At 38.9% G+C, this 121,776-nt stretch overlaps 8 protein-coding genes across 18 annotated transcripts; 4 read left to right on the top strand and 4 right to left on the bottom strand.

The window, feature by feature from the left end:
* Positions 1 to 13,696: 13,696 nt before the first annotated feature.
* On the bottom strand, positions 13,697 to 20,272 carry rhoua (ras homolog family member Ua). Its single transcript, XM_017464532.3, has 3 exons — positions 19,768 to 20,272; positions 18,438 to 18,496; positions 13,697 to 16,672 (listed from the first exon to the last, which is right to left on the bottom strand). The coding sequence occupies exons 1-3, from the start codon at positions 20,009 to 20,011 to the stop codon at positions 16,223 to 16,225; spliced, it is 753 nt and encodes a 250-aa protein (XP_017320021.1). The 5' UTR covers positions 20,012 to 20,272; the 3' UTR covers positions 13,697 to 16,222.
* Positions 18,298 to 24,750, top strand: pdcd2 (programmed cell death 2). 3 transcript variants are annotated; one of them, XM_047152564.2, is made up of 7 exons: positions 18,298 to 18,540; positions 21,885 to 21,993; positions 23,406 to 23,645; positions 23,765 to 23,899; positions 23,950 to 24,068; positions 24,251 to 24,364; positions 24,473 to 24,742. In XM_047152564.2, the coding sequence occupies exons 1-7, from the start codon at positions 18,532 to 18,534 to the stop codon at positions 24,635 to 24,637; spliced, it is 891 nt and encodes a 296-aa protein (XP_047008520.1). In that variant the 5' UTR covers positions 18,298 to 18,531; the 3' UTR covers positions 24,638 to 24,742.
* A 369-nt stretch (positions 24,751 to 25,119) lies between these two features.
* tbp (TATA box binding protein) lies at positions 25,120 to 30,098 on the bottom strand. Its single transcript, XM_017464531.3, has 8 exons — positions 30,029 to 30,098; positions 29,042 to 29,188; positions 28,491 to 28,825; positions 28,276 to 28,363; positions 27,863 to 27,954; positions 26,519 to 26,686; positions 26,309 to 26,403; positions 25,120 to 26,194 (listed from the first exon to the last, which is right to left on the bottom strand). The coding sequence occupies exons 2-8, from the start codon at positions 29,093 to 29,095 to the stop codon at positions 26,115 to 26,117; spliced, it is 912 nt and encodes a 303-aa protein (XP_017320020.1). The 5' UTR covers positions 29,096 to 29,188; positions 30,029 to 30,098; the 3' UTR covers positions 25,120 to 26,114.
* Positions 30,099 to 30,118: 20 nt separating this feature from the next.
* On the top strand, positions 30,119 to 35,377 carry zgc:153169 (N(4)-(beta-N-acetylglucosaminyl)-L-asparaginase). 2 transcript variants are annotated; one of them, XM_017464178.3, is made up of 11 exons: positions 30,119 to 30,213; positions 30,783 to 30,977; positions 31,246 to 31,384; positions 31,635 to 31,791; positions 31,938 to 31,983; positions 32,485 to 32,523; positions 33,231 to 33,319; positions 33,566 to 33,581; positions 33,767 to 33,852; positions 34,525 to 34,629; positions 34,915 to 35,377. In XM_017464178.3, exons 2-11 carry the CDS (start codon positions 30,851 to 30,853, stop codon positions 35,005 to 35,007), a joined length of 897 nt encoding a protein of 298 aa, XP_017319667.1. In that variant the 5' UTR covers positions 30,119 to 30,213; positions 30,783 to 30,850; the 3' UTR covers positions 35,008 to 35,377. The 2 variants fall into 2 exon arrangements, with proteins under 2 accessions (XP_017319667.1, XP_017319668.1); XM_017464179.3 differs by having other exon boundaries at positions 30,120 to 30,213; positions 33,785 to 33,852.
* A 326-nt stretch (positions 35,378 to 35,703) lies between these two features.
* rab1ab (RAB1A, member RAS oncogene family b) lies at positions 35,704 to 43,768 on the top strand. Its single transcript, XM_017464180.3, has 6 exons — positions 35,704 to 35,889; positions 40,641 to 40,713; positions 41,807 to 41,902; positions 42,162 to 42,257; positions 42,404 to 42,535; positions 42,774 to 43,768. Exons 1-6 carry the CDS (start codon positions 35,876 to 35,878, stop codon positions 42,969 to 42,971), a joined length of 609 nt encoding a protein of 202 aa, XP_017319669.1. The 5' UTR covers positions 35,704 to 35,875; the 3' UTR covers positions 42,972 to 43,768.
* A 671-nt stretch (positions 43,769 to 44,439) lies between these two features.
* On the bottom strand, positions 44,440 to 52,297 carry cep68 (centrosomal protein 68). Its single transcript, XM_017464177.3, has 7 exons — positions 52,102 to 52,297; positions 49,034 to 49,411; positions 47,360 to 48,754; positions 47,157 to 47,279; positions 46,940 to 47,036; positions 45,521 to 45,649; positions 44,440 to 45,233 (listed from the first exon to the last, which is right to left on the bottom strand). The coding sequence occupies exons 2-7, from the start codon at positions 49,322 to 49,324 to the stop codon at positions 45,202 to 45,204; spliced, it is 2,067 nt and encodes a 688-aa protein (XP_017319666.1). The 5' UTR covers positions 49,325 to 49,411; positions 52,102 to 52,297; the 3' UTR covers positions 44,440 to 45,201.
* A 733-nt stretch (positions 52,298 to 53,030) lies between these two features.
* Positions 53,031 to 64,501, bottom strand: slc1a4 (solute carrier family 1 member 4). Its single transcript, XM_017464882.3, has 8 exons — positions 63,814 to 64,501; positions 60,151 to 60,193; positions 58,954 to 59,019; positions 56,765 to 56,931; positions 56,022 to 56,255; positions 55,390 to 55,584; positions 54,788 to 54,922; positions 53,031 to 54,471 (listed from the first exon to the last, which is right to left on the bottom strand). Exons 1-8 carry the CDS (start codon positions 64,326 to 64,328, stop codon positions 54,207 to 54,209), a joined length of 1,620 nt encoding a protein of 539 aa, XP_017320371.1. The 5' UTR covers positions 64,329 to 64,501; the 3' UTR covers positions 53,031 to 54,206.
* A 5,836-nt stretch (positions 64,502 to 70,337) lies between these two features.
* On the top strand, positions 70,338 to 117,208 carry sertad2b (SERTA domain containing 2b). Of its 8 annotated transcripts, none has more exons than XM_047154090.2 (4): positions 102,132 to 102,883; positions 107,341 to 107,419; positions 112,736 to 112,825; positions 113,373 to 117,208. In XM_047154090.2, the coding sequence occupies exon 4, from the start codon at positions 113,377 to 113,379 to the stop codon at positions 114,439 to 114,441; it is 1,065 nt and encodes a 354-aa protein (XP_047010046.1). In that variant the 5' UTR covers positions 102,132 to 102,883; positions 107,341 to 107,419; positions 112,736 to 112,825; positions 113,373 to 113,376; the 3' UTR covers positions 114,442 to 117,208. The 8 variants fall into 8 exon arrangements, with proteins under 8 accessions (XP_047010047.1, XP_017319934.1, XP_047010046.1 ...); XM_017464441.3 differs by having other exon boundaries at positions 107,341 to 112,569; XM_047154086.2 differs by having other exon boundaries at positions 107,341 to 112,569; positions 112,686 to 112,825.
* The last annotated feature ends 4,568 nt before the right edge of the window (positions 117,209 to 121,776 follow it).

The raw sequence follows: 121,776 nt of genomic DNA, 5'->3' as shown, positions 1-121,776 counted from the left end.
ATCCTTTTCTTTGTTTTGACATTTCCTGTTTTGTTTAAATCCTTCCTGACTGGAAAAGTGACTTGCATAGACTTGCATCGTATATATATTCAAGATTACGGAGTATTGTTTCAGTGATATCTGAGCTCAAGAACCCTTTGCGCTTCATCTCAAAAGTTCTCAGTAATAAGCATGTACTATCTACTATAACAGTATGTATGTACGAGGTATCTGCGTTGATGCTGGCCAGAAACACTAACCTGAAAACAGAAAGAAATTGGAGAACACGTTGCCTTCAGGACTGAGATTGCATCAGCTGATTTCTCAGATTTTCTATAAACTTGGATCAAAATTATTATAGGTGTCCCTAGTGTAAAAATATTGTTTATATAATATTGTAAAATATTGTAGCTGTAGTTATATTGATTTGAACAGTTTGATTTGAATAGTAGCTAGAAAACAGTATACAATAAATATGAGAAAACAAAACCAATTTAAGGCACAGTTGGTAGAATTGCACCTCACCATTCCAGGGTCCCTGGTTCAATCCTCAGCTCAGGTTATTCCATGTTCAAGTGGGTTTCTGGGTTCTGTGGTTTCCTCCCAGTCCAGTTGCATGTAGGTGGATTGGCAACACTGCATTGCCTCTAGGTGTGAATGAATACATGAATGTGTGTGAATAGTGATCTGTGCTGGATTGGCATCCCATCTGGGGTGAATTCTCCCACCTTGCACCCAGTGTTACTGGAATTGGCTTCGGGTCCACCACAAGCTTGACTAGGATAAAGTGTTTCTCAAGATCAAGGAAAATTTCATTAATTTTAATGTAAATACCGCAACTCAATTAAAGGAACAAGTCTAGGACAAAGGTTACTGAGTAATGCTTTCTGGTCGTTTTCAAATTCCATGGCCAACTATCCATATAGTGCATAATAATACATCCAGGTATGTATAAAACTTTTGACTGGCAGTGTATTCATTCTTGCATAGAATTCCCCAGGACTGAGTTGGAATTTAGTAACTGGTTATAACTAAATGTTGAACTGAATTAATCTCCACCTTATAAATGTATCTTTTTCATTAAATGGATTTTGAATATTTTTGTCTCTTTGTACTTATAACCTGATTGCTTTGTTGTTCTGGGATCCTTGAAATAGCTGAAATGCACATCACAGATTTATCTATATGAGAAAAATAAATAAATAAATGTCAACCTAAATTTCCTCTGTCATTATGAACCTGCTGTGTAAACCCTGGGGGATTTAGGCCTCACCAGGGATCTTCACTATCACTGCAGTACAATGGTGACCAGGAAGCAGGGAAGCTAACTGTCCTTGAAATCTAAAAATGTCATCACATTCTCCAAGGCAGGATGTTATTCTGAAATGTGGGAGTCTTTTTTTTTATTTCAGCTGAAACCAGTGACCAGAAGTGCTTGCATCTGTTCCAGGTTAAGACCACTGGGGCAGAGAACACCCAACAATACAGAAAAACATGTCAGACACTGTCATGATAAGAGCTGAAATGCTATTGTCCAAATTGTCTTATTGTACAGTGACCATACATTCTAATTTGTACAATAATATACATACAGCAATTAAAAATAATAGTTTTTATTTATGCAATGTGTGAAGCTACGTATACATTTGAATGCTGTAATGTTAAATAGGATGTTTTGTACAACGTGTCTACTACTTTTTTAATGAAACAGTTTTGAATTAATGATAGTCCTTTTGGCAGGTGGTTTGAATTTGAGATTTCAGTGCAAGTCATAAAATAACGTCTTATGCAGGTAACAGGAGAAAAACAGCAATCATTTCCACTGTGCCGTAAGGCTCTAAACAACATGTGGTTTGTTAGTTTAAAGAGGCCTTGGGAGGCTGTACATTAACAGTGCAGGCTTTCACTGGACTGGCCTTGTGCAGACAGTATTAGTGCCACAGTGTCTCGCTCCTTTCCAAACCCAACAGGCCTCTTTAGACCTGTTTATCCTATAGGAAGCTTTGTATGAGCCAGCCCAGGTTGAGTGGAAGCTTAACTTGCACACCTACTGACAAACATTAACAGCAAACACTCTGAATGCTGTCCTTGTGCTGAAGCCAAGAAAGGCTGGAGCTCAGAGCTGAGAAATAGTTCTGAAGAGGAAGGAGTGCAGTGTACATTGTGTAAAAATGTTGTACACTGACTAAGCACATACGTGTGTGTGTGTGTGTGTGTGTGTGTGTGTGTGTGTGTGTGTGTGTTGCAGTTATACTCTTGCAAGGTTCAGAACCTAAATTATATTAATTCATTTGGTCACTACCTCCAGTCATTATATGATTTCTAGTTGGTATTATCACAATTTGTTTTCGAGTTAATTAAAATACATGTTTCTGAACATGTCCAGCTTCATAAATGTGTAATCACTATATGACAAGTCACAGGCAGGACAGACTAATGTCTTCCTCTCAAACACATATGTTTTAGGCAAAATCATCGAGTGAGCTCTGACTCATGGTTTGTTGATAATAATTTAAATTAAAGCCAATCATGAGGCACAGATATGTTCAATGACTGAGGCTCAGGTTGATACATTTCATGTCATGCCACACAAGCTGTACAACTCAACTAAGGCCAAAGATCACAAAGATGTGTACATGCCAATAAAAGATCTTCACAATTAAGATACACACACACACACACACACACACACACACACACACACACACACACACACACACACACACACACACACACACACACACACACACACACAGGCTCACATACTGCTCATATAGGCTCATATAGGTGCACTTTTTAGATTTACAGTTACTGACTGTAGCCCATGTACTGATGTGCAGAATTTGTCAACCCTCCTGTACTCTGTCCACAAAACGTCATCAGTGCAACTGTGTCTCACACATTTTTACCAGTTCAAAAACCAGCCACAAAACCAACACATGGCCATGTCAGTATCTGAGATTACCCAAATATTATCTGGTCATTTCCCTTTGATGGTTCCCTCCCATTGATGGATGTTGTGGAGTGTGGCCTACAAATTGTAAATACACTGCAAAAAAATTGTATGTTTCTTAGTATGAGATTATAACAAAACAAATTATACATATTGCAAGATTTTTCTAACTAATTTTTTAAATTGTCTTGTTTGATTGGCAGATCATTTAGCTTATTCCAAGCATTTATTTCAAGAAAGAAGTAACATTATCTGCAAAGAGAACAATTATAATTTGCTTGTACAATACCTAGAAATAGACTCACATATTTGTTTGATTGTAATCACATAATGAGAGACAAACCCAACTATAACCAAGATATTCTCATTTAATATCATTGTTTGCAGTGTGTGTGTGTGTGTGTGTGTGTGTGTGTGTGTGTGTGTGTGTGTGTGTGTGTGTGTGTGTGTGTGTGTGTGTGTGTGTGTGTAGATATAAATTGCTTCTTGACATAGTCATATCTCTAATCTTTGACATCAGTTAAGGTGTATAGTTTGGCTGGCAAGTTGTGCAAAGTATCAACGTGGCTCAAATGCTGCAGGTCTGTACCTCTGTTATGTTACCTCTGTTATCTGTACCTCTGTTATGTTATAGTCAATAAACCATGAGTGAGTCAGATCTCACTAAAACATACAAGACATACTGGATCATGTTTCATGTTGCATAATCCTTTGATGTCAGAAGACTTAAATTATTGGTTGCATTTAGATTCTATTGTCTGACATGAGAGTTCCAGTTGTATGTAAAGGTCTTTAAAATAAGATAATTTGCTTTAATAACAGAGAGAAATCCTTAGTGTGTGTATGTGTGTAAACTGTAAAGCTGAAAGCCTTCTTTGAGGCAGTGTCGCCTCCACAGTACTTCATGGTACACAGAGTTCACCATTGTTTCCAGCCCATCACTATTGGAAACAGACAGTCGGGAAGGCAGCGGGCAGAGCAAGAGGGCGAGTTGAAGAAGGGAGAACAGAGGGGGTGGGACTTGGCTCTTTTTTGATCACTCCAGTGTTCACTAAGCAGACACAAAAGGAGAGCCGCGATCATTCTGCATGTCTGCTGTGGGTCACTCTAAGCATTTAGGGGCCCTATGAGAACCCTAACACTGCTGATCATCAAACACTCAAATTTGAAGACAAGCAGCACTTATCCCTAACACTGAGTGGACATTGGTCACTTATTAGATCATCCTATTAAATTCATATATTTATTTTTTCATAAATTCATTAGAATGGGGGTAATGTTCAACCCACTCCAACACTGTACATGCTGTGTATTTCTTATAGTGATTTTAAATAAGTGTCAATTAAAACAATAAAAAATCATATACTTCTAAGAGAAAGCACAAACTTTCTAAATATATAATCAAACAAACATTAATCCAAAAAGACTATATTGGCCTTCCAGTGGGAACAATGCACCTTTGAACATCTAAACATTTGCTGGGTTAGACCTATTCTAGCTCAGGCATGTCCTCTCAATCTGACTCTCCACCCTACCACACAGTTTCTCTTCATTGTGCTTCTTTTAAACTTGGAGGTTCTAGCTGCTCTTGTGTCATTTCAGAAAGAAAAAACTTCATGATAAAGGAGTGCTGTGACAATATGCACAAGCTGAATACACATCTCTGTGGTATTCAAGTGGCTGTGGATTGAATGCTAATGAGGTGAGTGCAGCTGTCACATGGCAGCTTAGCAAGTCAATTGCATCAGCGATGACCCCACTGTGCCTTCATGGGGACCTTTTACTGATGGCAACTGTGCAGCTAAAAGAATTTGTGTGCAGTTCTGCAATAAAAGGTACTTTCATCTAAACCAGCACACTAGATCTCATGCTGGCCAATTTCTCTCATTAACCCAAATGTAAGATTTTGGAATAGTCAGAAAAGGTTTTTGCAGCCAGGAACCTTTTTTTAACTGTCAAAAATCCCATGGACCCCTTCAGTGTAGATTTATTTTATGAACAACTATATCCAACTATTCAAATATAAGGCTCTTTATTTAAGTTTGTAGATGAATGTTTTAGACATTTATTGAAGCTGTGGAGATTTTTCATTCCTGATCTTCATTTTTAAGAAAAGTGTAATTAGATTGTTGACATTATTTATAGAGCTACTTGTTTTTTTGGTTATTGAGGTTTGGATTAAACCCACTCAGGCAACAAGAACAGATTAAATACATATGGCAGTTATAATTGATAAATCTGGCCCCAACTGTACATGCTAAACAAAATATTGTTTAACATAACATCTTATCTTCGCGGCCTTAGTCTATTCACATTTTTAGACTCACTGACCATGTTTAGTTGGAATAATCCAGATAGAGTACAGATTTTCAGTCCTACAGATTTTTTGCACACATTAGTAATAAATATCCAAAGCATGACTGCACATTCACTGGAGACGTTTCTCAGCAACAAAAAACAGTCCTTTCATGTTTATTGACAGGCTCTAAAAACCCAATAATGCAAACCTAATCAAATCAGGTGCTCAGCAGTTCAGGTGTGGGGCATCAAATGCTTGGAGGAAAACTATAGATGTACTTTTAGGTCCCGCATACAGAACAGCTGTGATCACACAGTATCTATCTGAAAAACAGAATCTGTGATGGAATGAAGGGGCAGAAAGGAGAACAGCATATTTTTAATAATCACTTTATCAAAATTACTGAAAAATAAAGTGTCAGAATACTTCTGAAGAAGTATTCGCATATTGTCTTTTCTTTGAGAAATACACTCAAAAATGTGAAATACAGTAAATGTAATCAGCCTGTCTGAATATAATTTACTGAACTAGCACCAGACAGCATTTGGTTGAGATTTGCTTATGTTGACATATTGTCTGGCTGCTGGTCAAATCATTACATAATAGGTTTCTCAACACACTGAAGCTACAGATGTTTTTTCCTGCCTCAGTAACATTTCTGACTGGAACACAGATTTACCAGAATGTCTATTTCCGTAAGTCTAACAGAAAATTGTATGTGTGCAAATCCTCAATATCCTGTGTACATTAAAGTTGTGAAAGCTGTTTTTGTCCAGCTTTCACAACTGTCTGTTTTTGTTTCCTTATTTGTAAGTCACTTTGGATAAAAGCGTCTGCTAAATGAATAAATGTAAATGTAAATGTAAATGTCCCCTGCTGGGAAGAGTGTCGAACAAGCCATGTTGTTTTGTCTGTGCAAGCTAATTATAGTCATTTGTTTGCCTAAAAGCTGTGTGACTGCATGTGTGTGCCGAAAGAGAAGGTGCATGTATAACAGTGTAACATTTAAAATACTACATTAAAAGTCATACAAATGCTTACTGGAGATTACAGTTAGTATATTATTAATACACTTTATACCAGATTTTAGTAACCAACAGTGCTTGTTTATATGGTTCCTTGACTTCACACAAGTGGTCTTGCTGATTGACTTTCACTGCCTCGTTTTCATTTCATAACACAGCTGGCCCCACACAGACTGCTCTATTATCAGTGTAGATAACAGCAGCTACTCTTTTTCCCCTCACAAAAATATGCTGTATAAATACCGGATCTGGGCATGGCTGCATAAATGGAACACAACTGTGAAAAAAAGTACATGGGACCAATAGGATAAGAAAAGTCATGTGGAAAATAGCTGTTGGGTTCAAATTCCATTGCATGTGGGCTGTGATAAGACCATGACCCTATCTTTTGGGATTAGGACTTTTTAAACAAAAAGGAAGGTGTAAACTGGAGCCTTTTTTGAAATAATTCTGGTGAACTTCTTCCTGGTGTGAACTAATTTTGAGTGACACTCCAAGGAACAATCGTTTTACACACTCATTAAAAACAAACAAACAAATAAACAAACAAACAAAAAAACCCCAGACACATAAGAAGTTAAATGATACAGATTCTGTATATGATCTGCAAAAAATACTTTGACAAAATCATCTGTTTTAGAAGTCTTCTGCAAAGTGAGGCAGGGGTACAAATCAGAACCACTGTTCTTGATCATTGCATGATAAATGATCCCCCACACCCAAAAGACAAACAAACCAGCTGTATATCAGCAGATGCTACAGAATTCCAGCATGCAGAGGAGGAGCTGTGGTGCAGTCATGCCCTAACACTGACCAGAGCCTGCAATTCATCATCACGACATCACACAACTCAGATGAGGACTTCAGAGAGATAGAGATAGATAACAGGAGAAGAGTTTTAAAGTAGGAAGTATATTGTATACAAGAGGTAACTCAGTTTGATTCTGCAAAGTTAATTTGAACTTAACAAGTTATAATAGCAAACCATAATTATACTGCAAACCATTATTATATTTTATAAATGACCGTACTGAGTTAAGACCGAAGAAACTGGTTTAACTTACAACTGTGCGTTGTTTACAATTGAAGTAGACTGAAAAAGAGTCAAACCTGTAGGGTGTCCAATCTTATCCGGAAAGAGCCAGTGTGGGTGCAGGTTTTCATTCCAACCAAGCAGAAGCCACACCTGATAGTCTACTGAAAGCCAAGATCAACTGATTAAACAGGTGGAATCAGGGGTGGCTCCTGCTTGGTTGGAATGAAAACCTGCACCTACACCCGCCCTTTGCGGATAAGATTGGACACCCATGCTGTAGAGTATGGCAGAAGTGGCTGATATTAAAATAAAAAACTAAAATATTTTGAAAACAATGGTTGGCTTTAAAAGCAAAGCAGTTTCCCCCAGTGAAGGTGGTAAAATTTGGACTAATTTTTCTAAGCACTGTAGGCACAAGATTTAATTAATTCCCAAAAAACATGAGTATAGTTAAGGAGTGGCCTAAGACGTTCTTATTCTTATTTTTAGTTTTAGGTTTAGTAGTAGTAGTAGTAGTAGTAGTAATATTAATAGTAATACGTAGTACTATTGGTAGTAATCAGTGCAGTTACCAATATGATATCATATGATGTGAAACTGAACAACTTGGTAAATCTTGTTGTGATAAGCTAGTATTAATAATAACAGAATGCCTACTACAACATCTCTGGATAATTTGAAGGATCGTCGATGAGTTTACAAAGCTAACAGAAGTAAACAATTCCCTGATCCCACTGACCACAACAAACAAACAGGTGAGCAAACATTGGTAAATTTATTACATACATATATATATATATATATATATATATATATATATATATATATATATATATATATATATATATGTATATATACTATTATTATTAGCTATTGTTAGCTAAATATATAATTCATAACACTAGCATACTTCCTAAAATCTAGCACAATGTTAGGTTACCTATGGCCTTTTGTACCTTGCTAGACAAAAAGCAAATGTTGTGTAGCTGTGTGTCTTTTATGTCCAATGAGGATCCTACTCAGGCCATGAGCAGCAGGGTAGTCACATTATGTAATTTTCTGTGGGTGCAGATTAGTATTTTTGCCCAACCCTAGATTGTCACGCCAATAAACTCTTTTAGGTCTAACCCCGTCACCACACTGTAAAAGGTCTGGCTCCTGCCAAGAAAATCTCTAAACATTTAACAATCTATACATTCATAAAATATGTGAAATCATACATTATATTTTTACTAACATTTTCAACATGAATCAGTACTTAAGTAACCATATATTATTTTACATACAAAAACACATTAAACATATTAAAAGGTTGCAGAGAGTGTCAACTGATTCCATAGTATAAGTGTATCCAGATATTCTTGTGAAAAAGCGTGAGTCACCATTTCCAGAAAAACACTTGCTGCTTTCACATTGTGTCAGCAGAGAAAAGATGAAAAAAAGACAGAGTGTGTGGAGGAGTGACAGAGTCCTGGAGCTGAGCCAAGCATGAGCTGGGTGAGAGCAGGGGATTCCAGAGTTCCACCAAAACAAAATATACCAAATCAAGCGCACAGAAGAGGATGACAAGTAATATACAAAGTATAGTTTAAGACTAGTTTACACATCTGTTTTATTTATTATTTATTCATTTATTCATCTTCAGTAACCACTTTATCCTTATCGCACAACAATAAAGTTGAGTCTGCTCTATATAACTGTTGTCCATCACAGACACCTGATAACCCTGATGTTAAATGTTCTTCTTCAAAGAGAAACAAAGAGATGTTTGGCTGTACCTACAGCAGAGTCTATCCCAAGTGGATATGACAAGTGGCAGTGAGCAGAAGGATCATTTTTCAAACTGGGATCTGTTGTCTTTAGTTGAACAATGACCGAAACAGAAACAGAAGCTAGGGTCAGCAGAGATGGACAGCCTTGACAAAAGGCTTGCACTGCTCAATGCAACAAACTCGAGATAGATTTGCAAACAGCTGTGTGTTTGGATGCTTGGCAAATGGTTTGTTTAAGGCTAGCTCTGCCTAATTGGAGGAATGCCTGATCTTGAATTTATCCCCCCCCCCCACACACACAGACAGACATTGACCATATTGCTGTCTCTGATAGCCATATTCACACTGATTCTCAGATTTCAGAAACTTACTAAACTTACTTGTACATGAGAGGTTTTACTTGTACACAGAGCTCAAGCCAGAGAGAAAGTAATTTTCTCACCAGATCACTTATATAGGTGTAGTAACAAGACTATTGTTTTATAAAGCAGATTTTAGCTGTCTACTTAATATAACATCCATCCATCCATTTTCCATACCATATCTTACACAGAGTTGTAGGGGGAGTCTGGAGCCTTTCCCAGGGAACTTGGGACACAAGGTGGAGGACACTCTGGACGGGGTGCCAACCCATCGTAGGGCGCAATCGTACACACTTTGGGCAATGTGTGCTGTGACTGCAAGAATGCTTGCTACATCACACTGACAAGGCTGCAAAGTTACTTTGCAATCAGAAAATGGATAACTGCTATGAGTCAGATACATTGTCAAACATGTTTATTTGTTAAATTGTCTGGCCAGTAATGCAGTCAGGGTGTTTTTGCATATATAGCAATTGAATATATTTAAACATATTGTGACTATATTCCTAAATATAAGTAAGGAATTAAAACATGATGGAACATGATGATATAGGAAACTAATCAATGACAGGGTAATGGGATGTTACAACTGCAAAAAGGGTAAGTATTATAACTATGCTGGCTGGTCTTATAGTTGTATATGTACAAATTTTTGAGAGACCTTGTTATAGATACGACAGCAATTTACCAGCAATTAAATTTTTTCCTTAATTAAGGAATGATAAGTAATACCTTTTTATCCATTTATATTACATTGTTGCGGAATGCCTATGAAACAACTTGGTTGCTGTTATAACAGTTGTAAAAAAATGTTTTTCTCTCTTGACGTTAATAAGACAAAAAAAAAAAAAGTACGTCATATTATTAAGAAACCCGGAAAACACAAACTCTTCAATCCTGAAGACTCTCCTGTGGTAGAAAACATAAAGGATGAACTTTACCTCTGACTGTTACAAAGAACTGGAGAGTTCTTACATAACTGTTTACTAAATATCTCCTCACAGAAAACCTCACCATATTTACAATTACGTACTTTTTAAAATAGTTTTTATTTATTTTGAAAGTTCATGTATGTTGAGGGTCTACCATATAAGTCCCTGTTAATGAGTTGTTGCAATAAAAATGTATATTAGAACAGGCACATTAGTATAAACGTGTGATTTGAATTATAGCCATAATTGTGGTACTCAATTGTCATAATTGTGGTACTCAATACTGATTAGCCATAACATTAAACCACTTGCATAATATTGTGCTGTCAAAAAAAAGTCTGACCTGTTTAGGCATAGACTCCACAAGACCTCTGAAGGTGTGCTGTGGTATCTGGCACCAAGATGTTAGCAGATACAAGGTGGGGCCTCCATGGATCGTACTTGTTTGTCCAGTGCACATCCCACAGATGCTCAGATTGAGATCTGGGGAATTTGAAGGCCAAGTCAACACCTTGAACACTTTATTATGTCCCTCAAACCAAACTTGAAAATTTTTTGCAGTGTGGCAGGGTGCATTATCCTGCTGAAAGTAGCCACTCGCATTAGGGAATACCGTTGCCATGATGAGGGAATACTTGGTCTACAACCATGTTTAGGTAGGTGGTACGTGTCACAGTAACATCCACATGAATGCCATGACACAAGGTTTCCCAGCACAATATTGCCCAGAGCATCACATGCCTCCGCTGGCTTGCCTTCTTCCCATAGTGCATTCTGGTGCCATCTCTTCCCCAGGTAAGCGATGGACACATACACCAGCCGTCCACATGATGTAATAGAAAACATGACTCATCAGACCAGGCCATTTAATCTGTCAGCTTCAGAGATATAATAAAGACTGTGATGCCTTGTGTTTTTAATTTATTCGCTTTGTTATAATCCAACAGAATTCTTATGTACTTGCTCATCCCCATTCCTGTTGCTGCTCATCACTGCACATTTTAAAATTATGCCTGCCTGTAGTTAGTATAAGACTTGATCTAGTTTTCTATCCTTTCTGTCATATATGAAGTCCACAACAGTTATACAGTGTAAATGTGTTACACAGTGGATTTGTTCACAACTGAACCTTTAGACACATCATGCAGTGCTGTTTACAGTGCTTAGAAATCAGTACACAGGGTGCTAATAATTCTGTTAAAGCATAATTTGTTCCAGATACACTTACAGATGTGGAGAGCTGTCTCTGCAGTAGTGTCCAGGCTGCATTCGTATTACAGCTTAAGATAATTCATACAATGTTCTTCTCAATGCAACTTATTGCAGAGAACTGCAGGGATTTTTTTGCATTTCAGGAAATTGACTCATGAAAAGGTGGTTGATAAAAAGATGTCAAGGAAAGTGAAGAAATGGGAAGTGCAGGATGTGGTTATCAAATACTATGAAAGTCCTGGACCAAATTAAGTTGATTGTGGTTAAAAGTGCTGGTCTTCTGATGAGAACTTTACAGATGGCCTGTTACAAATTTTCTGAACACCTCCCTGTACACACACATATATACACACACACACACACACACACATTCAAGTGACCTTTGAGTAACCAACTTTAAATGCTGTAGGGTGGCCGGGGGTGGGGGAGGTTGAAGGGGAAAGAAATTAATTTGATCTTTTATTTTATTTTATTTATTTATTTATACATTTTGTGTAAACCTTAACCCAATGTTCTTCAGTACATAGCTCATACATTTCAGTCTGAATCCAGAACTTAATTAATCAATCAACTGGAAACCAAGTCAGAGGATGTGTTTTTTATTTACTTTTAAAAAAAATCTAGGTGTAACAGGGCAGTTCAGTCAACATTAAAAACATCTTTGACTTCTGGCTGAGGATGACAAAGATTCTTTACATCTTAATAACTGCAGTATTACACTAATTCAAAGCAAGAACCTAATAGAATCTAGAAGAATAATTGAATGCTTAAGTGACTCACATCTATGCATGCTTGCATAAAATGTCAATTCTTTAACTCAATTTAAAAGGATTAAATGTCAAAAAGATTTTTGCTAGTTCTACTGTGGCATTAAATATCATGTAACATTATTTCGTTCCATAAATGTGTCGTTAACTCAGAAATAGTCACCAGAAACCACAACATAAATGAAATTTAAGTGTATCAATGTAGTGTGTACGACATCCCCTCCAACATATAATAATAAATAAATAAATAAATAAATAAATAAACAGTTTGCTGTTAGGATTACAGTGCCCTCCAATAATATTGGCACCCTTTGTAAATATGAGTAAAGAAGGCTGTTAAAAATTGTCTTTCATTGTTTAAAGTTTTCATCTTTTGTTATAAAAATCACAAAAATACTCTGCTCTCATTGACATCAAATAATTGAAAACAAAACACAAGCTTATCCAAAAAATATCTTTATTAAATATAGGCATGCAACGATTATTGGCACCCTTTTAGTCAATACTTTGTGCTACCTCTGTTTGCCAAGATAACAGCTCCGAGTCTTCTCCTATAATGCCTGATGAGGTTGGAGAATACATGGCAAGGGATCTGAGACCATTCCTCCATACAGAATCTCTCCAGATCCTTCACATTTCGAGGTCCACGCTGGTTGACTCTCCTCTTCAGTTCACCCCACAGGTTTTCTATGGGGTTCAAGTCAGGGGACTGGGATGGCCATGGCAGGATGTTGATTTTGTGGTCAATAAACCATTTTTATGTTGATTTTGATGTGTGTTTTTTATCATTGTCCTGCTGGAAGATCCAACCGCTGCCCGTTTTAAGCTTTCTGGCAGAGGCAGTCAGGTTTTCATTTAATATCTGTTGATATTTGATAGAGTCCATGATGCCATGCATCCTAAGAAAATGTCCAGGTCTTCTGGCAGAAAAACAGCCCCAAAACATTAAAGAGCCACCACCATATTTACCATGGGCATGAGGTACTTTTCCCTATGGCAACCACTCTGTGTGTGTCAAAACCACCTCTGGTGTTTATTGCCAAAAAGCTGTATTGGGTTTCATCTGACCATAGAACCCGATCCCATTTGAAGTTCCAGTAGTATCTGGCAAACTGAAACTGATGCTTGAGTTTGTTTTTGGATGAGAGTAGAGGCTTGTTTATTAAAACCCTTCCAAACAACTTGTGGTGATGTAGGTGACTTTGGATTGTAGTTTTGGAGACTTTCTGACCCCAAGACACAACTGACTTCTACAATTGTCCATCAATATTCAGGAAGGAGTAAACATCAGGTGAACTATAATTAACTGTATAATTAATATATAATTAACATAGACAAAATGGATTCTTCAGTCATTAGTAGATATTTTGCATCTTTATTTTACAAAGGATAGCAATCTATATACAATTCTCTCATCTCATGTCCCACTGGGTCATGACCAGGTCCTGAGAATATTTTCATCTACTGTAAATCTTACAACATCTTGCAACAAGATCATTACCATAAAAATAAACAGTTCACAATGTTGTAAGCAATTTGACAATAAAGAAATTGGCCCAGCAAATGCAAACTGACATTATTCTTTTACCAATCAACATTTAGTTTGATTCAATTAAAAGATTAGCAAAATGCCAGTGTCAAACACAGTTCATACATTATGTGACTTATCAATTACATTTGAAACATGCTGACTGAAATGTACCAACTATTGTGTTCAAAAATATTTTAACAGCACCTTTATTTCCAGTTGTATGTGTGTTCAATGAGCATTCTCTTTCACATGTACAGTTACACTATTCGGTTTTTCACATTCTGAAAGCCAATAACTCCATCTCTCCACATTCATTTACACTCTTATGGATGGTAGACATGAGGAGCTATCTTTGTTTTTTTGGTATATGAAGGCAACCTTCAAAGAGACATCAGTTTCAGGTCATTGCTGATACAAGCATGTTGGGAAGGGCAGGCTTATTGATACTCCAGTGTCTACCACTGCTTATCTTGTGAAACTTTAACCTCTCTATTCAGTGCCACTCCATTTTCACTTGCTCATGTCCTGTTTCAGCAGGTGACTTTTCCAGTTCATTCTACATGGGTGAACCTGATCAATTATTTACCCAAGGATAAAGCTCTAGTTTACCACAACTGGGGAAATGTTGAGCAATAAATGATGCTAGTGCTTAATAACTGTGGTGTCTTTCATGACTTCAGATTGAGATGTCTCAAACGGAGACAAGGCACAAAATTATATTGATTTCTTTTCACAGACATTTTAATGCCTACAAGTCATGGAGTCTGATTCCTAATAAACAATGGCACTTTTATTATTAATTAATGTAATGGCCAATGTTATTAGGTATTAATATGACTTTTTTTTAAATAAAATAAATCATAAGTTTTTCTGTGATATATAAAGTTTAATAGCAGGTAAGTAATATTACCTGCTAGGGTCACCTGTTCTACACTAATTAAACAAAATATGTATGATACAGTTTTACCTGAGCTATAAAGAAACCATTTTGGACAATTCTCTACATACTTTATCACATTTTACGTATATATCTTATAATTTCAGGCTACTTATACACTTTAATATACCACTTTCATAGTTTCATGGTTGCTGGATTGCTGTATGGAATTTATAAAAAACTGATATTTTTTATGGAAATGAACATAAAAATACAGAAACTGCAAATAAAACACACTGCATATAACTATACTGATTTAAAAAATTGATCAGCATTATCAAAGCTTTCTGAAACTTACAGCTCTAGGTGATATTGAGCTGTAATTTCAAGGGAAACTCCTGCATTCAACACTAACCCATATTCTACACCTTAACTTCATGACAGATAAACAGCCAATGTCTAGGGACAAAGAAAGCAAACACTGTTTTTCTATGTCAAGCACCTCTCACATGAGTGAACATGCAGTACTTACACAAATTTTAACTAGACTGTTTAATACTCACTTACTGACCATGACCTCATGGTATGTTTTGAATGGAAGCTCTGGATTAAGTCATAAAATAAACAACTTTTTTTTTTTGTTCAGCTATTTTTTGAACTGGGCTGTCCTTCAATTTGACAGATCGCTGAAAACAAACCGATGTCAAACTACTGATAGAGCACCAGAATATCTATTTGGTTTTGACAGATAGGGACTTATCACTTTAGTAACCCTTGACTGAAACAGGCCTTGGCAGCTTTCCAACAGGAAATCACAATACTCCAGCTCGAGGAAAGCTGTTCGTCCAGGTATCTTAATTAAGATTTAGAAACAAATTTATGTTGTAAAAGAAGGACAGCGCATACATATTGGTGGACTATAAATATTACTGTCCTCTATCCGGGACCACCCAAATGGTCTTTGTTATTTCACAGTGTAGACTGAGTAGTCTGAATTTCAAAAAGAGAAACTTCAGGAACATTGTATTTCGTTAGTGTTAGAGAGGATCTGCTGCATAATAAAACACCAATGTTAAATTAACTGCACCTGCAATGATGATTTTAAGAGAAAGGTATTCAGTGCTATATTGCATGTGGCTCTCCTTTGCAATGCTATATTGCAAGTTTGCTTCTTCTTGCTCTCTGTTCTTCAGACTGGCTGGAGCAGGAACATGAAACTAGACACGAGCGACTCATTTCAAGAGTCAACTTTGCATTTTCCACTGTAAAGGAGGGATTAGTAAAGGAGGGTAGTTAATGTTTATAGAATCTTGTCATTTCACTTATCCTGTTCTTCTGCACTGTGCCCCATCAAATTTTAATATAATTTTAATCTCTGTTCATATATTATTCCAGCAACCCTAAAGCCATCAGTTTGGTCTTACAGTCCATACTTAAAACCTCCAAGGGAAGGTTTTTGAATATCCCTCTTATCCCTCTATGCCAAACAGCAGTATTTCCTCCACCACGATTTGGAGAGTGTCCTCATCTTATTGGGTGTGCGTTTCATCAACCTCTGCTGCTGGCTGTCTATGTTCTGAATGCTGGCTAGTATCGCTGCATCGAACACCTCCTTCAGGTTCTTCTGTGTAAGTGCTGAGCACTCCATATAAGACACAGCACGCACCTCCTCAGCACACACACAGGCCTCTTGTGGCTCCACTGGACGTTCTCTGTACTTGGCCAGCTGGATGAGAATGTTGACGTCCTGCCGGAGGTCAGCCTGGGTGCCCACTAGCAAGATGGGGGTGCGTGGACAGTGCCGTCGGATCTCAGGCACCCACTTTTCCCTGACATTCTGGAACGAGGATGGTGTGACAACACTGAAGCACAACAGGAAGACGTCAGCGTTGGTGTAGCACAGAGGTCGCAGTTTATCAAACTCATCCTGAATGGAAAATATAGAAAAGATCTGTTAAGGCCATCAAATCTACCAGTTGACAGCCTTGAATAATAACAGAGGTGGGAAATTACTTCTTTTTAGAGCGTTTGTTTCATCAGATACTGCTGAATAAAATCTACACCACTGAACAAACTCCTTGGGAATCCATAAAATACTGACACTTGTATTTTGGTGCTCTGAATTTACACCTTATTCTCACAGTTTATAAGTTTGATACTGCTGGGACCAAGACATCTGGTTTACTCCATATCTCCATATACTCCTAAACAAACCAACAAACTGGAATTTTTATCTCATCTTACTTCACACTCCAGTCTAGTACATATTTATGGTAATGAATAACTACACAATGGTAATGAATTTTTTAGTTGTTTTCAATTTAATTCCAATTATTCATTCAACGAGTGAGTCTCTGAGAATCTGTGAATTCCCCACGTGAAATAGCCTTTTTGGGAAGGCATAAAACAAACAAAGCTTGGTAAGCTTTTTTTAAAAATTTTTTTTTAAAAAAAAACAGAAAGAAATACCGTAAATGCCGTAAGCATGATTAACCTTTAAACATATTTTCCATTAACATTAATCAACATACTTATCTGCTGTAATGTGTCTAATTTTTTTTTCAAGTGGCAAGATGAAAAGTAGCAAATACCTATCTTGACTTTATTTATACAGACCTGTGATGTCAACCAGCACTGAAGATAAAGTCTAACAAAATACTGTCGTTTATTAACACAGTTTTCCAACACTTTCACTTTTCCTCATAAACTTTTGGATAGGAACTAGTTCATATGCCAAAAGCCATTTCCTTTAAACTCAGTTAACGGGGAACTTCTCACCACAAGGGAAAAACCTTCATCATTCATACCAGTTAAGCACTTTTTTAAAAGTTAGTTATAAAGTTAATTACTGTGGCTGCAGTGACTAATAAAACTGACATTTCCTTAGCTGGTTTGCAGATGGCAATATAATATTGTATTTACCTGTTTACTTGACAAATAAAAACACAAGACAGTGTACTGTGTCTAAATGAGTCTGCTAAAACTCAGACGTCTTTAGATAAATGACATTATATTAGATGTTTATAAATAACAATGTTCAATCAAATTTCTCTATCAAGACAGCAATGCTGCTCCATGTTCTCTTGGCATACGTCCCTGCTCACTCTTTCCCCAGCCGGCTTGGCTCCTTAAAAACACACTGGTCTCACGTTTCCACTGACTAGCCCCAGCTGTGCCTCAACCGAAAGTAGGCCTCCTTTTTCCCGGATCACGAATAATTTATCACAATTACAGAGCTTCCTATTTGCAGTCCCCTAGAGCTGGTTCTTCCCTCATACACTGCTATATACAGTATTTGACTGATATAACATTATTTATTTTATTCCCTCAGGAGGAAGCAGTAAATCAACACTGGTGAACTTTACAAAAACTCTGTATCATGAATCAGCAAAAAAATCTGAGCAATTCATTACACGTTACTCACTTGGCTTTATTCTACTCACACTCAGTCATGACCAATTAAAAACATGACTGATGTTCTAACACTTTTTCACTTCCTCTACATATTCACAGAATAAAACAACTACTTTAGAAGTGTACAGAAACAAAATTAGAGCTAAAGTCAGCACTCTTGCATAAACAATGTATCATAGGTTTACACCATGACAGGATCCAGAGGGTACAGAGACAGAAGCTGCCTGTCCTTAAAGTGCATGTGTGAGGTGATGTGATCAGAGGAATGCTGCACTGACCTGGCCTGCAGTGTCACACATCTGGAGTTTCACAGGCTTCCCATCAACAGCAACGACCGCTGCAGAGAAAAACACAACCAAATCAGAGATCAACATGTGTCTGGTAGGACTTCCTTCCTCTCTCACCTACACTGGTATGGTAATAGCAATGGACTGAAAACCCATTATGGAGTTTTCAATACACACACGTACTGTGCCCATCTAATTGACCTAATCTTATAATTCCTTTCAGTGTCCGAGAAAAGTGTTTTTTTAAATTTATTTTTTATTTTTATTTTTTTACAAGGTACATGTAATGTCAACATATGCTCAAAGTTACAACAATTATGTACACTATATGGCCAAAAATATGTGGACACCTGATCATTACACCCATACATGCTTGTTGAACATCCAGATCCAAAACAGTTGGCATTAATATGGAGTTGGTCCTCTGCACCTTTTTGGAAGGGCTTTAAACTAAATTTTGGAAAGTGACTGTTGGGATTTGCCCATTCAGCCACAAGAGCGTTAGAGATGTCAGGCACTGATGCCGAGAAAGAAATCCTGGGTTGAGGTTGGGGCTCTGTACAGGTCACTCGATTTCTTCCACACCTACCATGGAAAACCATGTCTTTATGGACCTCGCTTTGCACACAGGGGCACTGTCATGCTGGAACAGGTTTGTACTGGTCTCCTTGGCGCTGATGAAGGGAAATCTTAATGCTACAGCATATAAAAACTTTCCATACCATTGTATGCGTCCAACTTTGTGGCAACAGTTTTGGAAAGACCCACATATGGATGTGATGGTCAGGGGTCTACATATTTTTGGACATATAGCATACTAGACATAAAGGTAAAAAAACATTCACGTTTCAGTGTGAAAGATAGATATATAACAGTGACATGTACAGGTACTTTTTTGTACCTTTTTTCATATTAGGGTGCTACATAATAAACTAGCTGATTTATTGATCGACTGACTGATTGGCTATTTACTTGTCAGATCATATTAAAGATCTTTCTTTAGAAGATCTTTGCAAGGTGGAATTAATGAGTTTGGACTTCCATGTGAAAATATATAACAGTGACAACACCAAGTACCTTTGCTCCCTGGGGTTGTTGATAAATTAGTTAGAAAATATTCTTATTGAATCTGCTCAGTTTTGATCGACTGATTTATATTTGTTTATTTACAGAACCTATTCAAGATCTTTCCCAAGCACAAGTTGATAAAACGCTTCAAATGATTGAATGTACTGTAGTCTATCTCAGTGAGAGGCAAGTCAGTAAGTGTTGCAGAACACTTAATAAATATCAGTGTTTATTTAATGCTCTTATTAGTTACCTGAAAAGTTATCAAAAGCTGTTGGAACATACTCCGTGGGGTAGCCGTTGGTGGTGTAACTGATGATCAGACTTGTTTTACCAACAGCTCCGTCTCCAACCAGCACACACTTCACCCTGCGCTCCGGCGCCGAGCCCCAGCGGCTCCTTTTCGCCACATCTTTACCCCTGAATCTGCGCGGTGGTACCGGTGGCACTAAAGAGCCTGACACGGGTTTATACTCCCCAACACCCTGCGGAGGCATCGCTGCACACAGACAGCCCGACACTGTTAGGCTAACCCTGATTTCTCCGGTCCATATGCGTTCATGCTTACCCGCAGTCTGTGATGAGATATCTCTGTCGTGAACGCGAAAGTAATATCCATATGCAAATATATCTATATATATATATATTCCAGTTAAATAAAGTGCAGTTAATTTTAGGCACGCCTAAAAGCGAGCAAAGTGTGTACGGCACAGATGCAAACTTGGATTTAGTTTTGGAACGAGGATGGCGGGGGTCCACTCCTCCTCTCCTCGACCATGTGATTCAGCCTCATCGCTGTACTCCAGTAGGATGACATCATCGAGCGCGCGTACACACACACACACACACACACACACACACACACACACACACACATAGCATAAGAGAATATGCTTAAGATGACGTACACTTCACATGCACTTTACTATGTGGCTTTCAGTGGATACAGAATCATTTCTATTCTCCTTGCGTGTAGGATTTTGTAGAGTGAATTGTGCTGAGTTCGTTAAGCATAAACCGTAGTGTAAATGGTAACAACGCTGATTCTAATTATATGTACTATAGTTATATTAATTCAGTAATAGGTATATAACATAGACTTAATGGCATAAAAACCACTTTTTTTCTGATGTCACTATCCCATTAGAATATACGAGCTTGATATTGTACAGAAAGATACGCTCAATCATGCCATCTAGAGGATATTCATGGTTTATTTGTGTTTTGTCTTCAAAGTTTTTATTTAAGTGATTGGGTTTCTCATTATAAAACACTGTCAAAACATAGTGGAAATACATAAATTAAACATTAACATCACCGTATTTGTTTTTAATCAACTACAAATAAAGCGTTTGCTGACTTTATGATCATCACTGACTATCCATTCGAAGCGTGGTAGTGTTTCCTGCACATTTCATATAGTCACATAATTTTTTTTTTACTGGTGGAGCAGACGCAAATCCAACAGCCAATCAAAATTGTCGTAGGCGGGGTTACATGTGTTAGCTCCTCCCCAAGTATTACCTCATTCTGTCTTGTTTTTTAACTAGCTTAACAAAAAATAATTTTGTATTATAGTGAATTTGTCATATGGAATTGCAAGTTCTACCTGCAAAAACAATAAATGTAGATAAGCAAGAATTAGAGTCAATGTAAGTCAATGGTATTTAACTAGTACGAATATGTCACCCACTGGTTTATTGAAATATAGACCAGATATTATGATTACTGAATATTGCAATGTAGATGTCTGGGGTTGGAATAAAAAAATCATGCAAATATGCCGAATTTGAGTTTTTAGTAATCTGAGTTACTTATAGTGCTTGTCAGAAGACAATACTCATCATTTCGCGCTTTGCATGTGTTTTCCTGTGTACTTTCGTTATTTTTCTTTTCTTTGCACTAAAATCTGTTAGACTGGTTTATCACGCACACAATAGGGTATCTAATCCCTAAACCAGTATCTCCGTCGTTATAATAAAATTTACGATAAGAACTGAATGTACCTTTACAGCTCGCATTTTGAATCAAAATCTGTTTGGGACCGCAACAGCGCGGCCACTTTTCACCACGTCTTCTGTTTCACCCGAACTTTATTACGGACACGCACAAGAGAGCACATCGTGCTGAATAGTTATCTGATGCTGTAGATTGAATTTGGCACAGATGTCTGGAAGCTGTATTGACTCAGAAAGAGAAACTGGGGTTGTGTTGGGCTTTTTAGAGGAGGCAGAGCCTTGGCAGCTCGCTAGCGCTCAGTTTCCCAGTAAAGTCGGCGGGAGGCCCGCCTGGCTGAGCCAGCTGAATTTACCAAGCGTCGCCGAGCTCGTGTGTGAGAAATGCCAGCTTCCGACAGTATTTCTTTTACAGGTTTATGCTCCTATTGTCGGACAAGAGCGGAGTTTTCACAGGACACTGTATGTATTCTGCTGCAAGACACCTGCGTGCTACACTGCAAACGACAACCGGTGTTGTAAAGGTAATGTTACTTTGACAGACTGGAACACGGTACAGCTTTAAAAAAAATGGTGACAGCAAATATTGTTAGAAACAAAACCACAGAAGAACCAACCACCATGTAGATGCCTGCTGAAAAAAAGAAACCCACATAGAATTTGTAATGGTTATACTGGGATTGTATTGTTTTAATGGAAACTATAATGGTTATAGTGGGATTTTATTGGTGTTAATGGAAATTGTAATGGTACCTATGGGTCTCAACAGGTAATTTGTTGCCTTCTAGTGGTGGCATGTTATGTCTAGTGGATACCATTAAGGAGCAGTAATGGTTTAAATGGTTAGCTGATTGTTTGTAATAGTATTTGTAGGGGTTTCAGCAGAGATGGTTCTTTAACAAAACAGTAATTTTGATATAAATGGACCATTACCATTTTCAAGTGAGTGATTTTATTTTATTTTTTTTTTTACTGTTGGTCGTTCTCTTGCCGAAATTGTTTGATTAAATATTTACCATCTAAACTCCACAACTTTGCACTGCATTCATGTGGCATCGTTGTAAAGATGGGGTTATCAAATCTGCACACCTAACACAACTATTCAAATATTAGACTCATTGTTCAGTCCCTTTTTTTGTCCAGGATTTTGTGATCGCAGAAATGAACGCAAAATCAAGCAAACTCTGCAGTATTCAGAGGAGCTTGCAATTTTTCAAAATTGCTGTAGTTGTTTTTTTTCTTCTTCAGATTTTGGCCAAGGTGAGTCATGTGATGTCATTACAACTCACATTTAGCCAAAGCCCTCTTCAATTCATGTGCGTCGAACATGAGTACAGCTAATTTACCATTCACCAACAAACATCACTGCGAAAGACAGTGCAAAACAATTTCATGCAATTGCAATTTCACCAATTCACGTAGTTTTTCACAAAAATGCACAAAAAAACAAATAAAATTTTAAAAAAGCCACAGCAAAAATAAAGCATTTTTGTCCACAGAAATCACAAAAAAACTTGAAAATCCTGTACAGACTGATTTCTTAAATATGTATAGTAATAATGGATAGCTGGATAACATCCCCCCCCCCACAGTTTTTATTAAAAACTGTCATTAGATTTAAGTTGACACTGTACACATACTTATATTTCAGTTTAGGTATGAATTAATTAAGCCCATACAATTCAAGTGACTATTCAGATAGGGTTATGAGAACCAACTATAGCTCAATGTCAAATATATCAAATAAGTTTGATAATGAAGGATTTCCAGCACTGTAATAAAATGTAAAAATCGCAGACCCCTGGCTATGCTTCCTGGACCCCACTTTGAGAATCATGGGTACACTTTTTAAAAGTGTGTATTAATTCAGTTGAGTCATTGACATATTCTGATCTTATGTAGGTTGTCATAAAATGATGATTGTCTTTTTCTTCAGTGTATAGAAGCCAGTTACCAAGGAAAAATGACTTCTACCCATATGACCCTCCCCCTGATGAAGAGCCAGCCACCAGTGCAGATGACAAGCGTGTACTAGGATCAGGAGTGAAACTGTGCAGGCTATGTGGCTGTGCCGGACACAAAGCATGTTCCCGCTGCCACACAGTCACATACTGCAGCAAAGAGCATCAGGCCATAGACTGGAAAAAACAGCACAAGAAAGAATGCAATAATGAATGTGAGTGTTGAAAGATGATCACACTCCATGAATTGAAATCTTGTATCCACTCCATACAAAGACAACCATTACAATTAACCTTGTGGGTTTTTTTTTTTTTTTTACATTTTGACCAACAGCATCCTCTGTTTCTGATGCTGTAAATATGTTTCTGTTTCCTGAGTGGGAGTTGGTAACAGAACCTGAAGAACTCCCAGCAAAGGATGACAAGCCATCTTCAGATTCATTGGAACAAGCAAATATTGTGTCTTCAGGTAATTAAAAAAAACATTTTTAAATCTGGACAATTGAGATTTGGTTGCAGTGATGATCTCTTCCACAGATTTGGAGGAGAGCGAGTTAGAGTCCATGGCCCTCCATGAATCACAGGACAGTAAAATGTTTCAGAAATTTAAGGAGTGCATAGCTGCAGAGCCACATCAGGTCAGTGGTAATTAAGAATATAGTCTATGTATGGAATACAGATCATAGCTCAGCAGGACACATTTCAGCATACCCTGGGGCACAGAAGTTCAGAAAGCAAGAACTGACAAACACGTGCTTAAAAAAAACCCTAGCTGAGTTTGTCATTTTTTTTGTTTGCTTTTTTTTTAAAAAAAAAAAAGGTCTTACGTTATCGCAGACAAGGATCTCCACTTTGGGTGTCATCTGAACATGTGCCCAGTAAAGAAGCCATTCCAAAATGCCTATGTGGCACCAACAGAGTCTTTGAATTTCAGGTAATTGACAATATTAGTTTTGCTTTATATTGCATGATACAGCTCCATAAGCAAGCATGCAATTTTATTATACATAATGAACTAAGGTGGAATATGTATTCATTTTAGATCATGCCTCAGTTGCTTAACCACCTAAAGGTGGACAGGACAGATGCCAGCATAGACTGGGGGACACTGGCCATATATACATGTGCTGCCAGCTGTGACCAAGGCAACAACTATTCAGCCGAATTCATCTGGAAACAAGACTTCTCAGCGGATCAGACAGTTTAACTTCTACATAATAGTATATAATGGTTATGGCAGTGTTACTTGCCAGTTTTCAATGTGCTGGAAAGTTAAAAATAAATAAATAAATGAATGAATAAATAAATAAATCTTTACACTACCATAGAATTAAGCATCTCAAGGAAGGGGTGCTGAAGTGTCTCACTAAATTAATAAACAGGTTGGTTAAAGTACTGAGCAGAGATCCATCTGTCTTCTATACCAGTTATCCTCTACAGGGTCACAGGGAAACCTGGAGCCTATCCCAGGGAGCATCGGGCACAAGGCAGGTTACACGCTGGACAGGGTGCCAATCCATCACAGGGCACACTCACATACACTACAGACACTTTGGACTTGTCAATCAGCCCATCATGCATGTCTTTGGACTGGGGGAGGAAACTGGAGTTACTGAGCAGAGATGTTTGGTTTAATGTGGGATGAGCCAGTTGAAAGGACAGTATACAAAAACAAAAACAAACCCACAGTAAATGGATAGGAAATATTTATTTGTTTGCTGCAGAGAAAATCAATAACTGATGCAAAAAAAGAAACAAAAAAACATTAACAGTGCTTGACAAGAAGCTGATTATATAACCCATATAATGAATATATCTAGCTACACCAAATCACAGGTCAGGTTGTCTGCCAGTCCAAAACCTTCATTAAAAGACAAAAGGTCTACAGTGATCTGTGCAGAAGGAAAGTGCACTTGGCTAACAATACAGCAAAACTACTGGATATCAATATGCACCATGTATTTGAAGAGCCAACACTAACATGGATGCAAACAGCATTATATTCATTATAAGGGTTAAGTGGAAGACTTGTAACATTTTCACAAATTACAATGAAATTAAGTTACAAAAGCAGTTCTTAGCATACTGCACAGCTGCCTTAACAAAATAATCCAGGCCGGCAAACACAGAAACTTCACTGATTTTCAACCAACCTGTACAACTTTCCACACATACCTTCCACTGGGGGCAAATGAACTTTAAGTGATCCAGGCACACTGTTAATGCTGTAATGTTTAACACTTTACATCCTGATAAATATTTCCAACACTTTTCTTGTATCTTGTCAGTCCAGCACTTCCCAGAAATTATCCTAAAAAGAACATGCCTACTCATAGGAATGTGGGGAAATTTTATATATATATATATATATATATATATATATATATATATATATATATATATATATATATATATATATATATATATATATATATATATATATATATATATACACACACACACATACAGTAAAAACCATTAAAAGATTCTGGTAAGATTGTGGACTGAATAATAAAAAAAAAAATTTAAAACAATAATAAAAAGTTTTCTATTCACTAGCCGTGAATAAAACACATTAGTATTTACATATAATTAAACAAAACTTAAGAGAACGGATGTCCTAGTAAACTCCTAGTAAGTCCCCTCAAACAAGTACAATAAGAAAAAGGTGCAAGTCAACAGGATTATGTTGTCTTTCTGAATCCTTTTAAGATAGGATATATATTTTCAAATGCTTCATAGATTTCACCCCTCACCTTTGCACCTAAGGAAAAAACAAACATTGCATGAACAGTTATGCATAGCAATATCTTGATATTCCAAACTAGTTTGTGTATTTACATTTTATTGATATACAGTACATATATAAAGAATTTACCTGTGAGTACAACTTTCCCTGAAACAAATATTAAAAGCACAATTCTGGGCTTAATCATTCTGTAGATTAAACCAGGGAATAACTCTGGCTCATAACTGAAAAAGAAACATTTTGCAAGGTGTCAGTTACAAACAGAAAAAAAAAAGGTCTAACCAGAGAGATCAAGTACACTAAATGAAGTACACAATAGTTTTCATAACAAGAGCAGACCTGCTGAACTGCTGATGGGTGAGAACCAGGCCCTCCAGTCGGATTGGGAACTTGACATCACAACTTCCAACCATGTTCTGAATCTTGAAGTCTAGAAATTTGGCAGGGAAACCGAGTTTCTGCACTACTCTTGCGTACTTCCTGGCAGCCAGACGAGACTGCTCCTCACTGGGGAGGCACACAATACACAAATCAACTACTGTAGCTTTTGTGACGGTCGTCTACATCCAGGTTTGATGGTAAAGTATATTTGCTTACATGCAATGAAAAGTGTAGGAGGTTTACTAGGACAAAGCTGGCTCTAGACCAAGATCTGAGCAAAGGTGTGGTTGAAATGGTGGCAGGGAACCCCTTGAACATCCCTTCACTAGAGCCATGTTTTAAGCCTTACTGGCAGATTTGTTCAGGGTCCCTCGGTGGCCATGGAGCCCAAGGAGCCACTTATGTAAAAGTGTCTCTGCATTAGGACAACATGCTTTTATTTTACCAGAAAGACTCAGCTGTTTGGGTTACATGACCATACACTATATGGCCAAAAGGTATGTGGACATCCGACTACACCCCCACATGTGCGTGCTGAACATCCTATTCCAAATTTAATCCTGCATTGCTGTAACAACTACCACTCTTCAGGGAAGGCTTTCCACTATATTTTGGGACATGGCTGTGAAGATTTGTGCTCCTTCAGCCAGAATTGTATTGTTGAGGTATACAACTGATGTTGGGCTAGAAGATTAAATGTGCAGTCAGTGTTCCAATAAATTTCAGATGTGTTCATTTGGCAATCAAGTTCCAAACCATGTGGTCATGGCGATTGTACACAGGGGCATTCTCATGCTGGAACATGTTTGGGCTAGATCCTTTAGTTTCAGTGAAGAGAAAGCTTAATGTTAAAGCATACAAAGACATTCTAGACCAGTGGTCACCAACCCACTCCTTTGAGATCTATCTTCCAACCAAAATCTAACACCTGTTTTAGTTGAACAAGAACTTCTTAAGGCAATGATTAGATGATGAGCTGGGCAAAATTATGGTTGGAACTACAGTCTTCAGGAAGGTAGATTTCCAGGAACAGGGTTGGTGACCACTATTCTAAAAAACTGTGTTCTTCCAATTTTGTGGCAGCAGATTGGGGACGAACCACATATACGGTAGGTGTGAAGCTCAGGTGTCCACAAACTTTTTTTTTTTCCCCTCCATAGAGTAGTTATGCTGTATGAATTTTGCCACCGGTTTAAATAAAAGCTGGGCTTTCCATCATATGATTACTTATATAACGTTTGATACTAATAACTCAATTCCTGCTTCAGAGGTTAAAAAGTCAAGAAGAGATTTCATTGTTACCTCTTAGCTCCCGTGCAAACCATCTTGCCTGAACTGAAAATCAGAGCAGTTGTTCTGGGCTCTCGTATTCGCATGATGACGGCCGCAAAACGCTGAAAGTAAGAATGACTCATTTTATGTGAGGTCAAACATAAGCATATTTTAGACAAAGTAAGCCTTCATTTAATATCCTGTGAAATCATTTAATTTAAATAAAGAATGGTAATTCCCACTAAAAAATGCTTGACTGACCTTAAACTTAGATTTTGTATGTGTATCAAAATTCTTGTCCATGGTAAACAAGTATGTGTTACAGAAAAAGTGCTGGATCATTACTTTAATGGTCAGTTTGTAGGACAGTGCAACAAATGGGCTCTTTTCTCTCAGAAAACAGAGGAGTGTGGAAAAAGTACTTATATGTAGGAAAGTATTACCTTAGGATTATACTCAGCATTCCTGGCTCGCAGGGCTATTGTCTTCAGATCAAGTTTACATCCTAAGTTCACAGTTGAGACAATATTTCTGTAGAATAAATAAAATATACATGTAATGAATATTTACAAATAAAGGAATAGATAAACACAAATATGCTGTGTATCGAGAAAAAAAAAATGCTCAGTATAACAACAACTCAAAAGGCAGAACTCACTGTAGTTGAGGGACGATGCCAGAGCTTTCTGAGGCAGGTGTGGCGGGAGTGATGGGGGTCATGGGTGTTAGAGGGGTTGTGTAGAGAGGGGTGTTTCCTGGCAGTGCTGTGGTGGTGGAAACTGCTTGTGAGTGATAAAGCTGAGGAGTTTGGCCTGATGTTCCCACTATCCCACCCTGCTGTTGAGATGCCACCTGCTGCTGCTGCTGCTGCTGTTGCCTCTGTTGCTCCTCTAAGAGTGATAGGCTGTTGGTGGTCTGTACTGGCTGTGGTGTAAGCCCTGTACCATATGGCATCATTGGACTAAAGATGGGCAAACCAGGCGTCATAGCGCCCTACAAACAAAAAGTACAAAAAGGATTACACCTGAGAAATTAATTAAATTTGTTTAGCTTTAACCACAATTACTTGGCAAAAAAAAAGCCATTTCTTTCATCTATACCAAACTTAGATTTAAAATGTAATAGAAGTAAGGACATATTTAGGAAATGGAAATACAAGAAGAAAAAAAAGAAAAAAAAAAGTAGTAACAGTATCAGTATGCTGATCACCTGAGGCGACGCAATGCTTTGTTGGAACGGAGGCAAGCTGTTGTTCTGCTCCATCTTGTCCAGTTATGAAGCCGACAGCAGACGAAATATCAGCACAGGACAGATCAGAGGATGGAGTTTAGATGTCCAGCATTTAGGGACAGAGACCTTCAAAAACCAGCACACATTTGAGTCATGTGCATCAGCTCTAGCTAAAGGATTACCTAAAAAATGAATCTCAAAAACATGCAGAAATATGGCCAAAAGCAGGTTATGTAAATACACAACACTACAAGCAAAAACAAACAAAAAGTAGTAGTCCAAATGTGGTGCAGGGTCACAGAAGGCTTTCATCATGGATCATTATCAGGTCGGATTATAACATAATATGGCAACAGAAGTTGAAAAAAGATTTGACTCGGGTACAAACTGGATTAAGTACTGGCGGATACTCACAACCGCAATATTGCAGTCTTATCCAAATTAAAAAACGACTGCGAACATTCAAAAAGGTTCGTTTTAAAGCACAACAAACCACAGCTGCATAAGTGGCATCAAATGTAGACATTTTACCAGTAGTTTCAGTCCCCAAAACACTAAATTGTTCTGTTCCACTTCGAGATAGAGGAGCAGTGGTGTGTCGCAATTTATAAACACGCTTCTCACAGTCTTTACGCTTGTGAACACTCGCATCCGTGTATAAACGCAAAACTGGTGACAAAATATTAATCTATGTGCTAATGACGCTAGCGGTGTAACGCCGCGAGACGGCCAGCCTCACCGCGTAAATCTACCCAGTTTAAGTCAAACCTAGCTACCGTTAGCAAAAGCCCGCTACGCTAATGCTAACCCGTCACCACTAGTAACACTCGCCTTAATATGAACAGAAACATTTCCATAAATATGTCACGCTGACATAAAAAAAAACCTAAACGCACACAACACAGTATAAATGAAAGACTTTAAAAACGCACAAATTCTAAGTCCAAGTTAGTGATTTGAGGTTACCTTATCTCAATTCAGGCGCAAAACCATGGACCTTTACAACCAGTTCCGGCTGCTCTGAACTACTTCCGGCGTTTTAATATCCCTGGGCCCCAAGATGCCTTGCGCGAATTGGGGACTCCATATTTCCGGTAAAATGTCAACAATCGTCAAGTTTTAGCTGTAACGTCGAGTGCACAACGTCGAAGGCAAGGATGAATATCAAACAATAGAATTAAAGATTATTTCATTAACATAATCATAATTATTATCAAATAATATTAAAATACATAGTAAGGGCATGTTTACCTTATTTATTTATTTTAAAAGGTAGTTGATAATTGAATCATTAGTCACTATATTCTTGATTAATATCTGATAAATATCCAGCTATGTTTTAGCTCTTATTAAAGATATTTTCAGCATCTGTTCACAGACCACAAAATTTACTCCACACAGAAGGTTAAAGGGTTTGACTGTTTTGCATTTAGGGCTTCTGTAGTTTACACAATCAGCCAAGACATATTTGATGCCTGAATTTTGCTTCTTTACCTTTGTATTGCAGCCATGAGACTGTAGACTGTATCTACTAGTTTGGGATTGTTTATATGTGTATTAAATTTTAAGTACACTCTCTAAGCTGAATTGCTAATTTTGTCAAATATAGTTATAAATGTCCATACCTATTGCATTTTTACATATAGATGACCACTATCTGGATGACATTTTTACATATAGATGACCCGCAAAAAATTCACACCTGCAGGCTGTTTTTCAGTCTCTTTGCTCAGGTCCTGAGAGGTCACTCAGGCAACACTGAAAAGAGCAAGCTGTACCTGGGTGCATATGTACAGTGACCGCTTAATGGCTGCTGTGGGCACTTGGGCTTTCTCCCTCCCTGCTGTAGAAAGAATGCGGTGCATGATCCTAGCTGGACAAAGTTCCACTGATGTTGTAGAGAGTGCAATTTCAGGTAAATAAAATGCCATGTATATGCTTTAAAGTATAGTGTCAGAACAAACATAAGTCCCAGTCCGTTCCCTTATGGGGTGAAAGATGTGGAGTAATGTCGCTTGTGGATAGGTTATGTGATATCAATATTAAATTGTTTGAAAAACTTTTCAGTAGTGCTGTTGTGAAGCACGGAATGTGACAAAGTTTGTCAGAGCCGTTGAGGCGCAATGTATTTAACTGTTGCAAAATTACAATGTATATTGGGACCATGTATTATTATTTTTCAGATGTTGAGAATGACGTGCAGACAGGCCGTTATATAGTTGGAAGAGGAGGCTTCCCCAATAACAAGGGAATAGTTGAATGTGATGCAGCAATAATGGAAGGTGTGCCTGGGAGATTTGGGGCAGTAGCTGCATTGCGTGGGTAAAGAGAGACAAGTTGAATCATATTTCAGACTCAAATGGTGTTATGAACATCTGAATATATTATTTTTATTATGTTTTCTCAGGGTTTTTTTTTTCATGTAGGGTGTTTTGGCCTACTGTTTAAAAATATTGTTCATGCTGCTGAAATTTAAAATGAATTCTATCCATTTTTTGATTACAGCAAAATTGTATCCATTTTCTTTTGATTGCAGTATATAAATTAACTTATATGAGTTTTTTGTTGTCAGGGTAGGGCAGCCATGTCGGGTAGCACGCCTAGTAATGGAGAGAAGCCCTCACAGATTTTTAGTTGGCGAAGGAGCTGAAGTTTTTGCACGGGAACAGGGTTTTACCATTGAGCCCAATAACAATATGCTTTCAAACCATACAGCCACTGCATATCAGGTACTCACACCCAATGTCAGTTACAGTGTCAGTGGATCTCTAAGCTAGGGGCTGAGGCCAGTACCATTCACAAATACAAGAGCCAATACTACAACAATTTTATTTTGTCTTTTTTAAATTTATTTTTATTTGATGCACACCTTAAGGAATTTCTTGAAAAGGGGAAACAAGTCAGTGGCCATGACACTGTCGGTAAGTCTGCACCAGAGCCCTTTATATTTTTTCGTGCTTCAGTCAGTAATGAAGTCAAAGAGGCACAAATTAATCAGTTTATTTCAGTTTAGTACATTTGAATTGTACCTGTAAATAATTTGGATAATTTACTTTATCTGTAATATTTTGAAGCTGTTTTTATGATGCGTTGTGCTTATGCCAGTTTTTGTCAATAGAAGTCTCATCTCCATTATCATAACCTATCCTATCTTGCTCCATTCAGTTGCATTTTCCCCATAGTGCATTAAGAAACTGCTTTATTTTACAGTATTTTGTTTATACTTATTCTGTTTCCAGGGACAAATGTGTTGTATTAGGTAGAATTTGCACATTTGTTACTCTGAGCAGTTTCTGACATAATGTATAAAGGGATTAATTATTGAAGTAATACTAAAATTAATTTGTGAGGCTGTCTGTTGTGACAGTTCACACTACTAAGCAGAAAAGAGAAGAGTAAGGCTGTCATGTATTTATTTACAGGTCTCATAGCTTTGGATCTTACAGGAAACATAACTGTTGGTGAGAATAATTTGCTTTAATATTTGCATGAAGGAAATACAAACTGCTTGATGATGATGAGCTGAAAATAATGGAGGGATAACAGAAGAAATGAAGGAAAAAACAGGAAAGACCAAAGGAAAGAATGAAAGAAATAAGGCGAGAGAGGGAGATGGACCGAGAAATGAGAGAAAGAGAGAAAATAAGAGCAATAATTTGTTTTATTCTATTTTATTGCGCTGATAATAAGAGAACAAAAATATAAAAATGAATTATGCAAAATGGTGCCTTGTTTAACTGACCCATTCAATTTCTGAAGATATGCAGATGATGCAAATATGAGTAACATTTCTCATCTCATTAGATGAAACACATCCAAGTACTGTACAGGATGATACCATGGCATTTTCTAATCCAAACTGGATTTGAGAATCAGCTGTTACCTTACTTACATGCTTATTTAATTGTTTGTTTATTGAATTATGAAGAGTATCCCAGATTATAGAGGTCAGAGGAAAACCTGGATGTCCTGGACAGTATGTTCGTCATTGTGGACTAAAAGGAATGGGAACATTTCTAGAGTGCCTAGAAAAGTTCTGTATAAATATAATATATATAAGTGCTATATAAATCTATTATTATTATTATTATTATTATTATTATTATTATTATTATTATTATTATTATGTATGCATAATGTATTAATGCGGTTCTAATAAATTGTTAAGGTGTTTCTACATCAGGAAAACCCTTCAAGGCTCCAGGGCGGGTGGGAGACTCTCCACTTCCTGGTTGTGGCCTATATGCTGACCACACAGTAAGTTTTTCATCTTGCACTGCAGCAGAAGTATTACAATGTATTTTTTTTATAGTGCATACAGTAATTTATTTTTATGGGAGGAGGTGGTTCCAGCAACCAAGAACAAGCTAGTTAAATATCATATTGTATTAGTGATATCTATATCACATCAATATAGTTTACTGTTTTGAGAATAAGAGAATATTTTAATGTAATGTTAGGTTTTGGGGAAGTGTGACTTTAATCCTTCTTTCTGTATTTTAGGTGGGTGCTGCAGCAGGTTGGTGCGCTATAATTCTTTATCTTATCAGATTCTGCATTTCTCCACTAATATACAATATGATTATAATGATTGAAAGTAATACATATCACTATACATAGATCATATTATCCTGGATTGTATAAAGAGGCTACAAAATGGATTAGATTGTTTCAGTATTGTTAATTGTATTTTTAATGTTGAAGCTGTTTTGTCTAACCCAGCATCAGGTGATGGGGACAAAATCATGTGCTACTGTCCTAGCTTTCAAACTGTACAGTTAATGAGACAGGTATGTAATCAGTACTTTATAAAAGGTATTAGTTAATAAAGAATATCAATTTATACTATTATGTTCATAAGGAATGATAGGTGATGTAAACACATTCTACTGCATGTACAGTTTTTAATATTGATTTTGTCTTACATGCCTATTTTATGTCTGCTGCATTCATGTATCAGTAGAAAAAGAAAAAAATATTTAAAAGACCACATTTCACCACATTATTAAAGCTGTGTGTGTTTTTACCTGCTGTAGCAAGCCCCACCCCCCAAAATTACTATCTATCTATCTATATATATATATATATATATATATATATATATATATATATATATATATATAATAATGGAACAACGTACCAGCTAATTTCTTTGAACACTGCACCTCAGTGTACCAAAGAGGATTTATGCAGTTTTAAATACAACCAATACATTTGTATTGGTTAGTTTAATGTTTACTGCTCAGTATGGTTTTTATCTTGATACATATAAACTTTTTATTTCATTGTTTTGAAATGATTAATATTTGCAGTTTTTCATATACAAATTGACCGCATATCAACTTTTAAAAGCATAACTATGAGATCATGTGTGAATCCAACCATAAGTGATATTCTGTGCTGAAATGTAGAGAAGCTGCCACAGATCAACCTACAGTTTGTTTCTTGTCCTTGCCCACAAGGGTTTGTCTCCTAAAGAAGCCTGTTGTTCTGTCCTTGCTGATATAAGGAAAAGAACAGGAGAAGAGAAATGCTTTGAGATTGGGCTTATTGCCTTAAACCTGAAGGTACATGAATTATATTGTCCACTACAGTCTAAATCAGTTAGGTCCATAATTGGATACATTTGTATGTTCAAGAGAATGTTCCTTGTATGCATTCCTTATTTCTATATACGCATACAGAGCAGAATTATGAGCACATTAGCACACACACAAGTCACTTACAGCAATCTTAGTATGCATACTACCTCCTACACAACTGAAGGGAAAACAAATAGGAAATATATTAGGGATCACAGTAGCATCTGTAAGGTGATCTGTAATTGCTAAACATCAGCTGTTTTCTTTCAGGGAGAGGTTGGTGCAGCTTCCTCAGTGGAATTCCCATATACTTTCTGGAACCAGGGAATGGATTCAGTGGAAAAACATGTCCTATCTTATTAAATTTCCTCTTCTTTCTCCACATATTACTAGAAACATTTCAAATATACAATTTCAAGAGGTAAAAATCTTGTATTATATTATGTTTTGTACAGCAGTATGAATTATATAATAGTGCTCTGTATACATAATTACCACTGTACTGAAGTATTTAGAAATGAATTTCATTGTATAATTTGTCATGTTTTTAGTTAGTGTCAACACAGAACTTGTATTCTTGTTTTAAATGAATATAATTTGGTATTTTATTATTGTAAGTCATCTTGTTTTGTTTTTTACTTAATGTTTGTGGGCTGTAATTACAGGCAGTCACTGATCAGAAATAATGATAATATTTTATTCTTATTGTACTATTAAAAAATAACCTATCTGACTTCTGATTTCTACACACACACACACACACACACACACACACACACACATATTGATCAGTGATTCATATTCACACCAGTCTATGCCACGTTTCACTAATGACGTAATTTTTACATTTTATGATAGAGGGCAGGATTGCTGCAGTAGCGAGTGAGACGGCCTAACAACTATGAACTCATTACCAATTCTTTGCCGTGTAGGGAATTGTAGTTTTTAGGTTTGTCTTGTTCAAGCTGTATACGTCCCTGTTCTTGTAAAATAGAACTACTACTTCCGGGAAGCCGAGCCAGTGGTGAGTGACGCAGTGTGTTTGAAGAGCCGCTATTTCCTGGTTGAACAGTCAGCCATTTTGGGTTTCAAACGAGGAGCTGCTGGTCTGAGGGAGTAGCTAGCCGGATAGTTACTTTTTTAATCGGAGGAGATTGACTGTTTCTACTTCGTTTAAGCCGACCGAAGTGTTATTTAAGAAGAGGAGTTACTTCACAGTATCTAATCCACGATGAATCCTGAATAGTAAGTGCATTAATCACGGAATAGCCTGCTAGGTCTTACCAAGCTAGCGTTAGCAAATTTTTCATCAGTGGTCAGGTTTGACAGCCAGCCAGGTTAACTATCTACTACTGTAGTTCTCTGTCAGCAGAGGCGACTTGCTTGGCTGTGTCAGAACGAGACATTTTAGCTTGGCATTAGTCTTATTAGTAGTTATATTATTGCTTTTATACCTGGCGACGTTTACATTTAGTTTTAAGTAATGACTAGCAATCGCTTATTAGCCGTTTGGGTTGACTAGCCGTTTAACCCCGGTAACTGTTGATTTGTCTACCCACTGTAGTTATATTTTACTGTTGCCGGGTTAGTAATGTATCCAGCTAACTGTTATATTTACAGTGGAAGATGTGACAATGTAGCTCAGGTGTTACCATTTAGTTCAATATGTAACGCTGGATAGCTGTTGTTAAGGTAATCAATTGACTCTTTATTTGAGGGTGGTTTATTATAATAAATAGAACGTAAAGAGACTAGAGTCACATTAACAATGAGAGATTTTTCTGTTTTCACACTTTCACTGAGTAACTTTGTCAGTTCTGGTAACCAAATGTTTCACACTATCCAGCTGGCTATTCACTTTCTGTAACCCTCGGCATACAGGATTCATATAGGTTATGTTATAGGTTAACTAAATGTAAACTTCTAGAGTTAAAGATTGGCTATATGTTTCACACTTGGTCCAATTGTTTACTGAAGCCAGACAACAGTGTATGTAGATCTTACTCAGGATTTTGTAGCTTATTACATTTCTCTACACTTTTATTACCATCTAAACCTACCTGATCATGCAATTGGGTCAGTTTAAAAAAAAACAAAACAAAAAATCCTTATCCTTTCTTTCTTTTCGTGATTATGGCTGCACGAAAATGATTGTTTTAATCGATCAGTAAATAGTAATTATTGTTGACCAAATACCTTGTGTGTTAACATCATGTATTTATTGGTGTGTGGAAATAAAATAAAAATCTAAATCTGTTAATGGTTCAACCACATTTGTTATATTTCAGATATGATCTGGTCCTACATTAGCGCTTAAATAAACAGAAATGAAAAGAATAGATGCTGTGCACGTGTTACTTGGTTGGCCATAGACCACAGATCAGCCTCATAGTGCTTCATGCTTTGGTTCATTATTCTTAGACAGACAGTGCTGCCATTACCACTGTCACACCTTTGCCTAGGTATTGTTTTCACTGTTTGTGAAGCCATCAGTCTTTCACAGGGCTTAGACAAAAAGTTCAGGTTTAGGAACGGAAGCCACCCTTCCTCTGCTCAGCTGTGTGTTAGTCATGTGCAGATCACATGCCAGATGACACTGCTCTTACGAACTTTTATGCTAAATCCTGAACAACTGGAAAGACACTTGCCTTTGGGATGTGTTGCCTGCAGTTTACATCGTACCACTTTTTTTTTTTTTTTTAATATCGTACTAATGAAAGATTTATGAGGGTGGGTTTTGCTTGTATTGCCAATGCCTTCTTCTCTCTTAGTTCTTTTGATGTTTTTTTGAAAAGGCATATTTTCCATAAAGAGTACAGTAGATGTTAATCAGGATTGTGTAGCCTAGATATTTTTCTTTCCTTATATTAATATGTAAAACACATAGCCCATTAAAGCGAGTTTACAACGATCAATCTAAATTAATCCTGCTCTATTTTGTTTAGGGAGTAGGGATGCGTCAAAATTCAATGCTACTATTTCATATCAGCAGACATTGTACCAGTGCAGTATGTTTACAAAAATTTCACACAAGATGCAGCGTTCATATGACTAAACCAGAAAGACGAATCAATTACCTCTATGAGAATTGCTGTTGTACATGATCGAAAGAGCAGATTTACTAAATGGAAGAGCTTTTAAGAGGTAGTATTGAACATAATTTTTTTGTGTGAATTTGCTGCGTTATGATGTGAAGATTTAAAAAAAGAAGAAGGGGGAAGAAAGAAAACATTTTATTTTTGGGAAAACTACCGAAAATATGCTGACACATTTTGTTCTGGATGTCTGTGTAGAACACAGCAGCAGTTATTGTCAGCTGTCGTCAGCCTAATGAGGAGAGTATGACTCAAATTTATTGCAGTGAGACTGGGTGAGAACGTACAAGGCACCTCAGCTGAACCAATGAAATAAACTGAATCAGGTGGATAAGCAGACACAAATATACATACTTTACTTAGCTTTGTTGGGACTCTGAAAACAGGATTTCCAAATATCCACCCCTCGTCAAACATCAAACATTCTACAACCTCACCTGAGTTTTCTTAGACGTTGACCATGTTTCGTATACCTCGCAGTGCTTTTCTAAATACAGGTGTGTATGCCTTGTGTCTGTCACAAAGCAGTTTATAACCAAACATACAAACCCCCTACATGAGAGCAGGTTGTTGGAGCACATGTATGCAGGCGTTGTACAGCAGCATGTACGTAATATATTTTGTTATGTGCACAAAATAATAAGTTATTATTACTTTGATGAAATACTTTTAGTCTGCAAGGTTGTGCTAAGCACGTAAAAAGAATGGTAGTTGTATTTAAACAGGGAATAAAGTGACCAAAAAAAGAATATATTGAAGAAGCCAGTTTATGTAAACAAACAATTGGGAACATTTTGGAATTAAATATTTGGATTACTGTCAAAAATGTAAAAAAGCATGTGTGTGTGTATATATACACAGATTGTAATGATCAATACGGTTTGATTTGTATACATTTTACATACTCTGTCAGAAATGAAGGTCACATCAGGGTTTATGATCTGTTTACAGGAAGCATAGTTAGGTTGGTGTTTTCATTTATCATTTATCTTGAGACGCACACGTTTTTAATATTAGGAGAAGACTCACCAACATGTACCTTTTGACAGAATCCATTATCCTTGAATCATGTTTTATTAGATTGTACTTGTCTTAACCCCTTGAGAAACCTTTTTTATTCAGTCAACAGTCTGGAAGAATTTTTTTAACAAAGTCAAACCTAATGCAATTTTAGAGTTTTTAAGAAAAATAGATCTTAGAACCTTATATAGAGTCCTTTAGACATTTCCCTTCATGAAAATAGCCATAGAAGCTGGCATGGTGTTAAAACACAAACAAACAGACAACATTTCTCTTAGAGGAAGTGATGTTTGAGGTCTGTGTAATTGAGTGCTTTTAGCAAACCTTAACCTTACCTCAGAATTTCCTTTAGATTTGCCTGTTTCAGCCTCATTTGAATTATTTTCAATAGCAATCGCACAGGAACCTTAATTTATATATTTTGTACAGAAACTGAGCATGCTTCTCCTCATACAGTTTCATCTCTCTCTGTTGTCTCATGAATACAAAACAGAGTGGAAGCCAGCCAAGCGCTCTACATCAAACACGGGAATGCAGATCCTTACTCTGAAATTGAACATGTGGCTCAGCCAATTATGTTTGCCTTGTCAGTCAGTTGGAAATGGAAACACTATGAAGAAGTGTTTAGGGGCTTGAACACAGCAAGTTAAATTCCCCCTCTGAGGAACCCTTAATCTGCTTACTCAAGTTTTCCTAACATCAAGCTCCATAAGCACAGAACCAGCCATTGTACCGCTTTATAAGTCGCTATATTTGCTATCATATAATGTCATACACTAATGTCACGCTTCAGTGTTTCTCTGAATAGTCTTAAGTTTATCGTTTAGATTTCTCTACAGATTTATTTTTCAAACCTGCCCATCATTGGTGTGTGGTTAAAATGTACTTATTCAGTTCACACACTAGTGAAGTGGTTCCCAGTCCTAATCCCTTTCCTAAGAATCTATTGATCTGTTTTCCCTGTTCATGCCTCTAATACAAAAGTTCCTGTATGAGCTAAGTCAGGTCAGATCAGGAAATATGCAGGGACCAACCTCTGGTGAAGGAAGCCAGAATCTAAACAGTATTCATTGTTCCCCATTTTGTACTAAATTGGCAAGTGTTAAATCTGATAATTGCCTACAATTAGAACTGGTACTGCGTAATAATTTTAAGCAGCATTAAAATATGAGGAATTCAAAACCCTAGGCTAAATAGTGAGACTCATCTCATCTGAAATCATAGTGGGGCATATTTGACCTACTCGTGAAGTTGTGGGTTCGCTGGGTGGCTGTATTATTCCTGCATCTCCAAGCCAGGAGCAAGACTCTGTGATCAATAATTTGTACTTTTTTACTTTTTTTTTTTTTTTTTTAACCTGTGAAGTTACCTTCTTATTTTGACAGATCCAGACATTCTACTTAAAATAACAATACATTAATCATGTAAAATATTTGAGTTGATAATGTTTATACTGTGATGTAATCATTACAGCTCTAATGTACTGTATTAAACCCCTCCTGCTGTTTGTTTAATTGACGAAGACTAGTGTAGCTGACACAGAGTTTCAGACAGAGGCATGTTAATCAAGCCTGCCTATAACAATATAAAGGCCACACCCAGACAAGTTCTCGGATATGTCTAATCAGTTAATTCAGCTGGTGTTTTGACAGTGTTTAATAATTTTTATATCACATATATATTCCCTGAGATGTTAACTACACTTGCAAAGTGTCCTGCCACAAGTCTCTAACATTACCTCTTATTACATCCTGCCAAAGAAGAATTAATGTGAGATGTGTGGCATTTTCGTAACTTAATCTCCTGTAGCTGTAGCTCAAATATATCATAATATCTCAATGCCTCAGTGTGTAATTCTTTTTGTTGCTCTTTTTTCCACAGTGACTATTTATTCAAGCTGCTCTTGATTGGGGACTCCGGTGTTGGAAAGTCTTGTCTTCTCCTCCGATTTGCAGTAAGTGCTTACATCCAGTTCAGGTGTAAAACAGAAGTTGATGTGTCTTGAGTTTGACGTGTGTTCACTGTATACGGTGTTATTCACATTACGAGCCTTGTTGTTCAATTCCGGTTTTTGCTGAGATCAAATTGTTCAGTCTTGATGGTTCTCACTGGTGTTTGTAGGTATCATTAATGTTAACAGGCATCTGACTAAAAGCCCCACATGAGTACAATTTTTAAAATCAGTAATGGCATGGTGCTTATTTCTCTCTCCCAAATCATATTTGGGAGACTATTCTCATGAATGAAGAAGCTGGCATTTCACCAGTTCATGATTAGGGTGAGACGATTAAAAAAAAAAAAAGCCCAGATGCATATCTTTTGCTATCTTTGCAACTATAACTGGCGGTCGTCCCATTTTAGCAGCAGCTGACACATTGCTGATGTTGGGTGATAAAGACAGCCACATGCATATGCACAGTGCAGTGTAATTTGGGAAGCATTGCATAAATCCCTATTCAACTACAAGCATGATGAGACATAATAGTGGATCGTGGATCACATAACCAGTTTGTTTAGACATGCGACCTAAATATGATTTTTATTTATTTATGTATTTATTTTTAACCTCATGGGGCACTGTTTATTGATGTCAAAAAAAAGAACCTGGACAAAAGCAGCATGGCAGTAGGTTTTGGTGGCGAGTCTTTGGTCCTGGAGCGATGTGGACATGTCCTGTCTCCTTTCTTTTTTCCAGAGCTTTTGTCAATTTTGTCTATACCAAATATGTTCAGAACATGACTTGATATTAACATCTTATGTTATATTATATTAAACTTTTACCCTGCCCTACTAAATGTAGGCATACCAGCTTACTTGAAATGTGACTATGCAGGCAAATTTGATTACAGTCTGAACAAACTCAGTCAAGATGTCTTGCTATGTGGGGGGGGAAAAGCAGATTTCAGCTACTTTTTTGTGTTCACACAGCTTATCAAACTGTCACCTTTAGACAAAAAAACTTTGAAATGTAATATGCTTTGATTCCTAATAGTCATCATATTTTTATTTATTTCTTTCTTTCTTTTTGGTACAATTATTTTTTTCAGGATGACACATACACAGAAAGCTACATTAGCACTATCGGTGTGGACTTCAAAATAAGAACTATAGAATTAGATGGAAAGACTATCAAACTTCAAATCGTAAGTCTCCCTCAGATCACCTTCATATTGACATGGTTAAAGATTTTTAAATTGAACTTTCATTAATCATATATTTTTACATGTTTACATGTTGGGGTAGACAAAATAATGCAGAATATTTTATGCAGAAGAGCTTTGATCTCAGTTGTCTTTGAGTCCTGTGATGTATGGATTTTAAACACCCAACCTTTTAAGGGGTCTGAATTCTTGTTATTCATAATGGATTTTTATTTCTTTATTTTCTATCCACACTTTACAGTGGGACACAGCAGGGCAGGAGAGGTTTCGCACAATCACATCGAGCTACTACAGAGGAGCACATGGCATTATTGTAGTCTACGATGTTACAGACCAGGTAAGACTGCCGGATACTATAGCTGTTTTCCGAAGCCGCACCATGTTTATGATAAGACTGTAAGTTGATACTAGGTGGCCTCCTCACAATGCTGATCTCGCAGTTTTTTCATTTTTTTTTTTTCTTCTTTCTTTTTTTGTCCTAAGGAGTCCTTCAATAATGTTAAACAGTGGCTACAGGAGATAGATCGCTATGCCAGTGAAAACGTAAACAAGTTATTGGTGGGCAACAAGTGTGACTTAACAACAAAAAAAGTGGTGGACTACACAACGGCAAAGGTAAACACGCTTTTTTTTCATTTCTAACATTTCTACAGATAAAAAGTATATTCCCTTCATTGAGTAAGAAAAAAAAATCATTGCTGAGTTGTATGTAACCCTATGAATGACACCACCTTGTCATTATTTATTTTCATATAACAGCACGTCCCAGCAGTGTTCTATTCTTTATTAAACATTTGTTGATTCAAGAGTTTGTTACCGTGTACGAACTAAAAGACCTTTTGTCTTTCTCCAGGAATTTGCTGACTCCCTTGGGATCCCTTTCCTGGAAACTAGCGCTAAGAACGCCACCAATGTGGAGCAGGCCTTCATGACCATGGCTGCTGAGATCAAGAAGCGAATGGGACCTGGAGCAACAACTGGAGGCACGGAGAAGTCCAACGTGAAGATTCAGAGCACTCCAGTGAAACCTGCGCCTGGGGGCTGCTGCTGAGGGCGCCATGCTCCTACCAAAATGTCCCAGAATCCCAAGCAACAATGTCCAACAAAACCAGAGAAACAGAACTAGACCACTTATTTCCACAGAGACAAGGGTGAGATCAAGAGACAGGAAACAACTTAAGTTGCCTAAATTGTACTGTATGTAGCCGCACTACCAACAAAACAATAGAAGAATCTACAACCTTACCGGGCCCCCCCCCTTTAAACATGTTAACAGGTCAGATATTTGGTAATGGTCTGGGGCTGCATTGATCTACCCCTACAACCACCCCTTTCCCTGACCCCCACCAAAAAAAAACCCCAGACAGATTCCATTTTCACACAACTGTGTGTCTGTGTGCAGGTTTCTAAGGAATATTGTGTGTATTTCTCACTGCATTTCACCGCATTCCTACTGCAGGGCTACTGTGGTCAAAATACAATGACGACTCCTTTTTTTTCTTTTCCTTTTGGTTACTTTTATTTTTTGTGTTGATTATTTTTCTGTTAATATCAGCATGTGTAGGTTTTTGTCCCCATATACGGTGATATGCCAATCTGCATTTTAACCAACTGCACAACAGTGGCTGTCCAATATCAAAAAGTCTAGTGAAATATATGTACATATACATTATGTATATATATGTAAGATCGAAGTGCCAGTTCTGTAGAAATGAAGACATTATCGAAGTAGTTTTACTTTTAAAACTTTTGTATTTACTTTGTGGCTGCAGACTTGTACTTTTGTTGCGCTACATGTAACATCTAACAAACAAGTAAAAATAAATATTGTACCACCACACTGTACAATAGCAGATATGTTTGCAATTCTTGATGGAACATGTATAGACCATGTATGTGTTTTGATTATTTATTCAACATTCATACGGGAAAAGAAACTGTTCCTAATGTAATCTAAAATCAGTTTCAAGTTAGCCATTACCTGTGGACTTTCTTGCAAGTGGCCCAACTGCATATAAAACACTATGTTCTCATTTTTCATAATAAAGACAACTGAAGTCCGCTGTGAACAAGCGTGTTAACAGTATGGCATATAGTTTGTGTTGCCTGATGCCCAAGTATACATTTTTGACCTTGCTAGACCTTGGCTATTATGCAGTGCGTTATCCGTTGGATACCTGCCTCCACGATTATCCAGTGTTCCCTCGCAAAACTATGAACCGGATTGTTTTGCGGTTATTAGAGACAGTATCTCAGGTACTCTTTAAGAATGGAATGTATGCACCAAACAAGATGTGGTATTTTTTAAACAGTTTCCTTGTATTCAAAACAATTAAAATTTAAAACATTAAAATCCTTACACTGCCTTACAACTGAACATGATTTTAAAAAGTAGGGGGGGGAAATCAGTCATCTAGGTGTATTCAAATAATTCTATATATACACACACAAGACCCCATTTAAAGGCACAAGCTAAAAAAAAACAAAAACACTTATTTACAGAACATGGTACAGAAAAATGGGTTGTACAAAGTTTATTGTTGATAGAAAACTGCAACAAAGACAATTCTTTCTTAGTCTATAATCCAAAAATAGTTAGATTCTTTATTTGAACATGGAGTGTCTGTAATACCACACATAATATTTAGGTTCATGGTGGATTATTGTATATCATTTAAATTATGGTGCTTAAAAAGGCACACACTTGTGCTGCCTGGATAGCAATGTACTGTGTGCCTTTCTGCTCACTGAGAAATTAAAGCTGCAGGGCTGCTATTGAGGACCAGTGAGCTTTATTAAAACTTAATGAATAGCCATAAAAACCTGAGCTCCTGATGTGTACCAGGACAGAAAAGCACTTCACTGTAACATAAAGTGTTGCAAAAATAATACTATTATGATGATGAGTGACCTTTTAGTAATATAAGAGCAGTATACAGTACATGTAACTGAACAAAGCGAATGTGCAAAATTAAAAGTGCATCTGTGGTAACAGTTGAGATACAATACAAGTGTGCTTAAAGTACTGTATAACATGAAAGCGCTTCAAAGTAAACATTTTAAAGTGTAACGTACAAACGTAACCATAAATGTAATTATGGCAAGATGTGATAAAAATACAGATCATTTATATTAACCATAAATGTACAATAACTGCACAGTGTTAAATACCTCAACCATTCAGAGTTACTGCTTTGCTTCAGATTTTTTTTTTCATGCTGCAGCACCTGTACATAAAAGTCCTGAAAGACATCTAATTGAGGACACAGGTACACTGATCTCTACTGATCCTGACTGCTGAATGACGTCTCTTCTGTTGGGAAAGAGAATGAAGATTTTATAGTACAATATCCCACTAAACGTAGGCGACTAGCTATCTACAATGGCAGCCATTTAAATGTAAATCAATACCCAATAAACAGCTAGTACACAAATAGACACATTTTATAATTGCCTCAACATATAGTACAATATAAATGTTCTGAGATATCTGAACACATTCTTCAGTGATTCATCAAGGCAACCATGGAAACATTTAACAAACATGTAAACATCTGAGCTCAGGTTTGTCTAACAAAAGTTTAAGTGATCATTGCTTACCTGTGTCGTCCTGAGAGTTTGGTTCAGTGAGACAGTCCATGGTAGATAGGATCGAGGAGAAGAGGTACTCTGAATGAGTCTCCAATGCATGGGACTGCCTCTCTATCAACGTCAGTGTATCCTTCAGAACTGGATACCCATGGGAGTAAGAGAATATATGACGACAAAGTTATTATTTAAACAGAGTGATAGGTGGATAGACTGTAATAACATAGGATGTTGGTTTTTATATATGTACATATTTGCAGTGCAAGGTTACCACAGTTTGGTGGTGATATGAAATGTCAAGGAAATGGAACAAAAACAGTACTGACTTTATGTCGTGTGCGTGATCTTATTCTGAAGCTGGATTGCTGTCACACATGACTGTGGTATTGGATTACAGTGTACTATTTGTTCACAACTGCAGTGCTATAACTGTATCTCACACACAGGAAAAATGAGGCAGTGCTTTTGCAAAGTAAACAAGAAAGTCATTTAACTGCACTTTGATCCTTTTGAAGGTTCAGTAGCACAATACAAAAAGTTCTGGGACTTGAGAGGGGATCTAGAGGCATTACTTCCGTTTGAGAACGTTCAGGACATTTTTAAGACAATGTCCACCAGGGGGTGCTATTAACAAACAAAAAGACTTGTTTGTTACAACACTGGGACTGTACAGCCTATGAATACCAATTAAATATTTCAATTAGAAAATATGCTAATAGTCAGCAGCCTCAGGGGACACATTAGTCATGGCACCTTCCCCATTAATATTTTACGTTTAATAATGTTATCTCATTGCTGAGATATTGCACTAGTATTATAATTCGATATATAAATTTTAAACAGACCACAGATTTATACATGTCCAGATTCACTTAAAAAAAATCATTGGATAAATTAGCTAGTTTTCTATTCAAGAAATTGCAAAATAATTTATATCATATATGTTTCTGTTTACTAAAGTGAGTAATGTAAGTAGGGTCATATTCAAAAGTCACTTATGTTTAAAAGTCATTTACAAAGTCATAATATAATACAGACTTGTTTTAGAAAAAAAATTCTCAGAAAAACATGACTCATGAAAAAGACCCTTAAAATGTTTAAAAATCAGAGTATTGTCTATCTAGTGCTGTGCTGTTAACATGACACAATATACACATTTTATCAATCTCTGAGCAAACAAATAAACCTATAGAAATAAACATAGGGTGACAGATGTAAACGGTAAAAGTGTCATATTTAGCAACTTAACAAATTCTGTAAAAAAACAAACAAACAAAAAAAAACAAAAGTGTAATAAATAATAAATTAGAGGGAACAGACATAAAACATGTAATTACATATCTAATTAGCCTTGTAATACATACGAGTAAAAATGAATATTAATAGAATATTATGTCACTATCAGAGATTACATCTATCATAGAGACTCACAGGGAGAAGCTGAGTTCATACAGCACAAAAGCATCTCTCCAGTCTGAAGGACAGATGCAGTAAGTGGCCTGTGGTCTTGGACTTCCTCCTGAAAACTCTGGAAATAATAAACTGATTGATTCATTGATTTGTTGATAGTAAAATAACTTGTATGACATGTTTGCAATAAATCAGACAATGACATCTTAGTATCTTATATACAATTCATCATACTGACCTTATAGTCAGCCAGAGAGGCTTTAACACTCTCAATGTCTACTGAAGGAGGGGAAAGGACGTCTATCTTCTCCACCACCTTGTGCAACCAGTGGATCAGTTTTTCTAAATTTGAGCAGAAAGTCTGACAAGAAAGTTACATTATTTAGATTAGCTTCCACATCACTGGCAGTTCATTCAGTCCAACACAAAGTTTCAACTCACTTGTAAGTACCGCAAGAGGGATTCTTGTGTCTCTTCCGCTACCTCGTCAGACTCTGTCTTCCTCTTAAACTCATACAAAGACATTCCACTCAGCTCATCCACAATGGCTTCCACATCCCTCAGGTTCTGGTTCAGGTCCCTCAGATCCCCCACATCTCTGGTTATCTGCATTCTACTATCAACTCTCTTCATTTGTTCTGTGAGAGGAAATTCTTCAGCAGACCCTTGCACACAAGAGACCTCAGCTGCCTGTTTCTCCATTTGTACTGATGAAGACCTAACAGAGGCACTCTCCCTCTGCAGAGACTCCCAGTTGGTGGTGACTGGCTGACTTATCTGTGCTGTGATGTCATTTAGTTTCTGAGAAAGATCCTGGATCTCCAGTAGCTGTTCAGGCAACTGGAGAAACTCTTCATCCCACTCGCCAAGTGACCCCAGACGGGGTAAGATGCTTGTGGACCTGATAAAGGTTGGAGCAGACCTGGATGTGGAAAAGATGCCAAATTTCTTATAGTGAAAGCTGTCTTTCCCAACACAATCCATACTTTCCAATGATAAACCCACCTGCTCCAGTGAGGAATTAAGGCTTCTAGACACTCCAATGTCAGATGACTTGGAATGTGCCAGTTTCCTCAGATTCGGATTTTGGAATCCAAGTGTTTGAGTAGACACTGGACCAGATCTACCCTGCCTCATTGCAGAAACAGGCTGTTCCAAAAAAGAAAGACTAGACGAGCTGAGAAAACTGTCCACTTCAATGCCAGAGTCTTGTAAAGGTTGATCAGTTCCCGACCTGTGTTCGCTTGAACTCCAGGTATTGGTCATGTTGGGCCTTAGAGGGTATGTATAATCCAAGAGGTTCTGATACTCCTTGTCAGGGTCCCAGCTGGGAGACTTGCGGTCTGGAGAAGGTGGTAAGGTACTGGGGATAGCACAGGCCCAGTAAGTGGTTTGATAGTGGGACATTTGTTTAGGTTCAGACGAGTAGCTCTTGTTGGTACTTAGTGAGAAGCCAGTGTTAATCTGAGAGTCTCTCTCTTGCTTAAATGCTCTTCTCCTTTGGGAGGTACGGGTTTGGGAAGTGTATGAATGAGGAAAAATTCTCTGAGTGGAAGTCCAATTAGGGCTTAATGGTACTGTAAGGCTCAAATCATCTAAAGGGGAACTAGAATGGCTCCTACTTTCAACTTTGCTTGCTGAAGGAACAGGGCTGAAATTAGGTTCCTCATGAGAAGAACACAGCCTAAGCTCTGACAAATTCAAGGAAGCACAAAGGTCTTCTCTGGTTGCTGAAAGAGAAGAAGCAATGATCTTGGGAACACTTGTGCTATCCAACATGTTAGAATCTGTCCTTCCACCTTGTGTTTGACAATTTGCCACATTGCTCATGTGAAGCTGTGAAATGAAATAAAATAAGGTTTTAATATGTTGCCATATATATAAAACTATCATTTATACAAAATCCCTATAGCACTATGCTATAAAAATGTATAAAATGAATATGTACATTTTTCTGCAGGTTTAATCACAAGGTTTATCTACAATCATGCAAATACCAAGTTTCAAATTCCTAGATAATGTACCTAATCAGATCTAAATCCTTAGCAACTTATTAATAAAATGTACAAGCATTAGTACCTTACTAAATGAAATGTATAACCATTATCAACTTACCCTTTTTGAGTATTCATGTGTGAGAGGATTCTTCAGGATTGAAATCTGGTGCTCTGTTGAAATCAGTGGCTTTCGAGCAGTATACAAGCTCCTGCTTGTCATGTACCTAGAAGTAGGTGCCATGGTAACAATTTTTTTGCTAGCACTACTCTCTCTGTCGAAGTCCTTAGAGTCCAGGCCATGCAGTGACCTTGATCTGTCACTGGCTTCCTGTGTGAGGTGTCTCAAGTAGCCACTGCGAATAAACGCAGGGATCCTGCTTCTACGCCTCCCATAGTTCCTCTCCTCCATCTGAGATAAAGCTCAGTCAATTCCCAGAGCCATAGGAGCACACCGAAAGCCAATAATGCCCCATCTGTCCTCAGCAGGACAGATGAACTGTCAAAATAAGGTGAACAAAAAGTAAGGCGTCAACATCACCTGTAAGATAACTATATGTTTGAAAAAGTACCATTACAAAGAAGCACACAGTAAAGTTATATATTCACAGGACATTGCATGTGAAAAGAAAAACGCATTTAGTTAAATGTAATGATGCGGCTGCTACTTGATACGGCTCAGGAAACTCATCGAGAACACATGCTCAGGCTTGCCTGCTACTCAAGATTAAATTTGCTCTTTGTACACTGGCACAATCTGCCAAGAATGTTCCAGGAAACCAAAGCAAAAGACAATATAAAGAGAAAGTCTGAAAATGAATATAAACAAAAAAATAGAAAACATAAACAACATTTCACCCAGAAGCAATCAGATGCGTGTATCCACACTCTAAGTACTGCATATATCTATCTCCATCAAATCCAACTGCAGTGCATTTTTATCATGAATTGAATTAAACCTCTGTAGCAGATAGAAATGCTTGTGGAAGCCCACTCTTGCCATTTTCCCATTTGTTTGGCTCAGTCATTTCAGGTACTTCTGGTTTCCATGGTGAATGTTAGAGGATGGCTTGTCTAAAAAGCAACTCACATGTTGAGTCCAACACATTGCTTTAAAGTACAATGTACATCAATTCTAAAACCTGTGTGTTTTTCAAGACCCAGGGCTGCCAAAAGACAAAGGGAAACTGGCATTACTGGTATACAGTACGTATGTTTAAATGTGTTCATTTTGGACAAAAGATGTTTGGAAGTCAGTCTGCTATAAAATCATGTGTCAGATATATTGTAGCAGTCCCACACAGAGTAGTATTGCTGCCTCACATCTCCAAGGTACTCAGTTCAATCCTGAAATACAGGTATCTGTGTGGAGTTTCTGTGCATGTTCTGACCATGTCCGTGTTGCATTTCTCTGTGTTCTCTGGTTTCCTCCCACCTCGCAAAAAAAGATGGTACGTGGATTGTAACTATGCTATATCGCCTAGGTGTGAATGAGCATGTGAATGAGCATGTGAACATGTGTCCTCCATCCCAGCTTTGTGCACAGTGTTCCTGAGACAGGCTCCGGTTCCACTATAACCCTGACAAGGATAAAATGGTTGAAGAAGATGAATGAATGAATGAATGAATGAATAGATATTTGGTCAAACTGAAAATGGTCTACATGTAAGTCAAAGAGTGAACTGCTGATTTGGCTGTAAGTTAGGCTGTGCTAACGCTACTGATATTTGAAGGCTTGGCATTGTAACTACAGTGGAAATATAAATGTGAAACTTTAAAACACACCTATTATGGTTTTGAAACGTGCCTAATTTTGTTTTAGCGGTCTCATACAATAGATTTACATGCATCCAAGGTCAAATAACACTTTAATATGCTCATAATTTAAACTGCAGTATTACCTTTTTTCCCAGTGTCACAAACGACTCGTTAAATGATCCGTTCTAAAGGATTCATTCTAAAATCCTCATTTCAGAGCATACTCTGCTCTGATTGGTCATGTCCCAGTCTGTTGTGATTGATCTACCACTGTTAGCGAGCAGCCAATGAAGACCAGAAGCGTGGCTTTTTGTTACAAACCTACGTAGGTTAATACAGGAAGTAAGTCCGGAGTTACTAACGACTCGTTTCAGCTGTTCAGAATCGGTTCCTTCTTTAGGGAGTCAATAATTCCGTTTGTCTGACACTTTCATTTAAAAAAAAAAAAAAAAAAAAAAAAAAAAAAATTTGCAGATGTTTTTACATTCACAAACAGCTCTTTAACACACTACATGAAGTGTAATATTTGAAAAACCATAATAGGTGCAGTTTAATTGCTGTATGTACATTATAATAAATCTCATGGGGTCTCTGTAATGTATACACACCTACCAGAAGCTACTCTGTCACATAGAGGCCTGCGTGTTTGGACACCACCATGGCAACTATATGACTGAGAGCACTGAACCAAAATGCAGAGCAGCAACAATACAGCAAAATCCCCAGTGCTGCATTAGCTCTTACAAGTTTATTCAAGTGTGTTCTCTTGGACTTAATTCAACACTTTGATTTTGGAGTGCATAAATCAGTGCATTATAATGGTTAACCCAATGGTTTATAAACTGGCCAATCAAAGCCTTTTTTTTTTTCTTTTTTTTTTAAATCAGTATTTAAGATAATTGAATTTGGTCAGTATACTGTACATGACCTGCCTTTATGGCAAGCTAGGCTATATTCCTGAGGTTGCAACAGACCCAGCAGTTTGCATAGGGTAGTTTGGAAACTTTTAAATGTTTAATCTATCACATTCATCATTTAGACCTGAAGCAAGCTTAAACAAACAGCATAGAGAAGCGGCAGGTCAGAAAAGACTAATAATAGCTCTCGAGCTACTGTAGTATGCCCTAAATAGATGGAGCTGATGAAACGGAAAGGTTTCAATGTAGGCATTATCTGTAAAGGACAAATGACTAAAGGGTTAACAAAGGAACGTCTTCTGTCACACATAACAGAGAATAGCTGTCATTTGTCAACACAGTTATTTGTAAACTATCGAGTTATTGGTGCCGACGACTGACATCTATATATAGCGTAATTTGTAATGAGAGTTAATGAGTGTAAATATTATACCGCTTCTGATCATCACAAAAAGACAATCTTCGATGTTAGCAGGCAGCCATTTTATGTAGGCTAATAATACAGTGTAAATACCTTTTTTCCCCCCAGATGTAGCGTAGAAGGAGTTTTAAAAGCTCAGTGTATATTAAATTCACACGCATATAGTGCGTAGTGAAATGTTCAGCAGTGAAAATACAGTTCAGCCCGGTAGTAAAACGGTTCCTATTAAAGGCAAGCGGGAAAAGCGGAAGAGCCCGAGGCAGCCAGCCAATAGAAACATCAGCCTTCTTCTCCACTGGCCGGACATAGCAGAGGAAACGCTGAGGTTCCTCTTTTCTTCTTTTGTATTTTTATTTACTTTTATGTGTTTATGTAGTCGGTAAATATGCCATTATAACAATAACAATAATAATAATAACAACAACAACAACTATTATTATTATTATTATTATTATTATTGTACTACCAATATACCAGTATCGTGCAGTGGCCTGCATAAAACATACCATGTAAGAACACTGAGAAACTGAATTTTAATATAAATGAACATTAAAAAACATGTTGAAAATCATACAGTAAATAACATTTTACCCGGCTATACTAAACACTAGGCTACTAAATCTTTATCTTTTGTAAACTTAACCTGGAAATGTGGATATAGTGTTAAACAAGATCTAAGGCACTTAATTGGACCGTAATTTACTTTTTAGAGTAAGGTTTTAAAGGTACACTACATGCACTTTTCTAGAGAAAAGATACTAAGGTTACAAAGGTAAGGTTAGTAGCCCTTTCTCCCTTGTGAATCTATTTCCAACAGATAATTTGATTATGAACTGCATTATATTGGGATTTGCATTATGTTCATACTGACATCTTGGGACACACACACACACACACACACACACACATTTCATGCTTCTTTTTTTTTTATATACGGGTTTCACATTTCACATTTACATAAAAAAAAAAAAAAACTATTAGGGAACATTCAACCTGTTTGCAACACCACAGAAAAGACAGGCCACTTTGCTCTTGATTTAATGACAAAGATATTACAGCTGAGGGAAATCAGTAGTAGTTACATAGTTAAGTCACAGTTTTAAGATTGATTGGTGTATTACTGTATGTACTGGTAATATTTCAAAAACACATTATTAACACATACAGTGGTATTAACTTGCTAAACCAGCCAATAACACTCTTTACCAATTTGGCAGCCAATGCTTTTAGCATCTAGATTAAGATAAATATGTTTAAAAAATTGTGTACAAAAGTAACAAAATTGCAAGAAATTATGTAAAATCACAAGTTGACCTAGCAGTTATAATTCTCAATACATTTAAAATTCATTGTTTAATGGCCCTTTAAACTTAATTAATTCACATTTAGTTGCAAATCAATACTGAAATGTAAACAAACAACATCAATTTTATTTTGTCCATCAGTGGTCTACCGTATGTTTACGTGAACTATACCACCTGAACATAAAGAAAGATTGGCTGAGAATGACAGTACTTTCACATGTATAACACTGGGTGTCACTACAGTATCTTACTTTAGTAGCGTTTCTGTGACACCCATGAGCAACCGGACATAAATGCCCCTGGAGTATATCCAATGGCGCTTTTATTCTTCTTATTTTCCCAGAAACCAGTGAAATCATGCACCAGAAGTCATATTCAGATTGTCACTTTGCAATGCAGTCCTCATCAAATCTCAGTGTCCCTAGACTGGGAAACAAATATTTACAATACATGTTTTATTTTCCATCTTCAAAATGGTTAATGTTTCACAGGTGAAGTAAAGATACAGCAAATAAATAGAGCCAGTGAAAGAGGTCAGTCTGTAAATGATTTTCTTCACTATCTTTAACAACTACTCAAAATAGGGAATAGTCTCCCTTTTAGACATGTAAAAAAAAAAAAAAAAAAAAAAGGAAATTTTTCCCAGAAGAGAGATTAATAAAAATGTTTTGGCAGAATAAAAGTGGTATGAATGTAACTACAATGATCATTTCTCTATCTCATTCTATCCCATTCTATTTGCTAATACCACAAAACAAATATACAGTAAGTCTCACAACTTGTAGACAGGAAATACGGCCTGTATTTCCGGACTTTAGAGAGGAGTAAGCAAGGATTGAGTTTGGAAATGCTTTGAATGGATAAACTGCTTTCAGTGGTTAGAAGAAAGTAAGTTTAGAACACGGACTCCACGCCATCCTTTTCATCAGCAGAGTTATATGAGCAGTCATCGCCCAGCCTTTGGTGCGTGACAAGAGGTGAGGTCTCCTCTTCAGCCTGGACATTAGCCACGGCTTCCACTTTAACCTCCTTTAGCTCCTCCTCTTCCTGCTGGCTGCCAAAATGTTTTTGCTTTTTCGTCTCCTGCTCATTTATATGGTGCAAGATCCCAGCACCCAGAGCATCGCCTTCCACATTTACCACAGTGGTGGTACGGTCCCTGAAAAAAGAATATGCACATACACACGTACACATGCACACACACACACACACGTACACCAATATATAAATAACTTGTTACTAAATTCTCAAGCATGTGTTGTGTCACATGATATATAAGGGAGTAAGACATCACACAGAAAAATCACACGCACAAATCAGAGTCTGTGGTTGTAATATAAGAAATTGTGTATATAGCAAACATATTTCCAGATATGTGATATGATAAACGCTAAATTCTAATTTAAAAAAGAGTAATTGGACTAAATCATGTGCAGTAGAGAATAATGAAATTTATTTAATAGAGGATATCTTACACAATCCAGTCCACAGCCAGCATTAGTGACAGATCATTGGTAGGTAGGCCAATGGCTTCCAAAATGATCGCAATGGTGATGATTCCTCCGGCTGGAATGCCCGCTGCTCCAACACTGGACGCTGTAGCTGTCACACTGCAAAAAGGATAGAAAAATCTCTATTACTTTCATTCTCTCAATGTACGGGCAGCAGTTAAGCTCTCGGTTATTGATCGACAAAGCCCTGAGACTCCAAAGAGCCACTGTTGGGCCCTTGAGCATGTCCTTTAACCCACAGCTGCTTGGACTGTATCTTATCTCAATTTTAATTCACTTTGAGGAAAAAATTCAACAAACAAACAAATAAATAAATATAAAAGCAAATCAATGCCTATCTTCCCCTTTCTTGGTAACTCTCTCACAGTTAAGGAAACCGAGAAGCAAGAGTGGTTCTTGTGCTAGTAAATTTAGATCACTCTTAATAGCACTGGGTTGGCATAAGACAGAGCCTGCATAGGTTGTTTTAACTCCTGGGACAGGAATGCTGCCTAGAACACATTCTGCATGTCTATTAATATGCTTGCTTAGTCTGTCAGAAGCTGTGCCTTCAGTAATGCACTCACAGAATAGTGAAGATCTGGCCAGCGTTGAGGTCGACATTGTTCAGTTGGGCAATGAATACAGCAGCAATGCACTGGAAGATAGCAGCTCCATCCATGTTTACAGTAGCTCCGATGGGCAGGATAAAACGGCTGATCCTTTTGTCTACACCATTATTCTCCTCAACACATTTAATCATGGAGGGCAGAGTTGCTGAGCTGAGAAAGCAAAAATAACAAGTCATAATGAAAGAAGGCCAAACAACAGAGATGAATAGAACCTAGGTGAAACAGAGCATACGGCCACATAAATGTTCAACGCAATTCTATTACCTTATAATTAGAGATGTTTTCTATTTAGATTAAACATTTAAAGGAAGTTTTTAATGCAGCAGGACCTAAAGTTCAACCTTGAATGATCCTAATAGTTGAAACAGCTCTACTTCCTCTGTGAACAGATCAAATTGCTAAAGTTTACATTTTCAATCAAATGAAGAAAACATCTGGGTAGCATTGTGCTGAAAACCCCAAAGCATGCAAATAAGTTGAATATACAAATCACAATGTAGACTGAAATCTGAGCTGGCATTGAAATCCTGTTTGGGTATAGAGAACGTGAACACTGTACAGACCGCAACGTTCACAATAGGAATTACCTGGAACAAGTAGCGAAGGCTGTGGTGAAAGGTGTGATCAGGCCAGCGAGGAAGCTGAAGGGGTTTTTGCGAGTGAGTCCAAAGTAGATAAGAGGTAAGACAATGCCACCATGGATAATATGGCCCAGGATTGAAGCAAAGATGTATTTTCCTAAGCTGGTGACAAGCAGAACCACATCCTCCATCTCCACAATCTTACTGCCTACCAGGAACATGATGCCAACTGGTACATACCTGTAAACACATTGATATACAGCATATAAATCACAGGGCATTTGACAGCATCAGAAATTATTTTAATTATTTTTTTATTAAGGACATTTTAGGACATAACTCACTCTAAAATATGTAAGAGCTTATGGGGACAAAGTGTGTATTTCCATGACCCATACATTTGTGCAATAACGCTCAAACCAAAACATCCAGCCATAACCAGGAATGACTAATGGAAAAGACCATGGACCTTTTGCAATTACATATTTATTTGCCGTAAATGTCCTCTAAAGTGCATTTAAAACAGTCTGAATAATTTTCTCCATACCGCTCAATAAGACAACCTGACAGTGAAACTGTTTGCAAGCAGTTTGTACTGTTTGTAAACTCAAATCTGTCATTAAGAATTGTTAATATTAGAAAATGTTTAGGGATAATCGGACTTGGACCAATACTGTAGAAAAATCAAGGCAGACTGCTTGCATTCACTGTTATCAAGTTTAAGTCTTTAATCAGAGGGTTTCACTCACCACATAATCCAAGATACCAGTACCATAGTGGCTTCATTGAAAGCATTAAAGAAACGTATGAGCTCCTCCCCTTCAGCTCCCAGCTTTCTTAAGGCCACTCCAAACACCATGGCAAACAGTACCAGGCCAAGAATGTTCATCCCATCTGCTTCTGTTCCCATTGGCACCTGCAACCAGCCAAATATGCCTTTAGATATCAGCCTAGTTCAAGGTGCTTCCTTTCACAAACATCACTGTGAGATAAACTGTCAGGTTTAAAAATATCAAACAAAAAATATCAAAGAAATGCATTTTGAGAGATTAATAGTAAAAAAAATCACATTTTTGAATGTGATTAAAAAAACACTTATAAAAGTGACATAAATGTAGACCTTTAGTTCATTTGCCTCCAATAACTTTTCGGGTCTCCTTTTATTTATTTTTTAATGTAGCTATTTTTTTCTGTTATCATTATTCCTCTCCTTGTTGGCGTCTTTGTGTCTACTTAGTAATGGTATCCCTAAACTTAATGTTTTTATAACCTTCTCCACCACAGTAAAGGTCAAAATGTTCTGTTTGTATGTGACTGGTCATAGCAAACTGCATGAATGAACCTGTTTGAACTTTTCATGCTTTTTAGTTAGAAGATACCTTAAACAGACAAATTCAACTAAATCAATAAGCACACAGCAGTGTTTTTCTTGCTGTCTCACCCCCATGTTTACACAGCATCTGTGTCACTGGTAACTGGGAAGCCATATAAAGTCTATTTGACTGGGGCTGATCGAGACTATATAAGCCTGTTGCATTGTGCCCTCGACAAAACATAAAGGCTGAAACTCTTTGGATGTTCTATAACACAGGCTGTGTTGTCTCTCTTACAGCTGTTTTAGTTAAAAGCTCATTAAAAACGTTATAAGTAACACTGGTTTTATATAATATATATATATATATATATACACACACATACATACACACACACACACCTGATGTATGGACATTTATGAATGACTGTAAGGTCTAATATGAAATAAATTAATTATATTCATAATTAAATGCTAAACAATTATTTTAAAATGTTAAAGGAACCCTAAACAATTACATGAAATATATTTTATTGTATATTTCAACATTTGTTTAATTATTTTTGTATTTATTTCAGGCTGAAGTCTTGGTGGATGCTATAAAAGAATTAAATCTTCCAATAACATCCATGGTGGTACAGTGGCTGTGTGGAGTTTCTGCCCATACAGGACACCAGAACAGTGTTGGTCTATTAGATTAGGTCCAACTTAATCTCATGCTTGTATTTAGTTCACTTTCATACAAACAGACTACGTGGATTGTTACAAATGTGAGACAATGTTACTATGCGAGTACCTCCAACTGTATTCAGTATAGGTCAATAATCTCCAAGAGACCACTGTTTTCAGACAGTGTCTCACTTGGGCATGGGTTAGAGTATTCACATTAGGATGGAAATGTGAAGGGATCACATTGGCAATTACCCAAATACTGGGCTCCATCAGACACTCAGGCATGGCTCATCTATGTCTGATGGGAGTCATCAAGAAACACATTTCTGCTGAATGTTTACAAATGGGAGAAAAAAAAAAATCCTATTTTTCATATAAAATGGGAATAAAACAGTGAATACTACGGAAAGACAGGAAAAATCCTTTACTCTGGAAAGATCTAAATGTTCCATGGGAGTTAAATGCTGTTGTTTTGAAACACATGGTGACTAAAGCTCTCTTGGAAAGACTTTCCGTCGCCAGCTGTTCAAGTGTTTAAATAGCTGAAGAGTGGCAAGAGATAAAAAATCAAGGTATGCAAAACCAGCAACTGAGACAAAGTTCTTCTAGATAAGGCTGAAAATGCTAAATAATAATAAATGTCAAATGAATGCAAAGCAAACTCGTTTCTGTGTTGCAAGGTATACCACAATTGTAATGTCTAGTAATATAATCATTATTTTTGGCCATACTATGTAACCCTATGTACCGTATATACATCTAAAATCCAACATTTCACCTGTTTCATAGAATGCCCAGGCAACAAAATACACAATTTTATCATTTGTCTAACAACAACAACAAAAAAATAGAACAATGTACATTAATAGTTTAGTTACAGCAATCAAAACATTGTGATGAAACAATATTTTGATAGTATATTTGTTGACATAACTTGCAGTAAAATATAGATACCTTTTGATAGAGTATAGTCCCATTCGTTGTGTTTCCCACTGGAATCATCTTGTAGTCTGTAGCATACTACAACAAAAAGTAGAGATTATGACATAATAAAAAAATTAAGTATAGTTCTTCATTAGCAATACATAATATATATGCATGCCTATATTTTCCATAACTTTACATTTCAACTCATTGACATTTCAATGAACTGTCAAGTTTATTCATCTCCATGAATCACTGAAGTCTCTCCAGAAGTCTACAAAAGCAGCATTTAAAGTACAGCTGAAGAGAACCTGCCAACTGGCACACACATTGACAATGGCGCTGCTATTCAGAGGCTCCTCTTGCTCAGAAACTTTAACTATGTCGACTGTGGTCTCCCAGCCTGTCCTATCTCTTGTATAATATATGAACAGCCAATGTGCAGGAAACAGTCAAAAATAGTATTTTTTATTTAATCCTTTCAGGGTGGATAAAAATATGTCTCCCTGACTATCTGACCTATAAGTATTTTTGATTATGAATTAGGATCATCGAGATTTGAGTCTGAAGTGAATTCCTTTCAATTTGACATTGGCTTTCAGTAGAAGAGTAACGGGCAGTACCCCACCCCCAGCCCCCCATTACATCTCCTTTGTATCTGTATCATGGCTGCAGTAATTTAGGTATGGTTTAATTTAGGTATGGTTATTTATTTTTTTTTGGTTGTAACGGATCTAATTACTATCTACATGATTATTTATTAGTTGACTAAGGCCTGAGTCAGTGGGGGAACATTGCACACTCAGCTGTACACATTCCCCACTGTGCCTGGTGACATTATCTACGACCCCTAACACAACCCTGTAACCCTTTCTCAGCTTTCCGCAAAACTCACATAAGCCTGATCAGTCACCCATGTAGTACATCCTAGTAAAGCGCGCCAGGTTGCCAGGCATCAGGGAATGGAATACGCCTGCTTTGGCAATGACTGGGCAGCTTTTAATGGTGAGAGAAAGCATGGGAGATATTTACTGGGTAAAGAGAAAAAAGCTCACAGCAATCAGAGACTCTCTTCATTAAGCATTGTAGGGCTGTTAATATGGAGGAACTGAGGTTGGAAAGTGGTCATAAATACAATGGTTAAACAGCTGCTTCTGGTATATGGATTTTGTATACATTGATTACAGTCTGAGTTGAAACATCAAAGGAAAGAAGAACGGTACTCACTGAGCGGAAAGCAGCAGCTACCAGGTTAGATGGAAACAGGTTTCTGTGAAAAGAAAAAAGTGGATGTGATGTGTACATTGACAAATACTACTAGAGTCTCTTCTTTGAATTACCACTAGGCAGCAGCACTGTATATATCAGACATAACAGGCTCTCTAAATATTATATAATTGGGCTGTCACACTGTTTTTCAGTAAAAACAATAACTTTTTACATGTTACATGTGATGTACAAGTCTTAAATTATGCCGTAAACATTTTTTAGGCTTTACTGAAACACTCTTCTCAGAATTGTATGACACAACCAAATTAATCTGGTGACTCAGTGGGTAAAGGTAAGAGAGGTCGTTTTCTGTTTTAAGCCCATTAGTAGGGAGAGACACATAAAACTCACTTATAAAATTGAATATCAGTAAGCCTTTCACATAAAGATACCTTGCCATGTATTCTCCAACCTCATCAGGCATTATAGGAGAAGACCCAGAGCTGTTATCTTGACAAAGGAAAGTAGCACAAAGTATAGATTAAAGGGTTCCAATAATTGTTGCACACCTATATTTAACAAATATATATTTTTGATAAACCTATTTTGTTTTCAATTGTTTGATATCGATGAGAGCAGAGTATTTTTGTGAATTATTTTAACAAAAGATCAAAAGGTTAAACAATAAAGACAATTTTTCACAGCTTTCTTTGCTCATATTTACCAAGGGTGCCAATATCAGTGGAGGGCACTGTAACATGTTATGAATCCTCCATCAATTTTAACTAAACTGATTTCTATTACCAAATAGACCAAAATAAATACAAATCTTTTTAACTTCATTCATTCCCAAGGCAAAATGTAGTCAGGTTGGTATGCCACAACAGGTGTCATTTATGAGCCTCTTTCTACTCTCCATCTGGTCATGACGTATGACAAGTAACACCATCAGTTTTTCCCACACATATGGACTAAATGCCACAGTAACCCACAAGCTTGTTTAGCCAGCTGTGTGTTTACTTTCCTTCCATCCAGAGCTTGAATTGTTCATTAGTATGAAACATAAAAAAAGCAAGCAAGATTTTTTTATGAAAGCAAGCATTGTCTCTCTTTTCCATTTGCATGAATAAGTAAAGAGCAAACTCAAAAGAAATCCATCACAATTGCACACTCAATTTTTATGTCATGAGCTTTATTTAAAATCATAACCTAGAGATATGTTTGTGCAACCTGTAGTTGCATAGCTAAGTGCTACAACGAAAATGTTTGCATTTTATGCTCCTTTGAAATGCTTGTTTAATGGACCAGGAAAAGCAAGGAACAATGCAGACTAAGCTTCATTATTCACAAAAAAAGGTAAGACAATATTCTGACCACCAACACATGTGAGGTGAGCTCATTGTCAGGGTATGCAGTTCCCTGACTCTTTTTATGGCTGCCACATATACCTTTGGCATAGATGGGGACATTGCTGCTGTTTAGCATTCCTAAAAAAGGTAGTCTTTAGAATTGGGAAATGAACTGGACATAGCTAATGAGGTATACACCATTCCTGAAGCAGCTTTCACCTAAGGTGCAGTCCGCAGTTGGCAATTCAGTACCAAACCCACAGACACGGGTGATCTGGTTAGAGTGACAGCAGATCTGCTTTGGGAGATCCAACCAATAGTGAAAGCATTGGTGAAAGCCAATAACTTACTGGCTATGTTGGAGCTGTGGCCAAGCATTGTGTTCCCTTGCCATTGGTGAAGAAGTGGTCTATCTGCACCTCACCAAACCTTTCCCAAATATGGGTTACCAATTCTGGGTGCAGATGCCACACCCCCAACCATTTTACCACTGCCCAGACTGCTGCACCTGGCAGATGAGTTACTCTCAGTGAGGCTAATCTCCTGAGCAAGGCAGAGAGAGTTGCTCAACCTTGTACCTGACGGTTGACACAGCTGACCGTCATGATGTTGTCTGTGCAAACTAGGGTTAATGTTTGCGGTCCCCTCACTAACACAAGGACACGTTTCCATCTGTGATGTCCAGTCACATGCTGTTAACCTCTTCTGAAAAACCCATAGCTCCATTATGCCTATAGAAATCTCAGCAATCAACAGTCCTAGCCATCTTAGCAGAACCAGTACCAAACATGGCAGCCTGGCTGAATTGACAAGCATAATAAGATTTAGGGAGCTCTATTCTGAGTTCACTGTGTGACTAAGCTTTGCAATCAATGTGAGGAGGGTAGGTGTGTCCAGATTGGCCAGCTCTTTGGTGGGGGCACAGTGCCAAAGTACAGCAGATATCTTATCCTGGTAGCCATAAGGGCAGACATGGACAAGGCAGAGCCCCAAAAAATCTTGTAATGGGCACTAGGCTTTTAGAGAAAGATTCCCACTGCCCCTGGAAGATAGGAGTGGAGAGAATGAACACATTTAATGTGTAGAGACATATACTAACTAGATATATAACATATACTGTATAGGTGTACCATTTCCCACACTATTTGTACATATTAAAACTTTGTTTTTGTTTGTCTCACTCTTTATTAATCAGTGGCATAGTCAGGGGGTTTGATTTGGGGTTTAAACAAACAAATTAACAACAAAAAAGAACCATGAAAAGTTCACTGTCTCAAATTTTCAGGCATTTTACTCTGAGCAGTCAGGTTAATAGGATCAGTTAATAGGATCAGGAATACAGCGTTCACAAGGCCTAAAACCAGAAAATATTGACCTTTCACAGGACTGGAACGGAACAGAAAACATATCAGGTTTAGACATAACAGTGACTGGGAATATTGAATAGAGATAAGGTAAATCATTCTGAAATACAGACAGAAAGGCACATAGACACAAAGAAACCACCAAGCAGTGGTGTAGCTAGGGGGTGGATTTCTGGTTTGAACACCCCTGTGAAATATTTCCCAGTTCCCTGCACTTTTAGGAATGTCATTATAGCACAATTGCTTTAATATCAAATAACATTGTTTTGTGCCCACACTGTAATGATGTTCATAAATGGTCAACAGAGTCATCATCATATTTAAACAACCCAAACATTTTCCCTTAATTTGTGTAGTCTATATCATAGGCTAGCAGCTGCTATGGTGAGAAACACGATTAACCAATCAGAATCATGCTTTTCTCCCGTTTCTCTTTTAAAACCAGGCTCTGAACATAGGGAGAACAGGGTGTACTTCCGAAGAAGAAAAATGATATGGCTTTATAAGATAATATGTAGTTCCCCCCATCGCTAGCATCTTCAGGTTCAATCCGGTTCAGGGGAACTGTTATAAAGGTATTTTATGGCAACGTTATTAATATACCCCCTCGTTCCTCCCCGTCCACGCCCCCCTCAAGCCCCCAAAATTCCTGACTACGCCATTGCTACCAAAGACTGAAAGAAATCTAACTGAGAAACAATCCAAAAACAACAGGACACCTGAAATAAAGTAGGCTAATTAGAGTCAAGTAGAATAAGAGTGCAGTACATTTCGATGGTTTTATTATTATTATTTTGACATATCTTGGCAACATAAAGTTGGTTTACTCTGGAATAATAAAGGAAGTCATTATCTGTAAGCTTAACTCTTCATGTCTTGTTGGTGTGATCATTTCGAATTAAAGTTATGTATACTTTTGCACTTAAATGTAGATGTAATAACCAGATCAGATGAGCTCAAATCAATACCTTGCGAGATCTAAGAACGAGTCGGCGGTCTCCTTGTTGTTGCTGACGCTCTCCAGCGCCAGGCTGTTGGTGTTGAGTGCGCCAGCGCCAACCCCGGGCTTGATGAGGAAAGCCAGGGCGATGCCAATGGACGAGGCTATGAGCGTGGTGACCAAAAAGTAGGACACGGCGATCCCTCCGAGTTTACCCAAAGAGCGAGTGTCCAGGCTGGCAGCGCCCGAGATCAGGCTGCACACCACAAGAGGCAGGATGATCATCTTCAGCATCCTCAGCAGCATCTCACCGGGAAACGCGAAGTAAGTCATCTGCGCTCGCGTCAGGTTCATTTTACGAACCATTACGCCGAGCCAGACGCCCACAAGAACCCCGGAGACCGTCAGGATCACTACAAGATTTCTACGTAAAAAGGACTTTAACTTATATTTGCAATTCCTCTTCTCTGATTTTAGCGAGACGACCGGAATAACGGTCTCGGACACAGCGTGTCCGTTAATTTCGTTTTTCTTCTCCGTCATGATTAAAACGATTAGCTTTCTAAGAACAGATACAATTCTGAGGACTTGTCTATGTATATCTGTATTCCCGATAGGACAGCCGGAAAAATCTGTGTATCTGTTCTAGCCCTAAAGAAAGCGTGCGCGTACAGTGAGAGTACAAGCGATAGAAAGACCGTTTTACCGGCGCGACTTGCATGTGCGCCAATGGGCAGACGTCACTGCGCATGCGCATTGCCTTCACACACTTGAAGATGAAATGATGCAACTTCAGGGATTGTTGCTATTCAATAAAGCATTTTTTATTTAATTATTAATTGTTTGTGGGGAAAAGACACGTCACGTCACACGAAACTGTTAAAACACACCTATTTAATTAGATTAACACTTGAACCGTGTATATTCTGTACGTAGTCTACTGATTAAAGGGTTATTTCAGTCTTAGCCTACTATATTTTTTAATATACTGTTAACATAAAAATCTTGTTTAGGCATGCAGGTTCCATAGAGAGTCAAGAAGGTCAAGGCGAGCAGCTATTTTCTTTACAAAAAAATACATTTGTTCTAGCCTAATTACACAGTCTTTCTTTCATGAGTAATGTTGCATCTGTCTGTCTATCTATCTGTTTGTCTGTCTGTCTAGATAGCTAGTTTCACTATATGCCCAAAAGTATGTGCACACCTAACCAGTACACCCATATGTGGATCTTCACTAAACTGTTGCAACAAAGTTGGAAGCACACAATTGTCTAGAACATCTTTGTATGATGTAGCATTAAGACTTTCTTTACTAAGGGGCTTAGCCCAAATGTGTTTCATTATGACAGTGCCCCTGTGCACAAATTGAGGTCCATAAGGACATGGTTTGCCAAGGTTGGTGTGGAAGAACTTGAGTGGCCTGAGCTCTGACCTCAACCACACTGAACACCTTTGGGATAAATTGGACTGTGCACCAGGCCTTCTCAGGCCTTGACATCAGTGCCCAACCTCCCTAATTCTATTGTGGATGAATAAGCACAAATCCCCACAGCCACATTCCAGAGTCTAGTGAAAAGCTTTCTCAGAAGAGTGGAGCTTGTTATAACAGCAAAGGGGTGGACCAACTAGGTATTAATGTCCATGGTTTTGAAATGGGCAGATATGGGTGTGATGGTCATGTGTCTATATACTTTTCTCTATATAGTGTTTAAAGTTTTACTCCATATAGAGGAAAACATTCATTCATCTTCAGTGGGTGCTTTATCCTGGTCAGGGTCATGGTGGATCCAGACCTCTGAACACTGGACATTAAACAGGTTTACCCCTTGGATGCGACACCAGTCCAACAGAGGGCACCGTGCACAGCTATGGGCAAATTAGAGTAGGATGTGGGAAGAAGCCACAGATGCGCTTCACAGGAACATGGGGAGAATGTGTGAAACCGCACAGACAGTAAACTGAGTTCATGATCAAACTGGGGACTTTAGAACTGTGAGGCTATCCACTGTGCCACTGTGCTCCCACAAGGAAAACAGCTTGGTGAATGACTTCTGATATGGTGTCCTAACACCTGCCAGAAGTAACATAATGTTAATCCATGCACCTTAATTGTATTCACATGATCAGTTAGTCTATATTAACAAAAATGTGTGGCTGGACCTGAGTAGAGTGAACTTTAAATAAACTTAATGCAAAAAGGTGGAATGTGCATTTTGTTATATATATATATATATATATATATATATATATATATATATATATATATATATATATATATATATATATATAAGTTATTCTATCTGTTTTTAGGTTTTACTTTCATGTCAGTAATAAAAGTATGAAAAAACATTTGTTGGTCAGAGTCTTTATACTGATGCTCAGATCTACAAAAATACTCAGTTAATCAACGATAATATCATAACATCATGTGTGACATGGACTGCAGATCAGACACTTTAATTTTGCAACAATTGTATAAAAAATAAACATTTAGGATATTAAGGTTTATGTGTTTATTATTTATGCATTGTCTTCTTACAGTTGCAGGGTCTCCAGTTTGTTTTTGAGCTCAGGGTACTCTCAGAGTTTCTTTGCACATTCTCCGTGTTTATGTGGGTTTCCTCTGGTTTTTCTGGTTTCCTACCACCTACCAAGAACATAGCAGTAGAATCAGTGTGTGAATGTGTGTGTGCAGGGTGTGCAGGGGGCCCTGCCCTTTGCCCCCACAATCTTCCATAGTTCCTGGGAAAGGCTTTGGACCCACTGTGGTCCTGATCAGGATAAAGCGTGTACTGAAAGTGAGTGAGATAATGAGTTTATCTGTGTGTGTGTGTGTGTGTGTGTGTGTGTGTGTGTGTGTGTGTGTGTGTGTGTGACAGAGAGAGAGAGAGAGAGAGAGAGAGAGAGAGAGAGAGAGTATTTCTGTATACGTAGTGTATGGGTGCGTGGGTGTAGTGTCTGACCCACAAGGAAAATGCCTCAACATGTGCACTAACATTCCCTTTCCACTAGATGGCACAATAAGGCGTGATTTTCTGTCCTTGCTGCTGTTTACTCTCACTACACGGAAATGTGCAAAGTCTGGAATGGTCTAGCAGCAACAAGCTGCTAAACTCTTGTGTTAAGCATATGTTTAGAATATTTGCTAATGTTGAAACATCTTGTGTATTTTATTTTATGTCAGAAATTGTGCCATACAAGTTGTATGAATCAGTTAAGAACACTAGGAGATGACAAAGGATACCCTGTAAGAAACTATTGTTCATATTCACATCAACCTGATTTCTGGGTCAACTCAAAAGTATGAAATCAAGTAGGTAATGAAACATGAACGATGTTATGACAGCCTGTAATACGGGCAATATTCAGCCAAATGCCTATGCAGGGCATATGTATAATCCACATAACTATTGACAAATTTTTGTTCCTCACTGTGTTAATATGATTACATGCATTGAAATTAAGAGTTCTGTCAAGTAGAATATACGTACATGTTTATTACCTATAGGGAATACAAAATGAAAGGAATTGGCATAGATTCTACTGGTCCTCAGAACGCTTCTGGAGGAATTAACACTTTTTTGAAATGAAAAAAATAATTCACTCATTCAAGGGGGGGATGGGGGCATTTAAAATAAAAAGTCATTTAATAATCTTCCCATAAGTGTTCATTTGGGTTGAACTCTGGTGACTGAAATCTGGAGACTGTAGCATATATAATTTTGCATAATTTTCATTTTCCTCAAACCATTTAGTAACCCCTCACGCCCTGTGTATGGGGTGGGGTCATCCACTCCCATCAGGATAGAAATGTTTCAGCATAGGCTAAAAGTGATCAATCAGAAGAACTTTGTTTTGATTTGCACTGACCCTTCAATCTAAAGAAACAGGTGGATCTACACCATACCAGAATGGGAAAATATCTTCTACTGAATAGCAGAGGCACCATTAGATATATAACCAGGTGCTATACAAACCCAGATAGCAAAATTGCTGTGGCCCAGATCCAGCTCACACCTGACACTTCCAGCCCACACATCCTTCCCACATACCGCGTGGAATGATGGCACTCGGCGCTCCACTCCTGTTTGTCAGATTTGGGCCACAAGCAGGCCATAGCAATGCCACATGAGTTACATTTTTGCCAGAGGTGGCCCACGTTTGTTTTGTGATATTTAGGACATATTCACTATTTACCACATGGGCCACTTTAGGGTCACATCCAGATTACACATTGCTGTGAGCACTGCATCTTTGTCCACTTGTGATTTGGGATATTTAAATGGTAAATGGCACACTTATATAGCACTTTTATCCAAAGCACTTTACACTGTGTCTCATTTACCCATTCACACACACACACACACACACACACACACCAGTGGTAGCAGAGCTGCCATGCAAGGCGTTAACTTGCCATCGGGGGCAACTTGGGGTTCAGTGTCTTGCCCAAGGACACTTCGGCATGTGGAGTCATGCGGGCTGGGAATCAAACTGCCAACCCTACGATTAGTGAACAACCCGCTCTACTACCTGAGCCACAGCCGCCTATTTGGGCCATGTTTGAGCCACATATTTCGGCCATATTTGCTGTTTTACATGTGGCCCACTTCAGGCTCATATCCATTTTGTCCGGACCAAAAGAAGGCCAGTAGTGCCGCATCACTGCCTGAAGTGGCCCACATCCAGATGCTATCTAGGAATACTTTGTATATAACATATTGAAAGGTCTTTAGACATTGAAAAAGCAAAGACTGTTCAAAATAAGTGGATCATTCATCACATCACATTCATCATGGTGATTCCCTGGTCTAGTACACCTGGTAATTAACTGGTGTACACTCTGTAAACTTAACTGGTGTACACTCTGCACATTTTTACATACACTATATGGCCAAATGTTTGTGGAAACCTAACCTCACACCTATATGTGCTTTTTGAATATCATGTTCCAGATTTAGTCCCTCTTTGTTGCTATAATAACCTCCACTCTTTTTTCTCCACTAGGGTTTCCACTAGATTTTGGAGCGTGGCTGTGGGGATTTGTGCTCATTCAGCCATCAGAGCATTAGTGAGGTCAGGAACTGATATCGAGTGAGGAGGCCTGGGATGCAGTCAGAGTCGGGTTGTCAGGGCTCTGTACATGCCACCCATTTTCTTCCACACCAACTTTGGCAAAACAGGTTTTATGGCGCTCACTTTGTGCACAAGGGCATTGTCATACTGGAACATGTTTGGGCCCCTTAGTTCCAGTGAAGGGAAATTGTAATGCTACAGCATACAAAGTCATCCTATATAATTGTGTGCTTCCAACTTTGTGGCTATAGTTTGGGGAAGGTCCACATATGGGTGTGATGATCAGGTGTCTGAAAACGTTTAGTGTCTGCCTCATTTTGCACATCATTTTAACATTGCACATGTCATTTCAGCTGCAGCAGTCACTTTACAGTTTATATGAATATCTATAAGTTATATCTTCTGTATGACAGATACATGAATGACTGAATATATGAATGTCCTCTATATGGTTTGTCTGCTGGAAGGGTTTTGTATGGTCATTGTATTTTATGTGACGTCTTCAGATAGATAGGTAGATAGATCGAGAGAGAGAGAGAGAGAGAGAGAGAGAGAGAGAGAGAGAGAGAGAGAGAGAGACTGGTAAGTAGATAATCACTACTCAGACAGGACGGCAAACACTACTTTAACAACTGGCATGGCCCAAGATTAATCACTGTTTTCACCAAGCTATCAATTTCATATTCACTTTAACTCTTAGGATAACTGGTTCCTCGTGGGTTCTTTTTATAGTTAAGGTTCATAGTCTCCCAAAGGGTTAGACTTAGAATCTTGACCCTATGTTGTGCGTGCAGTTATGCCTAGAAACTTTAATGTATGGTGCAACATTTCCCCCTAAAATGTATCCAATGTTGGCCATGGCCTGCATATGTGCCATAGCCCTCTGTAAATTTTATGTAAAAAATAAATAAATAAAAATAAAAAGACACATGATCTCCAATAGCCTCTCAGATAAGGCCATTTTTCTGGTTTTAATATGTCTATTTTCAGCACTGGACGGTAGCTTGAGCACTCCATTTCCTGTTACACAGGCTAGATTGAACTTTGCAAGAAAACAACCGAGCCAAGCAGTTGGTCGGCTTTCTGCCAGAGCATGCTGCCTTTTCTTTACTTAACCACTACTAGGAGAATGAGACTGAAGTGCCTGATACTGATTGTGCATATACCATAGGGAGACTGTTAACAGAAATGCCACTATATATGAGCGCGATAAGTAGTGAAGGGGGGTTGAATGGATGATCCTGCACTGCACTTGGAAAACAGCAGTACAGCTACCATCGCTATAGTGTAACATAACGTATATTTGCAGGGTGCATTTCGGTAGAAGTTAAGCTCTGTGTGTTAAAAACGATTTGCCTCTCTGACACACGCGGCTGGCCCGGCGCCTCCTCGCCATGCAGTCCTGTTGGCGGATTTACACACAGTGGGCGGGGACAAGAGACTTGATTCAGCCCTCGAGCCACAGCTCGATCTGTCAATCATTTCCGATGTTCTGCAATTCCAGCCGAGACATGCGGTTACAAAATCTTTAACCGGCTTCATACGAGTGGACAGGCGAGGCTTCTGACGCAAAAATGATCTGACGGATTGCATCCAGAAAGTGGCATGTGAAATCAAGCAGCCCTTCGCGATCGAATACACGGTGCAGTAGTTTACTTCAGAGCGGTCGCTACATGAGTTGCTAAAGCGGACCGGACAGATCATTTAAAAACAGGGTAAGTGACACAGCAACACTGCTACTACAACTACTGTTAGCAAGAGGCTTGCTTGAAGTCACCCTTAAAGTGGTTCAGAGGGTATGACGCGCGCGTGTGCATGCGTGTTTGCGCGCGCGCGTGCGTGTCTTTTAACCCCTTTCGTGTTCAAGCTGAAGCACCGCTGCTAATGTGTTAAATGACCGTGGACCATGTGACCTGTCCGCGCGCGCGGACCGCTGCGTTCAGTACAGCAGGACGCGCGTGGTGCACGGTAGAGTTACGTAACGTGACAGATGATAAGAGCTGCTGCAGTGACCTCTTATGTCTGACAGTGCTGAATTTAAAAATAATATCGTGTTTTTCAACCATATCTAGAGCACAATTCCTCAACTCTTTACCCGGAGTTTTCCCATCTCTAACACACCCACTTCAACTCAGGAAGGGCTGCTACTGGATGTAGCTGATGAGTTGAGCCAAGTGTGTTAGAGCAGGGAAAACACTCATTTGTGCAGTACAGCATAGCAGCATCATGCATATTTGTATGTTTTTACAGACCATGATGTATCTGAACAAGGAAGAGCAAAAACAGATAATTCTACGGATAGGAATTTGTGTGCTGAGAAAAATGGTGCACATATTGAGCAAGTTCTGCAAAGCTTGTTATTTTCTTCTGTGATGCTGAACCTAAGGTACACCCTGTACTATTGGACTTTTCCTTTTACTGAGAAAAGGCAGAACAGAAACATTTAGTCAGAACACACGTATAATGGAAGACTTACCATTATTCAGTGTTATTCAGTCAGCAAACAAATTTTTATACAAAACATGTTTTTAAGAGGTATTTCAAAGCTACATTTGTGAAACACTACTGTTTCAGTACTAGAAAAATCATCTAGATCATTGAGAAAGAATTAGTTAATTTATTTATCTTTTGCTGTCTTGCTCCAGTTTTCACTTAAGTGTAAACTTAAATACTCACATGCATCTCAGTGGTGATTTAGTCATGTGTTCAAATCCTAGCCTCTAAGGATGACAGTGGGTGCTTGAGTGCTTAACTCTCAACAATGTAACTGTATCCTATCTGAATTGTAAGTCATTTTGGATAAAATATTAGACATTTATTGGCATGTAGGCCTATTTAATCAAAAAGGTTGGTCAAAGGTTTTGTCCTAGGACCAGGTATTACACACAGCAGGCCTGTGGTTACATAATATTTATTGACTGACCATTATTATTGGCTTCCATTATAAGAGAGTTTTGAGTAAACCAGGTTTTCTTTTTTCTTTTTATTTCTTTTTTGTTATTTAGTTATTTAGCTAGTTAGTTAGTTAGCTAGCAAGTTAGTTTCGGAAATACATGAAAATGACATGATCACACCCATGCACAGCCACCCACACACACACACTCACACACACACTACACACTACACTACACTACACACTACATATGTGGTAGACAGAGATTATGTTAAGAAAAAAAAACTACAGACAGTGTTCACCAACCATCTTCCTGGAGATCTACCTTCCTGAAGACTTTAGCTACAACCATAATTGAGTCCACCTGACCATCTAGTCATTGCTTTAAGAAGTTCTTGATCAGCTAAAACAGGTGTGTTTGATTTTGGTTGGAGATGAAACCTGCAGGAAGGTAGATCTCAAGGAAGAGGGTTGATGTCCAATGGTGTACAGTAGGCCTATTAATTGTGTCTCAGCTGGACTCCTACACTGTAGGTGTTCATTCAGCTGATCAGTGCTAAAATGTAGTTGTGTTCATTAATATCAGTTATTATAATAACACATAAATATGCTTAACATAACACATAAAATTCTCTCATATTTTTAAGTTTTACTTGAAACAAACAGGAGTGACAGAGCAAGGAGAATTTTGGAACTGACATCCTTAAGAAATGGGAAGGAGGGTGGCAACACAAACTGCATTGCACTTTGCCTTGTCAGTAGTTGTTCACTATTCAAATGGTTTTTTAATTTTAATATTTTCTTTAGTTAGTTAGTGAAAACTCATTAAATGTTTGTGCCACAGTATGGGAGTTCCACCTTATGATAATTGTTCCAAATTACTTTTAGCATTATGCAAGCATAATTCTTACTCATAATGCACTTTCTGAATGGCTACTTTTAGATGCTCGGCAGTTGGACTCAGCCAGTTCAGAGAAGTATTTATGTGTTTTCTGTTCATGCATATCCTTATTATCCTCTTATAATTACATAATAATAATAATAATAATAATAATAATAATAATAATAATAATAAAACCAGTTTATGCAGGCTGTTAGTTTAAATTGGCCTAGTATGATATCTTTGAGATATAACCTGAAATTTAAGGACTCTGTACCTGCACTTGCTGTTCTTGTCGCAAATAGTTTCTGGTTTTGTCTGTGCTGGATTAGAGGAGCACATCTAAGTTTGCTGATAATCCAGATTACAGTGCTGCTCGGGATGACTGAGTTTAGAGCTCAGACTGATTGTAGTCACCTCATTAGCTTAGTGCTACTCACATGCCGTGCAACATTAGCTCTTTATCCTGACTGTAGCTGATTCAACTGTGTGTAACTTATTTCCATTTGATTTATTGATTTAATTTACAGTGGTACTTGAAAGTTTGTGAACGCTGCATAAATATGACCTAAAACATCATCAGATTTTCACACAAGTCCTAAAAGTAGATAAAGAGAAGTCAACCCAATTAAACAAATGAGACAAAAAATATTATTCTTGGTAATTTATTTATTGAGTAAAATGATCCAATATATTACATATCTGTGACTGGCAAAAGTATATGACCCTTTGCTTTCAGTATCTGGTGTAACCCCCTTGTGCAGCAATAACTGCAATTAAACATTTCCGGTAACTGTGGATCAGTCCTGCACATCAGCTTGGAGGAATTTTAGCCCATTCCTCAGTACAGAAGAGCTTCAACTCTTGGACGCTCGTGGGTTTCCTCACACGAACTGTTGCTTCAGATTCTTCCACAACATTTATATTGAATTAAGTTCAGGACATTTACTTGGCCATTCCAAAACATTAACTTTATTCTTCTTTAACCATTCTTTGGTAAAAATGACTTCTGTGCTTTGGGCCATTGTCTTGATGCATGCCCCACTTTCTCTTGAGATTTAGTTCATGGACAGAACTAAAATTCCTATATTTCCTTTAAAATTCACTGATATAATTCAGAATTCATTGTTCCAGCAATGATGGCAAGTCGTCCTGGCCCAGATACAGCAAAGCAGGCCCAAACTATGATACTTCCACCACCATGTTTCACAGATACGATAAGGTTCTTATGCTGGAATGCAGTGTTTTCCTTTCTCCAAACATAACATTTCTCATTTAAACCAAAAACTCTATTTTGGCCTCAACTATCCACAAAACATTTTCTCAATAGCCCTTTGTCTTCTCCACATGATATTTAGGAAACTGCAGAGGGGCAGCAATGTTATTTTTTTGAGAGTAGTGACTTTCTCCTCACAACCCTGCCATGCACACCACTATTGTTCAGTGTTCTCCTGATGCTGGACTCATGGACATTAACATTAGCCAATGTGAGAGAGGCCTTTAGTTGCTTAGGCGTTGCCCTGGGTTCCTTTGTGACCTTATGGACTATTACACGTCTTGCTCTTGAATTGATATTTATTGGTTGACCACTCCTTGGGAGTGTAACAATATTCTTAAATTTCCTCCATTTGTACATAATCTGTCTGACTGTGGATTGGTGAAGTCCAAACTCTTTACAGATGGTTTTGTAACCTTTTCCAGCCTGGTGAGCATCTACAACTCTTTTTCTGAGGTCCTCAGAAATCTCATTTGTTCGTGCCATGATACACCTCCACAAACATGGGTTGTGAAGATCAGACTTTGATTGATCCTTGTTATTTAAGTAAAACAGGGCACTCATTCACACCTGATTGTCATCCCGTTGATTGAAATCACCGGACTCCAATTCCACCTTCAAATTAAACTGCTAATCCTAGAGGTTCACATACTTTTGCCACTCACAGATATTTAATATTGGATCATTTTCCTCAATAAATAAATGACCAAGTATAATATTTTTGTCTCATTTGTTTAATTGTGTTCTTTTTTTTATCTACTTTTAGGACTTGTGTGAACATGTGAATATTATGGTAGCCTGTGTACCTTTGTTAACCCTTTAAACACTGAGGGCTTGTTGCTCCAGATTTATATTTCTCAGTCTTGTAACTACATATCTTTCCTACTGTATTAGTTTCACTGTTCATCCCAGGACCTGGAAGGGTGACCTGCTTTCTTTTATGACTCACAGGAAATGTATTCTCTGTGTTGAAGTCTGTAAAAAGCAATGCTGCAATTTATAGTTCAAGTTCTATTTTTGTGTGTATATGGGCATTTAAATGCAATAAAATTCTTGTGACACAGCAACAGAACAACATATATACTGTAAGGAACACTGTTATAGACAACATATACTCCCACAGGTTGTGTAGATAGTGTTATAAGGAGGGGGATATTGTACAAGGAGGGTGTGTATTGTATGTTTCAGAAAACAACATATAAATGTTAAACCCTGATGTATATGGGTTATAATAGCAGAGGACCACATCAAGTTCTACTCCTTTCAACCCATAACAAGAATCTGAGGCTATCATGGGCATAGGATCATGGAAACTGGACAGTTGAAGAATGGAAAAAGACAAGGTGATTTCCTCCCCTAATCTTCAACTGTCAAACTTTTTTTTTTCCAAACTTCAACTTGGCTGACAGGAGTGGAACCCAATGTGGTCTTCTGCCGTTGTAGCCCATTCACCTTGAGGTTTGATGTTTTGTGCATGCTGAGATGCTTTTATGCTTACCACAGTTGTAAAGAGTGATTATTTGAGTTAGTATTATTGACTTCCTGGCAGCTTAAACCATTCTGACCATTTTCCTCTGACCTGTCTTATAAAAAAGGCGTTTCCACCCACAGAACTGTCACTCACTCAGTGTTTTTTGCACCATTGTGTGTAAACTGTAGAGACTGCTGTGTGTGAAAATCTCAGGGGATCAGCAGTTTCTGAAATACTCAAACCAGCCCTTCTGGTACCAACAATCATAGTCACAGAGATCACACTTTTTCTTCATTCTGATGTTTGATGTGAACATTAACTGAAGCTCTTGACCTGATCTGCATAATTATTTTGCGTTGCTGCCACACAATTGGTTGTTTATTTAACTGCATGAATGTGCGGGAGTACGGGTGTTCCTAATAAAGTGGAGGGTGAGTGTACGTGTGTGCGTGTGTGTGTGTGTGTGTGTGTGCGTGTGTGTGTGTGTGTGAGTGAGAGAGAGAGAGAGAGAGAGAGAGAAAGAAAGAAAGAAAGAGAGTTAGAGTGTTAGAGAGAAAATGTAGTGTCCATGTAATGTAAATGTATTATATGATGATATATTATCTGCATGTAGGGTACTTTTAAATCTGTATTCTAATTAAATTATGATTATTTTATAAAATTATTTTATGTACCTTAAATAATTTTGAAAGGTACACTATGTACACATTTCTTGGTAAAATATACATATTAAAGGTACAGAGTATGTACCCTTGAGTGTACCACCCAAGTGACAGGGAAAGGTAAATTTTTTTCTGAAAGCATACAATAGTGTTTCAGGAGTGCTAATTACTGAAAAGTGGCACACTAGAAGCAGCAATGGTGGAAACTCCAGAGGTGCATATATCAAATGTCTCTGGAGCAGCAGCTACACAAACACGCACACACACACACACACACACACACACACACACAAAAGCAAGAGACCTTACTTCTGCAGCATTAATATTTCATCAGCGCACCTTTAACGGAGGAGGATGATGGGGTGAGCCACAATAGTCTAAAGACAAGCAATGCTCAGAGGCAGAACAAAGCATGCTAAGCTTTGATAAAAAATTACACTTAACTTCTCACACTCTTTACTTACCATTCATAACGATGTGTACTCCAGCTCAATGTTCTACTAGAGCAGGTGCATGTTTTATTTGAACATTTTTCTTTATGACATTCATAACTCCATGTGATAAGAAACATGTACATATTTGAAAATTGTCTTTTCTCAAAATTTTCTTAGAGAATGCATTTTAGTTTTAATTCTTAAAATAATAGTTTTAATATTCTTAAAAGAATATTAATATTAAAAGAATGTGCCCCATTTCTGGGCAAATATGTGACGCTGTTGTTGATTTGATATTTGTGGAACGCTTTTCTCTTTTAACTGGTTACTGGTAGTGATGCTTGTAAAGTGTGTTTTTTGCTGCTGTGTAAGTTTCACTGTTTGTGTATCACTGCTGTGCGTCTCTGTGGTGCTGAATTCAGCTGTTGATATGGTTGCTTGCAACAGTCTTTCTTGGGCTTGCCTTATTTGGTATAGTGTGCAATGATGTTTTTTTTTAGAAATGTTAAATGGTTAAATACTGTAATGGTTTTGCATGTAGTCCTAATACAGGCCATTTGCGATGGAAATAATGATATTTAGCATGATGTTGCATTGGCATGTGAGTTGCATTCAGATTTGAGCATCAGTGTAAGGACTAGCATGGCATTTGTAGGCCCATGTCTATCTATGGTGTCAGTATTTTTGGTTGGGTCTTACATTTGTTTGTAGTATGTGTGGTGAGCCTATCCTTTAGCTAGAAGTTCATGTAAATCTATTGTCTTTATAGCCATAGTGAATTAATTTCACAATGTTTACATTAGGTTTATATTAGGTTTATACAGGTTTATATTAATGTGCTCAATCTGATGCATTATAATTTCTATAGTAACAATTTATAGAGGGATTTGTTTGGTAGACCCTCACATAATCTCAGTATAAGAATTTGTTGTTATTTAACCAAGTTGTATATGTATAGTTGTTAAATGGTATACTTTTATTTTTTAACATTTATTTATGTAAGGAGACACCACATCAAGTTGTCAGACTGGCCGGAACCCTGGGGTGTGTGTATGAAAGTGTGTGTAGGTGTGTGTTTATATGTGTTTTCATGTGGTTGGGACTCAGTGTAAGCGATCAAGTATGCTGTGCTTCTTGTTTGCTGTTTGGAGTTAAATAGTTACAGTGCTCACTGTAGGAGAGGGCTTGACAACTTGTCAGTTATTCATATTAAAGCATATTGTTCAGTAAATACAATGGATTTAACCATATTGTTCAGTAAATACAATGAATTTAAGCATATTAAAGCATATAGTTTAGTAAAATCAATGAATAACTACGAAACTGATAATAAAGGTACGTCGTTTCAAGAGTGAGGAATGTACATCTGGAGCCACCAAACGGTCTTGGGTGTAAAAGAGAAAAAAATTAATCAGATAAATAATTTTACCCTACCATTTGTTACTGTGAATAATTTGACAGTAATAATACACATAATGACAGTACACATATTGATAATACTTGCAATATTCAAAGTGCATTATCACACCATTTATCACAGTAGTGATATGATATTGACTTAACAGTAGCTGAAACCCAATATAAACTTATTCAGTTTATTCTATTGACAACATATAACTTTAAACAAGACAGTAAATAAAATCTAATGTATTTTTGTAGGATTAACACCTATATTCTTTATTAATAGGTAATAATAACATCCGTCTACATCTCAATGTCTGTATTCAATGTTGAACACTATAAGTAATGTATTGGTTAGCAGGATTTTGCTCTTCATCCCTGCGTGGCTCTCTGTTTCCTGCCACAGTCTTGCTTTATTGTGTTCCAATATGTAAAACTAGACAGCAGGGGAATTTTGATGACTAAGCACCCAGACACTTTCTGCTGTTAATGTGCACTTGATATTACATGACTAGTGCAGGAAGCTGTTTTGCCACAGTTTGACTTTTATATGATTAATTTCTGTTAACACTGCAGATTGTAAATCTTAAATCGCATCAGAAAAACAACAGATATATTGGAAATAGTACTGTGTAACTATTTATTTCCATGGTTGTAATTTGTTATCGACCAAAATACTAATCACAGTGAGCTTTGCTAAGGCTTTTGCTAAGGTTTTTTTTTCCTTTGTATGGGGAGAAAAGAGTTGAGATGACTCTTCTCCTGTGTTATTGTGCTGTAAATTGTTCATGCTAAATAATGGATAAGCAGAAGCATTGGTTGTGTGTGTCAGGTAAGCAGGATCAGCAGCCTGGTCTCACACTCCAGACTCCAGCCTAGGTCACAGGGACTGCTTTCTTTCTCTCTCTCTCTCTCTCTCTCTCTCTCTCTCTCTCTCTCTGTCTCTCTTTCAGCCAACTGTTGGACAGTGAAAGCATTAGTGGCTGATGGTCACCCACAGTCCTGGTGGTACATCTCACTCTTGTCAGTGCTGATCGAGCAGGTTGAACTGACAGGAGAGTGGGTTCTCTGATTGGCTGTTCAACTTAGCACATCAGTGCAGGGAATGAAAAGTGAACAGAACAAGCAAACAGCAATCTCAATAAAATACAAAAATATATAATTTCTGCTCATCTGCTCTTTATTTCCAAAATTTTGCTCATCACGAGGTTTCACAAGGTTTCAGGTTCAAGCAGGCCATTTAAACAGATTCAATGTAAAAGAAAGAAAGAAATGACTGAATGAAGGAATAAATGAATGAGATAGTTCGTTTGCCTGAATCCCACACTTCACTTTCAGCGGCTCCCATCTTGGGGTCGCCACAGTGGATCCTTACAAGTTTTATGGATGCCCTTCCTGAGGCAACCCTCCCCATTTTCCAGGCTTGGGACTGGCACTGAGAGTGCACTGGCTCGTGCAACCCTCCAGTGGCTGGGGTAGGTTCCCTGACCAGGAATTGAACTCGAACTGCAGCAGTGAAAGTGCTGCATGCTAGCCAATAGTCCACCTAGGAACCTAATACCACACCAAGTACCTTATACCACACTAAATTTCATATTTGTAGATAGTGTACTAATTTAACATTCTATTTTGTATGAGACTTGGGACCCTGATCAGCATTCTGGTATTTTGGACAGTACTTTTCCTTTCAGAAAAACAATATGAATTCTGTGTATGTAGGTGAATACCAGATATCAGTCTTAGTCTTTACAGTGTGCTCAAGTATAACATTTTACAAATGGACTGGGGGATAATAATTAATTGGACAGGGTTGGCATTATATCTTTGATGTCTGCTTAGTGTCATTACATTATTAGTATTAATTATGCTCATTATTAATACTAATAAAATCAGCTGTAGGAATTGAGCACTTGAAGATATAATCAGCTGCTATGAAGATGGAAAAGAAAACAATACATAATAAAATATCAAAAAACTAAAGTAACTGGTGGGTAGTGAAAAGAATACATTTCTTTACAAATATGAGTATTATTACAGTAAAAGTAGCCATTTTTCACAACTTTACTTAAGTGAATATAGCTGAATAAACAAGGATCATTCCTGTTAATAATCAGTTAACTCACAGAAATATGTGATCACTCTGGTGTCTGTCATTGGTGACTGTGTCTGCACCATAATGGCAATTAGCTGCGGATTGGCAGCTGCATCTCCATTTTCCAGCGTTCCTTGTTTTTTTAGCAGCTGAGCCCGGCATTGTAGTAAGAGACACATAGCTAGTGCTGGTTTGGTGCCTTGTATCATAAATGTGTGCCAGGCCTGGTGAACAGAGGCTGCAGTCAGGCGACAAGCAGCAGGAATAAAGGGCACATTCTCTCATGGCTGGCCTTCTTCTCCAAGCCCCTCATTATGTGTATGGAGTGGAGTTGAGTCTGCTCCACCCTTATTATAAAACTCCCCATCATCACACCGCAATGTGCCGACTCCTAGACTCCTGCCTGCGTGAGCCTGGCTAATCACTGTGTTTTTCCAAAAAAAGCCAAAAGAAGTCTCTTTGTCTTGACAGTTGAAGAGTGAGGTTATTTTACTATTTCTTCATGTACGTTTATTGTTCTTGACCTGATCGTTCAAACACCACCAACTACAGTTGCAATTAAAATTATTGCAAATCAGGTTTATTGTCAAAATTTACAAACTTTCAGCTGTTTGCAATGAACAAATCAAACAAAAGCAATTGAAATAGTTCAACACAACGAATGCTTCAAGTGGTTTCCCCAGTTTCAACTGAAAATGCAACTTATAATGATTTCTCCAGTTTCAAAATTATTCAATCCCTTCATGGCAAGCTAGGGTTGTCACAGTACCAAAATTTAAAGTAGTCTGTACCAATATCAGTAAAATTCCACGGTACTCTGTAGTAATTTCGGTACCAAAGCGAAACACAAAAACATGCTAATTGAACAACACCCTATTTGATTAATAATGTTAAATATCAATATAAAATGTATTTTTACAAATGCCATTCTGTATACTTCAAGTATTTCATTATTAAAGCTACTAGAGTTATCCAGACAAGAATAGAAATGTTTTTCTGACTGATATTAAAAACATAAACCGTGCTAGCCACACATCTATTATTTTCTAACACATAAATTTCAGATATATAGGTCATCAAAAAGCCTCTGATGTGTAAAATTAGTAAACCCCGTCATGTCCTCCAATTTATTTTACCCCAATAAAAGTTAAAGCATTAAATGGTTAATAAGGACTCCTGACCGTATTAGCATTAAGCATACATATGCTAACCATTAAATAAGCAAAAATGAGAATGTTTTCTTGCAATAATACACACAAATTAAACTATACTACAACATTCTTAATGAAACTCCTACCATCATTTTAAAATCACCTGCTTGAACTGCTTGAATAAATACTGCGGTTAAACAGCGGCTCTTCCTGAAAGTATGGTTAATCTATCAGCACATAAATATGAGGGGTGTGGCTTTTTCACACTTATCGGTAACAGCTACACAAGCGTCTGAGAGAAATACATGTATTTCGCCTACCATATAGTAGGTAAGTATGCGGTTTCGGACGCAGCCCTGGCGGAGCTGTTGCTGCTTTGGCTCCAATATCTTCTTGTTGCACAGTGCACCCATGAAAAGTTCCTGACTGACTACCTGTCAGTACTACTTATGAAAATCTGGTACCGTCAACTTTTTTCTTTTTAGTACCGACTTGGTACTGTACTTTTGACAATCCTATGGCAAGCATCTTTAGTACTTAGTAAAGCACCCTTTTGCTGTTATGACCTGCTACAAACAAGATGCATAGCTTCTGGCAACGTTCCTGAAGGATCTTAGCCCATTCCTCATGAGCAATGGCCTCCAGTTCAGTAATATTCTTGGTGTGCTGCCAACACCTTCTTCAAATCCCACCAGATGGCCCTGTAGAATCTTCCAGGACTTCTTCTGCAACCAAGCCTTGGTGGAATTTGAGGTATGCTTTGGATCATTGTCCTGTTGGAAGGTCCAATGACGCCCAAGCTTCAGCTTCCTCACAGACAGCATGAAGTTTTCTCCAAGGATTTCCTGATACTTCAATGAATCCATCTTGCCTTCCACACGCTGCAGGTTTCCAATGCTGGAGGATGCAAAGCAGCCCCAGAGCATCACCGAGCCACCACCATGCTTGACTGTAGACAGAGTGTTCTTTCTTCATTCTTCTTCCTCCAGACATACCGCTGATCCATCGTGCCGAAATGTTCCAGTTTTGTTTCATCGCTCCACAGAACAGAATCCTAAAATTTCTGTGGCTTATTTATATGATTTTGAGCCGACTTTTCTTGTGCTTTTGGGTCAATACTGGTGTCTTGGAGTTCTGGCATGGAAACCTGTGTTTAGTACGCACCTTACTGTGCTCACTGAAACCTCACTGCCTGTTGCCACCAAGTCTTGCTGCAGGTCTTTTGCAGTCACTTTTGCAGGGTTTTTCACAACCTGCCTTCTCAGAAATCTGGTTGCAGTCATTGATAGCTTCCTTTTTCTGCCCCATCCAGGTATTTCATACACTTTCTGCCCTTAGCCAGTTCAGGTATTTCATGTGTTCCAGCTCAAGCATACCTGGTGCAACTAATAAAGCCCTTGATTAGTTGCATCAGGTGTGCTTGAGACCTCTTTTGTATGTTTGTGCTGTTGTGAGGGATTCTATTCTTGGGTTTGAATAATTTTGAGACTGGAGAAGTCATTATAAGTTGCATTTTCAGTTGAATTTGGAAACCACTTGAAGCATTCGCTGTATTGAACTATTTCAATTGCCTTTGTTTGATTTGTTCATTGCAAACAGCTGAAAATCTGTAAATTTTAGCAGTAAGCCTGATTTGCAATGGGGTAGAATACTTTTGATTGCAACTGTACTTGGTGTAATTTGCTCAATTTGTTGATTTCATATAGCTCAAATATGTCACGTTAACACTCTAGCATATGAATAGGCACATCAATTTGGCTCAGCAATGGCTCCCTCTATGGAAGTGTGTGCTATTATTAGTTCATGTGAGGCCCAATGTGACATAACGTGGCATAAAGCACTCCAGCTGTCTCAGTGAGAGGTGTGGCATTCACACACCTCTGATTTGCCAAACAGATGCTTGATTTATAATCCAACCTGCCCAACACTATAATGAGCGAGGGACAGAATGGCTAGATGAAAATAAGAGTGAGCAAGAGGGACCATGTGCCAGATGAGCTCCACGCCTCCAGCCTGCCACCAGTGCTAGAAAGGATACAGCCAAGATTGTGGCTGGCAGAGGCAAGACGTATCGAATCAGCTGAAAGGCTTCGTGCTTCCCTATTGTCTGTTGGCTGTAATGAACATGAGTGCAGAGCGGTTATGTGATGGAGATCTTCCTATCTGTCTCTCTATCTAATTCTGCTAAACATCTAGGAATTCAAAGTGCATGAAACAGAAAAGAGAGCTGCTGGGAGTCACAGCCAGCCACAGATGCTGTGAGAACAGAGCTCACTGATGGCCAGCTGCTCCTCTCTAGCTCTCTCATACATTTACTCCTCTCTCTTTCTCTTTCTCTCTCTCTCTCTCTCTCTCTCTCTCTCTCTCTCTCTGAGTCTCCTTCTTTCTCTCATTCTGTGTCTCTCCTTCTCTCCTTGTGTGGCTCAACCCCATCTATCTCAGTCTCTAATACACATATTGACTCTCTCTCTCTCTCTCTCTCTCTCTCTGTCTGAGTCTCCATTCTTTTTCTCTTATTTTGTCTCTCTCCCTGTCTGATTTACCCAATCCTCTCTCTGACACATATTGACTGATTCTCTCTCTCTCTCTCTCTCTCTCTCTCTCTCTCTCTCTCTCTCTCTCTCTCTCGCTCGCTCGCTCTCTCAGGCATACAGGCACTGTGTCTGCCTGTCTCCCTCTATTATTAGCCTTCTTTTTGCCTGATTGAGCACAACAAACATTATTGGTTTATTTCAACCCAGTTATCCAATGGGTTGCATATTAAAATATGATTATAATATGATTTGTACAAAATCTTTGTGTACATATAATATTGCTGTACCTGTTGTTTCAGCATAACCAGGCAACAATTCTCATCCTCTCCGATACAGACAGCTCTATGTATTCATTCTTGAGTAAGCTGACCAAACTGAATGCTCTCGTCTATATCCAAAAGGTCACAGGAAATAAGGACACTTATAAAACAGTCAATTAAGATAGATAGTGTGTTTCTTGATTATCTGTTTTGTTGTTGCAGTTTATTTATAGTAGCAAGCACTGTTACTGCACAATATATATTTTGCCAAGTGATTGTGGACAAAGGACTTGATGTTTGAGTATGAGGGTGGTGTGGGTGGGAGGGGGTCTAAAGGGTTAGGGGACAGGGTTGGGGCGTGTATGTGTGTGCGTATGTGGGTGCTGGGGCAGGGGGAATGGTTCATAGAGTGCAGGAGGGAGGGGACAGAGGAGGGGGTGTGCTTTTGTTTTCTTCTCGGTTGCTGAGCAATAAGGACTAAAGCATTGGGAACAGCTGTGAGGGCTGAAGCCTTTTCTTTCTCTTTGCCGGAGAAGCCCTGAAGGCAACACACAGATCGAGCGCTTCTAAAGAGTGAGAGAGAGAGAGAGAGAGAGAGAGAGAGAGAGAGAGGTGGAGGGGGCGGAAGGCTTTCTGATGGCATACTGTGAAGGAGGAACGTGAGGCAGATTGAGAGGGAAACAGTGGCTGGCCAGCGGACAGAGATCAGAGGAGAAATCTTTTTTCTTTTCTTTTAAAAAAAAATAAATAAATGTCTAGTGTGAAGCAGCGAGAGGCTTGAGCCAGTTAAGCAGAAAGAAGATTGTCATGGGGGGATAAATGTTTGTTTGTGTCTTTTTGAAACTGTATATGATACAGTGTTTCAACAGAGGAAAAAAGGGAGGTGAGGTGAGGCAAAAACTGGCTCAGTGCCTGTAAAAGGCAGAACAGGTTCAATTAACGAGGGACAGTATATCCTTCAATTGATATCATGCTATAATGTAGGTGTAGATGGTAATGACATAGTATAGTTGTTTTACTTTTCTTAAAAAAAAAGAAGAAGAAAAAAGGAAAAACATTTAGGGGCATGCTTGTACACTGGCCTGGGTTCAGGAATCTGTAATATTATCAGTATAGAACATTTCCAGTGTAATCTCTATCTACAGCATCAATAGTATATGTGCAATTACCAAAGAGAATTTTGTTCTTGTACACAGAAAGGTTTTTACACACAGTACACTGGAACACAGCATTTTAACAATTTTGAATAGTGTTTTGAAATTTACATTTAATATGTTTTTAAATGCCTAAGAAACACTTAAAAATGGCTTAGAAACATCTTGTCACCAACCTTGAGACGGTACGGAAGCAGGAGCAGGAGGCGGGTGAACAGAGTAGGATCGGGAAGTTCAGGAAGCGTAGTCGTAGAGTCAGCAAGGGTCAAGCGATCGGGCGAATAATACAAATGGGGATATCCAGAAAGCGTAGTCGAGACAGGAAGCGAGGGTCGAGGATTATAAGAAACAACGAACTAGATCGGCTTGGTAACGCAGCAAACTAGGCTACTGAGCGTATACTTCACGCCGATTCGCGGTGGCTGTCTTCTCTAAGTACTAGTGTGTGATTGGTGCCAGGTGTGTCTGATCAGAACTCCGGGGATGGGGAGCGCATGCGTGCCTGGGAAGTGAGTATTGCATCCTGGGAATTTGAGTTATGATCAGACCGAGCTGTGACAGAACCCCCCCCCCCCCCCCCCCCCCCCCCCAAAGGGCTCACTCCGGGAGCAGAGTTCTTTCTTGGCCTCCCCCGGGGTCGTGGACCTGGGAGATGAGGATGAGTTGTGTGAAAGTCCTTGGTAAGCTGTGGATCAAGTATATCCTGCCTGGGAACCCAGCACTGTTCCTCAGGTCCGTAACCCTCCCACTCAACCAAATACTCCAGCTTGAACCTCCTGTGTCTCGAGTTGAGGATGTTCCTGACGCGGTAAGCCGGTTGTCCATCAATCTCCAGAGGGGTCGGGGGAGTTTCAGCTGGTACTTCAGTGGCTAGAGGACCGTTGACAACAGGTTTGAGACGTGATACGTGGAATGAAGGGGAGATGCGACTGTGTCGTGGCAGTTCCAGACGGTAGGTGACGTCATTGACTCGTTTGAGAATCTTGAATGGTCCCATGTACCTCGGTGCTAGTTTTTTACAGCCATGCGCTTGTCTCAAGCCTTTTGTGGACAACCACCCCCGATCGCCGGGTTGGTAATCAGGGTGTTCCTTGCGGCGGCGATCTGCTTTGTGTTTGTACATGTCTGAGGCCTCCCTCAGGCGTCGGTGGGTGTCCGCCCAGACACGCTCACTACGTTGGAACCAGTGGTCAATGGCCGGAGCTGCGGTGGGAGTTGCGTTCCACGGGAACAGAGGGGGGTTGGTAACCGAGCACGCACTGGAAGGGGGTGAGATTGGTAGCCGAATGACGTAGTGAGTTCTGGGCGTACTCGGCCCATGGCAAGAACTTGCTCCAATCCTCTGGGTTATTGGCACAAAAAGTACGGGGGAATCGTCCCAGTTCCTGATTGACTCATTCGGTTTGCCCATTGGCTTGTGGGTGATAACCGGAGGTGAGATTCACTGTCACTCCCATCTTCGTCATGAAGCTGGACCACACTCTGGAGGTAAACTGTGGGCCCCTGTCACTGACAATCTCCTCAGGAATGCCGTAATACCTGACCACATGCTGGAATAGAAGTTCAGCTGTCCTGAATGCAGTGGGGAGAGCGGGTAAGGGAATGAAACGTACGGACTTGGAGAACCGGTCCAGTGCGACTAGAATTGTGGTATCTCCTTGGGATCTAGGCAGGTCTGTTACGAAATCTACAGATATGTGTGACCATGGGCGTTCGGGGATAGGTAAGGGCTTGAGCCTCCCAGCGGGGAGGGTCCGAGGTACTTTACTCTGTGCGCACGATGAACAGGACTTCACCACCTTGTGTATGTCTCCTATCATATTGGGCCACCAGTATTTCTCTTCCAGGAGATGGTGTGTGCGTTGTGTTCCAGGATGTCCCGTACCGAGTACCGTGTGTGCCCAGATGATGAGTTCTTGGCGGTGCTCTTCGGGTACGAAGAGTTTGTTAGGAGGACACTTTACAGGTACTTGGGACTGGAGAATCTGCTCTAGTTCCGCGTCCAGCTCCCACTCTAGCGCACTGATAACACATGAAGGACGAATGATGTACTCCTCCTGCTCGTTGACCCGTTCTGTCTGATCAAGACGAGACAGAGCATCCGCTTTTGTGTTCTTGGACCCGGGTCTGTAGGATAACATGAATTGAAATCTAGTGAAGAATAGGGCCCATCGGGCCTGGCGGGGTGTGAGTCGCTTTGAAGTGCGAAGGTACTCCAGGTTCTTATGGTCCGTGAAGATGACAAATGGATGTGTAACCAGTGTCTCCACTCTTCCAGCGCTAACTTAACTGCCAAGAGTTCCCAATTCCCCACATCGTAGTTTCTCTCGGCTGGGGAAAGCTTTCGCGAGAAGAAGGCCACCGGGTGAAGTTTTGGCTTTTCTCCAAATCCTTGGGACAGAATGGCTCCTACCCCGGTTTCTGATGCGTCCACCTCCACTATAAACGGTCTGGATGGGTCTGGATGTTTGATGAGGGGTGCAGTGGTGAAGGCTTTCTTGAGCTTGTCGAAGGCGGATTGGGCAGTTGAATTCCATGCCAGACGTTTGGGTTTCCCTTTTAGCGGGGATGTGAGGGGGTTGGCGACGGCACTGAAATTCCTGATAAATCTCCTGTAGAAGTTTGCAAACCCCAGAAACCTCTGTAGTTCCTTGATCGTCGTGGGTGTGGGCCAGCTTACTACCGCCTGGACCTTTTCTTGGTCCATGGAGATTCCCTCGGGGCTGATGACGTATCCCAGAAATGTGATGGTGGTTTTATGGAATTCACACTTCTCGGCTTTCACATATAGCCGGTGACGGAGCAGTCGCTGTAGCACTCGGCGAACGTGGTGAACATGTTCTTCCCGGGAGTCAGAGTATATCAGTATGTCGTCGATGTAGGCGATCACATGGCGTCCCAGCATGTCACGTAACACATCGTTAATTAAACATTGGAAGACCGAGGGGGCGTTAGAAAGCCCATACGGCATGACCTGATACTCGCAGTAGCCTGAAGTTGTGCTGAACCCAGTCTTCCATTCATCTCCCTCTCGGATCCGGACCAGGTTGTATGCACTGTGCAAGTCCAGTTTCGTGAAGATGGTGGCCGTGCGTAATTGTTCCAGAGTGGCTGGTACTAGAGGGAGTGGGTAGCGGTACTTGATGCAACATTGGTTTAGTCCTCGGTAGTCGATGCACGGTCGTAAACCTCCTCCCTTCTTCTCCACGAAGAAAAATCCCGCGGATGCTGGAGAAGTGGATGGTCGTATATACCCTTGGTGCAACGCCTCCTGAATGTACTCTTCCATGGCTTTTTGCTCAGTGATCGTTAACGGGTAGACCCTCCCTCATGGTGGTGTAGTGCCTGGGAGCAAATCAGTAGCGCAGTCGTAATCATGGTGGGGAGGTAGTCCGCTCGCCTTCTTCCTACTGAATACCTCTATGAGGTCGTGGTAAACACTGGGGATCTGAACGTTATCTGCCTTATCTGGGCTTTCAATGGAGGTGGATGCTACGGAGATCACCGGGACTTGAAGACAGTGATTAATACAGTGAGCTGACCAGCACGTGATTTCCCTTTGGTTCCATGAAATTTGGGCATTGTGATGTTCGAGCCAAGGGAGACCGAGAACCACTGGGTGCCGAGCCGTCACTATGACATGGAACGTGATCTTCTCCTGATGAAGGGCGCTGGTTCGGAGGTTAACAGGTTTGGTGCAGTGGGTGATTATGCCATCTCCTATGGGGGCCCCATCAATGGCTTGGACACGGCGGGGGGTGCAGAGAGGATGAACGGGGATGTTATATTGGCGTAAGGTCTCTTGGCTAATGAAATTCCCCGCCGCTCCCGAGTCGATCAGTGCTTCTAAAACACAGGAAAAACTTGAGTAACCCACTATAACGGGCAATACGAAGGCAGACTGAACAGAGTGCTGGGTAATGGGTTCGGAACTCACCCCTGCCTGAAGTGGTCTGTCAGCTTTGGCTTCCCCTCGGGTAGAGCCCTGCTTGAGAGGGCATTGTGGCACGAAGTGGCCCTTCTCACCGCAGTAGAAACAACGGTGTTCACAGCGCCGTCGTTCTCTTTCCTGCGTGCTCACCCGAGTCTGTCCCAGCTGCATGGGTTCACTAGAGTGCACAGGTGTCAGTGCTTCCGCCTCACTGCGTCCGGGGCGGCGGCTACGTAGTAGACGATCCAGGCGGATAGCTACGTTGATGAGTGAGTCGAGGGTCAAAAGGACATCGCGGCACGCCAGCTCCATTAAGATGTCAGCATTTAATCCCCGGCGAAACATGGCTTTTAGAGCGGTTTGATTCCATCCGCTCTGGTCGGCGACAGTGCGAAATTCGAGGGCGTAATCCGCCACACTCCGTGATCCCTGCGCCATGGACAATAAGTCCTCCCCAGTCTCCCGGCCGTCTGGAGAGTGATCGAATACCGTGCGGAAGCGTGATGTCAGCTGCTCAAACGTGCTGATACGGTTCCCTTCCTGTTCCCATTCCGCGGTAGCCCAGAGGAGAGCTTTCCCGGTTGAAAGTTCCATGAAGTGGATGATCTTCTGACTCTCCGTCATGTCTGGGTACGTGGAAAAAAACACGGAGCACTGGAGTAAAAAACCCCGGCAGCGTGCGGGATCTCCATCATACTTCTCCGGCGCTGGAGTGGGAGGGAAGCGTGGGGTCGGCACCGTAGCAGACTGCGCAGCTTGATTTAACCGAGCTACCTGCTCAGTTAGGTAGGCGAGACGGTGATCATGTTCGCTAAGCATCCGGCCATGTCCCTCGATGGCGTTCGGCCAACGATTTCCCGCTGCCTCCATTAATAGGCGAAGTATTCTGTCACCAACCCTGAGATGGTACGGAAGCAGGAGTGGGAGGCGGGTGAACAGAGTAGGATCGGGAAGTTCAGGAAGCGTATTCGTAGAGTCAGCAAGGGTCAAGCGATCGGGCGAACAATACAAATGGGGATATCCAGAAAGCGTAGTCGAGACAGGAAGCGAGGGTCGAGGATTATAAGAAACAACGAACTAGATCGGCTTGGTAACGCAGCAAACTAGGCTACTGAGCGTATACTTCGCGCCGATTCTCGGTGGCTGTCTTCTCTAAGTACTAGTGTGTGATTGGTGCCAGGTGTGTCTGATCAGAACTCCGGGGATGGGGAGCACATGCGTGCCTGGGAAGTGAGTATTGCATCCTGGGAATTTGAGTTATGATCAGACCGAGCTGTGACACATCTCTACAGCTTCTTCATTATAAACCCTCCATGACTGACTTATGAGCTATACATGAATGTGCAAGTTTAAAAAGCCCACGTCTTTCTGCCTTCTCAAATAGTTTAATATCACTAACCTAGCCCTAGCTAACTAGCTGACATTTGTCACAATTTTTTTTATTAATCATTAATAGTTTATTAATTTATTAATAAATAATTTTTTTTATCACAACATTACACTGTAAAAATTTGACAGTAAATTTTATTGACAGGAGGGTAAACAACTGTAATACATATTTACAGAAAATACTGTAATATATTGCATATAAAATAACACACAATCCAGTACATTTTCTCATTTAGCTGATGCTTTTTAAATAACACTACTTACAGTTGATAACTATGAAGGTTAAGGATCTTGCTCAAGGACCCAACCATGGCAGCTTGTCAGGGCTGGGATTTGAATACACAGCTAAATGATCTGTAACTCAATGCCTTGACCATTGAGCCACCACAACTAGCTAGCTTACAGTGTAGCCAACTAAACTAACCAGTTTAACACACAGGTTATGTGACAACAAGTCATTGAGTTTGTGTGTAATGCTCCTCGTATCAGTTTTATATGGAAAATTTAGAAAATTGATCCTAATGCCAGTCTGTACATATAATTAGAATTAGCTGTCCAAGAAGATTTATACACTTTATTAAGTTCAAGGGTACTGTGAGTCTAATTGTTTGTCTTTTGTTTTTGGTTAAAATACCCTGAATATGATCTCTAAATTACAAAGATTGTTTCTATTATATCTAAATTAAAATTGTTAAGATAAACTAAAGGTTTCCATTCTAAGGTTCATCCTGATGCTGTGCTAATATTTTGACTAGACTGCACTTGTAATTTTGTGAAAGAAGGTAGTATTAATAATTTAAGTGTGGACATGAATTAAAATATTACAGCAATACATGCAGAGAACTTACTGACAGAGGTACCCTGTAAACTTTACTTGGGCTTTCTATTTTGCACTTGTATGTCGGTGTAACAGTGGCAGATGAGGATGTCAGGATTGCTTACTTACAATTGGTTACTTGCGTTTTCAGTGTACAGTGTAGTTTGGAGAATTCAGGGTGTGAAAGTAAATCATTCTGCTGTTTTGAGCTGCGTGTTGTAGTAGCTGCTGGTCACAGCCGCATCAGACTGCATGCATGCTCACACCATAGGGGTCTCCTTTTTCTGGATGAGTGTCCGGGAATTGTGCACACCGGAACACCGTGAAACTTTTGGTTTTTAAGGCATGCATCACTCCGGTACTGAGAATCAATATTTGTGTTTGAGATGCTGGGTAGGCATCAGATTTTTGGAAGAGGAACACTAGGCGCAAGGCAGGAATACACCCTGCATGGGGAATCAGTCCATCACAGGGCTCCATATACAAAGATTCATCACTCGTTCAAAGAAAGGCCAATATGGCATGCTTTTTGTCTGAGAAAGGAGAAACATGCATTGTCCATTTTTTAAATCTTGAACGCACAATGTGAGGTTACTCTAATTATTTTGCTGATAGAACAATTTTAGTATAAAATAATTATTCGAAGGCAGTTTGATTTTAAACTATGTCTAATTAGTGGTATAAATGATGAAAAAATGCTGAACATTTTTTGACAGCAGTATTTATTCATCTGTTGGCCAGAATTACAAAACAATCACTGCATCTGGGCCCATGTCACATTTTATAATAACATAATAGGAAACATGGCATAGTACATCCTTATTGGCTTCTTATGCAAAAAAATTATGAAACCTTTTTTCATACATTTTTTCCAGCTTCTGGGGGATGAGTACAAACTGGAACAATTGTCTTAACAGAGTGGCAGATAATTAGAACAATTAAATTACAAAACCCTGCAGTTATTTTTTTTTCTGTTCTCTTGCTAATTGCTGTTTGCATTGGACATTTTTTTTCTAAATTTTTCCTCAATATAGCTGGCTCAGGCATTCTTGAAAATACATATTTATTTGATCTATTTTTAGTTATTGGATACTTATGCAGGCTCAGCATCCTATGCCTGTTATATGCAAAAAATGCCTAAATGCTTAGATGTTTAAACCTACAGCTAACTAGTGTAATGTTGTAGTTTATATATATATATATATATATATATATATATATATATATATATATATATATATATATATATAAGATGGGGGTGCCCTCAACCAAGTTGGGATTTATTCTAAATTTGACTTTAGTTAGATTTATATGGTTTCTTCAACCCTGCTTTTACATGTTAGTACAGCGATTTCCGAGCTGCATGTTGATCACAAAACGATTAAATTGTTTTTAATTTCAAGTTTGATACCCCTGTGAGGTTCGATCTTTTTAATTAAAAGTATAACATGTTCTTATGCCTGTATCATAATATGTGACAGCAGTAAGATATATATCTTGACAAGATCTGTTCTTCACTCTCAACAATCTTAAATGCCCAGTTGTGTTTGACATCAATGCTTTAATTTTTGCTTTACAAAGCACTTTAACCAGAGCAAAATTTGCATCCATTAAGTAGACAACAGTTGCTGGGAAGCAGAAAATACCAAAATAACAATAGAAAGTAAAATAAAAAACAGTAGGATTCCAAAAAATTGTATTAGAGACATTCTTGAGGAGACCACAGTTTGGAATAACAACTGACATTTTAACAAGGGGTTGATAGTTTGCAGAAGCACTAAATACCAAAATGATTGCTTTTTCTTGAGTTCTTTTTCACCATGTTATTTGATCTTGCTTCATGCGTATCCTGCTGTTTTCCCTTTCACCATCTGTCATATCTGATACTCTGAATTTGGGTGGCTAAGAGCAGACTAGTGAACAATCATACTACCTCTAGCAACTCCCGTCTGAGTTAGGCACCACTGTGCACATCTAGAAATTATTAATATTCATAAATCTTTGATCTGTGTGACTGTCTGTTGTCCGCTGTTTCCTTTCAAATAAGCACAGGGTGTCCCCAAAGTCTCCATACATAGGGGAAATTAACACTTTTTAGCTAAATGTAACTTTATTTACAAAACATCCTCTACATGATTGCAGTTTCTTTGTAAACACACATGAAGTTGTCTCTCCGAACTTTGGCTCCCAGTTTGGCAACAGTGTTGCGTGTGTTGGGCTTGCCATGTATCAACTAAGTATGAAACATTTTGGAAAACATTCTGCTAAAAAGTGTTAATTTCCACTATGTATCTAGACCTTTGGGACACCCTGTAGTTAATGCGGGCTCAGGCAAATGAGATATACCCCAGTGGAGCTCAGGAAAAACAACAGTCTCCAGCACTGAAGACAGGGCAATGTCCAAGCTATGGAATGTTTATTGAATTAGTCAGCTCAAGAGAAAAGCATGTCTCGATAGAGGAGCATTTACCATCAGCAAAAACTGTATAACTAGTTGCTGTGCTTTCCAAGTGTAGGCTTGGGACTGTGCGATTTTCTATGAATAGGCCTTTTGGAATGTATCACACTCACCAGGCTGTTTTTTGTCTAACAAGGGCAGCAGAAAAGGTTTTGCTTATAGTGGGTTGTGTTTGTTCACATGTATCTAGTACTTAGATACCTCTACTTACAGTACACCTACATAATAATAACATAATACTTAAAAATGTGATCTACACTATTATGATACCATTGTATTTTATTGTAGTTGTCTGCACAGTACACATTAAGCATCTAACTAACTAACCAGCTAAGTACTAACACACACACTGTATATTAATATTATAAATTAAATTAAATAATGTAGAGATATAGCAGGTATTGTCAGTACTTTTTAAACATTGCTTCATGCCACTGTTATTCACTGTAGCAAGTAACAGATAAGAAGGCAGTATATTTCAGCTGAAATATTTACTTTCTCTCCTTTTCCATGTTTAATAATTAATTAAACAAAAGAAAAAGATTTGTTGATCTACTTTTCATATATTATTTTAAAAAACAGCAACAGAAAAAACTTTAACAATCACAAAGCATCATGATAAGATATTTTTTAACATCAACCACTGCTACTAGACAGAGTGCCATGCAGAACTGCATTCACACATACAGTATATATTCATGTGTATACAGTCTGAAACGTCATCTGACACATACAGTCTTTTCTGTTCTACTGTACAACATCTCTTTAAACATTTATCTTTCTGCAGGAAGAACATTCATAGCTGCTGATTCAACTCTTAATAAGCTCCTCCTTTTTCCTGCAGGATTTAACTGGAACTTTCCAAAGCCAAAACCTTTTATCTGCTTCTTAATGCTAGACCTTCCCACTTTTGTTGCATTTTTGTTTGTCTTCATGAAAAGTTTGTTTTCATTAAATGTGGCTGAAGCTCTTTTACAATGGCTCTCAGCTCTATCCAGGAGAGGTGAAATGAAAAGGAAAAACAGGGTGATGAATGGAGGCCTGTCACATATGGAGCCCACTTCCAAAACCACAGCCATTACGATCTTGGTTTCCTTCCAGCGATGGCGGGTGTGTATGTATTTGTGTCTATGCACATGTTCATGTGTGTGTGTGTCTGCGTGGAGAAGGGTATTAAAATCTGGTGTCATATCAATATTGTTGTGTATGCTCTCCATGACAACAGAATAAACTGTCGTTTGATACACAGTGTTGGGCTTCCCCTTTATTTACTGTTTAGGCACCATTATATTGAGATAATATGGTTTTTGATTTCTGTCCTACTATGAGCTCCACTAGTAAGCCAATTTTACTGTCATCATGGTAGTTATTATATGTTCATTATCACATTCTCACATTTTAGATTACACAATATTTGACAACATATTTTTTTCTGAATGTTGTGCTACCTGCCATATCTTTCCTCAATTGTATGCAGGGGTGTGGCCACATAAAGGGCACAGGGTGGCAGCTGCCATCCTAAAATAAACCTGGCCACCTCCAACTGCAAAAAAAACGACATCTTAACAAGTGAAAATATCTTGAATATAGTCAGGTTTATCTAGTATTTTCTATCCTAAAATTACAAGAAGCCATGTATACGATTATTGAACCTATTTCTAGACAATTTTACTAAGTTCAAGATTGAAATATTCTTGTTCTTTTGGCTGTTAATGATTCTTAGATTCCTGAATGGTTTCTACTCAGAATAATTTCTAAAAGGCAAACTTTCTGTTGTAGGGTTTTGCATATAACCTTTAAGGGATCCCCTTGGGTAAAACTGGTTCCTGTACTGTAGAGTTTTAGGTAATTTAACCAACTCCCTTGTCACTTGAACTATAGTGCAACTAATACACTAGCCAATATACTAGCTAATAAACTCAATACATTAATGTTATTTTGTGGACATTCTTTTAGCACCGTGGAACAAATAAGATATTCTGTAAACACAAATGTGTATTACATTCTTTAAAAAGATTCTGTTTGTCCCTCCATCTTTTATCAAACCAAATAACCCTTACAGAAAATGTTTCAATAAAACCCTAAACTATCCAATGAACCCTAGAGCATATAAACATTGGGTAGTGTCACCTTTTAGTGTGCTTTTGTCCCCTGTTTTACATGGACACACCACTTATTGTTTAAGGACAGTCACTATCCTCCCCACCCCTTTTCCTCTGTTTCAAATCCAGGGTAGGACTCTGCCCCCAAACCAGACAGCACCTGCCCCAACCCCTCGTCAGATACCCCCATCCCCCGTAAGCCACCCCACCCCCACAGACCCTTCAATTTCTTTTTCCAGTCAAAATGCCATTGTCTTAAATCAAGATGACCAGCAAATTAATTGTTATATTCATGTCTGTGTCATTGCTCCGCTGATAGGCGAGTCCAGTAAGAGTCAGACAGCTGAAAGAGGGCAGGCGGTTATAGATGGTGGGAGGGAGGGATAGAGGGCTGTTCTGTAGGATTCTGTGGAAACAGAGTGGGCATGTAGATTCCTTGATCCAGGCGATGGTTCTGTGTGGGTTTTGCCCTACACCATGCTTGCCTGGCAGCCTGGAATATAGAATCTTTCAGATGCACACTGTGGCAGGTAATAAATAAATAAAGACTGAATTGGAATTGCATTACAGACCTGCTTTAACTCCTCACCTACTCTATGCCACCTCCCTGAGCTGCTGCCTGGAACACACAGCTGTTTATTGATAGGCCGTTATTAATTATGATGTTAAAATGAGAGAGCGCACTCAGGCACCCCCTGCTGATGTTTGGCTGCATGGCTAATGAGCCAAATTAGATAATGAGGGGGGCCGAGGCGTGCCTTGTACCCTCTACAGAATGATGAGGGGGAGTGAAGTGGAGCAGAGAAAGAGGGTAGCAGAGAGGGGAAGTGTGAAGCAGAGGGGAGACATGGTGGGAGGGAGAGTATAGCTGGCACCATGGCTCTCTGTGGCTTTTTCACCAAGACCCTGAAGAGGTCTGTAATTAAGAGCACTGTAATCAAGCAGCCTCTTTGTTGTACGTACATGTATGTGTGAAACGGTGAGCTCTAGGTAGTGTCATTTTGCAGTGCTCTCAATGACACAGATACTCTGTATCTGTTTTGGATTGGTACAGTTTTCTCTCTCATTTTTTTTTTTTTTTTTGCATAACAGTACCCTCAGCTTTAAATAAATCAATTGTTCATTCACGTACAGTGATATAATAAATCCTAGTCACAAGCAGGATTTTTTATTTCTAAATAATCCTTTTTTTCTAAATATAGTAGCTGACATTAGCAAGTCTGAATTATGTTATTTTGGGATTCCAACTGTTGCTCATGATTTAACGGTGACTCATGCTGCCCACACTATTCGTGCAGTGTTCAGTCCGCAGGCAGTTTTGTGGGGAGAGTGTATTAATGTAGCGTAAGTGATCAAACAGCATTATATTGTGTAAGATAATGTGTAAGAGAGATAGAGAAGGAAATATAGTAGAGATAGAGAGGGCTATAGTTTCTAGTTGTGTAAGGAAACAAAGGGGATGTTGTGGATGCCGCCCAAAAGCCAGCATTTCTCATTCCTGCCCTGACTGCTCACTGAGCCATTTCCTGTTTTGACCTGAAATCTTTATTTAGAACCACCCCTCTGCTCACCACTCTCCTCCTCACTCATGACATGGAGAGATGGGCAGAAAAACTCAGCTTCACACCAGCTCATATCCCTTCTAAAACAAGTCTTTGGCAGGGACTTCTTGTTGACACTTGTAGTGTTGGCACTAAAAGATATATTTCAAGATATATTTACATATTGTAGCAAAGTGACGCTACTCTATTATTGCAGAACTTAATTTCTATCATCAAGCAGTGTTTTCTCACCCGAGGTTGCTGAATGACTAACCAGTTAGCTGCTGAGCATGCTGCATTAAATCTGAACATACTAGAAAAAGTAAAAGCCTATTCAGTAGCTTTCACCACCTCAACAGCAGATACAAGTGTGAAGCTGGATTCACACTGTGCGAACTATGTATAACTGTTCTGAATAAAGTAAATTAACATGCAACTGATTCAGAATGTGTATTATGTATGGTTGAGTGCAATTATATGCTGTATCAAACAGCTGAACTCATTTGTATGAACAGTATACTTTTCCCATTAAAATGGTTTGATTGCTCAATTTTTATCATGTCCCTGTAATTTAAAGAGAGGACAGGCAGTGGGTTTGAGGCTAGTATGAAGGGGTAAATAAGCAAATCATTGTCTCTGATTTGCAAGCTATGACTTGTTGCTGGCGATGGAGCTTTGCATGGTTCTGCAGATGGGAGTTGCAGCACTCCTTGTGCCTGGACTTTTAATTTCAGATTTTGTGAGTTGGGCACCTTGAAGTTTTTTCCTCAAGCAGAGAAACAACACAGGCTGCTTAAAAGCCTCGATTGGATTGTTTTCTGCCCCACTTTTAATTTAATTGGATAAAAGCATTTGACAAGAATAAATGTAAATATACAACATTGTCTTACTGTCCACGACTCAGAGACTCAGCTCAGTTATATTTATGGCCTTGTAGATGAAGCACATAGTCCACTTGCAATAAAGGATTGCCTTATTTAGTCTTCTCCCTGTATTACAATATAATAACCAATTATGTAAGATTATAACACCTTTCCTTTTAAATACATTTTCCTATTGAAATTAAAATTCGTAATTAACATACCAAAACTTGAAGAGTACAACTCATGTATGTTTAAAGATTTACGCTATATAACCAAATGTTTATGGACACCTGACGTTGACACCCATTAGTGGGCCTTCCCCAAACTGTTGCCACAAAGTACAAAGCACACAACTGTATAGGATGTCTTCATATGCTGTAGCGTTACAATTTCCCTTCACTGGAACTAAGAGGCCCAAACATGTTCCAGCATGACAATGCCCCTGTGCACAAAGGTCTATACAAACAGGGTTTACCAAGATTGGAGTGGAAGAACTCCAGTGGCCTGCACAGAACTCTGACTTCAACTCCATTGAAAACCCTTGGGATGACCTGGAATGCTGACTGCATCTCAGGCCTTCTCGCTCGACATCAGTGCCTGACCTCACTAATGCTCTTGTGGCTGAATAAGCAAATCCCCACACCCACGTTCCAAAATCTAGTGGAAAGCCTTCCCAGAATAGTGGAGGTTATTATAATAGCAAAGGGGGACTAAATCTGGAATGGGATGTTACACACATATGGGTGGGATGGTAACGTGTCCACAAACATTTGGCCATATACATTCATGGGAAAAAGAAAGTACACCCTACTTCACTTCTATGTTTTTATTTATCAAGGCCTAATGACCAATTCTGTGGTCTATAAACAAACAAATAACATCAGGTGACAACAAAAAATGCAGCAGATTTCAGTGTGTAGTCTTTTTTTTTTAATGAACTGTAAACCAACTTTCTGAAACCAGATGGAAAAAATTAGTACCCCCTATAATTTAGTAACATTTAGAACCACTGTTAGGAACAATAATTTGAAGTAAATTTAAAGTAAACATAATTTTGGAGACAATTTGGTCCACTCTTCTTTAGTACATTGTTTCAGTTAATTGATGTTTGAGGGCATTCGTTTATGCATAGAAGATCCCAGAAGATTATGCAATGAAGATCCCATTACAGCATCTCAATGGGGATGAGGTCTGCACTTTGACTTGGCCATTCCAACATCTTAATTTTTTTCCTTCTTTAGCCATTCAGATGTTGAGTTGCTTGGATCACTGACTTGTTGCATAACACAATTTCGGCCCAGCTTAAGCAGCTGGAGAGATGGCCTCACACTTGTCTCAAGAATATTCTAGTATAAAGTGGGGTTTATCGTTGTCTCAATTACTGCAAGTTTCCCAGATCCTGTGGCTGAAAACAAGCCCAAATCACCACCTTTCCACCACCATGTTTGACAGTTGGTATGAGGTGCTGTTTGGTTTTTGCCAGACATGGTGCCGTGCATGATGACCATACATCTCCACCTTGATCTCATCAGTAAAAAGGATATTGTTCCAGGACTTTTACGATTTGTCATGCTGCCATATTCTTTTTGGAGAGAATGGGCTTTTTCCTAGCCCCTTTCCATGAAAACCATACTTGTTCAGTCTTTTTCTGATTGTGCTGTCATGAACATAAAAAATTAATGTGCTTACTGAGGCCTGTAGGTCACATGATGTAGCTCTTGGGTTTTTCTTTATATCTCTGAGCATTAAACTGTCTGACCTTGTGGACTGAATTTGCTGGCATGCCCACTCCTGGGAAGATTAGCAACTGTCTTGAATGCGCTCCATTTGCAAACAATCTTTCTCTCTCATTTAAATTGGGCAGAAAGTGACTGGACAGGAAGTTGCTACTCAGTGGGTGGGAAGAATGTTTCTTCAAAGCTGACTAGTACTACAGATTTAGTTGATTGTATCTGTCTACACTGTTCATTTCTGTCAATCTGTCAGTGTCTTATCTAGGGGCATCCACGGTCAGGCATACCCATTCATCCACTTACACACCCACCTACACACCAGCCACACATTCATTTACATTTATTATTTTTGGCAGACATACAATTGAGACAAGATACAACCCATTCCTGCTGCTGAGCAGTTGTGGGTTAAGAGTCTCTTTTGAGGGTCCAGCAGTGGCTCTCTGACCAGCTTGTGATTCTTCCATAGATTTGCATAACCACTGGAAGGGCCAACAATACTACCTCCAGGTCTTTAAAACATGTCCCTCTCTGTCACCCACAGGTGTACAGATGCTGATCTGTTTCTATTTCTATATATTTTAAATTCTTTGGTTATGGGCCATTATTCCATTTGTAATCAGTGGATGAACAATTGTTCCAGTTTCACATTGTTTTTAATCCACATTGCATTTTTAGGCAATGATAGAGGACCTAGTGAACTGATATCTAGTATAGGTATCCAACACTTTAAAAAGTAGGCTAAACAGGCTTCCAAGTGATGCTCTGGGTGGGAGGCATAGCTTTACAGGCTCTCCCCTGCCGATCAGAGCAACACTAGTCATTTGCAGGTGTCTGTGTGCTCACTTATGCAGAACAGGGCAGGTTGTGCTTTCCTCCAAATCTGTTACGCTTTCCTGTGACGCAGCATGAGCAGCGGTTCAAAAAGATGCAGAGGTTGGCTTCAGATGTCTTGGAGAAGGAACATTTTTGCCCTCCCCTCCCCAGTTGGTACAGTTGTCATGTGATGGGGAGAGTTAGCTAGTGGGTGGGAATTGGCAAGACCCAATATGGGGTGGGGGGGTTTGGGGATTAAATGAAAAGTAGGCTAACAAAAACTCATGGTGGCATACTAACCTACTCTGTACTGTACAAGTAGAATCTGGTTGCCCAAGGCACATTGTAACTGTACCCTCAAAAACATGGTTCCATAAAGTCCACCATAGATAATGGGCGGTGGATCTATGTTTTTAGAGAAAACAACCTTTTATTATGTGATTTTTGTTACAAATTAATGTAAAATCAATTGAAAACTCACAAAGCATGATGGTGCACATGACCCCTCAATTTAAAAGTATAAATTAAAATTGGTAGTTTATTTAAGCTATATGTATGTTCTTAGTCTACTACAATGACAGGTCGTAGTTAGCCTGGTTACTGAGCTTTACTGCAAATTGAACTGAAAGAATCCTGGTGTCCCATCCAGGGTATATTCCTGGGATAGGCTCCGTATCCACTACAAACTTAATCAGAATAAAGCAGTTGTAGAAAATGAATGAATGAATAAATAATTCTGATCTCACTTTGAATGTCCCAACATAGATACATAAAAACAACTTGTATATTATGCTTTTTTTTTCTTTTTTTTTGGTACAAATTGAAGTAAAATCACTTGACATAAATCCACAAAATGGTACACATGACCCCTCAGTTTGAACCCTGGTTTGATCCAGTATTTTTACTGTGGCCATAAATACTTGTGTCTTGTTCTCTTCACTTTCAATTCTATAAGGACAGATTAAGCTTTGTGCCCAAATTTCAAGAGTGGAAGATGTAGGAATACTTATTTTGTCAATACATATTTTTTCATTTTGTGCCCTCAGTTCATCTGAATCATATAGGTTTCATCACTATTACCACGTTCTTTGTTTGTTTGTTAATAACGTGTTCATTTCTGCCAATCCCTGTGGGGTTTTCACAAAATGGGTGCTTTTCCGGGTGTTCATCTTTTTCTTAGTTGGCTGGTTCTTTTTGCTACATACCACATAAGTCAATGTAGTTGGTCATATGGTAAACTAGACAATCAGGATCTGTAGCGTGCCCCATGCAGTGCTTATGCATGCCATGTGGTGGCGGTTTAGCTTGTCTTTATCAGTGAAGAGGGCTGGTAATACTGATGCATTTTTACTGCTGGTTGCTGGAGACCAAAATATAGACCGAGCATAGTTACAGAGAGAGCGAGAGAGAGAGAGAGAGAGAGAGAGAGAGAGAGAGAGAGAGAGAGAGAGAGAGAGAGATGTTCTGTCATTCTGCAATTTCTTATTATTGACAGAAATATATGTGACAAACAGTGAACTAGTATAATTTAATGAAGTATATAGCTGATCATGGCATAATATATAGGAAAGAACAGTATTTGGGACCTGGTGTGGATTGATTAGGTATGTTGGAGAAAAGAGATAGAAACAAAATAAGAGAACACTGAACTTAACTGAATTGAACTGAAGGAAAGAAATGGAGTGAAAGTGTGTATGAGAGTGTGTTTTGGGAGAACTGGGTGGAAGCCCATTGCCCACGCAGGGCTGTGCTATATCGGATAGGGGTGGAGTGTTCAGAGGCGCCGTGCGTGCGTGCGTACGCGTGTGTGTGCGCGCACGTGTGTGTGTGTGTGTGTGTGTGTGTCCGACCAGCAGTGAGCGCAGCAGTCTCATTCTACGTCACAGCTCTCCGACAGCTACTGTGCTGAGCGCTGTGCTGTGCTGTGCCTCTGCCGTCCGTACAACTGGCTGCCGATGTTTTTCCCTCGCTGTCTTTTACCACTCGATCCGACCTTTCCGCCAATCCTTTCTTTTCCTCCGGCGTGTGTGATCCTGTGTGATATCTCCTCTCAGACCTGAGCTTCGTCGCTGTCCGTCGCTCCACTTGGAAGTAGCGCTGTCGACATTTACGTGATCTTTTTTCCCCCATGCTTCATTTTAAAGCGCCACTCGACCTGGCCGTGGTGAGTAACGTTAGCTTCAGAGATCCGACACGAACCGCAAACTGAAATACTGTAACTCGTTGTGGCACACTGACTTACTGCTTTACACAACGACATATTCCACTGTGAACTTACACAGCCTGGGAGACGCTGAGAGAAAGACAATAATAATGTATTCGGGTATTGTTGTCTGGTCCTTGTCGTGTCTCTTCTCTCTCTTTAAAGTTCAGCAGCTCGACTTTTTTTCCTCACAGTACTCACCATGTCCAGCACGGTGATGAGCTTTACACTATCTCTACACTCATTTCCTTATTTGCTAGTGAGTTTGGTTAGTTTTTGTTAGTTCACGTATCGACATATCATACGTCTCTTGACTAGGAGTCTGCGATATGGAAATATATATATATATATATATATATATATATATATATATATATATATATATATATATATATATATATCACAATATCTTCACAATATCTGAAGATATTTTCACGATACATGATATATCATTATATTTAGCTTTGCTAACAGTGGCAGCAAAACAATAGCCCAAATGCTGCATATAAAAGAAACAGAAAACTGATAGTACTTTTTTTTTTTTAACTTATGCTTTTGTTTAAAGTCTAATATTTTAATGGTTTACAAAAATATAACTCAACGTCCAGTCAGCTGCGGAGTGTGAGATGACCGGTGGTAAATAAAAGTACTGATAATACCTGTGATATTAATCAGAGAGGTTACTGTTCTGCGATATTGAAATTATCCTAAAGGTCACACAATTATATAGTTGGTACTATTCTAATAGTATAGCTAATGGAAAGTTAATCGTATTGTCTTTTTTTTCCACATTGTAGCGCAGACTGTTACTATTAACCTTGCTCTTTTATTCACAGTTTCTGCTTCGGAGTCAACTTTTCGTTATAGACTTACCACTAAGTGCTTAAATGTAGTGTTGTTTGTTTTCTGACCAATTCCTACCTTACGAGATATATCATTGTTGGGGTAGCGTGTTAGGCTAATGCTGAGTGAATAGGCTATAGCTGTGGTATTTGACTGAGAGTGCCATTTGGCAGGTGACTGGAAAAGAAAATAGCCAATGACCTGCTTCAACTGTTAGCTAGAGCTTAAATTTAGAATGCATGTAAGAAAAGGCCTAGGGCTGAAACATAGTGTTTGGAGAAGAGTTGAGCTTCTGGTCTCTTTTTCTTGTATTGTCTGTTTATTGCGAGATTGTTGAATTGTCTACTGTATAAGCAAAGGAGTGTTCTGTGGCACATTTTATGTATATGGTTTTGGCCTGTCGGGTTCACATAGAGCAGGATATCTTAGGATCTTTGAACAAAAATGAGCAAAATTTACAACTGCACTCTACAGTGAGTTTCCTCATAAGACACAGGCAATGTCCAAAGGACAATTACACGCACACATGCTCTCTCTCTCTTTCTCTCTCTCTCTCTCTCTCTCTCTCTCTCACACACACACACACACACATTAAATTCAGTAGGGATCAAGGTCCAGTTAGATCTGCTTGTGAATGCTCACTTTGGAATAGATTATATCCACTACCTTTATTCATGTCCATCTTTTTTTGGTCTTTTTTTTAAATGATGCCATACTGTACAGTAGTGCACAGTATTGTAGAATATAGAACTGTATCAAGATGTATGTGAATCTTCCCTTGCCTTTTGACCTCATGTAGCATACTGTAAGAATGTGCAACTTGTGTATGTTTAGACAATGTTTATTGTGAATGTGTGTGCGCGTGTGTGTATCACTGTAGTAAAAACAGAGCATGCTAATGTAGGATGGGCCAGGCATGATTTGCCAAAGCTAATTGGCATGCAGCAAGGTCATTTAAGTCAATGCAGAAGATGTGGCCAGCTTTCATATCTTGACTTGCCGGATTCAGTTAGTCCAGTGCAATATGCAGCATTCCTGAAATCAACATATCTATGTACCATTAGTCCATTGTATGGGTATAAGTGCTTCTTTTGTGCTGTTTGTAGGCCCTCAGAATCAAATCATTCTGCAGGCTGTCATTAAACACTTTGGCATTTCTTTGCAAAGAAAAAGAAAGGAACCACATGTCCAAGATAGGGCTCCAGTTACCCATAAAATTCTTAAAATACTTTAGTAATTTGTTAGATATTCTCATTAGCAATCAGAGAACTGTGACCTGTATTGAAATCTTTGCATTAACTAATTGCAGTAGAGTAAGAACCTTTGGAAATGAAGTCAGTGTGCTTTCTGGAGTTTCTTAGCCAGTAATCTTTATTGCTGCTAGTTTGGTTGTATTTTTCCTGAACCAGTGTGTAAGCTTGTGTCTTACACCCCCACACACACATCAAGCCTTTGGCCCCTCTCGTCAAACCGGTTTGAAAAGCGTTCTTCTCTCTGCCAGCATTTAACTCTCCAAGCTGAAGACTAGAGTTCAGGGAATTTAAACTCAGTTCACTTTTGAGTACTTTCAGTTTTGATGCATTGTCTTAGTGCAGTATTCAGCGCTGTTTGTGAACAAGAAAATATAACTCTGAAGACATTTAACATGCCTTGATTACAAGATTTTTTTTAGCATTACTGCATTATGAATCTCAGCGACAAAGTTCAGCACACACCCGTCATGTGCACAAGTATAGTCTTATATAGAGCGATGTATGGTACATTAATTTTTTTCTCTACTCTGCATGGTGGGGGCTGTTCAGTGAGTTCTCTAGTTGCTGATGACGTAAAGCTGCGCTGCATTCTGCATGCTGCTGTCTCACTGCACATGTGCCTGCCTGCTCCTTTATGGCCACCATGTCCTGTCCATTCCTCCGACAACCCCAGTTCCAAAAAAGTTGGGATGCTGTGTAAAATATAAATAAATGTAAATAAATACAGAATGCAATGATTTGCAAATCTCATAAACCCATATGTTATTCACAAAAACATATCAAAAGTTTAAAGTGAGTAAATGTACCATTTTAAGAAAAAAATTATTTCATATTGATAGTCTTCGCAATTTTACATTGAGGAAAATTATTCTGAAATGGTTTCACAAATTGTAGACGCAGTTTTTCGAGATTGGTGAACCTCTACCCATCTTTACTTCTGAAAAGCTCTGCCTCTGTAAGATTCTCTTTTTATACCCAATCATGTTACCGACCTGTTGTCAATTAACCACCAGCTGTTTCTTTTTAGTAACACTTACTTTTCCAGACTTTTGTTGTCCCCGTCCCAACTTTTTTGAGACATGTTGGGGCCATCAAATTCAAAATTACCTTTTTTTTCCCCTTAAAATGGTACATATATTCAGTTTAAACATTTGATATGCTTTCTACGTTTCTATTGTGAATAACATCTGGGTTTATGAGATTTGCAAATCACTGCATTCTGTTTTTATTTACATTTATTTACATTTTACACAGCGTCCCAACTTTTTTGGAATTGGGGTTGTATATCCTGAACAATAATGCTGCACCACTGTGGAACGAATAAGATATATTGAACAAAACACATCGCTGTGAGAAAGCTTTTAATGACCAGTCAGTTAGAAAACTGTAACTCACCTTTCCCCGATTTACTTGGCCTTAAAGTTCATTTGGTTATTCTATGTACAAAGTTAATTTTGTCTTGTCAGTGCTGTTTTAAAAAAAAAATCATAATAATGTTCTCCTTTTTCCCTAATCTCTAACACAAAATCTATAGCATATATGCAATTCTGTTGTACTCTCCCGAAGGTAGATGAAGATGTAGTATTCACCTGAGATCATGCTGAAAAACAAGCACTTGGTGTTTACTGTGAGCTTCTTTGAATGCAATGAACACTATTCCTCTTTCTAAAAAGTAGCCCTATCTTTAAAAAGACAAATGCTGAAACATTTTAAAGGTAATATACTAATACATTTGATGCGGAAAAAAGAAACATTTCACACAAACATTTCTTGACTGCCCCTTGAATTGAACGTAGACTTAAATTTATTAGTCTTTTCGAATACAGGGAAACATATCTAAATTATTATCCGTAATTATACATATACTACATATGCCATAGATCAAGATTAGGTTGAAATATGCCACATAATTGCTTTTTACAAAGGATCCTGCAGCGCTCAGGCGTTTTATCCACAATGTTGTTAAAGACAATGACTGATATAGGTTATAAGGTTGAAATGCTTGCAAACAGATAAAGTTAACTGTCTGTCTAGCCTCTGATTTTGTTTATTTGTTCTGTTATTGGCATAATGAGATAATCTGCAATTGTAGAAGCACAATTTTCTTTATTTATACAGCTGGATTATAGGTATGAGGTACACTAGTGTATTTCATGCATGATATCAAACTGCTATGAAATGTATGCTTGACCATAAACATGTCATTTGGTCTGCCTCTTTCTATATTGCTGTGTTCTCTCTCTCTCACTTTCTCTCTCTCTCTCTCTCTCTCTCTCTCTCTCTCTCTCTTCTTCTTCTTCTTCTTCTCCTGCTTGTGCTCAGTATTGAGCCTTCGTCAGGAGAGCCTACACAAATGACACCCCGTCTTTGTGCCGTCAAGTGCCGTGACAAAGCACGCCGAGTAAGTACCGAGGCCAGGCGGAGAGGAGGATGAACATGTATTATGCGCCTGTAATGATACTGTAAGATGACACCAGAGAGTGTGCGCCTTCTCCCTCGTTCTTTATCGCTGTCATTCTCCCTCCAGCTCGTGCTCAATTGACAGTAATGTGTGTGTTATTACATGTAGACCAAGAAAGTGATGTTCAGCTGTCCAGGCTGTTTGTGTGTTTTGTAGTCTGACCCGCCATCCTTGTGGTTCCATAACAGAGCTTTGCAGCAGAACTGCGAGCTATGCATGTACATATGCATGCACGTTAGAGTGTGTGTGTGTGTGTGCGCGTGTGTGAATCCATCCCCTTAGGACCTGAAATAGCAAAGCACCGAGGTGAGGGGGGAGGGGAAGTCAGAAGCACAAGCATGGAAACGTGCAGATCCTGTTACAGGATCATAATATCGCTGATGATTCAGCGCGCACGCTCACTCACTCATTCACTTGCTCGTGCACCCCTTTCCTTTGCACACTCACATGCTCTCTCATTCATTCATTCTGCAGCTCATTCATCCACTCAAGCATGCACTCACTCACTCATTCACTCACTCACTCACTTGTTCACTTCATACAGAGAGTTCTCCTCTGCTTCTTCACTAACACATTTATATTTAGTCTTTTGCGCTATTGTGGAAGAAGTGCATAAACAGTGCAAAGAATTGCACAAAGATAAATGCATAAAGAAGTCCCTCTAGGATTTTGCGATCGAACTTCAACAAACGCCGCAATATCTGGAGGAACTTGACATTTTTCAAAATTACTGCAGATTTTTTTGCAGATTTGGGCCAAGACGCATCACAGGACATCATCACAATGCACATTCAGCCAAAGCCCTCTTCGACTCAAGTGCATCAAACACGAGTACAGCTAAAAGGTCTCGTTCACCAACAAACATCACTGCGAAAAACCATGCAAAACAATTTCGTACAATTGCAGTTTTGCCATTCAAGTAGATTTCTGCAAGAAAAACACAAAAAAACTGCAAATTGCATCACAATTTTTTAAAGAATCTGCAGCAAAATCAAGCATTTTTGGCTGCAACAATCACAAAAAAAACCTCTGTGAAAACCTGTATGGAATGATAAAGTGTTATCCTAGATATTGCTGGAAAAGTTAGGTCTTTAGACCTTTGCAGATGGAATGGAAGTAGAAACTCAGGGCACTGAAGCAGTGAAATCTTTATGAGCATGCTCTGATCTTTAAAAGACCTTTTTAACACATTTTATCCATGTAGTCTTGTCCTTCACATGAAATGCCTCTTGTGTGGTGTTTAGTATACATTTTGCAGCAAGCCTAGCAGCACTGCAGTGTTTCCAGTTTCTGCTCTGACAGCCCTGTGTTCTCCTGTCCAAAGGCCCCAGCCTTGCTTTTACACTAATTCTGGATTTATCCGGTGCTCTGTTTCACACGCGTAGCTACTGCCAGGAGTGGTATCCAGGAAGCGAGCAGCAGCTGAGCCATGCTTTTAAAGCTGCGCTGTAAAACCAAGTCATCTTCGACTATTTTATGACACGAATAAAGAAGAATTAACAAACGCTCTTTTAATGTAGCGTCGTTTCTGTTCAAGATTTGATGTCGAGGGCGTATGGAAACAGGGTCATTTCCGAGCGCTGGTGCAGCAGTGATGGAGAGGCAGTTTGCTGTGTGTTTCTCAGTGTCTCTGTGAGCGAGGGAACAGAGTGTGCCGAGTGAGGTGGGAACACGGTGCACTCCGCTCTCTCTCTCTCTCTCTCTCTCTCTTTGTCTCTCTCTCTTTCTATACACTCTCTCCTCCTGGTGTCACTCCTTAGTTTCAGGTCAGAGGCAATAGGTAGCGGCTGTGTTTTATTTTTATTATTATTTTTTTTACACTGAGCCAGAACAAACTATCCCTTCTTAAACCCCAAACTTAACCACTACACTACAACCTACTACAACTTGTCGTGGCATTTCTCCTCTACTCTCTCAGTGACCTTTCACCCTAGAGATGGAGGGAAGAGGATGGAGGAGGAGAAAATGGAGAAGAGGAATGTGCAGGGTGGAGTAGTAATGGCGTTTTAGTGCTACACATACTGTATCTGTCTCCACTCCTCAGAGTGAGTCACAGGGACCTGTTCAGCTGCCTTGACATTTTTTTCTCACCAGTTCTCTGGAAGGGACTTTGATTTGTGTTTTCTTCCCTATTCGGAACTTGTGTCATGATTTTATTTATTCTTGCTTTCTCCTGGCATTAATGTATCCAGCCATCATGAATTCCAAAACAATGTCTGTTTCTCTGTTCCCAACCAAACACAGAACGTAAAGGAAGAGGGCAGTAAATCAGAAGAAAACCACTAACTTGAATCATGTTCCTTCCCTGTTTCCACTGAAATGCCAGCAGCTGCCCAGGCTGCTGAGATGGCTAGAAGGCTACTTTTTTTTTTAAAAGTCTCAGTCAATTTTTACTCTTGCACCTATTTGAAGTATTTTGACTTTTTTAATGGAAATATCACCCACCCTGAATGGTAATTTGACTTGATTTGCTTGATATTTTATCCTTCAGCTGTTGTCCTGCATCTAAACATTTCTTTTTAATCAACAGAGGCAAAAAAACTGGAGGAAAGTGTTACTCATTGACCTTGTTTTTCATGTCTTACTCTTAAAAGTACAGTTTATCTATTCATTTCTGAGTAGCTTGCGCTGTGTCTGTGAGCATTGGAATTCACCCAGCGACAGGAGACAGAACTTGTTTTGCTCTCCAACACACATTTTTCTGTTTCACTTGCTTTACTTCAGAAGCAGTACACCAACAGAAAATGTTTCTTTTTTTCTTCTTCTTCTTCTTTAAGTTCCCTCATCCACACCTCCTTCTCTCTCTCCCTTCTCTTCCTCCCACCCTTCTCTCTCCCTCTTTGTCATCTCTCTGGGCGGATTCCCAGCTGACCATGTTTGTCATGGTAACAGGCAGCGAGGCAACAGGCCCAGCCACTTGCACTTCCTGACTGAGTGGAAATGCCTGACAGAGGTGCGCCTGCGCGCTGTTTGCTTGCTTGTGTGTGTGTGTGTGTGTGTGTGTGTGTGTGTGTGTGTGTGTGTGTGTGAGCGTGAGCACACAGACAGGGCCAGGGTGCACGAAGCTGTCAGCCTGGATTAGGTTCAAGCACACTGCAATGCTGCCTACTGCTACTGGGCTTCACTTTATGGTAATGAGGAGAGGCCTCGGGAACAGGCTTCTTTCTCTTTCGCTTTTTTCCCCCTCTCGCTTTCTGTCTCTGTCTTTTCCTCTCTGTTTCTCTCTTTCCTATACTGGTTTAAGTTCTACTTCTTGCTGTCCTTCACACTCTCTCCTTATCTTTTTTAAAGCTTTTGCTTAGATAACGGTGCTCATGCTTGTTTTCCTGCCCTTGCCCTTTATTAGATGTGATTACACTGACAAGAAGAAGAATTATATAATTTTAAATATGAAGACTACCTCACTGTGTTTCTCTATAGCATTTACAGGTCAATTATATTATGGGATTGAATGTACCAGAATAGCACTCTCTCTTGTCTGTGAGGAATAGGTTCAGACCAGCATGTAAAAATGCACAGTGAGAATTGGGCTTGTCACTGGAGTAGTGTGAGTGAGATTGCATGCTCGAGGTATAACATGAATGCCATTAGTCCAATATGGAGCCAGTATGGCCAAAAATACATATGTTACATAAACACTTATGACACAAGCACATGGGCCTTTCTTTGTATATAAAATGTTTGTACTATATGTTTTTACTATTAAAAAACAATCATGAACGTTCTCCTCTTCTTTGCAAACACAATCAGGCTTGCAAGTCACTTGATAAATACAAGTCACGCAGTATGCAACGCAGGTATTTTCAAAACGTGGAAGGTCTCTGTATTCTCAATAGCCTACAAGAATTTACAGCCTAAAAACTATCGCATTTTGAAAATACCAGCATTAGCCCGATTGTGTTTGCAGAGAAAAAGAGAAGTTTCATGAACCTGGTAAGTCTAATTATATTTCATGAAACTTTAAGCATGAAGCAGGCAGTGCTCAATATGTTATGCAGCGAATGCTTGTGACAGAATGTTGATAGAAGGTGCAGCATATAAGTTGCATGTGAAAATCTTTTTTTTTTTTCTGTGAGACTGGGCTACTTTAGAAATGAGGGCCATGTTTTGCAAATTTCCAAAAGTCCATGCTTTTTATTCAGCTATTGATCTAAAACTGAAAGAAAACATTAATCTGTATGGGAAAATACACAGACGTCTATCACAGAACACCACTGCATGGCAAAACGTCTTCTTTGAGGTCATTTTATTTAACGTTTCTTTCTCCAAAGTCGCTGGCAGCGCCATAATTGCCAATATCCTGACACTGGTTATTCTCAGACTTTCATCCTTTAGTCATTGAGTCATCAGCATGCAAGTTAGTGGTCTAACTAGCAGCTAAACGGATTCCACAGGCAATTTGTTCTGACTGTTTCGTTATTTAGAAATTCTGACTTTATAAACGGAACAAAACCTTTTAAGTGTTTGTACTGTAAATACAGTGAAACTGAAAGGGAATGTGGTATGTAGTAGCTTGAGCAATAACTGAAAAGCACAGATGTTTGATTGCTCGTAAAATATACAAAACTGTCATTAAGTATGTTTCACGGTGCAAGTTAGTAATTAAAGTTTTAACCAGATATTATAATATTAACCTTTGTCCAACAGCCCCCGCCCCCCCGTTCTCCCTCCTTTCCCATTCTCACACTGTTGCACCGCTCTCTGTCTGTCTGACATTGGTGCTGCTCTCTCCACAGCGCTGTACTGTTACAACATGGCGGCCCCTGAGATGGGCTGTAAATCTGGTGTATATTCTGCTGGTACAGTAGCTGAGAGCTCTGTTTCCTAACACAAGGAATGAGAGCGGCTTCGTCGCTACCCCTTTCTTTCGCCCAGCATGCTGTTCTGCCTTTTCCGCTTCCCACTCTCTGTGCATACTGGAGTAACACACAACACTGCGTTTTTCATATTACACACTCACACAACGAGCTCTTACTGAAACTCTGACACACACTTGCCTCCCTCTCTTAGCAGCAATCTCAGGAAGCAGTAGTCAGAACAGGATTCCTGTAATTGCCCCTATTTCAGTGCACCGCTCCTCTCTTTTTAAGGTGTGAATAGTTCTGTATGGTGATTAATAATTTGAGTGAATCATAGTAGTTTGAAGAGTTTGGTTTTGCATAAAGTCCTTTCCCCAATGTTGTGTTACCTTATCTGTTTGGCACAGTTGTAACGTGAGTCGCTGTGTGCTCTTTCTTCTCTGCGGCCACCGTACAGATATTGTAGGCTCTCACCCCAGTGGAGGCTCAGAATGCTAATATGATGACAGCTTGCGGGCCAATGTCATGGCAACAAAGCTACAATCTGGTAACAGAAATGGTCTTTTATTTTTAACCCAAGTCTACCTGTTGATGCTCAAGCCAACTGCTGTTTGGGTTGGGTGTCTGTTTCATTGGTCGTGCATTTTGTCTAACATACCATGTAGCTGTTCATGATGTTTATTGCCTTTATTTATGGTTACTTTAGTTTATGTGCCTAACAAGTTTTAACATACTCATCTCATTGACTAAACACCATGTGTTTCCTTTCCAAAGGAGCGTTTTTGTACTTTACTGTTGTATTTTGCCTTTATAAGTTGGCTTTTTGTGGATTTATCTTGTTCAGTTTGATAAATCATGCCATTGTTTTCATTTAGCATCCTTATTCTGGATGAGAAAACATCTAACACATTTTACACATTGTGTTAGATTTTCCTTCGCTCGATCATTAATGAAATATGTATGTGAACATGGTTTATGCACTTAATTGTCCATATTTTGGTCATCGGCAAACAAGAACTAAGCGATAAAGAAAAAGCTTTTGACTATGGATCTAATCTTCTCTCTCCCTCTCTCATTTTCTTTCTCTGGTCCAGATATATGTTGGGTAAAGGAGCAAAGCGGAAGCTAGATGAGGATGATGAGGGAGTGGAAGGCAAAGCGCTGGCGATGGCTGACGGCCTCTCCAAGGTCTCATACACACTGCAGAGGCAGACCATCTTTAACATCTCACTGATGAAGTTGTACAGTCAGCGTGCGTTGACCGAGCCGAGCCTGGAGAAGCGTGTGCTCATCAACAACATGTTGCGGCGCATTCAGGACGAGCTGAAGCAGGAGGGCAGCCTGCGGCCACTCTTCTTTCCTCCCTCGCCTCCTCCAGACCACCAAATGGACGAAGGATTCCGGGAAGCGCAGCCTGCTTTTGGTGTACTCTCTGTGGTGGCTCCACCTCCTGTGCTATCCCAGCAGCCCCCAGTCCCACCTCCGTCCCCGGCTCTAGCCAGCCCCACGCCGCTGGATGCTTGCCTCACCCCGGCATCTTTGCTGGAAGAGGACAGCGCTGTGTTTTGCACTTCTCCCTCTTCACTCCATCATTCTCCATCCAGACTCCGCCCTCCAATGGCCACTGACAGCTTCTCCTCGGCCCTGGATGAAATCGAGGAGCTATGTCCATCATCCACAGCGGCAGGGTCTATCACTACCTCCTCACTCACTGTGCCCCTTCACATGCCCCTCCAGCCCTCCAACCAGCCCACCACAGCCTCAGACTCCAAAAACTGCACCAAATCCTGCAGCTCAAAGCCGGAGGGGCCGAGCCCACTATCTGTGGAGCGGTTAACAACAGGTACAGCAGGTACAGCAGCTACTGAGCCCAGAGGGATGGACACTCTCCCTACAAGTGGCTTGGACATGAGCACTTTGCCATCCTCCTCTTCTTCCTCAGGCTTCCTCACCGATCTGGCCCTGGACGATATTCTTTTCGCTGACATTGACACCTCCATGTACGATTTTGACCCATGCACCTCGGCAGCAGGGGCCACCCCATCCAAACTATCACCTGTGGTGACGGCTGATGACCTCATCAAGACTTTAACCCCCAACCAGCCTTTCAAAATGGACCTCACTGAGCTGGACCACATCATGGAGGTGCTGGTAGGATCGTGACCACATTTGGCTGGGAATGCAAAAATAAATCTTTTTTTTTTTAGATACAAATTTTTACAAACTCTTAAATACTTATCTCTGTGGGTGTTTTGTACAGTTTTTATTTTTAAGGCAAGGCAATTGTTATAATGAGTCGTGATGTCACCCAGTACTACTTTTCAACACTGTGCATGCACTGTGCTTGCCTTTCCAAATATGAACATGAAGGAACACACTTGGCTTCTGTCAGATTCGAGTGCCTTCATCAAGAATGACCACTTGGTAAATTCCTGTCTTTTTTTTTTTTTTAAACTATTGTCTGTACTTAATTTCTCAAATAAGCAGAGAAGGAGTAGCAGCTTTCTTTCTCCTCCTCAGCATACAGGTGCAAGAATGTGCTTAACCAAGTCTATTTTCGTATAACTCTCATTTTCATAAAGCACAACGAATTTAAAAGAGGAACTTGGTTTATGTGCTTCTTTAGTGTTATTGTTCATATGATAATATTATAAAGAAATATTTAAGTGAATTTGCTTAAAATTGAATCTTGTGAAATAACTTGTACTCTTTAGTAGGAAATGGACATACTTTACCCCAACTGATGTATTTATACATGAACTTTGGTATGAGATTTACCTTTAAACATGTTTCAGATTATCTGCAATGGTGATTTGGGTCCGGCAATAAGTGCAAACTGTGCATTTCTTTTAATGTGACAAGGAGTTCTCTTCCTCATCAGAAAAAAAAAACAAGTCAAGGTTGAGTCCTATTATGCGATGCAAATGCCCATAACCGCCGCCTTTTTTGTTTTCAGGTTTCCATTTTTTTTTTTTTTTACATTTATATTATTTTAAAAATGCAATTTCCTGTAAAAATATGACACTAACTTATAAGTAAGGGCCTGTATGTGCCTGATAATGCAATTTCATTCATTTAATAATTTATGTCATAAGCAGCCTCAAATTAACATTGATTTAAAAAATAATCAAAAACAAAACATTTTCTATTTCTAACATTGGTATTGCTTGTTTTATGAGCATTTCCTTCACCTTCTCCTTTGCCAGCGGTACATTATTCATATTGCATGCAGGATTGCATCAGAACTGTAAAAAAAAAAAAAAAAAAAAAAAAAGGACAAAAAAAAGGAAAGCGGTAGGATTTTAGACAAGTGGGTTTTATTTGACCTTATGCATACCATTGATTAAGTTTTGCCTATGGTCACCATGTCCTGCCTATGGTCACCATGTCCTGTTCCTTGTTGTCTCTCTTGATGGTTTTGGACCAGTAGAAATGGTCAGAACGATTGGGGACATAAACATTGGAGATTCTGAATTTAAAACATGCATAAGTGATGCTTGTCTACTGTTATGGTTCAGATTACCAGAGGGGAATTTTCTAATTTATATTTCTGAACGTTTGCATTACCAGCCTTGATTACATGGTTAAAAAGCCTGTGTGCAACAATAGGCAACATATGCCTTTAGCTCTAAAACCCACTGCGAACCACTTAATGCAATCAAACTGGATGTAGGCGATTTAGACTTTGCATTTTCAGTTCATTTCTGACTAATCACATCATACATGTGCAAAGGGACCATTTCTCATATCAGCTGCTTAGTATTATAGACCTGTTTACTGGAGAGTGCTGTTAATCAGTGATGACTTTGCAACAAATATCATTTCCCGTCGCAGATTTCAAGAGGATCTTGGCTTCTTAGTGTAGGTTCACACAGGCATTATCAGACAGTGAACTGTAATACTGGTTCTTTACTAGTGTGACCATTTTAGATATGGGATTCGAAATGTCTATTTACAGAGAAGCCTTCAGTGGGAGTAACGGATCACATCCTATAGTGCTCAAGAGATTATATAAGAATTTGAAAAGATGATGATCAGGAATAGTGTAAAGCCAAGAGGGCAATACTAATACTATTCATTCATAATTATAATAACTGATTATTTTAAGTTGTTTGGATTTGGAGTGATTTTTGTTTTAAATTATTTATTTTTCATTTCCTGTGTAAATATATTTATTTTGTTGTGAATCTACCATCTGGATTGTAATGTGTACAGAATGTATGGTAGGAATGTACCCTGCTTATAGGAATGTATTATACAATGAATTTGGTTGGAAGCCATGTTTTTTTCTGTTTTGAAAATGTATTATTTTTATTTCTGTTTTGTTTGCTATATTATAATTTTGGGGTGGTGTTTGTGGCACTGTTTAGGTCTGCACTCCCTACCCCTGTTTAAATATGAGTATTTAATGTCTGTGTACTTCATAGTGTGCAAGGGGGGAAAATTGTGAAGCAATACTTTATTCTCTTCAAAAACTTTGAGGTTCAGACTCCAAAGCTTATTTTTAGGAAAGTCTATCTATAACCCTAAATGCCAAAACATATGAAGAGCAGAGTTGACTGCTTTGTGATGCCGGTTACTGTTAGTATGACATGGTGTCTCCCTGTCTTCAGCCTATACCCTGTTTGCGGAAACATGGGGGGGGGGGGGGGGGGGTATGGATGTGTGTGTTTCGGGGGTGTTAGGGGGGTCCACTTTTCTGCTCAGTAAGAGAGGCTGTATTTTTCACAGACCTTGGGAGCTGTGCCTTTTCTATGCAATTACCAACATATTCATTTTGAGGAAAACCCACCCACCAACTGATCACTGTATTTAAAACAAGGTGTGGACTGTAGAATATATATAAAATATGGACAGGTGTCTATGAATTTGAAACAGTCTTACTTTTGTAGTTTTATATCATACAATAAACTATTCGAATTAAAATTCATTTGACCTGTCATTTTTTTATTTAATCACATTTACAAAATTCACTTGAAGCATTAATAAAATATATATGACTGATGTATAGTACAGTGTACTGTACGCTCTAGGGTAATCAGCAGGTTTCACGATCTTTTCAGTGTTCCCGTCACTTTTCTTTCTCTCCTCAATATCTCAAAGCTAATATCAAGAATTTGTGCATCAACAGTTGCCACCATTTTGTAACTGTGACTCATGAGCTGTTACTGTGAGCCTATTTCCAGCATTGGGGCCACACAGCTGCAGAGAGCAGTGCCACTTTTAGTTCATAGCGCATGGCTGTGTCTTGTTTGTGTGCATGAGGCATGAGGAAGGGGAAGCCAGGCAGGAGCATGGCCTAGTCATCTAGTCAGGGCAGTGAAGATGTTTTTCCCCTTACGTAGAGCACTGTCTTTATGTGAAGGAGTGAGTCACTCACGCAGCAATCAAGACATCACACAGTTATGCACCATGTACAACACTCCTAGCCTGTCTGTTTGTAGAAGTGGATTTAAATAACTTTCATTTTTCCAATGTTTTGTCTTTTGGTCATATAATAGTCATAGTATTTGTCATATTTGGGTATTTTAGTGATATTTTGGAAAGTTTAAGAGAAAATATAGATGTTGGCATTAGCTTCATCTTCCAAGTTCTGTCAAAACAACTTTGTGTGTGTGTGTGTGTGTGTGTGTGTGTGTGTGTGTGCTACAGTTGTGTCATAGTTAAACTAGCAAATTCATATTGTGAAAAATGTCATAGCCTGTTGACATACTTTAAAAGTCAGTTGTGTATCGTAAAATACTTGATACACTTGTTGCAACACAAAACTCAACTGAATGTCTAGTTAAACTCGATGTTTTTCATGATTAGTGATTTTTTAAAAATGGAACTTGTATTGAATCACTTTAATCTTCTCATCCTTTGGGTGTTTTAGTCCATTTCAGTGGTCCAAAAGGTCTCACACTGATGACAGTATTTTTGTGCACATTCGAACGCAACAAGTGAACTCAGACCCTTCTAAAACAAGTGAACCTCCAGCGGTGATCTGAGTATGGTTCATTTGTGGTTCATTTTCTGGTCAACTTCATTTCTGCATGCTAAAACTCAAAGTGTTATCAGTCTGCTATATTTTTTTGTATGCAGTCCCACCGCATAGTTAGCTGTGTTAGGTAGCAACATGATTGGTAGGCTAATAATGGCACTGAGGCACTAGCAAGTATTCTATTGAATTTAAGCATTTAAGCAGCAGTAATAAAAATAATCATAATAATAATAACAATAATAATAATAATAATAATTAAAGCTGCAAGCAGCGATGAATGTACGTTGGGGCTGCTCTGCCAAGGGAACGCCATTCCATTATTTTTTAGCACTTATATGTTGTTAGGGGTGTAAAACACTATGTAAAACATGTAATTTCCTGTTGGTAGTAGGTGGCACTATGACTTTAACTGAATCTTGGCATGTAGATATCTTCAGGCCAGGATTCATATCAAACATGAAATTTGGTGGAGACTGAACATTGTATGTCTGAGTTAGTGTAAAACACGTCAGTTCCTGTTGCCAGTAGGTGGCACTATGATTATAACTAAATATTGGCATATAAATGTATTCAGGCAAGGAATGTAATCAAACATGTGAAGTTTGGAGCGAATTGGACATTGAATGTATGAGATAACAATGTCCAATCTGCCGAATTAACAACTTCCTGTTTCATGGAAAAACATCGAAATTTGTCAGACCGCTACAGTCATGCCGTGCACTGAAAACTCAAAAGCTTTGCAATTTAGCATCAACAAGGCCTTTAGATTAGACTGACCTAATATGATGATAGAATGAAATCTCTATGAGGAGTTAAAGTACGAGACCTGCAAATGGCAAAATCTGAGCAAAAATTTAACAGAAAAATCAAAATGGTTGACTTCCTATTGTTTTTAGGACATAGACTGTAAAAAAAAAGATGGATGATGCACCTTCACTCTCTTCCATTGTAGAAAAGTGAAGCCGCCAATGTCCCAATGTGGCGCAGTCATCTTGGAGCCCGAGTCTGCTCAGTACTGAACTCTGAGCCCGAGTCTGCGCAGTAGTGAGTGTGAAGTAGAGCCGTGGTATCAAAGTCCTGCCCACACTCCTTCAGAATCAATCGCAAGCACACGTCCCTGAACTTTTTCAACTCATTATGTCAGTGTGAAATAAACAGTTATGGAAATGTAGAAATTAAAGTTAAAGCTCCAGTCTCCAAGCTCCAAAAGTCCAGAGAAGCTGTCAATCACAGCTGTCAATCGTGATATCACACCCCCATTTTTAAAACATCAAATATCTAACTAAAATTAAACTTATTAAAAAACGAACAGTTGAACTTACATCAGCATGATAAAAACTACCTAAAATGAAAGAAACCATCTTTGGAAAAAAAAAACATTTGAAGTGTAATTTGATTGTTTTGTTTGTCTCAGGTCCCGTTAGATTGCACGGAGAGGGCGGGGTTTATGACCTATGCTGCATCCAGCCACCTGGGGGTGATCGAAACGTTTTGGCTTCACTTTTCAGGACTTGTGTGGCACACTTGGTTTAGAATATGGCTCTAAGAGACTTGTTGTACAGGTTGGCATGTTACATATGCCTACCGATTTTCGTATGTGTAGATGAAATGTAGTGCGAGGCGCACATCGTTTAAATATTGTAGGTGGCACTATCGAGCCATTTTGCCACACCTAATTCTAAAACCTGTATCAGATGTAAATTTTCGCCACTTCTGACATGTGGGCCAAGTATCGTGAGTTTTCGAGTATGTTTAGGCCCTCAAAAATGCAATTCATTTCAGAAAAGAACGCTGAAGAATGATAAACAGAGCATATACAGTACAATAGGGTCCTCGCATTAGAGCTCAGGCCCTAATAATAATGTGTCAGTGAAAGGAACAAAATGTACTTCATATTACTATTGTAATATGCACTCACTGAGCACTTTATTAGGAACACTTGTACACCTACTCATTCATGCAATTATCTAATCAGCCAATCATATGGCAGCAGTGCAATGCATAAAATCATGCAGATACAGGCCAGCAGCGGCATGTAGCGTTCACGTCAACCATCTGAAAGGGTAAAAAAAATGTGAGCTCAATGATGTTGACCATGGCATGACTGTTGGTGCCAGACAGGCTGGTTTGAGTTTTTCTTTAACTGCTGATCTACTGGGGATTTTAATGTACAACAATCTCTAGAGTTTACTCAGAATGGTGCAATAAAGATAAACATCCAGTGAGCAGCAGTTCTGCAGATGGAAATGCCTTGTTGATGAGAGAGGTCAATGGAGAAAAGCCAGATTGGTTCGAGCTGACAGAAAGGCTACAGTAACTCAGATAATCGCTCTGTACAATTGTGGTGAGCAGAAAAGCATTTCAGACAACACAACACATCAAACCTTGAGGCAGATGGGCTACAACAGCAGAAGACCACGTCAGGTTCCACTTCTGTCAGATAAGAACAGAAAGCTGAGGCTGCAGTGGGCACCAAAACTGGACAGTTGAAGACTGGAAAAATATAGCCTGGTCTGATAAATCTGGATTGCTGCTGAGGCACACAGATGGTAGGGTCAGAATGGTGCCCACAGCATGAATCCATGAACCAAACCTGTCTTGTGTCAACAGTCCAGGCTGATGGAGGTGGTGTAATCTTGTGAGGGAATGTTGTCTTGGCACATGTTGGGTTCATTAATACCAATCAATCATCGCTTGAATACCACAGACTATTAAAGTATTGTTGATGACCATGTGCATCCCTTCATGGATGCGATAGAATGAGAGATTTGTCGCATGAAAGTGCAACTGAAAAATCTGCAGGAATTGCTTGATGCAATCATGTCAACATGGACCAGAATCTCAAAGAAATGTTTCCAACATCTTGTGGAATCCATGCCATGAACATTTGAGGCTGTTTTGGGAGCAAAGGGATTCCCTACTCTTCTGTAAAGTGTTCGGTGAGTGTAGTTCATATATGAATGTATTTTGTCTATGCCAACCATGCACATGAGATAAACAGTCAGTAGCTATATGTCATGGTGTATGAACTGGTTTTGAAAGTTTAGCAAAAAAATTCCTTTTTGCTCTTGCTTCTGGTATTTCATTATAATTTTGTTTTGTTCTCAATTTTATATCCACAACCAAAAGACAGGATCATAAAGCAACCATTTTCATGATGAGGCAATGTAATTGAATTGTGCATCATCCTAAGGGCTTGAGGAATGAGATATGAAAACTGGTTGACATGCAATAATGATGGAGTAACACTGCTGATGTGCTGAATGACTTTGAAGGGGCCAGTGTACCTGCGGATGAGTTTCTGACCACCTCTGAAAGTTTGGTGGATAGACAGACTCTTACGTGCGTGTTGCTGATATGCATGCAAATTCTTTGTCTTTATGTCCAGATACCTGTGGCTTCCTCTAAAACCCTTTCACTTTTTTTGTAACCAATGGCAGGTGCATCCATGGGAGTGGTTTTCCAAAAGGAAACAGGAGTTTGGTAAACAAGCATGCACTGGTATGGTGTGAGTT

The sequence above is a fragment of the Ictalurus punctatus genome, chromosome 3 (genome assembly GCF_001660625.3).
Source record: "Ictalurus punctatus breed USDA103 chromosome 3, Coco_2.0, whole genome shotgun sequence".
Taxonomy (NCBI): Eukaryota; Metazoa; Chordata; class Actinopteri; order Siluriformes; family Ictaluridae; genus Ictalurus; species Ictalurus punctatus.
The sequence above is the reverse complement of the archived record's forward strand: the minus strand, read 5'-3'. Positions and strand labels throughout refer to the sequence as shown.

Excerpts from the sequence above, each read along its gene's own strand:
- rhoua (XM_017464532.3), bottom strand. The coding sequence starts at position 20,011 with ATGCCTCCGCAGGGTGTTGGGGAGTATAAACCCGTGTCAGGCTCTTTA. Across the intron at positions 18,497-19,767 it reads AGCTTTTGATAACTTTTCAG|CGGTCGTTGCTGTTGATGGG; the intron begins GTAACTAATAAG and ends TTTTCTCTGCAG. Across the intron at positions 16,673-18,437 it reads TGTGTGACACTGCAGGCCAG|GATGAGTTTGATAAACTGCG; the intron begins GTCAGTGCAGCA and ends TTTTCCATTCAG.
- pdcd2 (XM_017462688.3), top strand. The coding sequence starts at position 21,681 with ATGTCTGGAAGCTGTATTGACTCAGAAAGAGAAACTGGGGTTGTGTTG. Across the intron at positions 21,994-23,405 it reads CGACAACCGGTGTTGTAAAG|TGTATAGAAGCCAGTTACCA; the intron begins GTAATGTTACTT and ends CTTTTTCTTCAG. Across the intron at positions 24,069-24,250 it reads TAGCTGCAGAGCCACATCAG|GTCTTACGTTATCGCAGACA; the intron begins GTCAGTGGTAAT and ends AAAAAAAAAAAG.
- tbp (XM_017464531.3), bottom strand. The coding sequence starts at position 29,095 with ATGGAGCAGAACAACAGCTTGCCTCCGTTCCAACAAAGCATTGCGTCG. Across the intron at positions 27,955-28,275 it reads ATGCTGAGTATAATCCTAAG|CGTTTTGCGGCCGTCATCAT; the intron begins GTAATACTTTCC and ends TCTTACTTTCAG. Across the intron at positions 26,195-26,308 it reads AGGGAAAGTTGTACTCACAG|GTGCAAAGGTGAGGGGTGAA; the intron begins GTAAATTCTTTA and ends TTTTTTCCTTAG.
- zgc:153169 (XM_017464178.3), top strand. The coding sequence starts at position 30,851 with ATGTACAGTGACCGCTTAATGGCTGCTGTGGGCACTTGGGCTTTCTCC. Across the intron at positions 30,978-31,245 it reads TGTAGAGAGTGCAATTTCAG|ATGTTGAGAATGACGTGCAG; the intron begins GTAAATAAAATG and ends ATTATTTTTCAG. Across the intron at positions 33,853-34,524 it reads CTGTACAGTTAATGAGACAG|GGTTTGTCTCCTAAAGAAGC; the intron begins GTATGTAATCAG and ends CTTGCCCACAAG.
- rab1ab (XM_017464180.3), top strand. Across the intron at positions 40,714-41,806 it reads GTCTTCTCCTCCGATTTGCA|GATGACACATACACAGAAAG; the intron begins GTAAGTGCTTAC and ends TATTTTTTTCAG. Across the intron at positions 42,536-42,773 it reads TGGACTACACAACGGCAAAG|GAATTTGCTGACTCCCTTGG; the intron begins GTAAACACGCTT and ends GTCTTTCTCCAG.
- cep68 (XM_017464177.3), bottom strand. The coding sequence starts at position 49,324 with ATGGAGGAGAGGAACTATGGGAGGCGTAGAAGCAGGATCCCTGCGTTT. Across the intron at positions 47,280-47,359 it reads CCCTCTTGCGGTACTTACAA|ACTTTCTGCTCAAATTTAGA; the intron begins GTGAGTTGAAAC and ends CTTTCTTGTCAG. Across the intron at positions 47,037-47,156 it reads CCTCTCTGGCTGACTATAAG|AGTTTTCAGGAGGAAGTCCA; the intron begins GTCAGTATGATG and ends TATTATTTCCAG.
- slc1a4 (XM_017464882.3), bottom strand. The coding sequence starts at position 64,328 with ATGACGGAGAAGAAAAACGAAATTAACGGACACGCTGTGTCCGAGACC. Across the intron at positions 59,020-60,150 it reads TAGCTGCTGCTTTCCGCTCA|TATGCTACAGACTACAAGAT; the intron begins GTGAGTACCGTT and ends TTTTTGTTGTAG. Across the intron at positions 54,472-54,787 it reads CTGGCTGTGGACTGGATTGT|GGACCGTACCACCACTGTGG; the intron begins GTAAGATATCCT and ends TTCTTTTTTCAG.
- sertad2b (XM_017464445.3), top strand. The coding sequence starts at position 113,377 with ATGTTGGGTAAAGGAGCAAAGCGGAAGCTAGATGAGGATGATGAGGGA.